Source organism: Ictalurus furcatus, chromosome 26, assembly GCF_023375685.1.
Source record: "Ictalurus furcatus strain D&B chromosome 26, Billie_1.0, whole genome shotgun sequence".
Classification (NCBI taxonomy): domain Eukaryota; kingdom Metazoa; phylum Chordata; class Actinopteri; order Siluriformes; family Ictaluridae; genus Ictalurus; species Ictalurus furcatus.
In genome coordinates this window covers 5,491,415-5,613,310 of record NC_071280.1, presented here as the reverse complement: position 1 = coordinate 5,613,310, position 121,896 = coordinate 5,491,415, and the positions used below count along the sequence as shown (strand labels likewise).

The following is a 121,896-nucleotide window of genomic DNA, read 5'->3' as shown; positions in this document are numbered from 1 at the left end:
ATTAACATAAATAATGGGGTTGGGTTTTCTGTGTTCTTGCTAAATTAATTCACTGTGGCAAGCTGTTTTTGTGTGTTTATATGCATGTACATGCTGACCTAGTTTGCTTAGCTGGAAAGAGTAAATCCATTTAGCTTTATTTTCAGAGAAATTAATTTATTTTAGTGAAATGAATAGAGTACATCTTTTAAACAAATGTATTTAGTTATTTTGTTACAATGGTGTAAATCACAACCTAGTATTATGAAAGTTATTATATGGTCTGCACTTATATAGCGCTTTTATCCATGGCGCTTTACACTGTGTCTCATTCACCCATTCACACACACACTCGCACACCAATGGTAGCAGAGCTGCCATGCAAGGCGCTAACTTGCCATCGGGAGCAATTTGGGGTTCAGTGTCTTGCCCAAGGACACTTCGGCATGTGCAGTCATGCGGGCCGGGAATCGAACCACCAACCCTACGATTAGTGGACAACCCGCGCTACCACCTGATCCACAGCTTGCCATTAAATATTAAATTTATTATTGAGCATTTTTTGTTATTAGTTTACTAATGACTGTATACTAATATATATAATATAATGTAATAACTGTATTCGGATATAGGGGTTTAATACAATATGTGTATAGTACCGGTTTGAGTGATAGAATTGAAATATATCAAAGAACAGATTTGTGTTATAATGCGTCAGTCTGGATACAGAGGGTCTGGAGGAGCTGAACACGCAGTGCCAGCTGACACCTGGATCTGGGCCCTGATGGATCTAAACGGGGCGTAAACGAGTATATTTTAAGGGATTAAGAGAAAGTAGTGGAATACGATGCATTAAACTGAACAGTAGGTGGCGGTATGTGCTCATGACACCAGCCCGCCATTAAAATAAAAGAAGAAGAAGAAGAAAAGAAACAGAAGAAGAAGAAGAAGTAAAGAAACGGGAGAAGAAGAAGAAGCAGCAGAAGAAGAAGGAGGAGGAGGAGGAGGAGGAGAAGAAGAAGAAGCAAAAGAGGAAGAAGCAGCAGCAGAAGAAGAAGAAGAAGGAGGAGAAGAAGAAGAAGCAGCAGCAAAAGAGGAAGAAGCAGCAGCAGAAGAAGAAGAAGCAAAAGAGGAAAAAGCAGAAGAAGAAGAAGAAGGAGGAGAAGGAGGAGGAGAAGAAGGAGGAGGAGGAGAAGAAGAAGAAGCAAAAGAGGAAGAAGAAGAAGAAGAAGAAGAAGCAAAAGAGGAAGAAGAAGAAGAAGCAAAAGAGGAAGAAGCAGAAGAAGAAGAAGAAGAAGAAGGAGGAGGAGGAGGAGGAGAAGAAGAAGAAGAAGCAAAAGAGGAAGAAGAAGTGGCAAAAGAGGAAGAAGCAGCAGAAGAAGAAGGAGGAGGAGAAGAAGAAGAAGAAGGAGGAGGAGGAGAAGAAGAAGCAAAAGAGGAAGAAGCAGCAGCAGGAGAAGAAGAAGAAGCAGCAGAAGAAGAAGGAGGTGGAGAAGAAGAAGTAAAAGAAGAAGCAGAAGAAGAAGGAGGAGGAGAAGAAGAAGAAGCAAAAGAGGAAGAAGCAGCAGCAGAAGAAGAAGCAGAAGAAGAAGAAGAAGCAAAAGAGGAAGAAGAAGAAGGAGAGGAGAAGAAGAAGAAGAGAAGAAGAAGAAGAAGCAAAAGAGGAAGAAGCAGAAGAAGCTGAAGAAGAAGAAGCTGAAGAAGAAGAAGCCAAAGAAGAAGGAGGAGGAGGAGGAGAAGAAGAAGAAGAAGAAGAAGCAGCAGCAGAAGAAGAAGACTTTTTTGCGCAGGCATTCCCAGGATCAGTGATGTAAGATGTAAGACAAAACAATCATTTTGGTAACTATTTTTTGTTGTTTTTTTTTTAAATACTAAATTAACTAGTTCTTCAAACTGTCAGCTTTGCTCTTTCTGTGTAAATAAAGTTAAGAATGAAAACATGGATAGTTATGAGTTTGTTTTTTTTATAATGGGGCAACAGCAGAGCAGATGATACTGAGTATAAAACGTCTTGCATGATAAGACATATATAATAGAATTGATGTAAAGTCAGTAAGACTTTGAGCTTATTTAAGTGAAACAAGCATTTCATGACAATATTATTTTTCAAACATGAAATTGATCACATACAGGTATCTGAAGTTATAGCTGAATGAATGTAACACCCCTGTGATCATGTACAGGTATCTGAAGTTATAGCTGAATGAATGTAAAACCCCTATGATCATGTACAGGTATCTGAAGTTATAGCTGAAGGAATGTAAAACCCCTGTGATCATGTACAGGTATCTGAAGTTATAGCTGAAGGAATGTAAAACCCCTGTGATCATGTACAGGTATCTGAAGTTATAGCTGAATGAATGTAAAACCCCTGTGATCATGTACAGGTATCTGAAGTTATAGCTGAATGAATGTAAAACCCCTGTGATCATGTACAGGTATCTGAAGTTATAGCTGAAGGAATGTAAAACCCCTGTGATCATGTACAGGTATCTGAAGTTATAGCTGAAGGAATGTAAAACCCCTGTGATCATGTACAGGTATCTGAAGTTATAGCTGAATGAATGTAAAACCACTGTGATCATGGACAGATCTACAGCAATGGCTTTTATTCCCATGATCGGTGACCTATGCAGATTCTCCAAATAGGCCATGCCCACCTGATGATGCAATATCTGTTCCGCTGTCCTGAAATCCCTGGAAAACAGTGCTGAATGAGAGAGAGCTGAGAGAGAGCTGAATGATGGCACTTCCGGTCAATGATGTCACATATGGGTAGAGTCTGAATTATTATGGGTCGAGAATGATCGGCGTGATGGGGTTGAGTTCAGACTGAGGGACATAACTTTATAGCCTGGTTTTTATAAAATATCTTGCATTAAAAAATTCACAAGAAAGGAACACCAATCAATACTTTGCCTACATTACTGCCAAAATTATAGACACTGTGCACATTTTATTAATTAATTTCTAAGTACAAATTCAGTAAAGTGCCTCAGGGACATAATAAATTTCTTGATGTAAAATAGAAACAAGACATTATTTTATGATAAAGATGATTTGAATGCAGTAATTATTTGTATTCAATATAATGGACATACAGGTATTGTAAAAAGCTTTTAAACATTTCATTTTAGTGAACCACCACTTTAAAAAGTCTGTGGGACATTATATATATATATTGTGTATCTATCTATCTATCTATCTATCTATCTATCTATCTATCTATCTAAATAAATAAATAAATAAATAAATAAACTTGAGCAAGGCCCTTAACCCTCTCTGCTCCAGGGGTGCTGTATTATGGCTGACCCTGCGATCTGACCCCTACCTCCTGACATGCTGGGGTATGCGAAGAAAAGCGTTTCACTGTGCTGTAATGTATACGGGGCGCACGGTGGCTTAGTGGTTAGCACGTTCGCCTCGCACCTCCAGGTTCGATTCCCACCGTGGCCCTGTGTGTGTGGAATTTGCATGTTCTCCCCGTGTTGCGGGGGTTTCCTCCGGGTACTCCGGTTTCCTCCCCCAGTCCAAAGACATGCATGGTAGGCTGATTGGCGTGTCCAAAGTGTCCGTAGTGTATGAATGGGTGTGTGAATGTGTATGCGATTGTGCCCTGTGATGGATTGGCACCCTGTCCAGCGTGTACCCCACCTCGTGCCCGATGCTCCCTGGGATAGGCTCCAGGTTCCCCCATGACCCTGAAAAGGATAAAGCGGTATAGAAGATGGATGGATGGATGCATGTTATGTATACGTGACCAATAAAGGCTCATGTGCGTATATGTATATATATATATATATATATATATATATATATATATATATATATATTTTTCATTCACATTTGAACTATTCATTACATGTTTGTTAATAATATTTTATTGTGTATTTATTATTATTGTCAGATGCAGTGCTAGAAACGTATGGTTATAAATAATAATAATAATAATAATAATCATCATCATCATCATCATCATTATTATTATTAGCATTATTTTTATTGTTGTTGTTTAAAAAAAAAAAATTCTATAACCAGAGGGGCACATTTACATTTTGAGACCAAAATGCCAGGGTCTTGAGCCAATAACAAACTTATAATTGCTTTTCACATGAACTGTCGTCATTTCCGCTTTCGGAAACGATTTAATTCGGCGCCATAAAACGCCCTGCCGCGCTCCGTTGTGCCTGACTGCACGAGGGACCTGTAAAAGCCTCCCAATAATGAAACAGCGCTCGGACCGCTGTGTTGTGGCCGCGGAGGGCTCTGTCCGGACCGCCGCTTCACCAACACACTGGACGGCTTGAAGCATTATTTGAGCATTATTTGACCTCAACACGTCTCCAGCGCGTGCAAAACTCGACCATTATTGTTTACATCCGCCATGCAGGAGTCGGATAAACGAAAAGGGGCGGCGACGGCGGACGTTCAGGTCGACGAACAACCCAACGCGCTTATCGCGTGCAAAGTCCCCGAGCAGGTCTTCAATGACACCCACGTCAAGGTAGGCTACAACTCACCAGATACCTCGCGCTAAAGCTTCACCTTTAACACGCAGGAGCCGACTCGCTTTCCCGATCCGTTTACTCGACACATCATTACGATTGTGGCGTTGACATGCAGGTGAGGCGTGCGATGAATCATTACGAGTCAGTAGACAATGACGATGCAATGGATTATTATACATCAAAGGCTTAAGGAAAAAAACAAAAAGCTTGGTTGTCTAATATTCTGTGCCACAAATATCTCCAAAAAATATAGTGTGCTTATATATCCACTAATCTGTACAAATAAATCCGACCTCAGTCACCAAAATACTGTGTTCATACTATCTTTCATTATGGACACATAGATCACTATATAAACTGACCTGACTAATAACATTCTGCATTACTGAGACAATAATATTCACAGTTCAGTAGCTGTGTTTTCCCCACCAATGTGGAAGAAAAGTACAAAGGAATATTCAAGAAAAACAACAACAACAGTGTTGCAATAAAACAGTGTGTTGACTTGGTCAAGCCAACATCATAACAATTTAATGCAAGAAAAAAATTCTTTACATTTTATGTAAATACAGTGTACTGTTCATAAGTAGCAACTGCGACATAGTTACATGTATCTTTTCATACCGTATGAATATTACAGGCAGATAATGGCTTACTGTACTTACAACCTAAAGCTGTGTTCACCAACCCTTAAAAGATCATACTCGCTGCAGACATGATCCACCACTTCTTTGTGCAAACCGATGCTTTCCTGTCCATATCCTGTAATTTGGGACAGCTAACTAGGTAATCCGGGACGCTTGCGTAACTGCAAACAGAGTATTGTATGAATTTGATTTTTAAGCGTTGAATCACAGTGTTTTAAGTCGTGTCTATGCATTGTCTTGTTTAAAGTGGCTAATTTGTTACTTATTAACATCTGAGGTGTTGGTTTATTATTCCAGCAAGGGTTAGAATGGTTTCATATTTCCAGATAAATAGACTACGGTTCACAAATACAGTGTCGTCCACTACTATTGGCACCCTTGGTAAATATGAGCAAAGAAAGCTGTGAAATATTCTTTTGTTAAAAAAAAAAAAAATTCACAAAAATACTCTGCTCTCACATATCAAACAATTGCTAACACAGCATAGGTTTATTAAAAAATATCTTTGTTAAAAATAGGTGTGCAACAATTATCACCCTTTTAGTCAATACTTTGTGCGACCTCACTTTGCCAAGATAACAGCTCTGAGTCTTCTCCTATAATGCCTGATGAGGTTGGAGAATACATGGTGAGGGATCTGAGACTATTCCCCCCATACAGAATCTCTCTAGATCCTTCACGTTTCGAGGTCCACATTGGTGGACTCTCCTCTTCAGTTCACCCCACAGGTTTTCTATGGGTTTCATGTCAGAGGACTGGGATGGCCATGGCAGGAGCTTGGTTTTGTGGTCAGTAAACCATTTTTGTGTTGATTTTGATGTATGTTTTGGATCATTGTCCTGATGGAATATCCAACCACGGCCCATTTGAAGCTTTCAGTCAGAGGCAGTCAGGTTTTCATTTAATATCTGTTGATATTTGATAGAGTCCATGATGCCATGTATCCTAACAAAATGTCCAGGTCCTCAGGTAGAAAAACAGCCCCAAAACATTAAAGAGCCATCACCATATTTAACTGTGGTCATGAGGTACTTTTCCATACGGCTACCTCTCTGTGTGCACCAAAACCACCTCTGGTGTTTATTGCAAAAAAGCTCTCTTTTGGTTTCATTTGACCATAGAACCCGATCCCATTTGAAGTTCCAGTAGTGTCTGACACACTGAAGACAGTCGAGTTTGTTTTTATGATGAGAGTAGAGGCTTTTTTCTTGAAACCCTTCCAAACAACTTGTGGTGATGTAGGTGACTTCAGATTGTATTTTGGAGACTTTCTGACCCCAAGCCACAACTAACTTCTGCAATTCTCCAGCTGTGATCCTTGGAGATTTATTGGCTACTCGAACCGTCCTCTTCACAGTGCGTTGAGACGATACAGACACGCGTCCAATTCCAGGTCGATTCATAACATTTCCAGTTGACTGGAACTTCTTATTTATTGCCCTGATGGTGGAAATGGGCATTTTAAATGCTTGTGCTATTTTCTTATAGACACTTCCCACTTTGTGAAGCTCAACAACCTTTTGCTGCACATCACAGCTATATTCCTTGGTCTAACCCATTGTTATGAATGACTAAGGTGTTTTGGACTATGTGTTACCTCATATTTATACCCCTGTGAAACAGGAAGTCAAATTCCTGTTCCTAGACACCCAGATGGGAATATACTTCAAATATATTTTTCTCATATGAATTTATAAGGGTGCCAATAATTGTTGCACACCTATATTTAACAAAGTTTTTTTTTTTTTTTTTTTTTTTTTTTTGATAAACCTGTGTTGTGTTTGCAATTGTTTGATATCCATGAGTGCAGAGTATGTTTGTAAAAAAGATAAAGTTAAACAATAGTTTTCACAGCCTTCTTTGCTCATATTTACCAAGTGTGCCAATATTAGTGGAGGACACTGTGGATGTAAATACCAGGAAACAAAAGTTGAAATCTTAAACTCTCGTCTCTCATCCATCTTTTGATCTCAAACCCAAATGTTTTTGAAGTATAGCTCAAAGAAATGAATAAGCCTTGCCATTCCAGTAGTTTCAGAGGGAACTGTAAATTCTGTGGCTATGTATGATGTTGGTATAAAGAAATTGGAACTAGAACATCATTATAAATAATTGCAATCCCTCCTCCTGATTTTAGGCAGATCCAAGGTGGATCTTTGGTGTCTTTAGTTGAAAGAAAAAATGACAGACAAACAAAAAAAAACCCCCAAAAGCCTTGGCAACTTCGCCTTCAGTCTGTGCAGCATGGCTCCTCACTGCTGGTGGGCTGTGGTGCAGATGGCTGGTGTTGCCCTCAGCCTTGCTTGCTGCCAGCATCGCTTGGCGAAGAATAAACAGTTGTGCCACTTGACGGCAGTGAGCTCTGTCAGCCAACTGGGGGCACCAGCCTGGCAGTCTCACTCTCAGCTGAGCTGGGCTGGGCATTTGTTGTCTGATTGTTTTTCCCGCCAGTCTGGCAGCCTCCTCCTGCCTGCTGAATAGCGCCCCTCAAAGGCAGTAAGCAGCCAATGGGGGTGCTAAATTGGGCTCTGTTGCTTGGTGGAGAATAAACTGTTGTTGTCTATTTATCTGGAAGAGGGCAAGGTTTCCAAAGCTCTCCTCAAAGGTGATGAGCTAGGTCTAGTTGCCTCGCTCTCCCGCCTGATTACGATTAAATTACTATTATGCATTGCTTCTCACAGCAGCTGTCAGCTGGATGAGTGGCACTCACCACTTTGCAGAGAATAAACAGTTGTTGTCAATTCATCTGCAAGAGAGCAGAGTTTCCAAAACACTCTGTGAACACTCTGTCACCCAGCTGGTGGTTTGGCATCACCCTTGTCTATTCTTTTGGAAGAGGGGCAGAGTTTGTAGAGCTCTGCTCGATGGCAGTGAGCTCTATCAGCCTGGCAGACTCACTCTCAGCCTCCTGAGCTGGTTGGAACCATTTAAAGTGTTAGTGGCCATTAAGTAGTAATGATAACTTTTGGTTCGATTCCCGGTCAGGGAACAACCCCAGCCACTGGAGAGATGCACGAGCTAGTGCACTCTCGGTTTCCGGTCCCAAGCCCAGAAAATGGGGAGGGCTGTGTCAGGAAGGGCATCCATCATAAAACTTGTGCCAGAATCAAATATATGGACAGGAGATCATCTGTGGTGACCCCGAAAGGGAGCAACTGAAAGAGGGATAGGGATGGGGGTGGGGGGTTACTTTTAACTGTAGCGGTTCTACAAAGTGCTTTAGACTGTTTCTCATTCACACACACACTCACACATGCAAGGCTCTAGCCTGCCATTGGGAGCAACTTGGGGTTAAGTATCTTGCCCAAGGACACTTCGGCATGTGGAGTTATTTGGGCCAGGAATCGAACCGCCAACCCTGCGATTAGTGGACAACCTGCTCTACCACCTGAGTCACAGCTGCCCCAATTAATGATCATTTTTAGATGATGTATTTTGAACTCTCTTGCATAAAGTAGAGCAGTAACAGAGGATCAAACGTGGATTTACTGTGACTTAGGGACGTGACTGTGGTGAAATTTTCCCACCGGCTAATCGACGTGTGACAACACTGCTAATACCGGTATCACCTGGGGGGGGTATCCCTCGCTTTTAAATCGCTTATGAATGCCCGTGCGGCGGTGCGCATTTTACTTTCGGTTTCGAATTTGTGGCAGTACGGGCGTGGCAGTTGGTTGAATATTGGGTTCATTATTATTCTTCATGAAAAACACAACAACAACAAAACAGTACGATGACAAACTCGCCTATGTTAAACACAGAACTTTTGAATCCAAATCTTCTGCCCTCGTCTTGTCAGTCAGCTCGCCTCAATCTCGTTACGTGATGAATGAAATCTGATCTGTGCTGCGACTCTGACTCGTTCGGCTCATGCTGAATTGAGCAGACACGTTCAGTTTTTAATTGTAGTGGCCGAACACGGTGTAACACCGGGAATACCGACTATCGCAGCAAGCCTACTGCTACTTAAATATATTTATGATTTTAATGAGAATAATCCTTGGTGCCATGTAAACAATACTAAAACTTTGTGTAGAAATTGTTACCATGCTTTTCTTAAGTAAATCTCACACCAATATTTATTTCAGTGTGTGCTTGTTGAACATCCATACCGAAACCATGTCCATGAATATGGCAATCTATGTAAAGTAGTGCCCTTCTTTTGTGGTGATGAACATTCAAGGTCACAAACACTGTTGAATGAAATGAAATCATTTATTTGCATTGAAAGTGACTTTTGCAAGTTGGTGTGTGCCATTTTTTTTTTTTCTTCAGCATTACACTGTTTGTTTAGCACAAATTCAAAAGCGTGTTTTGAACCTGCTTCTGAACATATCTGAATGTCTGATTGGCTGGGAGAAGGATTCTGGGCATTGTATTATTTATAATGGCACCGTTAGAAGCTGACATTAAAAAACGAAGCATCCATGATTATCACTTTTAAAGTGTCTTGTTTTGCACCATTGAGTTAAGCTTGATACAAATGTGATGAAAACTGCTAAAGAGTAAAGATTAATACGCAGTTAAAATGTTGACTTCAATTAAAAATGAGGTCAAATATTTATTACATATCACTTATATCAGCCATTCAAATATCAGTTATAGTGGATATGTGAGTGTGGATCAATTATTTTGGTACAGAATAATTTATCCACACACAGTGCGGTGGACTGAAAGGTTAATACATAGACAGAGCATTGATATTCATCGTATAGACATGCTCCAAGCATCAATACGCACATAGTAAGTCACCTGCAGAATTGTGTAGATTTAAACGTCTGAAACGGGAGGTTTTGATGATGTATACCATCCTAAAAAAAAAAAACAACAAAAAACTGGCAAACTACATCTGGTCTAGTCATACACTGCATGGTAGCAGATTAGGTCTCTGAAGGTATAGTCATTCAGAATGTTTTGTAAAGTTGGTGTAGCTTTCTTGATGTGCCATTGATAATGTACTTGCTATTACGGAGGGGGAGAAAAACGAGACCTAAAATTAAGTAGAAAAACACTAAAAATATCCCTGACCTCTGTTGCTTTAGTGGAAAAAAATACCTTTATACACAGTTTCCAGTGACATATAGGTCAGTGGCCTATTTGTAAGCAAGCTCATAATTGCACAGACACATGACACGCAGTGTGTATCTTTTTATGCCATTTAATAGAAACTTCAGGTAAATATATACTGTGCTGTAATGTGTGTGTGTGTGTGTGTGGAACTAATTTATTACGCATCCCATCTCAAGCCTCCGTTGCTAATTCATTTTAGAGCTAGTAACGGAGGCTTGAGCCATGAAAATAGAATGAATAAATAAATAAATATCGATTAAGCGTACTTGTTCACAAGGTTTTTCGTTTTCTATTACTGCAGAAAATACAACAAATAAATAGATAAATATTGATACTTTGTTACTGGCTTATCACACGTGCTTTTTTGCTCGCTCTCTCTCTCTCTCTCTCTCTCTCTCTCTCTCTCTCTCTCTCTCTCTCTCTGATAACTGCATATCAATGACTCAAGCCTCTGCTTCGCCTCGTGGCCGCATTACCACCTTGGATGCGCATCATTTTGCTAATAATTCAACGGCCTGTCGTCAGTTATTCCTTATATGTTTCTGGAAACTCATTTTTACTGTGTGCTGGGGTGGACAGTAGCCTAACCTTTCCGTTATTTCGGTTAACTTGGCAAAGTGATGTGGAACTGTAATGCGGTCAAGACCTGACTGGAACTACTTTTGCTGTGCATTTACTTAAAAATAATTGCACACCTCAGAACGTCTGTCAGCCAATCAGAATCGAGAATTCAACAGCGCTGCGGTATAAGCTATGTTTATTACAAAATGTGATATCAGTGTTTTTGTGCTGAAAAACTTAACCAGATAACCAGATACTGTTCCTTGAAGCTGTGCTGTGCATTTACATTTGTTCATTCACGTTTATACTAGATCTGAGGGAGGATACAATCCATGCAGTTGAGGTTTAAGGACGTTGCTGAACGGTCTACCAGTCGCACTCTGACAGCCTTCTAATTAAGGCCAGTTCACGCTGGAAACGTCATGTGTAGCATCATGTCATAGATCAGATTTTTGGTGAAACCTGTCAATCATATCACCGCGTAAACAGTTTCACATGTTTTTCTTTATTTATTTTTTACATTTAGCTGCTAAATTGTATGCTGGATGACCGTATGTTGACTGTCTATTACAGGGTTACTCTGAAAATTCACTAAATAGTTAAGCCTAGAATAAGAAACAGGTGAATCTGATTGTTTGAGGTACACGGACAATGCTGTGAAAAAGTATTTGCCTGATCCTGATTTCTTCTCTTTTTTTTGTGTACATCTCATACTCAATAGTTTCAGATCTTTTAAATGGAATAAAACAAAGGTAACCTAATCACAACTTTTTATTTATTTTAATTTTTTTCTTGAAGCGAAAAATGTTATCCAACACCTATCCCCCATGTGATCATTGTCTTGCTGCATAGTCCAGTTGTACTTGAGTTTCAACTTACAGATTGAAGACCAGACATTCTCCTTTAGGATAGTCTTTCTGATAGTGGAGTCATGAACAGTGATCTTTATTGATGCGAGAGATGCCTGTAGGTCCTCTCATGTTGTCCTTGGCTCTTTTGTGACTTCCTGGATGAGTCGTTGCTGTGCTCTTGGAGGGATTTTGGAAGGTCGGCCACTTCTGGGAAGGTTTTCCATTTGGAGATGATCGCTCTCGCTGTGGTCCTCTGGAGTCTCTGAGCCTTTGAAATAGCTTTGTAACCCTTCCCAGACTGATGTATTTCAATCACGACCTTCCTCATCATTTCTGGAATTTCTTTCTTACCCCTGAAGGTGGTCAGAAGGTGCATTATTTTCATATAACGGCACAGGTAGTTCCGGCTGTAACATGATCATTTAATAATTAATGTGCTCGTTCTAATGTTATTGTTTCTATGGTAGCAGCTCATACACAGGGACTTGTACAGTGGATGATCTAATAAGACCGATAATAAATACATTTAAAAATGGGTTGTTTAACAAAGTATTCTTATCATCATTAATGTGATGAAGTTTTTCGGAAGAAATTTCAGCCTCAGCACTCTGTACGTCTTTCCGTTTCCTCCATTTTCTCAGTAAAATGACAGGCTTGTGGGTGGGTGTGAGTGAGTGAGTAAATGAATGTTTACCCCAGCTATAAAGTAGGAACAGGCACGCAACTTGTCTCTGAGATGTTCCATAACATTAAACCTAACAATAAACTGTAAAATGTGCAGTATGTCGTTCATTAATAAATAAAACATTTTAACTGCTGGTAAATCGCTGTGGTCTAAGCAGAATAACACACTCCAGACCATGCTGTTATACAAAAGTAATGAACCCACCCTACCCTCCGTGCATGCATTAGTTTTGTATAACACCACAGTCTGTTGTGTGTTATTCCTTACTTAGTTTCTGTCTGGTGACTCTGCCACTCTGCATTTTTTCCATCTCCTTACCTTGGTTTCATATTTCCATTGTTCCCATTTCCTCAGACTTGAGGAGTTTTAATGTTTTCTGACATGCTTTCTGGCTGACACGCATTTCTTATCAGGTCTCATCCTTCTGAACTACGTATAGTCAATAACATACAAAATTGAGCTTTTTCACTGTTGTCAGGTTGCACTCACAATATTGAAGCATGAGTGGGATGAATTCCTGTAAATGTGTTTATTTTTGGAGGAGAATGAAAACGAATGTGTTTTCATTTTTAATTCTTTTATAAAGCTTATGTTTATTGTATTGCGAGTCGGTGGTGCTATGACAATGTGCTAGCATGTGTATTACTACACTGCATTATGGAACACGAGAAACTTTTGAGCTACATCCTGGAATGGATATGAGAAATATACATCACAACATCTCCTGTTTGGACTGCATCATTGGTCATTTGCTCACTTGCCATTGCAACACTGTTCAGCTATTTATTTATTTATTTATTTATTTATTTATTTATTTATTTATTTATTTGCAATTTAACACCTTGAATGTGTTGACATCAAGCCGACCAAATGTGATGTGAATCTGATCTATGAGGAGCGTTGAATAGATTGGTCTGTAAACCCCACTTCCTGTTTCCAATTGGTGGCACTATGAAAATGAATCACTGTTGGCATATACATGTGATTTATGGGTCATCATTGGGAATTTTGGACCACATCTCATAATGTATAGGGCAGTTATGTCTCAGTTCCTGTTTGCCTGGCATGACCTGATTGATTGCAGTGCCATAACAACACCATTTGAGAGAAAATAAAATAAAAATAAAAAAAATTCTTCACAATTTAATATCATGGATATCCTTATATCATCCTGACCAAATTTGGTCCAATAAATTGGTTGAACCTTCTAGGAGGAGTATTTAAAATTTTGGTAGCTGTCAAAATGTACTAAATCCAAAATGGCTGATTTTCAGTTTGGGTGGATGCAGTTATGAAATTTGTGTCTTAACAAAGACAAGAAAAATGTCACTGGGGTCTCGATAGAGTCCCTGGCCCACACCTAGGCCCAACCTTTAGCCAGAACATGATGGCATACACTTCTGACCTTGTACCAAGTTTTGTGCATTTTTGAGCATGCTAAGTACCTCAAAAATGGCAAACATTTTTTGAAAATAAATAAATAGCAGTCCTGCCAAAAACAATAGGGTCCGTCACACCCTTGATGCTTATTGTGACAATCTTAAACGATGGGCAAGGAGAAGGCGGGAACTCGCTGAACATAAAGTTTAATAATAAACAAAACTCAAAACATAACAGAAAAAACACAGTCGAAACACAAATCGCATGTGCCTCTCTCTTTCCCCCTCCCTCCAGTGCTTCCAGCCACTCCTTTGTCGCTCTCTCACTGATTAGACAACTCAGAGAGACAGAGAGAGACAGGGACTCCAGTCCCCAGACATGCTGTCATCTTCCCAGCTGGGAAGCGATCCCCCACGACGGCAGACAGTGGCACTGGACTTTGTGGCGGTTGGCTATGGCTCCTCCCCTTTTCAGGCAGACGCCAGCCACACCAGCGGGTCCTCCATCCTCCCCTGGTTTATCCTAAAAAGAAAGGACTGGCTGTGAAAGAATTTTATAATAGAAATGGAATTCACAGACAAGTACTGGAAATAATACTTTGGACTTTCTTAGCAGTAGTATAATAAAACGGTTTGTATTGTTGTTACATTCCCCTTTTATGCACCTAAAGACAACTAAGTACAGTCCTTTCTGTCTTGGTGGCTACACTTGTGGACCGTGATGAGTTCAGCCACGCAGCAGTTCAGGTAAGGCTGTTTAGCAGTGAAAGTTACCATGTTATTTTGCAAGCAGCAGAGTAGACAGTATGATGATACTTCCTGAAAATCGGGGGAGGTGGTCTACAGGAAGACTTTAGTCTTCACCAAGTTACAGGACCTTCTTTGTTGTCATTACCTATTTTTTTTTTTTTTTTTGTCATCTTCAGGACCAGTTTGAAACACTGTTTCACCAGTTCGATGTAGGAGTATATTTCCAGTTCTTCAAAAGCTTTCGCCGTGTACGCATTAACTTCACCAACGCAGTGGCTGCTGTTCAGGCGAGAGTGAAACTTCACAAGAGTGATTTCAATGGCAAAGAGATGCGCCTCTATTTTGCTCAGGTACCAATAACCAGTAACCCACAATCAGGAATATCATTGTCTATATAGATCATCATTACTTAATGCACATGTGTTACATAAAGTTGAGTCAGTTTAAGAACTGGACTGTAGCAAACTGGAATATATGCATATAAAAAAATGTGTTTTGAATTTAATTTAGACCATATGTTTCCTATCTATCGTTCTTTGCTCTCCAATCTCCCCTTGCCCTATTCTTTCTTCAGTCTGTGCAAATCGGCAGTCCTCGACTAGAGCCCCCAAAGCCAGAAAAGCAGTTCCTCATTTCTCCTCCAGCCTCTCCTCCAGTGGGTTGGGAGCAGGCTCAAGATGCTATGCCTACCGTTAACTATGACCTACTATGTGCTGTCTCCAAACTTGGTCCAGGTAAAAAAATCATTACAGCAGCATCAGTAGTGAATCCAACATTTGATGCAAAATTAGATCTTGCACATCAGTGGTAATATTTCTTAGCCTTACTGTGGGCTATTCTAGTTATTCACCTTGGCTAAATTGGTGTTAGTCTAAAAACATGAAAAGAAACAGGTTAGACAATTAACCAATTTGCTTACTTTTTTTTATTTTTTTAATATACAGTACATTAACATGATACAGTATACATACCCCTGTTATAATGGCAGGTTTTTGTCATGTAAAAAATGATGCCAAGAAAAGTCATGTCAGAACTTGTTCCACCTTTGATGTCATCATGATGTGAAAAAGTAAGTGCACCCCATGGAAATTGTTGGCTTTTGTGACCTATTTGGACAAGCAAACGTTTGATCATCTTTGAAACAGTGCCTGTTAATAAAGTTGATGTACTTGACCAAAACTACAAGGAAAATTAGCTTTTCGAATCATTTATTCGAGAGAAATCTCAATAGATGTGTGATTCTTCAATGGAAAAAGTAAGTACACCCTTGGCCTCAGAAGATAGTATTGCCCCTTTTAGCAGAAATAACTTCTTGTAGGCGTTCTGCATAATTGTCCACCAGTCCCTGACATCAGCTTGCTGGAATTTTTGACCACTCTTTCATACAATATCCTTTCAGTTGCAAGATGTTTGAGGGTTTTCTTGCATGTACGGCCCATTTCAAATCCCCCCACAACATTTTAATGGGATTCAAATTCGGGCTTTACACAGTGTTTCACAGTTGGTATGAGGTGCTTCTCCTGAAAAGCTGTCTTTGGTCAACGCCAAACATGTCTGCTGTTACTGTGAGCAAACAACTCTCTTCGATTCCTCTGAAGAGGCCACAGCACATTATTCCAAAAAGGCCTGGTCTTTGCCTATATGCTCAATGGCAAACTGTAGTCTTGCAAAGGCTTTTTACTGGCACGTCTCCCGTGCAGGTCAAATTTGTGGATGATTTTCCTTACAGTGGAATGATGTATTTCAGATAATTTGGAGATCTTTTTAAATCCATTGCCTAACTCGTAGGCATCTGCAACCATTTATTCTGAAGGCCTTATAGAGCTCTTTAGATCTTGACATGATGACACTCAATAGCAAAGGGAACACCAGACATTAGATATGAGCGGGGAATGAGTTAGACAGGTTCTGCTCACTGGCACCCAATCTTGAACACCTGATTCTAATTTTATGGATTTGAATGTGTAATAAATGTAGGGATGTACGTACTTTTTCCATGTGACTTACCAGTTTTTTTGTTCATTTACATTGTGAAGATTACTACAAAATGTCAGCTTTGCGTGTCACTTGATTGTGTATCAGCTTTATTAATAGGCACAGTTTCAAAAGAGGCCATGGTCTGCAAAGAGCTTGCAAAGCATGTAGTTGATCTCACTGTCAAAAAGTATCGATCAGGATAGAGGGGTACAAAAGAATTTCCAAAATATTAGATGTTTCATGGAACACTGTGAAGGCCATCATCACCAAGTAGATAGATTTGTGACCAGAGTGACATTACTAATAACAGAATGTCCCTCCAAAATTGACGAAAGGACAAGACAGTCTCTTGTATACTTCATATGTCTGGGGTAGGGTGGCCCTTTCCCATGGAAATAAAATATCAAGCCTGTCAAAATTTTGCCAAACAATGTAGCAAAATTTGTTCTGGTATGATGAGACCAAGGTAGAACTTTCTGGGTGAAATTCTAAAAGATATGACGACTTATCACGTGAAGAACACCATTCCCACTGTGAAGCATGCGGTCGCAGCATCATGCTATTGGGCTGCCATCTATTTTGGCACAAAACCTGCTGACCTCTGTATGAAGAGAAATTTCACCTTTCAGCACCTTTTTCTGAATTTCATCAAAAACATGTAGAATGATTTGGAGAGGACTGTACAGTAGATCCCCTTATTATTTGATAGTCCTGGAGCATCTTTGCAAGAAAGAATGGAATAAAATTGCCAAATCAAGGCATGTTAAGTTGGTAGAATCTTACCTAAAAAGGCTGAGTGCTGTATTACAAGCAAAAAGTGTTTAACAAAGTATTAGTTAAGGGATGTGCATACTTATGCAAACAGGTTATTCTAAGTTTTTTGGGGTTTTTTCCCATTTTCTTTTTTCTTTTCCCCTTAAAATTTTTCAATTTGTTTTTCACTGGAATTTTGTTGGTTGCTAGATCACATCAGCGGTAGAACAAGATCCGCCATGATTTATCTTGCTTTCAAACCCGCAGTTTTAAAATGCACCTATTATGGTTTTTCAAATATTACCTTTCATGTGGTGTGTTATAGAGCTGTTTGTGAATGTAGAAAGTCTGCAAAGTTTCAAAAATCAAAGCGCAGGACAAACGGAGCCATTGACTCCCAAACGAAGGAACCATTTCTGACCAGCTGAAAGAGTCGTTAGTAATTCCAGACTTACTTCCTGAACTAACCTACGTAATTCCAGACTTACTTCCTGAACTAACCTACATAATTCCGGACTTACTTCCTGAACTAACCTACGTAGGTTTGTAATAAAACGCTCCGCCTCTGGTCTTCATCGGCTGCTTGCTGACAGACGGAGCTGAAACTCGTTACGGTAGTGGCCCTTTCCTTTTTGAAACACACTGACAGCGGTAGACCAATCGCAGCAGACTGAGACATCTGACCAATCAGAGCAGGGTATGCTCTGTGAAAGGAGGAGTTTAGAATGAATCCTTTAGAACAGATCATTTAACGAGTCGTTTGTGACACTGGGGGGAAAAAGGTAATGCTGTAGTTTAAATGATGAGCATGGTAGTGTTTTTTGACCTCGGATGCATGAATCTATTGTATGAGACTTTTAAAACAAAATTAGGCACGTTTCAAACCCATAATAGGTGCTCTTTAACATTGATGTGTAGACATTTTACATGCACTGTACATACTGTTTTTATTATTAATTATACCTGTTATACAATGTTTTAGGTAGTCTAACATTTCTTGAAGCCTAGATATTGTCATTCACGTAATGTGTTTTGTATATACCACCCTGTACAATTGTGGTGAACAGAAAAGCATCTCAGAATGCACAACACATTGAACCTTAAGGTGGATGGGCTACAGCAGCAGAAGACCACGTTGGGTTCCACTTCCGTCAGCCAAGAACAGAAAGCTGAGGCTGCAGTGGGCACAAACTCGCCAAAACTGGACAGTTGAAGACTGGAAAAAAACAGCCTGGTCTGATGAATCTTGATTTCCTTTTCTTAATCTTATAATTTTCTGCTTTAGGTGAGCAGTACGAGTTGCACACTGGAACCACCACCACTCCCAGTGTGATAGTGCATGTGTGTGAAGACGACAGCTCGGGTGACGAAGAAGAAACGGAGGGAGGAACCCGGGCTCGCCCCAAAATCATTCAGACTCGGCGGCCAGATTACGCTCACTCTGTCAACAAGTGAATTTACTTGACCATGCTGGCAAACTAGTAATTGAACTGATAATCCAGTTTCACCCTCCACATCACCATGGAGGCAGCAAAAATAAGCACCTTTTTCTTATATGTGGAATATTCCATCTTTACCATCACACATGCTTCTAAATTAAATCTGGTTAATTACAGTAGAACAAGACCTTTAGAAGTGAATTTAATTTAACAAAAGATGCTTCTGCTTGGCATTACATTCATATACTGAAAAAGTGGCATTTGGAGGGTGCTAGCCTGTTTTGTTTCTTTCTTGATTTTTAATTTTTTTTTTTTTTAAATTCATTTTATCGTCATGTGTGAAAATGATCTCTACATTGTTAAGGGCCACTAATGTAGACCAACTCATTGTCAATATGTTGTAGCTTGTTGTGTCTGTCTATGTTGGTTCTAGTATTGTGCAAAAATGTAATTAGCGTTACTGCAGTTTTCAAACGTTTTTCTGATTTATTATGCACTTGGGACCGTATTCAGAGTTGAGTTAAGCATGTGGTGAGGGGTTAATACTATAACTGCACCGATTTGTTATTTAGACCTCAGAGACAACTACAGCGGACAAATTTATTTACGGGGTGGGAAAAAATCAGGCGATCGCCATAAAAACTTCTTTTTTTTTTTTTTTTGGTCTTCTTTTTATTTATTGTAAACTGTATTTTATTGTCACTTGCTTTTAGGGTATTTTTATTGCAAAAAAAATTTAAAAATGTAGTTTTCTTTGTCCCTCAACACTTTCTAGCCCTTTTTTTAAAAAAAAAAATTTTCTGGCTTAAAGATAAGCGCTAATCTTTAAATGTGCGCTTCTCTTTAAATCTATCCAGACAGACCTGCAAAACTCCTTTCACAAGAGCTCTACACAAATTCAAATCGGACTGATTTCTTTTTTGTTTAGGAAAGAAAGGCAACTTCTCAGGCATGAACTACATGTGGGTAATTTTAATACGTGAACAGAAGTTCAAGAGAACGTTCTCTTCATGGATAGTGATGTAATTGAACACAAGTCTGAATACGGCCCTTGAAGAATAACGCCTTATTATGTGGTACACGTTTGACATGACTTGAGTGTCGCTTCAGATCTGTTGCATAAAATGATCTAATGTGATCTGTTGTACTCTGTTGTCTGTGGAGATTAGTCAAAGCCACTGTCCGAGGGTAAAGAAGTAGAATTTTAAAATGCATCCTGTGATTTGTAGTAATTTTACCATCATCTTTACTAAGTATTTGGTGTATTTGAATGTAGCCCCTATCCATTAAATAAGCTTCAGGATTATATCTTGGATGAACTGATCTCATTCTTAGACAGCAGGAAAATACTTTGGGGGGGGGAATTCAGCAATCCAGTAAATACAGTTGGGTCCATAAGTATTTGGACAGTCGCCGCTTTCGTCATTTTGCCTGAAGTGTAGACGTTCAGCTTCAAAGGACTTAACAAAAGTATCGCATTAACCATTTAAGAATTACAGCCTTTTTTAAATTTTTTTTTTTACGAGTCCCTCCATTTTCACAGGATCAAAAGTAATTGGACAAACTAACACACACAAATATTAAGATTATTTTTAATACTTGGATGCAAATCAATAACCAAAGCCAAAACTTTGTGTTACACAATTAGACATAGCTTATTTTATGAGTGGAATTGGTAAATATATTAAATTAATTCAAAGTATAAAGTTATGTTTGATTATTTGCATTCATTTTTGTTAATGTATAGGTCTAGATTTAGCCATAACATTAAAACCACCAACCTAATATTGTGTAGTTCCCCCTGGTGCCACCAAAACAGCTCTGACTCGTTGAGGCGTGGACTCCACAAAACCTCTGAAGGTGTGCTGTGGTATTTGGCACCAAGACCTTAGCAGGAGATACTTTTAGTCCTGTAAGTTACGAGGTGGGACCTCCTTGGATCTGACTTTTTTCCAGCACATCTCACAGATGCCCGATCGGATTGAGATCTGGGGAATTTGGAGACCAAGTCAACACCCTGAACTCGGTCATGTTCCTGAAACCATTCCTGAACAATTTTCACAGTGTGGCAGGGAGCATTGTCTTGCTGAAAGAGGCCACTGCCATCAGGGAATACTGTTGCCATGAAGGGGTGTACTTGGTGTACAATAATGTTTAGGTAGGTGGTATGTGTCAAAGTAACATCCACATGAATGCCAGGACCCAAGGTTTCCCCAGCAGCGCATCACAGAGCAGAGCATCACACTGCATCTGCCAGCTTGCCTTCTTTACAGTGTATCCTGGTACATCAGGTAAGCCGTGCAAATGCAACTACTGTCCACATGATGTAAAAGAATACATGATTCATCAGACCATTACTCCATGGTCCAGTTCTTTTCCTCAGGTGCCCATTTTAGGTGCTTTTGGCGGTGGACAGGGGTCGGCATGGGCACTCTAAATGGTCTGCAGCTATGCAGCCCCATACGCCCCATACCCATATGCACTATGTGTCCTGACTCCTTTCTGTTGTAGCCAGCATTATTTATTTATTTATTTATAGCAATTTATGGTACAGTACCCTAACCCTCAGCTATCCCACTTCTGTGGCATCGGGCCAGACGAGCTAGCGTTCACTCCCCACACACACGCACACCAATGATCCTTGGGTGCCCGTGACCCTGTCGCTGGTTCACTGGTTGTCCTTCCTTGGACCACTTTTGGTACTAACCACTGCATTCCAGGTCATCTAGCCATCGCAAATTGGCCCTTGCCAAAGTCGCCCAGATACTTTATGCTTGCACTTTTTTCCTGCTTCTAACAACAACTTCGAGAACCGGCTGTTCAATTTAAACTTATTCATAGTAGCTTGCATTTTTGGTACATGACTTTTTTTTTTTTTTTTTTAAATGAGCTCGGTGGAAGAAACTGATAAATATGACCTTGAATTTGTAATTCACTTGGACAACCCGATAAGTCGGGATAACACAACAGAATCATGCTCATGAGGCCAACACTGGAGTGTAGTGTAAAGTGTCCCCATACTTTGGAGGACAAATGTTTTCTGTTTATAATGAATACATCTATGAAACATTAACTACACACAAGTATCTACTAAATTTTATCTGGAAAATTTGCAGTACTATAGTTATCTGTTGCAAAAAGTCTTAATTCTAACGTATACCATGTTATAATTCTGACATGTGTAGGGACGTACTGAACCTCCAGATTTTAAAACAAGTGCAGGTGTTCATTAGTATTGATCGTACTATATTTCAAATATATTTTCCATATCTGGTCCCATGTTATACACCACAGTGCTGGGCTACGATATCGTGTAGCAGCTCGGTGGAAGAAACTGACGGCCTCTCTTAATGATGCCACTCTGTAAAAATACTAAAACACTGTATAAACTGGAAGTGGCAGCCTCGCTCAAGGCAGAAAAGAAGCTCTACAACAGACTCAACTTGTGTCAGAGGTCCAGAATTTAATTTGTGCATCAATTGGGGTCAAAATGCAGGCCAAACACAGGACACATCTATCTGTATCTAGAAGTTGCTATCCCCAACAGAAGTTATAAGTACATGAGCGATCCCTCATGTTGGTAAAACTCCAGAGTCTGTTATAAAATAAAAAATAAACAATAATTTTATGGCTATTGCCCTTATGATGAACATTTTAGATGAGTCTATTGTATGTGATGAAACCTTTAGAAGAAAGGTCCCATTACTATATAAATGCATAAATTCTAATACAGTACATTTCAGATAATGACAAAGTATGTAAATGGAAAAACTAATATTTACATGTATAAAAATAATTTTCCCCCTCAAAATGCTGGAAACCATTACTATTCATTTATATATATTAAACATCTAACACTGGTCTGCATTTCAGACTTTTTAAGCGGTATACTGATATAAACAAAGAATGTAAACTGGTCCAAAGATATCCACTTATTTTATTGGATTTTATTACTTATATACAGGCTTCACAGAGTAATAAATAAGAGTGTAGTATAAAAAGATAGCAAGCAACGTGGATTGGCTCCAGGTTAACAAATGAAACAGCTCCACCTGCGGCCTGATCAGTAGATTTGTCAATGGCACCATGATTTCTGTGTGAGGGTGTGGCCGTACATCTCTGGGGAAATAAAGGAAAGTCATACTGAAATACATTGGTAAGTACTAGAAAAAAAAAAACACTAACAGGAAGCTGCATGGACTAGGAACATACTTCCATATTTCTGCCCACATAAAGTTCATATGGCTATGATAAAAATGTAATAAACTTTCAAGTATTCCTTTATTTGACATGGCTTGCATTAGTCATTTATTTCTTTTTGGTGTTTAGACCACATCAAAATATCTAAGTGCCAGTAAGTGTAGACAGTCTTTTTTAATGTAATGGTATTTACAGCCAAACTGGGTATACGTGTACAAACAATGTGTAGGAATTACAAGACTTTCTATATGTGGCCCCCCTCACCTAAAGGACCACTTTAGTTAAGGGCTTTCTCCAGAATTCACAGGTGTTTCATGCTTAGTGGATCTCCACTAGTAATGTTCAGGAGGGAAAAAAAAAAATCTGTTTCTCCCAACAGGCTTTCAGCTGCTTCAGTTTCGGTGCCTTTTCATCCTCTGAATGTTTTTTTCAATTGCCCATGATTTGTTTCATAAGGTCTCATAATATGAAATTTCTTACTTAAGTTTTCTTGTTTCCAGCTCTTTTGAAATTGCGCTTTTTGTCTGTAGCCATGACTGAACATCTTTTATACGCAATATCATTCAATAAATTCATTTGCACGTGTAGTCAAAGAAAAAAACAGCTCTGGCAATTTAGCTAGTTAAGTTCATTAACACAGTCTGCTGCAACTGTCAGGTGAAAGGAAAAATTGGTGTTGGCTGGTGGACCACCTATCTTATATTCTAAGAGAGAATCCGATTAACATCTGTCCATAGGCCGCATTTGGCCCTGGGACTGAACTTTGGACACCCCTGGATTAGAGGAATTGGCAATGAGCATGGGCCAATTGTAAAAGATGTTAGTGGCAATGCAACAACACAGTGAAGGTGTGGGGCTTGGAGAAGCTCAGTACAGCCACCTCACAGTGAGACAGCCAGTGTACTTTCAGTGGCTGCCCACATCTGGATACAAACAGATTTATTCATAAATCTTTTGGATAAGCATTTACACAAGAAATTTGGTATTCATTAAAATGAATGGCCTTAATTATAGCAAATTTTTTTGTCCTTTTCATGGGGTTGTTACGCTGTTAAATATGATATTTTTATCGCCATAGACACAAGTCAAAATAATTTCTATTTCTACCTCTGAGAAAGTCTTTTTTGCCATTTACTCGTCATTTTAGTGTTGAGCTTGTATCTCACAAAAGTGAGCACACCCCTCACATTTCTGTAAATATTTGATTATATCTTTTCATGTGACAACACTGAAGAAATGACACTTTGCTACAATGTAAAGTAGTGAGTGTACAGCTTGTATAACAGTGTAAATTTGCTGTCCGCTCAAAATAACTCAACACACAGCTATTAATGTCTAAACTGCTGGCAACAAAAGTGAGTACACCCCTAAGTGAAAATGTCCAAATTTACACTGTTACACAAGCTGTACACTCACTACTTTACATTGTAGCAAAGTGTCATTTCTTCAGTGTTGTCACATGAAAAGATATAATCAAATATTTACAGAAATGTGAGGGGTGTGCTCACTTTTGTGAGATACTGTATTTTGGGGTTTTGTGGGCGTTACCCAATGCAAATCAGCTGCGCACTGAGAAAGGCAATATATCATTTAAATACATCATGTCATGCATCTTGTTGGTTGGTTGGAGCATAAGAAATCATAACTTGATTGCTAATCTCACCCTTTTTTCAATGGATAATCTCACCTAAATACTGTAGACTCCAAGAAAGTCTGCTTTAATTATAAAAAAAGACCACGATGCTCATGGGTTGAAAACGTGCACACAAAATGTGTGTCCGTAGCTCTTAAAAGTGACACAGAAACATGGCTTACTTTGTTTATCCTGCTTTCTCTAGCACACCAAGATGTTCAGTCATCCTTCTTGTTGTCGAGACGTTCCTGTGTTTCCTGTGCAAGTTTTCTCTCCGCCTCAACCTTCTGTTTCAGCTCTGCTTGTACCTTCTTCTGCTGATACAGTTTGGCTCCAGCAAAGGCAAGACACAAGAGAAGAGTCTTGGCCGCCAGAATGTAGAGCAGTAGGGGAACGTTGTCCAAAACCTAAAAAAAAAAAAAAAAAAAAAAAAAAGCAATAATGATGAGGAAGATGGACTGGCACCCTGTCCAGGGTGTACCCCACCTTGTGCCCGATGCACCCTGGGATAGGCTCCAGGTTCCCCGTGACCCTGAAAAGGAGTAAGTGGTTGAAGATGGATGGATGGATAACGATGAGGAATAATAAACATGACCGGGTATGGTACTTAACAGATTCAATGAACACAATCTTGTGAATTCGTTCATTAATTGAGTGTCAGTGGTAACTGAAACTGTATAATAAATGAACAAACACTCTCGTACATTCATGGACTGTCTGTGGTAATTGAAATCGTATAACAAATCTGAATTCTATACTACGAAAGCCAATTCGTCATAAAACCAAAGAAACCTTCTGGAACCTTCTGGAAAGGTCTAAAGCAGCTGAGGGCTTTCTGGAAGGGGGAAGGGGGACTAAAGATGGCAGAGCAGCTGCTTTACTACTTCTACTACTACTACTACTACTAATACTACTTTTTACACATTTACTTACTAATATCTGAATAAATCCTAAATAATTAAATTAAAAACAGTTTATGCAGGTTTGGTAATATTACAGGACCTCAACCCCCTGTCACTGTTTATGAGCAATACAAGATATTCAGACCATTGTTTAAAATAAGGTATTGTTTTATATATAGACCTCATTTTTGGCTCGAGTATATGAAGAGTTATATGAACAGTTGTCAGGATTTAACAAAGATAAGGTCTGAACTCTACACTTTGTCTAACACAACACAGGGTATAGACGTGTTAGTCTTCCAGGAGTAAGGAAATATAAACTAGTGCTCGACATGTTTAACATAACTCATTGTTAAAGCCTCTCACACTGAATGGGGGGAAATGCTCCTTACCCGCCAGTTTATCATCTTCGTTCTTTGCTTTTAGAATCTTCAGAAAACTTCTAACAAGTCCAGCTGGGTGAGTTTTAGCTCGTTTTTAGCTAACTCAATACGGTTCTCACTCCTGTTTACCTCCATTGGTTGTTACCACATATAAATCAGTCCCCGCCCCCTCAGATTCAGATCCAATGGGAGTCTGTCCTAGCCCTACAGCGTGTGCTCCAATCAGGGCTGTGTCCTAAATGGTGCCCTACTCCCTTATTCGTCTCACTAGCCATAATACGAACATCGTGGAATAATTCATGTAGTCTACTCAAATAACCAGCCCAAAGTCTTTCTAGGAAGATTTCTCCACTCGGCGGCCATTTTGGCAAGCCTCCGGGGTGTAACGAAAACTGACTCCGTGAAAAGGCGACGCGTTGCGTTTGCGCATGCGCTGTATCGCGTAAACATGAAGTACTCGTTATGTAATTTGAGGAGCGACACGTGCTCAGTTTCTTTAATTCGGCTGGTGGAGATGCAATGAGCCAATGATAGATGAACCTGAAAGTAGGATCACACGTCTAATTTATATATATATATATATTATATTACACACACACACACACAGAGTTTATAAATGCATACATACATGCAGTCTTTTACTTTCTAGCTGGCAATCACAGGGAGTTTAAATATTAAAAATATTCTATAGTTCTTGAGTCATGATAAATACGTCCTGCCACCATGTCGTTTCTTGGGAGCACAAACTTGGGACATTGACTGGGAGATAGTTCAAACCCCAAACAGCATATAGAAAACCCATCAGCTTCTCCAAGAAAAAAATACTGATGGACAAGCATGCTCTCTGACATTAACGCTTTCTCCTCATGCTCTTTCTGTGCCCAGGCCAAGGTTCCCAGAATGCTTCTAGCATGTAAACTGGTACCCCTTCTCACACCTCAGAGACCATGGTTTTTACCAAGGGCAGGGTATGGGCAGAATGGTGGGAGAGCACTGAATGGTGGGTCAGTCCATCTCAAGTGGTTCAATAATTGTAAAGTTGGTTGCTTGACCGTTTTTAATTTTTACATTTTTTTGAGTGATTACCTCTATGTACTCGCATTGCAAAACCACCATTTTCATTTTTATTTTATTTTACTTGGTTTAACCATGACAGGCCGTCTTTGTTCCATGGCACACAACAAATTTTGGTTCTACAGCTGTTTACTGAAACCTCAAAATCTCGGCTCAGGATGGCACTAGATCTTTACAATATCCCAGTGCACACTGCAAGGTACATCTGTGTACCTTATATATACACATGTACATATATAAACATTTTGCACATTCTTGATCCTTAGACTTAGAACTTAAGTCCAAATGTAATACTCAGGATTGCTCACAGTTCCACATTTAGGGTCAATTTATAATGGGAAGGGTTTGAGTCTCAGTCTTAATTTTTTAGGGGGTACCTAGGTAACTATAGTGTGCATGAAGAACATTTCAGCTTTGAGACTTCTCTCTGTTTTTTTTTTTATTTTTTTTTTATGGGGGTGAGAAAGTGCAATTTTTATTAACATCCCCCTCACTTTTGGGTTGAATATCTCTGGTGGGGGACCACATATGAACCTGAAATTTACATAGTTTGAGTTTAAGATTCCACTGGTTGCAGAGATAGGGCTTGTAGAAATCTGGGGAAAAGCCTACTTTATTCATGCCTTTTGAGAAATGAACAGATGTAATATAAGCATTACAAATGAACAGTACTTTACAGTAATTATGTTTATGATTGACAAACAAGAGCTTATCCTGGTTGGTGAGGTCTAAAATGTTGCTACATTTCATATTGGCATCAGTGAAGCATAATCTAAAACAAGAGTTTTGCTCCAATCTCCAAACATACCTGCCAATCATTTTCTAGTAATTATGAAGACATTGGTTAGCTTGTTCAGGTGTGTTTGATTAGGATGGAGCTAAACTCTGCAGAACCGTGGACCCTGATGGCCAAATTTGATCTATCATGTTGGACCCTGGTTTCATAATGTCTGAGACATTTCTGGGCTTTTCAGAAAGAGGAGGCATGATATGTCTCCCAAGTCAGGTATGTTTAGGGTGTACCCTGCTGTTCAGACATCCAGGTCAGCCAGGTTCTCTGTGCAGCAGATTTAGGATAACAGCCAAGTCACGTGGGTGATAGGGATTAGACATTCACCATAATCCTGTGTAGATAAAGGGTGGGGATAAAGCAAGGAGACACATCAAGCCATGTTACATCTGTGTAGAGTGGAAAGGCAATCACAATAGCTCTGAAGTGGCATTTATAAACAGGAGTTAATATCCTCTTATTTTTTGTCAAACCTTTTTCTTTGTATTATACCTCAGGGCAAAACTGGCATGGAGCTTTCCTCTGAGATTTCTAATGTCACAGTGATCCACACTGACTTGGACCATCTGGAGACTGGGGAAGAAGATGGGGAAGAGATTGAACTAGCAGATGGAGTGGATGAGGACATTGGAATGGGAGGTGAGGATAGAACAACAGGAAAGCAGACATCTGGCAACCAAATTTCTGCACCTGATTTACAAAAGAAAGCAGAACTGGCCCCAGTCATAGTGCATGTAAAACCAGGAGAATGGGGCACAAAGATTGTGGATAATGCCAGTGATGCAGAACATAAAGAAATGGAAGCTCCAAACAAAGATCTTGATAAAGAGGTAGAAAAGGAGTTGGAGCAAGTGGAGCTCAGAGTGTCTGAATTAGAAGCTGAGGTTGCGCCCCCTGTGCTACCTGAACACCAATCTCACACTGCACTACGAACTCAAAACAGACCACAAAGCAATGCTGAATTTTTTTCAGTAACTAGCAGAGAACATGAGGGGAAATCAGAAATTCTGTGTAAAGACAAAAAAACAAGATTTTCATTAAAGATGGAGGATAAGCCAAAGGAGGGACAGTGTGCAGAGAAAATAGCTGAGCAGGAAGTGGTGGCATCCTCTAAGGTAAGAATAATAGACAGGCCGTGTTAAGAGAAAAGGAAAACATCAAGCTCTGTGTTCAATAATGTTACAGTAAAGTAGAGGGATCTGGATCTGGAGACACAGAGAAGCAACACAGTTTTCCTGCAAATGATAAGCTTGAGGAAGTTAAAAAAATTGATAGTGGAAGAACAACAAGGTGTTTCTAACTTTTATAGTGAAAAAGGAGTTAAAGAGTTAAACTTGTCCTTATTTCATTGAACATGGAGAAGGAAACAAAAGAGCCAGTGGAGCCTGTTGTCTTTGACCAACATTTGAAATAAGTTTTGTGACTTTAGTTACATCAGAGGTTACCGAAGTCTGCCAGGTAACCCAGAAATCAATTCAAAAGTTCTTTCAGGACAGTTCAATAGTTCGTTCTTCCCAGACATGAAACTAAAAACCCACTGCAAGCAAAGCTGGTGAAATAGCAGAAAAAGGAGGAGATTGGTCAGGAAGCAAAAGCTGACACTACAGTTGGGCAGTCAGATAGTCTGTATTTGTTTGATGCAATGGAGACTACAGGAAACTACCACAACAGGTGGCTGAAGAAATGCATGGTGTTACAGGTTTGGAGTTAACTGAAGAATATAAGGAACTGGAAAAGGTACAATCCATTAGGGATAAACTGAAAGACAAAGAAAAACAGCTAGATGGGTCTCAAGCAGTGAAAGAAGAAGAGAAAAATATGATAATGATGGAAATAATGATGTAGGTAATGAACAAACAAACAGGACTAATGAAAAAAGGAGGAACTGAGAATGTAGACATAGTAAAGAAGTTCAGTATGGAGAAGCCAAAACCTGCAGAGGAAATAGTGTGTAAAGCACAGTGTGTAAGTTTGGCTTTTGCAGGAAGAGGAAATGAAGCCTCCAAAGAGATGTCCAGTCGAGCAGATTGAGACGAAGGTTTACAGTCCTGACCCTACAGACTGGAAGATCTCTCTCTATATAAAGGTACCCAAACATATCACAAGCAAATACTAAAAATCACCAGGGTTCAATTTAATTGAAAATTAACTGTGAAATAAAAAGTACAGTAAAGTTATAATAAAAAGTATTGGTAGAGTAATTTACCACTTTGTTGCATGAAATGACATTTTTACCTTCTGACCAATCAGATTTCAGAATTTCTTTACCTGCGGCACCTGTTACATGTATATACTATTGAGTCTACTGTACCATTAAAGGCTTCCACTGTGGCTACTCTTAATCTTTCAAGAAAACTAAAAGCTAGCATTTAGCATGTTATACCATTTTTGACCACAAGGACAGGACCCTGGCTGTGTCCAAATATTCCTAGTACCCGACATACACATTAGGTGCAAATCAGTATGCCAATGGAGTAATATGTCCGAGTTCTCAGTATTCATAAAACGGTAGGCGATAAATACCTGGATGACCTACTGCTTCCGCCTGCCGAGTTTCTGCAATATGGAACCACTGGACACTGTGCATGCTGCACTAGCCCATAAGGCAACGGTACTGGCATGGAAGAACTGTCAGAATCCACGCCGTGTAGTAGGTCCGGATTGTATTCATGCTTACCACTTATGCTGATCAGTACATACTGTATCAACAGCCGAGTAGTAGGTATTTGAATGCAGTAGGTAGTGTCACAGTATGCGATTACATTACCCTGTCTACACTGGAACTGTGGTAGCACAGGCCCCCACTGAATTTTGGTTGGGCATCACGAGTGTCCCACGACTGAAGCCAGTAGGTTGTCAAATTGTCAGTCAAAAATGACCCTACAAATACTTTTTCATTGCACTGTAAATAAAGCTGCAATAGAGAGGTTCACCTTCATCACCAAGGACTCACCTGATCAGAGCACACCAGAGTTGTTCATGAATGTCTTTTCAAACACAGTCTCCTTAAAGCCGGGTTCACATTGTATGATTTTGGCCATGATTTGGTCGTCTGAGACAAATTTTGAGAATCCTAAAAGATTCCTATAATCCCAGGCCGACATCTGTAATCTTTGATGACTAGTTTGACACGTTCACCGATTAATTGCCATTGTGATAAAATTTTGTTCCTCTGATTAAATGATGTCAGTGTCAGAAGATTTGATGCACTGTCCTGTAGTGTAGCTTCTCCTGTTCTTGTGTGCGTCTGTTTTTCGCACCTTGATTGTCGTACAGTCTGACATTAATGACAACTGAGATCCTACAGTGTGACATGGCTTACAGTGGGGATCATGTTCATACAGTCTGACAAGCAACAGTCGCAAAGGACTATTAATAATCACACAGTGAGGTTCCTTTCTGAGACCCAAAGTCCTCAGTTCATTCTACACCTGAACTGTTGATAGCATCGTATCCCTAAACATGACCTGCTGGTTGTGGAACTGCGCCGCTCTTGACCGCAAAACTCTGCGGCATGTAGTACGACCTGCCCAGTGTATCACAGGAGGGTGAGCTTCTCTCCTTTAGGATATTTATTCCATTGTGGACCATAAAAGTCCCCAGACACCCAAACCACAACCTGCTCATGCTGCTCCCTTCTGGCAGACGATACGACTGCATTATTACATGCCCAAACAGACTCAGTTTTTTCCCACAAGGCAGAAAGAAATAGACACATTCTGTAGAAAAGCCTGAAGGCATTATTGAAAAAACATGGGCTGAAAGTGGGTTTGTACATCCTGATATTTGTTATGAAATTAGTCTACAGATAATAATATCCGTAATAAGAATTTTACGAAAATATTTTTACAGCAGCGGATACACCCTTTTGTTTAGAGAGTTTGGATTGGTTCTTCACAATTATACTCTATTCCAGTGGTTTTCAAAGTGGGGGCCACCAGGGGGCGCCTGGGGGGCCTCAACAATTTGGTGTGCCCATCCCTCCCACTAGTATGTTTTCTCTTTCTCACTCTCAGACAACCACACACACACACACACACACACACACACACACACACACGCACACAATCAATTCCTAATGTAATGTAATGTAAAGATGTAAGATGTAATTATTAATAATAATAAAAAAAGGGGGATATATTCAGAAGTGTGTATTTTTTAATGTGTTTTAAAGACATCTTGCAAAAGGGGGGCCTCGGTCAAATGTTAATGCCATTTGGGGGGCCTTGCCCTGGAAAAGTTTGGGAACCTCTGCTCTATTCTACTCTATATTATGTTAGAAAACTTTTCTTTTAACACCTTATGCAGTTTTTAAGCTGTAAACTTGTTTACCATGCACACATGGCAGATTTATGAAACCTAACAGAGTTCTGCACAAGAAAGAAAAAAAATGTCTATTTTAAAAGTATTCATGCATTAATAGCTTCATGCGTTATTTCTACAGACATCTGTGTTACCGTAGCTAACTGCTGCTGTGTGTGTAGTTTCAAATGCTTCCATTTGAAACTACACACACAGCAGCAGTTAGCTACGGTAACACAGATGTCTGTATTGTACGTAAGAAGAAAAAACACAATCACTTATGACACAGTACCCAATGTCTGTTAGATGTACACTCACAATATAACTCCCCCAGAATACCTCAGTGTTCGTATTACTGCAAAAATACTTTGCGAGGTTCTAAATTTACAGGGTTTTAAAGTGGATTTGATAGTAGTATTATAGTAGCGTTATTGTACAACAAAGTGTTTTACGGCATCATCAGAAGAAGAAAAAAAAATCTGCACATAGTACACGCTTAAATATTACCTAAATCATTTGTTTACATATGCCCCTTTTGGAATGAGCCTGAATTGTTTCTCCAGATACAGCAGATGTCGTTTCATGTCCCTTTCATCAAAAAATACGAAAATACATGTTTGAAAGTTGTTGACACTTGGATTTTGCGCGCCTGTCCATTTCAGAACAAAGAGCTACACAACGCAACTGGAAAGAATTCATAAGACTGGCTCACATAAACAGACCATTTATTGATGCTGTGTTCTGCAACAAAGAACGAGTGTTTTTATCAAGACTTCTAGTGGTCTCATACTGGCATATCTTAGTCCACCCTGGGTTCTTTTAGAACATTAGCATTTCAGGACAGGCAATCATTTCAATACATTTCTAAATAATAATAATGTATATTTTGGGATTAAGGTTTTACCCGCAAAAAAATCAGATCCTGCATCTGTAATGTAAAGGTCAGAAGCGAGAAAGGAGCTGCTTTACACTGCTACTTTTCCAAACCTTTTTGTGACTATCTAGAATGGCTTGGTTTGATATAGCCGTTAAAAACTTTGGATTCCCCAGTATTGAGCTGTTTGTGAAGGTAAGAAATACTTAAAACCAATTTTCATGTAGTTCATAATAAATAGATGAATACAATAGATTTTAATTAACTTTACTTATGATGGATACGATCTATACAAAGTTGAATACATTTTTTACTGGATGTCTCGCACTACAATTAGACACACTTTGATATTGATTAAGCTGTTTGCTCATATTATTATTTTTAAAGAGAGAGCGAGAGAGAGAGCGAGAGAGAGAGAGAGGCTACTGAAAATACACAATCTACACTATATGGCCAAAGGTTTGTGGGCACCTGACCATCAGGTGTGGCTTTCAAACCAACCATATGTGGTTTTCGCCAAACTGTTGCCACAAAGTTGGAAGAACATAAATGTCTTTGAATACTGTAACTTTACAATTTCCCTTCACTGGAACTAAAAGAACCAAACCTGTTCCAGTATGTCAATGCCCCTGTGCACAAAGCGAGGTCCATGAAGACATGGTTTGCCAAAGTTGGTGTGGAACTCGAGTGTCCAGTACAGACCCCTGACCTGAACCCCACTGAACACCTTTGGGATGAACTGGAACACCGACTGCATACAAGGCCTCCTCACCCAAAAACAGTGCCTGACCTCACTAATGATCTTGTGGCTGAATGAACACAAATCTCCACAACCACACTCCAAAATCTAGTGGAAAGCCTTTCCAGAAGAGTGGAGGTTATTATAACAGTAAAAGGGAGCCAAGATCTAGAATGGGATGTTCAGAAAGCACATGGTGATGTGATGGTCAGGTGTCCACATACTTTTGGCTGTATAGAGTCCCCGCCAAACTACTGGAACGGCAAGGCCAATTCATTTGTTTTTACTGTAGACTAAAGACATTTGGGTTTGAGATCAAAAGATGAATATGAGAAGAGAGTTTCAGCTTTTATTTCCTGGTATTTATATGTAGATGTGTTAAACAACATAAAACATAGGACATTTTGTATCAGACCACCCAATTTGTAGACAAGCAAAAGTATTGGAACATGTGACTGACAGGTGCTTCTTGGTGTGTTCTGTTAGATTGATTGTTTAAACAATAAATAGCTCTGAACATCTGCTCTTGGTTTTAGCCTTCAGTTTCACCTGTGAAGACTGCATTTGTTATTAAAAAAGTTAAGCTGACATGAAGATTAGAGAGCTGTCTATGGGAGAAAAGCAAGCCATTGTGAAGCTGAGAAAAGAGGGGAAATAAATCAGAAGCATTGCATAGCATAGCGAATACAAAAATTTGGAATGTTCTGAAAAAGAAAGAAACCACTGGTGTACTGAGCAACAGACACCGAATGAGTTGACCAAGGAAAACAACAACCGATGACAGAAATATTGTGAAAGCTGTGAAGAAAAACCCAGAAACAACAGGCAGTGGCATTCCCAACAACCTCCACAGGGCAGGGGTGAAGGTAGCACAATACACCGTTTGAAGAGCGCTTCAAGAGCAGAAATGTAGAGACCATACCACTAGATGCAAACCACTCTTCAGCAGTAAGAATCAGAAGGACAAATTGGAATTCACAGAGTGATCCACAAAAGTTCTGGTACCATCTACCAAAGTGATGGAAAGGCCAAAGTGTGGAGAAAAAAAGTATCTACGGAAAAAAAAAAAAACTGAAAAAGACTGTGGTAAAAGCCTAGAAATGCATCACAAAAGAAGAAACCAACAGTTTGGTGATGTCAGTGGCTTGATGAAGTTTAGATGCAGTTATTGCAAGCAAGGAATATGCAATCAAATACTAAGTGTTATTTACTTCAAGACTTATCTGTTCCTATACTTTTTCTCACCTAAAAGTGGGGTGGTCTGATACAAAAGGTTCTATGTTTTATGTTGTCTAACACATCTAGATGTAAATACCAGGAAACAAAAACTGAAATCCTAAACTCTTGTCTCATAACAATCTTTTGATCTCAAACTCAAATGACTTTGGTGTACAGCACAAACAACTGAATTGACCTTCCCACTCCAATAGTTTCAAGGGGGACTGTAGTGTATGTGTACATCTTGAAATCTCATTAACCTAAGTCTCAGAATTACTCAGGTATCATTATCACAGAGGAGTGCTTTCATTCTTTCCTTTTTCTTTCTTTCTTTCTTTCGTTCTTTCTTTGCAGTGAGTATGACATGTACTGGATTGTTTTGCAGGCAGGAATTGATGGGGAAAGCATTGGCAACTGTCCATTCTCCCAGAGACTCTTCATGATCCTTTGGCTAAAGGGGGTCATCTTTAATGTCACAACTGTGGACCTCAAGAAGTAGAAACTTATTTTACATCATTTCTATACGGTTACATGGAACATTGTGTTTTAAGAATACAAGAAGATTTCATGTTGGGCGATGAGCTGTATCATGCTCTTGTTATTCTTATTGGCATTTGATTTGTATCTTATAGGAAACCAGCTGATTTGCAAAACCTTGCACCAGGAACCAACCCACCTTTTATGACCTTTAATGGTGAAGTGTTGGTGGATGTTAACAAGATTGAGGAATTTCTTGAGGAAAGGCTTACACCACCAAGGTACAGGACCCAATAGTTTTTCATCTGTTTGACCAGAATTGTTTAGAGTGCAATTTGTGCTAGAATTGGTGTTCTTTTTTACTGTTTGTCATTCACCACATATCAATGCTTCTAAAGGTATCCCAAGTTGGCTGTTAAACACCCAGAGTCAAACATCGCAGGAATAGATGTATTTGCAAAGTTTTCTGCCTATATCAAGAACTCTCGCAAATATGCAAACGATGGTGAATAATTCTTTTTTTTTTTTTTAATTGGTTTTAGTGGACTTTATTATTATTATTATTATTATTATTATTATTATTATTATTATTATTATGTGCATTCTTTAGGATTGGAGAAAGCTCTGTTGAAGTCCCTGAAGAAATTGGATGACTACTTGCTGTCTCCATTGCCAGAGGAGATTGATGCCAACAACCCTGATGACACAGGACCATCTACACGCAATTTCCTGGATGGACCAGACCTAACTCTTGCTGACTGCAACCTGCTTCCCAAACTACACATCATCAGGGTATTGTGTCTTATTTGCTGTGACTACAATATGTATGCAAACATGTCAATCAATTTAGATGAGAGCCTGAATCAACCTTTAACATTTAGGTAATTCATTTGATCCCTATCTGTTAACTAGCTGATGAGTCATTTAAGATGTTTTAATGAACTTATGATGCCACACAGTGATTGCATTATTATATTTTGGCTCAGATTGTTGCAAAGAAGTATAGAAGTTTTGAGATTCCAGCTGACATGAAAGGGATTTGGCGATACCTGAACTCTGCCTACCAGAAAGAAGAGTTTACCAGCACCTGTCCTGCAGAACGAGAGATTGAGTTTGCCTATTTGGATGTTGTCAGAAAGTTAATATAAGTTTGGTGCTTGATGAAAATATACAGAGATGTGTGGGGGTGTATTTAGACTACAGAGAGAGAGAGAGAGAGAGACAGTGAGAGAGAGAGACAGTGAGAGATTGTGTGAGGGAGTGAGAGAAATTGTGTAAGGGAGTGAGAGAGGAGAGAGGGAGTGTGTGTGTGAGTGAGTGAAACGGAGTGAGAGAGATTGAGAGAGGAGAAGGAGTGTGTGAGAGAGAAAGATAGAGAGAGAGAGAGAGAGATTGTGTGAGGGCATGAGAGAGATTGAGAGAGGAGAGAGGGAGTGTGTGGGAATGGGAGAAAAAGTAAGAGATTGAAAGAGTGTGTGAGAGAGTGAGTGTGTGTGTGTAAGAGAGAGTGAGAGAATGTTTGTGTTTGTTTGTGTGTGTGTGAGAGAGAGAGAGAGAGCGTGTGAGAAAGTGAGCGGGAGTGTGTATGTGAGGGAGACAGAGAGTGAGAGTGTGTGTGTGTGTGAGAGAGAGAGAGAGTAAAAAAGTGTGTGTGTGAGAGAGAGAGAGTAAAAAAGTGTGTGTGTGAGAGAGAGAGAGAGAGAGAGAGAGTAAGAAAGAGTGTGAGTGTGAGAGAGAGAGATTGTGTGTGTGAAAGGGAGAGAGAGAGAAACAGAGAGAGGGAGTGTGTGTGTGTGTGTGTGTGTGAGAGAGAGAGAGAGAGTAAAAAAGTGTGTGTGTGAGAGAGAGAGAGTAAAAAAGTGTGTGTGTGTGTGAGAGAGAGAGAGAGTAAGAAAGAGTGTGAGTGTGAGAGAGAGATTGTGTGTGTGAAAGGGAGAGAGAGAGAAACAGAGAGAGGGAGTGTGTGTGTGTGTGTGTGTGTGTGTGTGAGAGAGAGAGAGAGTAAAAAAGTGTGTGTGTGAGAGAGAGAGAGTAAAAAAGTGTGTGTGTGTGTGAGAGAGAGAGAGAGTAAGAAAGAGTGTGAGTGTGAGAGAGAGAGATTGTGTGTGTGAAAGGGAGAGAGAGAGAAACAGAGAGAGGGAGTGTGTGTGTGTGTGTGTGTGTGTGTGAGAGAGAGAGAGAGAGAGAGAGAGAGAGAGAGAGAGAGAGAGAACACTTCTTTTCATATCCTGAATAGTTAAGCTTTATCTATAATCATATTATACATTTTATATCTTTTAAATGATGATGTCATGGGCTTGATATGTGTATAAGGTTATTTTTTTTTTAGTTTATCCTTTGTATATTTGCCTTGTAATTTGTTATATCCATTAGTTTTCTGCTGAGTTTCCCCCCCAGAAACTAGAACTAATAATTTTATGTGATTCCTAAAGTCTGAGACATTTTACCATATATATATATATATATATATATATATATATATATATATATATATATATATATATATATATATATGTATAACAATGAGTTTTAATTAATATAAAGATTTATTATAACATAAAAAGAAGTAATGCTGTATTAATGTATATTAATTTATTGTTCTATATTATGTTTATTTAATCGGTGAGGAAAAAGGTGCCTTCTTTTTTCCTCCTCCTTCTTTATTATTCCTTATTGTTATTTATTTCTTCTTCTTCAAGTTCTTCTTATTCATTTTGTTTGTTAGTTTGTTTGTTTTTTATTTTATTTATTTATTTTAAATGTGCACTATACTGTATATCACTAACATGTATTGAAGTAATTCTGTTTGAGTAATCCCAGAGAACATGTCATGGTGCTTTAAAACGGAAACTTCGTTTAAAAGAACTAAAGACAGTTTTGTAATGTTTTTTGTTACTTCGACACGTTCCTAACGCAAGAGTACTAGCTTAGCTTGTGATTTATTTCTAGTCACAGTCTCTCATCTCTCTTCCACTTGTAGTCCACTGACTTGGACAGACTTGTTAACCGGTTGTCGTGGTTACACTGCTAGCAGCCCTCAGAACAATCAAATAACTTTTAAAGCAATAATATCAACAGCTTGTGTTTATTGGTTACTAAATATACTTTGTCACCGGAGAGACCCTCACCTAGAGAATTTTGGCTGGAGCTTGAGCAAACATTCAGATAATGTGAAAGGGCTGATGGGGAAGAAAAGCAGTTCCACTGAAGAGCACATTACATTTGTACCTGAGCTCGTTGAACTTTTGTCTTTCCAAATTCATTATTCCATGTCTTTTCAAATTACAATATTTCACAATGATCACCAAGAACGGGAGGTACAAAAATAAAGTTCTGTTTATTATTAGGACCTTTTTTCTTTTTTTTTTTTTTGCATGCTTGTAAAATTTTCCTACTTGTAGAAGGGGGGTTAACAGGATTTCGTGCAATGAGGCTACACACGTCATAAGAGGTCACTGAGGTCATGTTAATGTTAAGTCATGTTAAGTATGGTGTTGACGCATCAATTAGACACGACTGTAGATTTGCTTGCTGATGAGCATGGGGTCATGTTAGAACGTGATATTGAAGTGTGAGATATGCTTAATTCTGAGAGCAGTATTTCCAGAAGCAAACTGTAAAAAAAAAAAAAAAAAAACAGACAACAAAAGCAGCAGTTAATAAATGTTAGCTTTTTTTTATATATATACATTTCTATAATGTATTCTTGCTTTAACAACAAATTAGTTATATATCTGAGATACTTTTAAATTGGTTTTACTGTTTCATTTCATCTCACCTCTCTTGTTAGTTTTCTTGGGAGTTGATGGCAAAGACTTTTTGAATGCCTTTCCATTCAGGAGTTTGGGATCCACTTGGTCAGTGCTAGCCCTTGGTGAAGCACCTTTGCTGACCACAGATGACACTGTTGTTGATTTCACGTTACCTTCTGTGAGCTACAACCACGGCAAAAATATGCCAGAATGACTGATTAGCAACAGTGGAAAAATTTCAATATGGAACTGTTTATTAGATTATTATTATTATTATTAACATTATTATTATTACAATGAATGCACCTGTTTACTTGTATAGTAAGCAGTTATAAACCTACCATTTTATTCTTTTTTCCTGAATTGCGACTGTTGCTATTACCTTAAAACAGATCAAAACACAGAAACATACTGTTTTATACATTGCCAGTACCAGGGAGTCCAGTTAACCATTTAAACTCCTGCTTTACTCTTCAGTTACTCATTTTGTTCAGTGGAAATACAGTGAAACCGATAGGAAAGACATGTACAGTACTTATTAGAGTGAGGAATATAAATCGACTGCACTGTAAGAAATCAAGAATACTATTCTGTACCTTTCCATGTCGTTTGGGTGGTACCCTCAAGTGTATGTCTTTTATACTGTTCGTATCTCCAGAAAATGTGAATACTTCCAAAAAAATAAAATAAAATAAAAGATTTAATCAATTATCTTTAATTAGCTTTTAGAGTACGGCTTTAAGGTAGACTGCACGTGCCTTCCTAGATAAAAGATACACAATAAAGTTACAAAATATGTACACTTGTGGGTATTGCGCCAGAGATAAGGAAAAGTACAGTTTAGTACTTTTTTTTTTTTTTAAGGGGATATTTTACTGGAAACAATCATATAATACAATTTTAATGTTAATTTATTATGACAATATTGTTCTCAGTACTATAATGTTTATCTCAGCATGAGTAAATATCATTCACAACAATAATAGTTTGCAGCAAGAAATGAGCAACTATGGTAAAAGCTTCTCCCTTCTCTTACCTCTTTTTATGATGGTGAGACGGCTGTTCAGTGTATTGTTCAGTGACCTATGAAGCTCCTCAAGAGCACTCAGCATATGTAGAATCGTCTCTCGTTGGTCTGGTGTACTGCTGGCTGAATTTATCTTTGCACTTTTGGTCTCTAACAAAGTCTTGCTTTGTTTATTTGAATTAACAGTCAGTGGTATTAGCTTCAGGGGTTTGTGAACACTGCCCTCTTCCATTGGCGCATGCTCCTCTATTTCAGGGTCATCCATTACAGAGCCTAGGTTAAGCTGACTATCCAGCGTGTTGGTTGCTGCTACTATGTTTTCTAGTCCAACAGAATCAACCGGAACTGGAGCAATCTTCAGTGTTTTGCCTTGACTGTTAGTTGCTGCCAATATTTTGTCCAGATAATGTGGACTGCTTGTGGCTTTGTCTAAGCTACCTGAAGGTCTTACAGGCACTGTCATTTCCTGTCTGTCAAAATACGTAGTCATATCGTGGATCTCTGGGCCACTCGTCCAAGGTTTCTTGTCACCTTTGGATTACAAATAGGATATTAAACATGAGTACTAGCGATCTCAGTGGCTATATACTACTATGCATCTTTATATTCACTGTATTCTGCTCCAACATGTACTCCTTTTTATATTTCTATGTAAAAAAATAACTCTAGTATCAGGCACCCATAAGTGGGAAACTGAAGCATGCAAAAATGAACAGCTTCAACAGGAAATGTCTTTTCTCTTTCATACTAGGAGACAGAGTTAAATAACATGTCATAAAACACATCTACAAAGTTGTTAACAATGGTTTTGGGAATGTCCGGGAGTTGCTAGGGAATTGACTGTACAGAAATGATGTCACATGCAAGCTTGAGATCAAGACTGCGCAATATAGAGAGATCTGTTTTTACTGAAAATTATATTAGTAATAGTCCCTTAATTGGGAAGCGGTAATGAACAATGTTGTATATTGAGCAATATTAAAGCATGGAAATATTTTATTAATGAGAATAATGTTTTGTTCTACAATAAAGAATCACTTATTGTGTTCACGCAAATAATTTTCCATTCTTCCACGTTGTTTATTATTAATGTAGAGAGTTTTCACAAATCATTCACTACTGTCATTCACTCTATTATATAATACACCCCAATTATTAATCAAATTGTGCTAACAATCTACTTTCTGCACCTACAGTCACAGAAGTATTATCACAGAGAATGGGATCACCGGCTGATTAAAGCTAGTCAGCATGAGACATAAAGCCTGTTTGATTACATTCACAATATCAGTTGCTGAAATACTGCTTATAATTCCATTTCCTTATGCACAACAGAAAGGTTATTCCAAGAAGAAATGATTTGACTATAATCAGAGCCTTTACCTTTTAATGATGCCTGTTGAAGGTCTGGAACTTCGGAGGTTATTGGTGCAGCATCCAGAGCTGGAGTTAAAATCAACAGTGTTACTATTGACATTAATTTCAGCATGCGTCCTTTCTGCATCTTGGTTTTGTCTGGAAAGCGATACAATTGCAGATCTAGCTTTTCAGGCTTTTACAAGCAAAAATAACTGTTCAGTACAGAGTTGAATTGAGCCTTGTTTTTAATAGATGATGTATATCATCTCTCAGTGCTATTCACACACTTGTTACACTAATGCGCCCCTACAATGAGAAGGCTTGTCGAGTGTGTGATGTCTATTACGCGCTGTTGCTGCAACGTTGCGCTTCACTTTCTCTACCATCATGCAGGTGCTGTCATGCCTTTTAAACCAAGTAAGGTTTGGGTGTGGGGTAGAGACCTGCCTTGGCAATGGCCAATCTGGAAAAATCCTCCTCCTTATCATGGATTGGCGTCTTTGTGACATTTAGGACTGTGTTTGGTGTTGGGGCCTTCCATTGTAAAGAAGGCAGCGGGCAATGGGCCCTTCTGCGTCAGAGCCTCTTTCTCCTTTGGCCCCTGTGCAAACACATTAGGAAATGCCCTATCACTGCTTATACAGCAGGTCTCCTGGCCACTGTCCTCCTCCACATAGACAATGGGAAATGTCAAATTATTTGATTCATGCATCTATGCAAAAACATTTATAAATCCAGAATGCAACAGCACAGAGTAGCATAAAGTGCATGCTATAGCTTTGCATTCTGGATTTATAAATGTTTTTATAAATACATTTTGATGTATATCTATATATATATATATATATATATATATATATATATATATATATATATATATATGATAAGCTTGTGTATTTGGGTTTTGTGAGACAAATACGTTACTACAAGATATTTAAGGGACAGTGGGTTGATGTGATGACCAAACAGTGCAAATGTAATCAAAAAGATTGTTTTCATAATCTGAAATTGATAGATTTGGGTGAGAAGGCGATTGCAGGGTTTTTTGTTTTTTTTTCCATGTTGAGGTTAATGGTACCAGAAATTCCAGTCTCTATTTGTCTGGTTCTCTGATGTCAGGAGAGAGGGATGCGGAATCTGGGCTAAGCAGACGACAGTGGAGACAGAAGCACAGCACTGGATGAATGGAGGTTTAGAAAGCCAGTTGCTGGGAAGGCACCACTTAACCTGCAAGTATTTAGTAATTCATCACCCATGTATATTTGAATACTGACTCATTCTTTGACATGTGTGTATCTGTTTGCATGTTTTTGTGCCAGTACTTACATGGGTATTGTATAACTCATTCTTGTTCTTTATACAGTTCCTTGGTCCTATATTTAGATCAGTGGGAATATAAAATCCTGAAGCTTTGCCTGTGTGCTTGCTTTCCTCCTTTCTGCAAAAAGCTATTCTAGATGAGGAACACTCACTAAGTGAGGTACTGCTAAAGTTAAAAGGCCATTAATTTGCCATAAATTTACATCAAAATGCTTTTAAAATGTCTCTGTTAACTTGTGGTGACAGAAAGAGACAGACAAAAAGAAGAAGAAGAAGAAAAAAGGATGAACCATGCGGGTGAAGAAGGTGAGGTGATATTTGTTGATATGTAATTTTTTAACATTACTATTTTTACATTAACATGGAACAGCAAGGGAAAGCAATTATGTACATGTCTGGGTGCAGGACATTTATATTTTCTTAAGTCGTAATGGTTTGATGATGGGGAATTAAAAGGTTTTCTTTGCAAACCTCTATGTTTTCAGTGCAAAGTTTTTATTATTATTATTATTATTATTATTATTATTATTATTATTATTATTATTATTATTATTATATATTTTAACTTAATACTCATTTGGTGAAGAGGTAGATCTTCAGTTTTTGTTGGAAGACAGCCAGTGACTCAGCTGTTCTGACAGCCGGGGTAGTTCGTTCCACCACCTTGACAGAGAAATGCCTTGATGCATGTCTTCCTTGTGTCTTGCGGGATGGGGTCAAGTTGAGCCATTCTCAATCATTCAGTGAAACGTGCTGCAGATCAGGGTTCGACCATTTCTTTCAGCTAGGTGAGGGTCCATTTTTAGTTTTATAGGCAAGAATCTAGAGTAAGCCAGAGGTGATTGGAAACAAGTTGTGCAGCTGGATTCTGTATCAGACTCAGGGGTCATATGGCCAAAGGGAAACTCTAGACAACTCTAGAACAGCCGTCTCTAAGCAAAGATTTTGAAATGGTATTATTCAGCTGTTTATCTTAAAGCACATTCTTTAGAAACTACAGTTAAACTAATACTTAATATTTTCTGTTTAACCTCATCTTTTATGACATTCTTTTTAAATATGCTTTTAAAAAATGTCCTTAATGGCAGGTGTAATATTGGGTTTTACTTAATTAAACTTGCAGTAAATAAACCCGATGGTAGATGGCGCTATAATACTGTAGATTTAATCTGAAAAGCATGCTTTCTTTCCAGGGGAAACAGTTCTACAGGCGCTACACAGCCAACTAGAAGTGTTGTAGTGAGCACCTTATGTCCCTGCCAGAAAACCCACAAACAAGATTATGTGATCATGTGAGAACAGGAACTGCTGATATTGCTGCAAAGATGGATGTTAGAGAAACCTAGATGATATAATAAGTAATGTATTACATCTTGCACACAAGAGGAGCGGGTTTGAAACTGCCTGTATAGAGATTTCTGTTTTCATATTAAAATAAATAACCTTTCTGATGTGTTATTTTGTTACACAGTTAAGTCGATCAATACATTTAATGTGTGATTTACATTTTGGATGTAATTTCTGATTCTGTTTTGAATTTTTTATTTTTTTTTTTTTAATTGATCAATACAATTTCAAGAAGCTCATTTATGTTACATCATACCTCTGTCAAATTCAGGTTTGATGTTTGTCTGTTAACTGCCAGTGCGGGGCGAAACAAAAAATAAAGAAAAGATGGAAAAGTGATGGACAGAGCAGGGGAGGAGAAGGTCAGAGCCCAGAAAAGAGCGATTTGTTTTCAGTGAAACTGGAGAGCCCACCCCCACTTACCACCAGCACAACCTACAGCAGAATCAATTACCACTTGTGAGGATGAAACCAAAGCCATGCAACACAGTAAGGGCATGACCCAAGGAGTGTGTGATTGAGGGTGTGCATGTGTCTGTAGGTACGAGAGAGAGAGAGAGAGAGAGAGAGAGAGAGAGAGAGAGAGAGAGTAGAGTAGAGTGTATTATAAAAATATGTTCAGTTTACAAGTAATGAAAAATGAGTTTTGGTCACCTATATTCTATATATCTATTTCATTCAAATCCCTTTGCTCCTTGACTAGTTTAGCGTCTAGATTTGTGTGTGTGTGTGTGTGTGTGTGTGTGTGTGTGCTCTCTCCTCCACCACTGGGTGCTGAGGACAGCCTGTGTGTTGTCACTCTACACCTCGAGGACACTGTGGCTCACCAGAGGCCAGTGTGGTTCAGCATGGGTTTGGAAACGTCTGAAACCTCTAACCACAGGAGCACGCTGGCCACCCAAGCTGTCAGGGCATGGGCACTCACAAAACAAACGGCATAGCTCCCTTTTCAACTTCCAGAGCAAGATTACGAGACCCAATCAGGGCACACTTATCTGACAATGTTTAGTCAGTTTATAGTGTTTACAAGCCTGTGAGAAAACTGGGTTACTGTGAAAATGTCAGTTAGTTCATTACAAATCTAATAAAGCCTGAAGCGACTCCTTTAAATATGACTGAATATTATTATGAACATTACTGTGGCCCTGGATCATCCATTACAAAAGCAGTGTTAATAAACTCCCAATCAGAAATGACTGTTTTGCTCAATCTGGCAAATCTGCATATAGCTTGGTGGGTTATACAGGCATATTTCGTGCAGGGTGAAGAAGTCAGCGTGAGAGAACTCTTCACACAGAGATATTTATTGTGATTATTTTCTCTTTGGCGATATCTTTTTGTTTAAATTGTAGCAGTATACTATACTGAAACTTTACATAATCGCATATTGCCTGCACATTTGAGAAACAATTGAGGTAGCGTATCGATAGCCTCTGATTAAAGCACTGTTTTGTCAGACACTAATAAATGTAGTTGTTTTCATTCCACTATATGTCATGGTGTTCCACTATATGTACCTATTACACCCCGTCATAACAGTTTAATGACATGTTCAAGTGTACTATATAATACAGTAACACGTTCCATTTTAAAGCAATTTAATCTGAGCAACTATCAAATGACAGCACCATGACAGCCATTTGTCTTTCAGCTCTGATCAAAATATGGCAGATCAGCCAAGCAGCAACAGAGTCTGATGAGAAAGCCTCAAGGAGGAGTAGAAATAGAGGGATGAAAGGAGAGGAGAGAACAGAGCAGAGGGATAAAAGTGTGAATGGGTCCTGAAGGAAATCAAGGAGGACAGTACAAGTGATTGGTTACTATTAGCAGACTCTAATGGGTGTGACATCGATAAGGACTGTAACTTGATCTCATGTTTTTTAGTGCTAACTGCTGCACTCCCGTCGAGCCATCAATCATTATCGCACTCGGACTGGATTCCTTAGCTTGCTAAATATTTAATAAGCTTTTAAAAAGAAAACAGGCAGAAAAGGAGAGTTAGAGAAAAAAGAGAGTACCTCAGATTTTGTCCTCTCTTACTTTTGTGTTTCCTTCCAAAGGACCCGAAACGTTTGCGCTTTGACTTTTATTATTGTAATACTGGATGATTTTATTGAGAAATAAGAATGCATGCACCCAAATACCATTTTGTCCTTTCCCACGCATCTCTCTCTTTATTCTCTCCTAACTCTCAGACAGTCTCAATCAGAATGACTGACATTTTTTCATAGATGCATAAACACACCAAGCTGACAAAACCTTTTCATCACAGACTACTGACATGCTCCCAAAGTCACAGGACATCAGACTCTTCCCTAGTTCTACTGGATCCATAATTAAAGTATATATTACTGCACATGGCGTGGTGTCAGGTGACCAGAGGTGAGATCTGATGCCTGGAGCTCTGGTTCTATAACAGTGGGCCCATTAGCAGGTATGAATTATACATTCAATGCCAACATGTGCACAGAGATGAAGAGAGATAGTGAGAAAGTGAGGACCAGGCAGTGTGGACATTCAATCAAATTCTAAGTAGGTCACTGTAAAAGAGGAAAAAGAAAAAGACTCCACTGGGCTTTTACACTTGACCCATTAGATGGTGGGCTTCCTCTTCTCCTAACCACAACCTGTTATAAATCAGTTATTAACCACTTTCTTTCAATATGAAGCAAATTCTGCCTCAGGGCCTGCCCACTCATGACACCCATGTGTGTCTTTTCAATTTTTCTATTTGTTTGTTCTTAATTATTTTTGATAATATTTTTGTTGTCAATTAATTTTTAATCATTTCTAATTGGTTTCATTTATCAGTGCACTTTTCAGGTTATGATCCATTGTAAAATTATTATTATTATTATTATTATTATTATTATTATTATTATTGTGTACATAATATTGCACATTTGGCACAGAGAAATAAATAAAAATTAAAAGTAAAACAAGTAGCAGTGTCCAACTGGACTTTGTAAAATTATTTTATTAGTAAGTATATCTAAGAAACTTTTTTTTTGGGATGCAACAATATTCTGTTATTGTTTTATTTAGCTATTTCAATATCCAGCACCAACAATGATGTGTGATTTACTCAATTCTCCGATGAACTGGAGTCCCATCCGGGGTGTGTTCCTGCCTTGTGCTCAGTGTTCACAGGATAGGCTCCGGATGCTCAGGGACACCAGGTGTCCGGTTTTGGAATGGACATTTTAACTTTTAATGATTTGGAGACTGTGTTGTATGCTTTCATTTCACTGAGACTTGACTATTGCAATGCACTTTATATTGGAGTTACTCAATCTCACGCCTTCAGTTGGTTCGAAATGCTGCTGCTACTCTCTAAAAAAAATCTGGGTTATTTTTTCTACCCAAACGCTAGGTTGAGCCTTTTGGGTCATTTAATTGGGTTATTTTCTTGGGTAGTTTTTTGTAACCCAACCGCTGGGTTAGTGGCTGGGTCATTTTCACTGACAGTTGAATCAATGCACTCCTCCCCCACCCGACGCATCGGCCCAACCCAGCCCAGGCTGATTTACTCAACTAAGATTCTGATCAAAATCAAAGTGAATTGAATTGAATTTTTACCGTGGGAAGAAAGTCTGGACACGTAGCATGCATTTAATTCAGCTTACGCTTGTTGCCTATTCGTTTTTATTTTTTAAAAATTCTGATTTACTAATGACATATAAAAGTCTCAATAGTTTAGCTCTGCCATTTCTTGCTGATTTTTTGGAATGGTAAAATCCATCTTGAACACTTAATAAATGTCTTTTTCAAAATTGAGGACATAGGAACACAGGCTCTATTGTATTTAAAAATTGTATTTAAATGATCAAATTGTATTTAAAGTGATCGTGATAAATCTTCTGAGTTTTCAGTTAACACGTGTAGATGGTTTTACTAAGTGCGGATTGCTTTATTATGTTGTTATTTTTTTATTTGTTGAATTATGTTTAATTTATCATCATGTGATTCTTGTGTTTTGTTATATTTTTAACAGTTAAACTTTACTCTTTTACTTTTTTATGTATTCTATCCTTATGTATATGTATGGGGTTAATTCAATATATAAATTTCTATTCTTCTTCATGTTAATGGTAAATGGTCTGCACTTATATAGCACTTTTTTAACCTTAGTGGCATTTGTTATATTATTAGTTTTCATTTCATTTCATTTCATTTCATTTCACTAGTTCTCATTCACCCATTCACACACCAATGGTTGCAGAGCTGCCATGCAAGGTGCTAACTTGCCATTGGGAGCAACGTTGTGTTCAGTGTGGAGTCATGTGGGCCGGGAATCAAACCTCCAACCCTATGATTAGTGGACAACCCACTCTACCACCTGAGACACAGCCGCCCCTTAAAGCTTTTTAAGCATTAGATAGAATTTTCTGCTTTAAGTTTCAAACATGTTAAAAACCATAACCACTGATATACTTCTTCTGTAATTATAGAACTTCTCTATCTCAGGGGATTACTGTAAAAATGTACACTAGTGCGCTGCTTAACAATAGTCAAATGTAGGAGAAAGACGATTCAGAATGGAATCAATTTACATTTTTTCTTGTTTCTCATCCGCGGATCCTACTATTACCCGTATGTGTCTCTGTTTGTTATCTCAGTTGTCAAAGCTACGTGGAAGTCTAGTACAGCTATGATAGATGGGGTAGGTGGAACACTAATGCCACCAATTACACAATATTTTGATTGATGTGTCTTTCTGGTGCAGGAATATATGTAATGGGGACACAGGCTGAAGTGCAAAGGCATTAAAGCACTTGAAGGTCTTTTTAACACAGTGACAACATTATCCTAATGATGAAGTGGTCCAAACTCAGTAAAAATAGAGTGGGTAGAATAAGATCAACAAAAGTAATTTAGCTCCTCAATGATCTTTTAGCAATTGCAATCGGATCCATTAACCTCAAAGCTACAATTAGTCACAATCCTACATAATCCAAAACATCCTGTGATGAATCCAGTGAAATCATTTTAATAAGTTCTGGTATTGTTTAAAATTATACAATTGTGGGGAAAGAAACTCTGCAACATTTTACAAGCTTTAGGTCCTCCATAGATTTTAATGATAAGTAAATTATAAGAATTGATTTTGGTTTAATATAGTCTACTGCATTTCTTTCACTTGAGGTAATATGCAGGTCTGTTGGAGCACTGCTGTATTAGTGCCCTGAGAACTCATGTACCTCTCTCCTATCTACAGAGGAGACAAAGACCTCACCTCAACATTAATATCGCGCAGATTATCCAACTCCAGTTACCTCCCCTTCTTGTTTCATATGCTCTCACAATGTTGCACCCTCAGGATCTTCTTATTAAAGTTGTTAAATACCCCCAAAATGAATTTAGGCTAGAGTTTCAAATAACCTAAATACACTGCTCCAAAGCTGTACTTCATTTCATAGAGGAAACCTTCACATTCCAAGGCTTCATTTAACATTTGTTATAATCTCAGTCTTGGCCAGACAATTATATTGTCTGTCTTGCTTTCATTTCTCTTAATGAATAAACTCGGGGATCTATTTAGATGACAGTCCTCACAGTGATTTATAGTAGACATTTAAAGAAAAGTGTGTTCTCCTTCAGTGACCTTACAATCACAGAGTACCGTTAAACCTATTTTCAGAAACAAATGGGTAAACAAAATGGAAACACCAGGCATAAAGAAATAAAAAAGAAAAATTTTGCTTCAGAAAATAAAACTGGTAGTGATTAGACTGAAGGGTAGAGTATCTGCAGTGTGTGTAAATATGAAGCACAGAAATTACAGATATTTTTCAAATGAAACTTTGGAGCAAACTTGACTCTACCAGTCTAAATGATTCGTTTGTCCAGCTGTGCAAATGTGTGCATTGATTCTCCTGCCTGTCAAAGACTTGTTCGAAAAGATTCAGTCAAAAACATTCCCTTGCTGCTAGCAGCACAACTTCAGTCCTTTCTACACAGACCCATAAACCTGAATTAACCCTATACTAAAAATAGAAACTACAATATAACAAAAATTAAATAGTACATAATTGATCTGCAAGACAGAAAAGATAAACACATTCCTAATTTAGGGCATTTAGTCAATGTCATTGAAGCACCCAACAGTGGTGAAGAGAGAGAGGTTATGTAGTGGCATGCGACTATAAATTAGGCAAGATATGATCTATATAAAACACTACAATGGCTCACTGGTGTTAGAAGAACATTTCCTATCTCTTGCCTCACTTTGAACTTCTTATACAGACCCTCTGTTTTGACATATAAAAGTGGCAATACTGGCTATATTTACATTTCAATTCCTTAGGCACCAGATCAGCACCAGCAACCAACATCGACCTTGCTTTTCCACACTGTGCATATAAAGAAGTACAGCTCAAAAAGAGTATAAAATGTATATTCATTGTGGAGACTGTGCACACCTTCTGTCTTAAAGCATAAACTAGCCTCTAGGTTATGTGTCCACTTGCACCTTTGCCATGCTGCATGCTGTTCATTTAAATTGAGAGCTCTGCCAAATTCACATAATACATATTGGTTGCATTTTGTCGAAACCTGGCTTGCCGCATATCGAAAGATCTAAATGCGGCCACCAACTCAGTATGTAAGACCTAATGTGGCACCTGAGCCATCATCAATGATTTTACAGGATAACAATTTACAGGCAAATTAATTATATGTCAGAGCTAAAAAAAAAAAAATGTAAACATGAGTTCTAAAATCCCCTGAATCAAAATGTTAGGTCTCTCACTGAAAAAAAAAATGGAATATGTGGTCAGTTTGATTTAAGAAAAAATATTATGTATGGTTTATATAAAAATATTATGTTTTTCATCAAAACATGATTTCATTGCTTATGCTAAACTTAATTCAAACAAGTTTCACATAGTATTAGCATGTTTGCCTGGCACCTCCAGGGTTGGGGGTTCGATTCCTGCCTTCACCCTGTGTATGCGGAGTTTGCATGTTCTCCCCGTACTTCGTGGGTTTCATCCAGGTACTCCGGCTTCCTCCCCAGTCCAAAGACATGCGTTGTAGGCTGATTGGCAGCTCTAAATTGTCCGTAGTGTGTGAAAGGGTGTGTGAGTGTGTGCGTGATTGTGCCTTGCGATGGGTTGGCGCTCCATCAAGGGTGTCCCACACCTTGTACCCCGAGTCCCCTGGGATAGGCTCCAGGCTCCCCACGACCCTGTAGGATAAGTGGTACAGAAAATGGATGGATGGATGGATGATTAAAATGTGTGGTAGAATAGCGCAGAGGTAATGTTGCAGTTGCAGAATACTGGCAACCTTGGTCTGATGCTCAAGTCAGAGTACGGAGTTTGATTTTATTCAGGCTATTCAGAACACTTGATCAAATCATGTTGGATGTATGAAAACAAATTATGTTAATGTAACTCAATTCAACCACATGGAACCGATGTACGCATTTGAATTAAGCAAATTCAACAAGCTTGTTTTTTCAGTGCACCAGCAATGCAAGGCCACAATAATCATCAATATAGTCTTCTCATTTGATCCTGTTACTTTCTTTTATTCAAACAAAATCTTTCTTTTGTTTTGCACTCCTCAGTACTGTAAGATTTAGATTCAACAGCCTTCTCTGCCAGTGCATAAGACATCTAAGATAAATTGGTTTCTCTCCTACTCCATCAAATTAGTGCCTCCCTTTACAACAGCTAAAAGAACAGCAATGTAAAAATATTTGTGCATTGTGGACAAATAAATGGTAAGCTAAAAAAAAAAAAAAACAAACAACATAGAGACTATTAAGTGCTAGAGATGGTCTCGAACCGAAGTGAAATACGAAGTGAAATACGAAGAAGTTTCCCTGTACAGAGTCCAGACAATCACAGAGACTTTTTTTCTGTGAGGTATTTTAGTGATAACTATCAGAATGTAAATACTGTCAAAGTGTACTTAATATTAACTAAAATTAACAACTTATAATACAGCTATAGTATTTTTATGAGGTTTCTTTATCTATTTTAAAGAAACAACAATTTTAGACGAAAATCAGGCATAGGCATAAGAATAATCTTATAAAACATTGTCATTTGAAACAAAATTTTAGAAGCAAGATCCCATTGATCAGACTCATCAGACTGCTTTTTATATATACATGTTCTATTTATTATTCTTTGGAGAAACAAGTTCTTGCAGTCTACTTACTGTAATATAGAAAGAAATATGTTTATTTCGTTCCAATCCACAGCATTCTTGGCATACAACACAATTTGGCCAGCTAATTGAAAGCCCCCTGAGATTCATGCTGGTATTACAAGCAGGCAGCCTGAGACTGTTATCACGGGAATGATGCATAAGGCAAGAACAGTTGGTCTCAAGGGAGTGATGATGAAGAACGGAGGCAGGCAGGCCATGACAGGTAAACAAAACACTCACCCCATAGTCTCTCCAGACTTAGACTGACCCTGTCCACAAGCCAGTGGTGTGAGACTAAATGCAAGCATGATAGGGAAGCAGTAGGTGCAGCATGGAGAGTAAAAAGATAAAAAAAAAAGGTTTCATAATCATTTACGGGCCAGTAAATAGCAAGAGTAAGCAAGAGCAAGAGGGGATCTTATTGTGCTTTCATTACATTATGACCACTTTCTTGTTTTGTGTAGTTAAGACTATGGAGAAACATTTTTACATTAGCTACAAGATTTACGTTAAACATTTACAAAAATCTCTATATATTCATTTACAAATGTATAATACTAAAACAATGTCACAACATATTTAAATCAAAGCTAAAGCAGAAACAGTGTTATGGCATTCATATATTACTGGTTGCTTACTTCTTATTAGCACGATTTAAAAACATATTGATAAACATTCAAGAAAACTTATTTCAGCTGTTTCCTTAGTGCTTGTTGTTGCTTCCTCGTCAGGTGCATTGCATGTAGTTCATACTTGTCATTAATTACTGATCCTTTACCCCCAGTAACACAGATATCCTGTCAAATTTTGTTTTATAACAGGATGAATCCTTGTTACTGACAGCAGTAGGTCAGATATTCTCTAGAATTTTGTAGTTTCATTTGACGTTCCATCTTGTAAGGAATAAATAAAAAAGGAAAATGTTAAAATTGAAAGCAATGAAAAACAACAATTTGATCATCCTTAATGAATTAATTTTATATTTAAAAATGTGCTTTTGTCATCATGTGCACTAACAAACTCAGATACATTTTATTTACATGAATCTTGGCAAAATATACTATATGCTAGTCAGCGTATACATCTGACCATAACGTCTATTAGTCCCTTGTTGAGCATTCTTTGCTGTTTAACAAACCAGGTCTAAACTATCGAAGGAATATGTCTGCCACATTTACCACATGATTGTTTGACCTTAGCTTGTTGTTTTGCCCCATCCCCTTCTGTTTCTGTGTTGAAGAAAGGAAACTTAAATCAGCAATTTCCATGAATAATTAACAGCTCACTGGGATTAATTATTAATGTGTTGCACGAGTAATTGCTCCCATTTAAAAGAGAGAGTGTGACTTTGTGGAACATACGAGAGCGTGAACAGTACACCTCAGAAATAGTCGCTATCTATCTATCTATCTATCTATCTATCTATCTGTCTGTCTGTCTACCTCTCTATCTATCTATCTATCTATCTATCTATCTGTCTGTCTGTCTGTCTGTCTGTCTGTCTATCCTTGGTTATTTTATTAGTTGCCAGCAAAAATTTCTGCTTTACATATTATCATACACAACTCTATGAAGATGCACATTGCATTATTTTTTCTTTGACTTCTCCCCTATCTGTACATTCACTATGCCATCCTCTCACTTGATTACCTTTTGGCTTCCTCACTCTACCTTCCTCATCATTTCTGACACTTTTGCTCTAATTAATTTTTCTCTGTATCCTCACAGAGTGTGTATCATGTTTCACAGACCCAGCTTGTTAACTGCTTGCTAATTACAGTCATTATCTCGAGCTGTTAAATTCCCAGGAATACTACAAACCTTGAGGCTGTCTGCTTGGGGTGCTGACTCTATTGGATTTGGCTCATGTGCCATGTTGTGTGTGATCCGATTATGCCATGTTGCAGTGTTGTCTGTAGTTTTGTAGGTCTAATTTGTCTCACCTTGTCAAATTGTACATTAATGACTCAAATGTATAGTCTCTTTAAAGCAAAAGTACTTTTACAAGTTCACACTTTCCCCTTAAGTGAACACTGTCAGTTATATTGGATTAATCAGAGTTAACATCTATGTAGTATGTCTGAAAACAGTGTAACCCCATCATTTGCCTAACCTCTAGATGTTAAACTAGTGATGTTGCTGTGTGCAGTTAGTAGCCACTATTGATAAAGTCTAGTTATAGTGGCAGTTTTTTTTTCAGTGCATTTAGAAACTTCCAATCTCAGTTTGTGATTCTTACCTTACAATGTCTGAAAGCCAGTGATTCCTCTTGTTCTTTCTCTTTGCTCTTCTTCACCCAAATGGACAAAAACCTGATCTGTCTCAACCTGTTCTATAACTATTCTCATTCAACCTCTGGACTGAGGTACTCTGAACACCAGTTATCTTTATGACAGCTAATACAGTCTACGAACACTACCAATAGGGCAAGATCATGTTAGCTATTAACATCATTACCTATCTTTTTGCACCTCTTTAATTATAGCAAAACTGTTCCGTGAATTGTGCTGTGTTTCCTAGTAGTATATTGCACAAGTTTTCACCCTGAAAGCTTGTCAGACCTCTGGACAGTTTCTCAATCAACTTGTAAATGACAACCTTTGAGCAAGGCACCAAGTGCACATTTATGACGTTTCCCAATCATCTATTTAAAAAGGCCACCCTGTTTGCACTCAGTAGGCTGTAAAATGGTATAAGCACTATCACTTTCATACATTTAGAGCACGAAGCCCAGTCTTTGCTTCTTTTCTTACTTCTCAAAAAGTTTCTTAGTATATATCTACCAACCTTCTAATACAGAGCACACTACAGTGTTCTCTGCCACACAGTTCTCTGGCAATCTGAGTATCTTATCACACTTTTGCAACACACTGCCATAACTCAGCTTGCGGTAAACAACTTTCATCTTGCTTGTGATTGCAGTTGTTATCCAGACTTTTTCCCTGCAATTGCTTTGTGAGATAATAAGCTATCTGTAGTGTAGACTATTGTAGAACAAACAGTCGCCCTATGAATCTTGAACAATGCCCTCATTTGACAATGTGACGTTATATTGGCTTTTGCAATGACACAACATTGTACTCCAATCTGAAATTCCAAGAGTGGTCCAAGAGTGCTTTGAGAAATGAAAGGAATACACATTATATTCTTTTAAAATTCATTAACTACATAGAGTTAAATCATCTAATGATGTACAACCATCTATATCTTAGTATATGTTTGGACCATTATTGCACAGCAGCATTATTTTATTCTCTTCAACAAGCGTTGGGAATTTAAGTTGCATATTGTTCAGTTACTCAGCACCAGCACTAGCAGGCTGATAAGCTCTGTCCTGTCCAGGACTCTTGGCTGCCATAATAAAGCAATTAGAGAGAGCTGGCAGGCAAACACCACCCACTGTTCTGGGGTTTCCAAGACAGGCCCTGCCAATGCCAATCCCTAATAGGATCCCAAGCACAGTCCAGCAGAGATTCAATTGGATTCGAAGCCAATCAATCATCCTAGCTATTGACCTCTGATTGGATTTGGAAGGCATGTCAGGGACGCTTTGATTTTAGCTCTGGCCCAATGAAGCTGGATGTGAAGGTTTATTGTTTCAGACGGGTGGAGGGCCTTGTTCTGGGTTTGACACACTGCCAGGAAAGATGGATGTGTACAGTGACTGCTGTATCCATCCATCAGCATTAGAGTCAGTCATACCATACCATCAAAAGTGACCAGGATTACTTATAACGTCATCCCCCACTGGTCCAAAACTGGTCATGCATAACTGCAGAGGAATTCTTCTTTGAACATTTCAAAAAACTTTTGAAATGTATTGCTATACCAAACAAGTTTGCACATCCCAAATAAGAAAATAGTCAGAGTAGAATACGTCTACAAGATACATACAGCATATATGGACTCTATTTCTATGTGGTAGATGGAGACAGGGATAAGAATAAGAATTTGTGGAAATACACCAAGACCTTAAGCTTCTGTCAACTTATTTTAAATGACAGGAGATTAATTATCCATTTACAATCCACTGAAAAATAACCATGTTTCCACAAACATTCCAGAGATAATTGATGAATACCAAGGCCAGTGCAGAAATAATGACATGAATTACTTCAGTTTTTCTTCATAGTGCTGCAATAATCTCAAAGTAGCCATTACACATAACGACTGATCAATGTGCCCTCTAAAGGATCTTGAGAGCAATGTAGATGCAGAGGTAAACAAAGATAAAAAGGTGAAACAGGGAAGAGTTTACTAAATAAGGTCAACTTGAATTAAGTACTAGTGAACATGTTCTTCCTGACCATTAAAAAGACACTTGAAATTTCTTAATCGGGCATGAGGAGGGTGTTTGGGTATTTACTTTGATAGCTTGATAGGTGACGTCAGTAACATTATGCTGACCAGTGGTTAATGAAGAAATGACGCATTAGGCTGACTGAATGAATGAGACAAACAGGAAATTTAATGCGCTCTCTCTCTCTCTCTCTCTCTTTGTGTTCCACTTCTTCTATTTTCAGTGTTTTCGCATACATTATCTTTTTCATGATATCCTTTTTCCCTTTAATTCCTATACCCACCCCACACTTACCTGGTGTATTGCTTTAGAGCATGCAATTCAATTGCAGCCTCCCATGTGTCTCAGACCCTTCGAGCTTGTAGTTGTGCATTATCCCATTACATCCAAACAGTTTTGACACCCACTGACTAACCGATGCCATAGATAATACCATAAAGACAATGCTCAATACAAATCAGGTCAGGATAACTCATTTAACCCTGCCATACATATTTCTTATGTGTAACTCGAAACGCTGGAAAAATGAAATCAATAGAAATGTTTCTTGTTAATGAAGATGTACCGGGCTGCCATTCTTGTGGCCTGTGTGGCTTTCAGAGCTCACAGCTTGGTCTTAATAAATCACCCAGTGCGGTCAGCTGGGTGGTCAACATGGTAGAAAGGCCAGACAAACCTGTCTCAGCCCCTTGTACCTCTCTGAATGCAATGTGAATCATTATGTGTGTACAGTGTTTGCTTGTTTATGCCATGTGCTGTAATGAAAAGTGTTAGTTTTATGCACAACTAAAAAAAAAAGATGAACTAAATTTCACAGAGATTTCACTATGATAACATTCTGACTAACAAAATTTTATCAGGAGAATAAAATATATTTACTAAAACTCTATATTAGGAATATAACTGTTATTTACAGTATATAACTGTATCCCCGTATCCCTCCTGAAGCAATTACATCCATAACCGGCAGTGTTTGCTGCTACAATTAGCAATGCTACTAGTTTAACTACATTTTTAGTAACATGGCAGTAGCTGAGCAATTTTCAAATTTATATAGTCTTTTCAGTAACAAGCTATTTTTTTCACCATGTAGTGGGATAGCACAACAAAATCCATTGCCTTTTTTGATGGAGCATGATTGCTGACAGGAATGGTTTAGCCAAAAATCTAGCATCAGTTTATATGAAATTACCGAACACATCATTATTGATAATGCAACAAACACCCAAACATAACTATTTTATCTGTGTTATGTGGATTACCATATGCCCATTAATGTTAGCTTGCTAGATAGCTATTTCCCTTAATTACCTGAACTAAACAAAGGGTAGGTGTGTGAGTTGTTTTATCTTTAAGTAATGTCAACTGCTTCTTAATTAGAGTGAAAATATAGAAAAGCAACTGTTATCCTTTTGTTAAGACATACCCTATATAAAGTATGTACTTTTTATTATTTATTTAGCAATACATTACCTGCCCAATGAAATTAAAATATTACAGTTGATTTTCCTCAGTTTGTCAAAGTAGTACTTTTTCTTAGTAGCTTGGAGTGTAGCTAGCTACTTTAGCAAAAGTGTAGTTTGGCTGCAATTTAGATATTTTAAATCATGAGTAGCTTGTAGTTGGACAAGTTGCAAAGTAGCTTTACTTTATATTTACATTGATGAACAGAAGAAAATGAAATGCTCTTAAAACATACCTATGCAACTGTCTACTATTTTTAAGGCAAATAAACAATGACCGGTTTGTGGTCCGTTTCTCCAAAAGGACTGTGCAGATTCACTATTTAATGAATCATAAATCTAATAAAACCACAGAATAGAAACAAGAATTAACTTAAGCAAGGGTCTACATAAGATTATATATGACCTTCTTAGTCATTTGAACATCTTAGTTCACACTCATACAAGAAAATATCTACAGATAAGGCATATGGGACATTACGAGCAAAAGAGATTCCTGCAGAATGTGAAACATACACACATAGAGACAGACAGACAGACTGGCACACACACACACACACACACACACACAATACACATACAGAGTAGTGATAAAGTGAGAGTGGTCACCCCCTCTGTCCTCTACTCTGACATATATCACAGCCTGCAGTTTGCGTGGCGGTGCACATTGATCGGCCATCACACTGATCACATTACAAGCCAACCAGATTAGATTTGCATTTTTAATTTATTTCCCTTATGAAAAATTGCATTGACCAGTTAAAAGATGACATATATATATATATATATATATATATATATATATATATATATATATATATATATATATATATATATATATATGTATAAGACTCTAGTCTTATTCTGTGGTTTTTGAGTTGTAGTTATTGTAGTTATGGTGGGAATTTGTGAACTTCAGTGAGCTGTTCTAAAGCTCCACCTTAAAGTAGAAACTTTGCACAACATTTTTTTTTTTAAGATCAGTTGTTTCTGAAATATTCAAATCAGCCCACTTTGCTTATTGAAATTCATGCAGATACAGTCAAATATCAGACTAAGGACAGGTTCATTGAAACTGGACAGTTGAAGATTGAATAAACACCAGGTGATGTTTTTCCAAACTTTAACTGTAATGTTGTGGTGGACCTGTGCCCAGTACATATATATATATATATATATATATATATATATATATATATATATATATATATATATATATATAGTTCTCTCCAGAAGAATTGGAACAGCAAGGTCAATTCTGTTGTTTTCGCTATATATTGAAGACATTCAGGTTTGAGATTAAAAGATGATTATGAAACATTAGATCAGAATTTCAGCTTTCATTTCCTGATTTTTACATCTAGACATGTTAAACAACATGGTGGCAGACCACCCAATGTTTTGGTGAGCAAAAGGTTAGGAACAGATAGCCTTAAAATAAATTAAAGTAAATAACAGTTCATATTTGGTTGCATATCCCTTACTTGTGATAACTGCATCAAGCCCATGACTCACTGACATCACCAAACTTTTGCATTTTTCTTTTGTGATGCTCATCAGCTTATTTTATTTAATTAATTATTTTTTTCTGGGGGGGGGCGTTCTCCCTTCATTCTCCTCTTCAGAAATTGAAATGCTGCTCAATTGGGTTAAGGTCTGGTGATTGACTTGGCCAGTATAAAACCTTCCACTTTTCCCCCTGCTGAACTCCTTTGTTGTGTTGGCAGTGCTTTTTGGGTCATTGTCTTGCTGCATGATGAAGTTCCTCCCAATTAGATTTGATGCATTTCTCTGTAAATCGGAAGACAGATCGTTCCTGTTTTCTGAATTCATTCTGTGGCTTCCGTCATGAGTTACTTCATCAATAAAGATTAGTGAGCCAGTTCCAGAAACAGCCATGCAAGCCCAAGTCATGACACTACCTCCACCATGCTTGAATGATGAGCTTCTATGTTTTGGATCATGAACAGATCCATTCTTTCTCTAAACTTTGGTCTTTCCATCACTTTGGTAAACGTTAATCTTGGTTCCAGAACTTTTGTGGCTAATCTCTGTATTTCTTTGTGAATTGCAATCTGGCCTTCTGATTCTTACTGCTGATGGGTGGTTTGCATCTTGTGTTATGGCCTCTATATTAAAGTTTTTAACAACAAATACAGCCTTCACAGGCAAAACCTAGGGTTCAAACCAAGATGAGATATTTAGAGCTGTTAATTCTATTCATTTAACCAGGCACACCTGGGCAGCAAGAAACACCATGCACATGTTCCAATATTTTTGATCACTTGGGTGGGTTCAAACAAAATGTGCCATGTTCTATGTTGCTGAACACATCTAGATGTAAATATGAAGAAATGAAAGCTGAAATTCTGATCTATTTCCTCATATTCATCTTTTGATCTCAAAACCAAATGTCTTCAATGTAGTGAACACACACAGCAATTATTTTGTTGTAAATATCTTCAAAAAGACACATACTGTACATTAATACATTTGACACTATAAATAGTATGTACATAAATTGTTTATAACCTGCCCCTAAAACACCACAGACTCAAGAAGCATGAAGACAACACATACCTTTACCTGGATCTGGACCCATGGACTTACTTGATAAGAACTTATTATACTCCATTAGCTGCAATAAAATTTTATCATAGGAACATCTCTGAAAGAGAAGATAGGTTGGTTTTATAATGTATGTTGCCATAAGATGGTAAACCAGTAAAGCCTTTCTAATGCAGCATTCTGGGACCTTATTGACCTTGAAATGTCCATTCTGTTCAGTGCGTGATGGCGCAATTAAATGCTTCCATGAAAAAGAGGTAGGGAATGAATTCTAAGCCACATTCGCCATAACTTAATTACACCGAGTACAAGTTAAATGCAGCAGTTGGGTGATACAGAGCCTTTTGCTGTAACACTGACTGATTTTGGAGCACTCTTCCTGAAGAGCTCAAAAATAGTTCATATAGCCACTTCAGTTTTAAGAAACTTCTTAAAACCCAGCTTTTAAGAAATGCTTTTAAAACCAGTTGTGAGAGTAAACTCTGGATGCTGTTAGAACCATCATGTGTCATCTTATGCACTATTGTTTAGAAATGTTGTCTGTTAGGTGTTATTATTACATACTCTAATAGGAATTGCTTTTTAGATATGCCCTGATTCCCTTTCAAAAATAAGTTATAATAAGTTAATAAGATTTTTTTTTTTTTGATTTTCTGGTTGTGAAGCACTTTGGTCAACTCTTTTGTTTTTAAATGTGCTATATAAGTAAATTGAGTTGAGTTGAGTTGAGAATTTAATTTCCAATTCAGGACACTTGTATGTATGCTGCTGAAATTTGCTACCAATCCAATAAGTCGCAATGTGTCATTCCGAAATATCAGAATTCTTTTTACGTCTGTCCAACTCAACATTTCTGATAATTTCACACAGTTGGGAATTCATCTAGGTAGAATATTATTCTTGATTGTTAAAATCTTGTGAGGTTTCTGTACATCACTGAATTACCATAAAAACCATCTCCATCTCCTCATTCTGACTGCCTTTACATGTAAACCTTTCACACAAGTAGCTGAAATTTGTGTTAAAACATCAGTTACCTGAAGCAGTTAAACATTAATCAAACTTAAGTAAGTTATTATGTTAGTTACTAAGAACATTAGTAAGTAAGTAAGTAAGTAAGTAAGTAAGTAAGTAAGTAAGTAAGTAACTAAACAAACAAACAAATAAATAAATAAATAAATACATTTCCAATTTATACCCAATCATGTTACTGACCTGTTGCCAATTAACCTCCAGCTGTTTCTTTTTAGTAACACTTACTTTTCCAGTCCCCGGAAAAGTTGCCCCCGTCCCAACTTTTTTGAGACGTGTTGAGGCCATGAAATTCAAAATTGCCTTATTTTTCCTTAAAATGGTACATTTTCTCCTTTGATTCCTCAAATTCCAACATTTGATATGTTTTCTATGTTCTATTTTGAATAACATATGGGTTTATGAGATTTGTAAATCATTGCATTCTGTTTTTATTTACATTTTACACAGCGTCCCAACTTTTTTGGAATTGGGGTTGTACTACTACTACTTCTACTATTACTGTACTACTACTACTACTACTACTCCTAATAATAATAATAATAATAATAATAATAATAATAATAATAATAATAATAATTAAAGCTGTTCAGGAGCCAAGCACCAAGACTCGGTGAGCTGCACATTCCACAAACACGCTACAATCGTTGCCTAAGCAATCACTAGAAAGCAAAGCCATAACTTTAGGCAAAGGAATTCAAGAGTGATTTATGGTTTCACTCATGATGTGTATGTTTTGACCACAGACAGTGATGGAATTATCTGATTGTAGGAGGAAATGGGTAGCACGGTGGCATTGCTGCTGCAGCTGCCACTACTGCTGTGATCTGTGGTGATGTCTGTTGCTACTTTGACCTGGTTGTGATTGCTACTGCTCTGACCTGAAAAAAGGTTTTCTTCTTACAATCTAAACACACCTAAGGTATTTATGGTTTTTTCTCATCAGTCTGGGCCTTTTTCCTCCCCACTTTGTGCAAGTATCTGCAACAAAATTATATCTGTCTTATATTGTGTTTTTTTTTTTTTTTTAAATATATAAACAATAAAAATGATATTTTAAACACTGTCAACATGTGTTGTCTGTATGACAGCACATTGAATGGATAGAATGGCAGAAGACAGTTGTTTACAAAGGTGTATTATGTGAGCCAAATTTGGTGTTGATTGGATATAATTTGCAGGAGGAGTAGCGAAAAAACAGTTTTTGGCCAAATTTAAGATGGTTGATACAAAGAACACTTGAATTTTAGATGTTGGTGTGTGTTCACTTCAGCATAGTCCAGGGAATTATAGGACAAAAGAAGTGTGAATTTAGCACAAATACTTCAAATGATATAAGGAAAAAAATTTAGTTGTTACAGTTCTTGACCTCAAGGTGGTGAAGTCATGAAACTTCTTGCATACATTCAGGACGTGGTCCTGAAGATTCCTTTCAAGTTTCATAATGATATGTAGATGCATTGCTGAGATACACCCTGACATCCTGTTTGTTTGCATTTGCCAGCACATTACAGGAGAACGGTTTTGAATATTCCTTTAATATATTTTTTTTTCAGAGAGGTCTCAAGATGAGTTGAACCAAATTTGGTGAAGATTAAACATAATTTGGAGGAGGAATGGCAAAAATGGCAGTTGTATGTAAGCATTTTTAGCATGTTTTTGTAACTTTTGACCAGTAAGTGGTGCTGTCACAAAATTTGTTGCACAGCCTCAGGTCATGGTCCTGAACTGGCCTACCGAGTTTTGTGTCAGTGCGCAATGTTGTTGTGTCAGAGCGCCAAGCCACACTTAGTTTGTCAGATTAGTTGGCCCAATATGGGTAAACCATTTGTATTCAAAGTATTCAAAATTCTTTTGGTAACTTTTGTGAGGCTTACTCTGAAGATGATGTGTGCCAAATTTGATGATGATTAGACAAAATTTGTAGGAGGAGTAGCAAAAAACTGTTTTTGATTTTTTTTTTTTTTTTTTAATTTTAAACAATTAAATTAAATAAAATAAAATTAGCTTTTAAATTTTGGACACAGGGTTCAAAAGTTATGACCATAAATGTAATGTCAGGAAACCACTTGTCTTAACATGTAGAATAATCTGAATGAAAAATTGATAGTTAAAGTGAAATTAAGCGAAAACATCATAAGTTTGTTTATTCATTTTTATAAAATTTGTTAATGTGTTGAACAGCTATATCTAAAGTGAAGGAAAATACTATTTCATGAGAACTTTGAAGGGCCACAAAGCTGATTGTACCCTGTTGTATGCCTTTCAATTAGAGATGCATCGATACTCAATTTCTCAGCGGATACCGATAAGCGATTATATATCGCTTGATATCGGCCAATATTGATAGTTTGGTGGTTCTGCCTTTTATACCTTCTTTTAAATGAATAATAATTAATTCCACAATTCTGAAAAAACTGCAAATAAAATCTTTATTCTCTCCATTTCAACAAGTTGTTTCACAGTAACTGGTCTCATAAACAGAAAACACATTACTCTAATTAACATTAACACATGAATTCAATTCTGAAGATTAAAGTAAGATTATTAACTTATTGAAGGTTATTAATTTATATTAACATTGACTGAATTCTAAAAACCTCCTGTTAGGCTTCGCATTCACTCATCACAAACACAAGCATTTCTACTCCATCATTGAACATCAAACTGGTAATATATAATATCAACTTTTTTTTTGATGATATTAACTCATATTAACATTAACTGGTTATGAAATATACTACTCTACAAATTTATTTTTTCTGTGCAATATATACTTTTTTGTCAACTCATTTTAATTTAAATCTTTCAACAGTGTACTGGCGCTTTAATTCAGCGCGAGCAGCTCGAGCAGCACGGCAAAAAAAAAAATTTAGACTCGACGTCAAAACTCCCGCTTCACTGCTGCAGCGTCTGGTGTAAAATTTTAGCAGTATAGACTGCAGTTTTACAAACTTGTCATCATTGTCACCCAATTCAAAGTAATTCCACACAAGAGACATCTTCTTTACACACAGCACGAATTCGGTGTGTTTTCCCGCACTCTTTAGATTGACAGGTTATAATCGGCCCTGATCATCGGATGGTTTTAAATGTGAAAAATTACCTTTATCGGCCGATACCGATTATTGGCCAATACATCGGTGCATCTCTACTTTCAATTCAATAACAAATGTATCTGAATAGTGCTTTTAATAACATTGTCATAAAATATCTTTACAGAAAAACAGATCAATATAAATCATTACAGTACAATGTTATATAGAGATGGAAAACTGTACTAAATGTTTTAGAAATGTAGTCCTGGTATACGCATAGGACAGTTTTTATAATTGGTTCTTACAACATGCAAGTATTTTCCATATCCGGGTAAGTTTATTAGAAGTGTGAATCTTCATCTGCCTCACGACTCGATTCGATTACGATTCAGAGGGTAACGATTCGATTATAAACCAATTCTCAAATGCATCACAACGCATCTTGTCCTCCTCATTTTTTTTTTTTTTAATAATACACACAGTTGAAACTCTTCCTCTTTCAGCTTTTTTTTTAAATTAACCAGCTGTTTTCAAACAACAACAAAAAAAAACCCTGTCAAACCTGTCAATTTTTCAAGTCACTTAGCAACACAGGATGTGTAAAAACAAGACACTTTTTGTAGTGTACCGTATAATCAACAACAATAAGATTTTGACATAAAATAAACATAAAATTCTCTAGCAGCTTTATTACAGAAAATCTGTCTTATATGTAAAAATATAACTTGAAAGGCTGCCTTTTATGCCAATATATAATTAAATTAAAAGATAAAATAATCCATACCACAAGGTAGTATAACATATTGTACTGTTTATGTGGAAAAACTAAATTCTACAATAAATAAAACCTTTAGTAGGATGTATCAAATAGCAGTGCTCAGAACTGGAATTTCTATGTTCTTAATCAAAAACACAAGGTGATCCACATGTTCAGGTTTCAGACTGCTTCTTTTTGCTCTAACTACATCCCCTGCTGTAAAGAAAACTCTCTCTGCAGAGATGCTGGTTCCTGGGATACTCAAATGTTTCCATGCTAGCTTGGATAGGAGAAGGGAAGGGATTCTGTATCTTGGATACAGGGTATGGAGCAGGAAGCGGAAGCCGGAGTTTTCCACAACCAAGTAAGTGTGGAGATCCTTTGCAATAAATGTGGTAATGGACTGTGTTATCTTCTTTGCCCTTTCAGAGGTCTGAGATAAAGTTGACAGCATGGATTGTTATATTGTAGGCTGATTAGCTGTGTTCTGTGGGGTTGCTGCTAACTTTACCTCTGGGTGAAAACGGGACATGTGATTCCTCACAATTAAGTATTTAATCTTGGCTCAACATGTCTTGCACACTGCATAATTTTGATCAAGCTCATTATTCTTATCTTCGTAAAAGCCAAAATGTGCCCAAATATCTGCTTTCTAGGTGCATTTTTAAGCACCAGCTCCTGCTCTCTCTCCGCCATGTCTCCTATCTACGATACATCAGACGGACGCACGTATGTGACTTACAAAGTACATAGGCAACTTTATTCATATTTATTTAATAAGAGTACTTTATTTACAATAAAAACAGTACTGTGTACATGAATTTTTTTTTTAATAATTAATTTTTGTTTTTTAAATCGATTCTTTTTTATGCATCGATGCAGAATCGTTCATGTCAGTATTGCGATCATTGTAAAAACGATTTTATTCTACAGCTCTGAAGTTTATCCACCTCAGCAGTATGGTGAGTCATAGGGACAGCAATTGTTGGAAAATGCAAGTCCCTGCAGTATCCAGGTGATAGTGTCTACAGCAGTAAGTAGGCTGATCATCAGTGCACTGAGATAAAGAAGCAGGAACAACAGTCAAGGAAGCGCAGCAATCAGAACAAAGCAATAGTCATCATAGATTTATCAAGTAGCATAATGTTAGCCAACGCTGATATGACAGACACCTCAATCTAGCGTAGTCACATCATGATAACCCCAAATGCAAATTTAATCACATAACTAATCTTACATGACCTAGCAAATATTAAAAAAACAAGCCAAACAGTATTAAACAGCAAACAGTGTACCAATATTGTCACAAAAAATCTTCATGGGTGTGCTGAGTTCAATTCACCCCATAGGGGACAATCTGGAGAGTTCCCCCAAGCCAGAGGGCGGCACCATAGACATGTTAATCTTATCTGAAAGTATATCTTATATCTTGGCAACCATGCTCACGAGCCTGGCAGCTGCAAATTTATTATCTGTAAAATTAGCTGATCTAGAGCTAAGCATGAATGAGTATGTGAATGAGTTACAAGCCAGGTCCATTAAATGCTTTGCATCTAAAAATAGTGTTTGAGCAGTAAGTCAGAATCAAGCACTTAGATTTGCTGTGAAAACCCAACTTAACACCACTGTTGCCTTTATCATTATACATCTGCATACAATATTAAAAATAAAAGTAAAAACAGCAAAATATAAACATTTATAAGTCATTGGGAAATGTGAGTGGCCGATGAAAAGATTATGGAAACACTTACTGAACCATTTTAATCTGGCAAACAGTAAGATGTACTCACTTTTGCCAAGGGCAGGAGGCAAGTAAGTGATCAGATGCGGTATAGACAGAGCACCTCTCTGACTTGTCAGAGGTGCTGGGGTCTGGCAATGCAGAGTCATCTGCACTCAGCATGAAGGGTATCAACAGAAAGTGACATTTTCATCTATTGGTAAAATGTGGGGGATTTCTGTGTCCATGTGGATTTCCTTCAGGTTCTCAGGTTTCATCCCACTTCCTAAAAACATGTCAGTTGGAGGATTGGCTACTCTCAATTGCCCCTTGGTGTGTATGTATTGGTGATGGATTAGTATCCCATGCAAGATGTATTCTTGTTTCACATCCAGTGTTCCCAAGCTCCACTGATCAAGATTAAGTGGTTAGTGAAATGTTAACCTTGCATAGTATAGTGAACAATAGACCATCAAGTGGTGATAAATGAGGAGCACTATCAATACCTACTGTGACTGACTACCTACATGTGTTTTTCCTAACGAGAGAGAGCTGTGTATGTCCAGCTCTGCTTCTTTGCAAAATCTTCTAGACAAACAATCTAGACAAACATGGATGACAACTGAAGGGGAAAAACATCATTAGTTTAATCGCTGTTGTTTCACTACAAAATAATTAGTAAGTCTCTCATTGTATCTTTGTATCTTTGACTAAATTGTTTGTATCTATTATTTTGAAAGGCATTCTCATTATGTACTAAATACATTGCACACACTATCTTCCATATGATGCAATCCTACACAACTTCCAGAAGCAAATGCAGAGTCAAGATTTGCACTAAAAATAGCACTCATTCAGAGATTTGTCTCTTTCCTTGTTTATTTTCCTTATGTAAGTTATTGATTGAACCAGAAAGCTCAGTTGTACAAATGATTTTACTGTAGATATTTTTTATCCCATATTTTTCTCTCATCTGGCTCCAAAAGTTCTTCTATATTGTAGATGTTAGACCAATTTATAATTGTGACAGCGGGCCTCCAGTCTGCACGCACCAAGCACTGCGCGCTCCTCGCATGACTGCTGATGGGGTACTGAACAGACAGCTCCATAGAGCGGAGGAATAGAGCGTGGCTAGTGGCTGATGATGACTGTGGCGGCTCCTCACCTTCACAAAGGAGACAAGAGAGTATAAAAGGGTACTGCAGCTGGAGTGGGGTGAGCAGATTCTGCTTTCAAACTGACACTGATTGATTTCTGTTTTGTTTTTGCAGAGACCAATGACAGCAACGACGGAAATGCTCACCTCCAGTGCCTCGCTGAGAGCTCTCACACCCGGCACCCACAGAAAAGCCCCAGAACTCTCTCCGCCACCACCCTACTGTCCACTCCATTACACCTGGCCCATGGAGCCCTCTGAGGCGCACCTCCGCAGTGCCCCAACACAGCTCACGACTCTCAAATCCAGCACTGCTCACACTCCCTAATAGTGTAGGGACAGTGAATTTATTTTCTTAGGGTGAAGGAGAAGTGGCAGGGTGAACTATCACCCTGCCACTTCTCCTTCACCCTAAGAAAATAAATTCACTGTCTTTGCACCAGTCCTGTCCAGTCCTGTTGGAGAATGCAGACATGAACACAGACCCAACCCCCACCCACACCATGAACCCAATTCTTAAGCATCTTCTGGAGACCAACCTCCAGCAGCAGGGGATCACTCAAGAGCTGGCACTAGGGCTCTACACCACTACTAAGGAACTGCCAGCCCTCTGTAAGCTGAACATGGCCACCGCCATTCCTCTAGGTGACCCCTGCCGAGACACCCAGCCCCACGGCTCTGAGTAGCTACAATGGCAGATGTCACCACTGAGGCCTTGCACACCTGAGGGGGACAGGGCCCAGATCATTGTCCCCTTCCTCACAGGGAAGGCCAAGGTAGCTTACTAAAACCCCCCACTGGGGGAAGCAGGCAACTATGACATGCTCAAGTAGGCGGTCTTGGCATGCTGTTGACTCTCCCCCAGTAGTGTTGTGGCCCACTTGAGTTCCACAAGTGGGTCTACAGGAACTGGACCACCCCCAGGAGTCAAAATGACATTCTGTTTCTGTTGCACTCAACCAAGAGGTGGCTACAACCAGAAAGGCAGCCCACAATTGAAGTCACAGAGTGGGTCAACATGGACAAATTCTTGAGGGCTTTGCCACCAGAAGAGTACATAGTGGTCAACATGCAGTCCCCCGGCACCCCCAAAGCGATGGTTGAGGCACTGGAGTGTGCCCTGACCACACTTGCGATCAGCGAGCAGCAGGAGTGAAGACAGTTCTTCCCCAGTCCCCACTGGGATAACCCAATCTGGTATCTGAGCTGCCTATGCCTCTACTTTTAGGGAGAGACTGGACAAGGTTACACTCATATCCATCCACACCCATGTAGGCCCAGGACCAGGAGACAGCAAAGTTGTCCAAGGCAGAACCCACCTGCTAACTAAACTAAAATTGAACTAAAACACTGTTGGGGCAGGAGCTGCAAGTAAAAGGGAAAATCAGCAGGCCGCCCAGGTGCTGCCCATCTCATATTTCATTATAAGAGGAGGGCTCCTCTACTACCACACCAAGTGGTGGGGCCAAGCCTGCAACCTCCTGGTGGTCCCCCATTCTAAGATCAGCCTGGTTATGCACCTGGCCCATTCACACCCACTAGGCAGCCATCTGGGGGCCCACAACACCCTGGAAAATCTGAAGAACTGCTTCCAGGCATGGAAGCGGAATACCTGCTGGTCATTGTGAACTATGCCACCCAATAACATGGGATGATCCCACTCCGAAAAGCCACCTCCCGGACATCGCCAGAGAACTTGTCCTCCTCTTCAGCTGTGTGGGGATCCCTAAAGACCTCTTGACTAAACAAGAGGTCCTTTGTGTCAAAACTAATGTCTGACCTCTGCCAGCTATTGCAGGCCAAGCACATCAGAATGGAATTCTACCATTCACAAACAGATGGCCTGGTAAAGCAATTCAACCAAATGCTGAAGAGCGTGCTGTGATGAGTAATAAAAGTGGAGGGGGGGAACTGAGACCTCCTCTCAACCAGGTTTCAGAGTTCAACAGCTACTCCCTGCCCCAAGTCTATGACCTGGTGGAGCACCTGGGAGAGCCCGCTGCATTTCCACACTGGACCTGAAGAAAGTATACTGGCAGGTTGCCCAAGCCCCAGACACAAACCCAAGACCACATTCAGCACCTCTGACTGCCACTGGCAACACCATGTTCTCCCCTTCAGGCTCCACAGAGTGCCCATGGGCTCATGGATGTCATCCTATGCCCACACTGACAGGTTTGCTACAGCCTATTTGGACAATGTCATGATGGTACTGCAATATCAGGCCTCCAGTTTGTGTGCAAGCACAGCAAGTTCCTCGCATTACCGACAGTGGGGTTCTGAATGGGTGGTGTGGAGGAATAGAGCACGGCTAGCAGCTGATGATGACTGTTCTGGCTCCTTATACTCACAGAGGAGATGAGAGATTATAAAAGGGCATGTATCTGCACCGGGGTGAGCAGATTCTGCCTCCAAACTGACACTGATTGCTTTCTGTCTTGTCCTTGCAGACACTGGCAACAGCAGAAATGGAAATTCTCACCTCCTGTGCCGCTTCGAGATCTCTCGCCCCTGGCACCCATGGGAAAGCCCCAGACCTCTCGCCACTGCCACCTGCAACAGCGAGTCACTGCAATAATAAAAAGCCTAAGTAAAGTTACACACTTTCGGTGTTTCTGTAAACTGCTTTGTTGCAGGATACTTCTCTGTATGACCTGGCAAACATAAAAATATAGCTAAGTAAATCTTTAAAATAAAGTTTAATGCATAATTTTTAAAATACTGCATTTGGAGCCAAATAAGTCAGATCCAAGAACCTCACCACTGACTTTGGGTCAGATACCTGGACTGAACATAGTGTGGTACTAAGGCAGCCAGGTCTTGCATACCAGAAGTGCAGGCATAGTTTGCGATGCAATCGATGAGGGGATGAAAGAGGATCCGCCTCCCCTCTCCTGATGACAAGATGGCCTGCAGCTGCCTGGCAAGGCCAGATAAAGAATCGATAGAACCCTGTGCAGGACATCAAGCTTCGCAGGACCTCTTCTTACAGACATGGTCATCAAGAGGGGAAGAAACCTGTTATCGGTTTTTATGATTTTTATATTGTGTTGAGTGAAGAAGATACTACTACTGGTGTTGTAATTACAAAAAGAAATGCAGAAGTTTATTTAGTTGTATTTTGTTTTGAATGGATTTGTCTCAATCATAAATATTAAAGTATGTATGAACCAAGTACCCCAAACTATGGTGGCTATAAAACAGCACAAGAGTACATCCCTGCTTTTACTTCATCATTTGATGAGCTTGCACTTTGCAAACTTATCTACACACTTTCCCTATAACATCCCAAACAGGAGAAAGAATGAAAGAGGGAAGTGAAGACAGAGAGAAGACAGAACCCCCTCCACCACTTCTCCTCTTCCTCATTTCCCAATCTGTTATGTCTTGACATCCCCATTAACTCATAAATCCAATACAGTGGAGCTCAACAGTATTTGTACACTGAGAGACAGCAAGCAAGGGGGAGGTGGATGTGGAGAGAGGCTGAGTGAGGAGGGAGGAGAACAGAGAGTAGGAGAGTGGAAGGGAAATGACGGGAAGATCAATCGGTCCCTGGACTGTCACTCCGCTCACTCGTTTTCACATCCATCTATCTCCACTGCCTTCCATCCGCCTGAGCCTGATGCCCCTCTCGCCTTTCCTCCGGCAGGCCTCAGAGATTCTGCAGGCATTGCCGTTTGGGGCCCACAATAATCTAATTGAGTGAGGGATCAATGGCAGGCTGCGGTCAGTGATCCGTAGTTGCTCCCCAAACCACTGACTGCCTGACCAGCATGCCTTGACCGCTAATATGGTCCACTGAATCAGCTTCTTCAATGGAGATGGGTAAGTAAAAGTGTTCAGATATGATTTTAAATGCCAAATATAGCAGACAGACACATGGTCAAGTTCACATTGTCATGAAGTGTTTATGCTTTCATTGTTTTACTATAAATTCTCTGATTTTCATAAAGCCTCTCTCACTCAGAGCATTTGAGGGAAATTTAAGCAATCAATATGCTACCATCACCTCACTATAGCACTCTCTTTTACATCAGGGGTGTTGGTAAGCCATCCCCTCTGCTTGATTGTGTTTGTGTGTTTCTTGTGTGGTTGCGGTGTTCTCGGGTTTCCTTAATGGTTCCCAGGATGCATTGTGGCTGTGGAAGGGGTCAATGAGACACATGAGACGAAACCCAGTGCGGGATATTCTGTGGACACAATTTTTTTTTTTATATTGCACCCCCACTATGTATATATACTGTATGTATTTAAACATCCAGCAGCACATTAAACACTGATTGTGTTGAGAACTAAAAGAGCATAAGACCGGAGACAGAATGATTCATTTCATTTTAATTTCCTTGCACTTACCTATCTTTTTTCCCTTCTACATTAGAGCATGTTTCTAAGATGCATTGCAACAGCCAATTTACAGCCTTGTAATGTAGGTAGAAAATTTTCCCATCCAGTATACAAAATTATGATAATCATACGGAATCAACATTATTCTGATAAGTACCTGAAAGTTTGCTCAATATCGTTGTGGAAACTAATTAAACAAAGTCGGGGCATCTGACAGGAATAGATGCTTTTTTAATCATGTCAGCTGAAGTGAATATGCAAGCATTCTTGCACCTCTCAGCTCCAGTGGCAGATTGCTAATTGATTTTCTTATATTAATAATATCTCATGCAAAAGCCAAAAATGCTTTATGCAGGTTTGAGGGAAGAATTTGGTGGCATGTATTGGACAGTGACATCAGTGGACCATGCAAATAAACAGACAGAGAGACAGACATTTTTGTCACATGTACAAGTACAGTATGGTGAAATTCTTTTCTTCACATATCCTATCTTTTTAAGAAGCTGTGGTCAGTGCACAGGGTCACATGGACGTATGGTCCTCCTGGAGCAGAGAGGATTAAAGCTCAGAGGCATTGGTGGTTGGGGCTTAAACTCTCTACCTTCCAATCAGGAGCCCACAGCATTAAGCATTGAGCCACCACTGCCCAACAAGCTGCCTTTAGTGAATTGAGCAAGCTGCCTGAAAGTACATGTTTTGCAAAGATATTGGTCAGTGGTTAAAGCCCCAGTCTTCCCAAGCTGCCACGGTTGGGCCATTGAGCAAGGCCTTTAACCCATCTGCTCTAGGGGCACTGCACCATGTCTGACCCTGCACTCTGACCCTCTGTACACTCTGAACTTCTTAACCAGCTGGGACATGCACAGAAGGAATTTCTTTGTATTGGAATTTATATGTGAAAAACAAAGGCTTCTTCTAAAGGTATCTTCTTCTAAATGTAACTATGGTTTTCATTAGAGGCATCGATATCCTATTTCTAAAATAGGGAGAAAGATGAATTTTTGTTAGACATTTTTTTTTTCAGACAAAATCAGTAGTAATTTACAACCCCAATTCTGAAAAACAGTATGGAAAATGCAAAAAAAAACTAACAAAAAATGTGAAAATTCAATTCAATCCGTACTACATTGAAAACACAATATTAACACATTATTTGAAGTTTTACTTTGTGAATTTAATTTCTTTTTGAAAATATACACACATTTCAAATCTGATGACTGCAACACACTCCGCAAAAGTTGGGACAGTTGACTATTTACCACTGTGTAACATCATCTTTTCTTTTAATAACACTTATTAAGCGTTTGGGTGCTGAAGACACCAGTTGGTTAAGTTTAGAAAGCGGAATTCATCCGCTATGTATTTCTTCAGATGCGCAACTATACAGGGCCTTTGTTGCCTTATTTTGGCTTCATGACTGCAGGCAGGCCATGCTAGCACCCACTCTATGCTTACTCAACCATGCACTTGTAATCCAGACAGAATGTGGTTTGGCGGTGTCCTGCTGGAAAATGCAGGGACGTCCATGGAAAAGATGGCGTCTGGATGGCAGCATATGTTGGTCCAAAATGTGTACATATCTTTCTGCACCAATGCTGCCCTCACAGATGTGCAAGTTACCCATACCGTGGGCACTGACACACCCCCATACCATGACAGACGCTGGCTTTTGGACCTGACGCTGATAATAGCTTGGATGGTCCTTTTCCTCTTTGGCCAGGAGAACACGATGGCTGTTTTGTCCAAAAACATGTTGTTTCAACATCTGAAATGTTGACTCGTCGGACCAAAGCCTTAACTTGCATCTGTGGATGCAGAGGCGAATGGTGTTGACTGACAAAGGTTTACCAAAGTATTCCCGAGCCCATGTCAGGATTTCCATTATGAACTCATGATGGTTTTTTTTTAAGACAGTGATGTCTGAGGGATCGGAGATCACGCGCATTCAGAAGTGGCTTTGAATCATTTAAGATAATGTGCAATGTAGAAGGTGCCCAAAATCCTACCGATTTGTCTTTGGGGAATGTTGTTCTCAAAGTGTTGGATTATTCGCTGATGCATCTGTTGGCAGATTGGACCAGGCCTTTTTTTTGGAGGCTCCTTATATACTATGATTAGATGATTGCCTCGCCTATTTCACATCACCTTATTTCAACTTGTCACATCTCTTTTAGTCCTAAATCGCCCCTGTCCCAACTTTTTTGGAAGGTGTTGCATGCATCAATTTCAAAGTAAATGTTTGACTTCAAAAAACTATCCAGTTAATTAGGGAAAACATCAAATACCTTGTCTTTACACATTTTTTTGTTTAAATACAAGTCAAAGTACATTTACAAATCACTCTGTTTTTATTAGCATTTTCCTTACTGTCCCAACTTTTTCAGATTTGGGATTGTATATAAAAATTGGAACAGCATATATGCATATATGTGAATTTCAGTATAGATTATTCATTAGTTCTCATTATAGAAGAAGGATTCACATTCCAAAGAAGCAAGACGTTTATTCACTCTGTCATTTCATTTCAACCATTAAATACCATCTAAATAAATGTAAACAGTGAAATAAACTGAGGCCCTCTGTCTTGTTTGAGTATATTTCTGGAGTCCCTGGGTACTGTACAATGCTATCCTATTCCTGGATGTGCTCAGTGTCGATCTAGTCCTGACTCCATTGATACCATTGATTTCCCAGCAGCGGTGCCACACAAGTGAATGGTCTGTCCCAGATAAGAACATCGACGATGGAATTCAGCAGCTCCTCAGCCTTTGGTCAGTAGCAGTCTGACATCTTACTGCGTCTTTCTGTCTGGGAGGAAAAAAATATAATTGCTAAAATGAATCTATCTATTAATTAAATCTGTTTTAAACATGCAACATGTAATTATTAAACTATTAGGTTTTACTATTGTGTAATTATGTCTTTATAAAGGTAAACACTGTGTGTAAAGTCTCAGTGTGGTGTATATTCATAGTTGCAGATGTTTGCTATCAGATTCTATCAAACTGTATGATGTTACCCTCAGTAACCTGTAGATGGTGTAGCAGTGTTACATGAGATGTCATGCTGTTAAAAAAAATCATTAAGTTTGTGTAAAGATTTTTTCCCCCCCTTTTTTTTCTTTATATTAATCCTGATCCAGTACATCAAGTGTGACCCCCAAATGAGATGTATGTTGTCTAAAAGCATTGCCATTTTTTCTTGATACATTATGACCTTTGTTCGGGCACACATTTTTAAAATGCACAGTTTAAAGGTCCCCAAATGTCAAAAGATTCCTATTAAAGAATTCAGAAGGTCAGGACATAAGATCTTGAAAAGGTAAAAAAAAACATTTGTACACTCTTCTGCTAACTCTAAAACACAATAATATGGAATATTTTTATTTTTAAAAGCACAGTTCGGCTGTCACTCATTAAGATATTTCATTAAATCAGAAATAACACTATCATTGTGAGATATTTATCCTCACTTTTTATTTCAATTGTCAATCGAGAGTCATGGATGCAGAAAAAAACAGCACTTTGAGAGAAAGCATGGAATAAAAAGATTAGTTTATCTTCCCCAGAGAGAAGTGAGACCCTTTTAAGTGCTGTCTCTCCCTCCTCTCATCCTTCCAGCCCTTCATGCTTTTCACTGCAACTCTGACATCCTATCAGGCTCAACGGACCTGCAGTCGATATGCCATTAGTAAATAAGGGATGCATAATTTATTAAATATGCTTCAGATACATATTTCAGCTTTAGGTTTCCACCCATACCTCTTGTGACGTTTGCCTTTAATTATGTTCTCTCCAGCAGGGGCACCTCATTCAAGTGCCTGTCAGTAAGATGATTATTTCATTATTTATTTATTTATTTATTTATTTATTCATTTATTTATAGGGGCATGAGTTCAAATTCTTTTTTGAGTGTGAAATTTCACATCCTTGGTATTCACATAATGTAAATTCCTTTGGTTCTGGTTTCCTATCATTTTCTCTCATCACAGTTTTCCACATTTTCTTGGCATACTCAATTTCTAATTGAATTGAAATGCTCATGTGCTTTTAAGCAATTCTGGAATGCACACAGTTTATGCTCCAAGCTGGTCTTCATTCTTTTTCTCTACCCTTCATAAGTAATAATTATAATACAGACAATTAATTACCAATCAGTAAAAAATTTTGTATGACACGACTGGATACTGTGGTTTCCACTCACTGTCGAAATACATATAGGTAGGCAGATTGACTATGATAGGCTACAGATCCACCGTGGCCCTGACCAGGTTAAAGCATTTACTAAAGATGAATTAATTAATGAATAATAGAGGATTTATATCCAGTACAATTATAAGTTTATAAGTTTATCAGTTTATAAGTGTAGATATTTTGTGCAGAGGACATTAAAAGAATTTTCCTGTTTTCTTATTTGAAGGTTAACCAATGAAACTATTCATTTGTTTGTTTGTTTGTTTAACATTTTTAAATAAAAAATCATATTGCATACAATTCTAGCATGACATTTTAATATATTATTCCACATAGAATAATTTATCACGTGGGACATTTTTTATGAACCTTTAGGCGAAGACAATTATTTACATGAAGATTGACTAATTCAACTGTGAACCATTTAATTGCACTCCCATTAGTATTTTTTTTTGTCACATTTGTATTTAAAACTATAAATAGACTTTATATTTGTGTTTTCAGATAAAGTAGTGCCCAGAAGCTGAAATGACAATTCATGCTAGATATTCACAAGCAAAGCATTAAAAAATTGCACTAAATTGGCTACAAATTGCTTTGAAAATAAAATATAACAAAAGAGGATAAATATTTTTATTTATGTGTGTAAAATGTAATAAAACTGAATGTCATAAATGTAGATTGTCTATCTTTACCAACAATATGAATACAGATGTTTATATGCCATTGGCGATATAGAGTAAAACAGTGCAGCTGTCCAGGAAACTGTCTTGTGTAAGGCTGCACAACAGACATGTGATTCATTCTGTATTTCATGCGAATGTATCATGAATTTCTATTTAATAGAAATTAACATTTCATGAGAAAATCAGTGTTTACCTGCTATTCTTCCACATGAATATATGCTGACCCTGCGTATATGACTTGTTTACCCCAACAGTTTTTTCCTCACTTGCTGACTAAATCTTTACACAGTATTAATCTATAGGTGAGAAATCTATATGCTCATTAACAGTGAATTAGGAGTGTTGCATGGCATGGTCCTGCTATATTCACTGCTGGGTATATACAATGAGGTCTAAAAGTCTGAGACCAACATGTCCGAGACCAGATTTAATTTTTTAAATTTTTTTCATTTAAAATTGAATTAAATAGAAGGTTTTAAAATCTTTAAATATTTAAAACAAAGAAAGTAAATGTTCGATATCTTGAATATTTTATATTCAAGATTCGGCACTTTTTCTAGGCCCCTATTTAAATGTAAGCAAGTGTGTGATATTGACCATGTTAACTGCTTTGTACAAAAGGTCAGATTTTCCATGTGAGCTCGAGTGGACACTGCCATTAAAGCAAAAGGGTGACACTCTACATACTAAGAAACTCTGATATTCATAGAAATATTTAAATGATTCTACTTTTCACTCAAATTGTTGTCAATAATATCATTTGTAATGAAAAATGTTGTATTAAATTAGAAAAGAATGGAAAATAGAGGCATTTTCTCTGGTGTTCTCAGACTTTTGGACCCCACTGTATGTATATAATATGAATTATTAAGTTCTCCAGATAGGGAAAATTACTTTCACACCTTAAAATCTTACTTTTGATGATTCATTTTTCTGATCTGGGATTAAATGTCACCACTGTAGTTTGTCGCTGATTGGCGCAGTCGATAGTGTTACAACTGATCCCGCTCTTACTTATTATTGCAAAAAAAATTGAAAGAATGGTTTCTTATGTGTCTATAAAGCGGGTGCGATATTAATCTGTTTGGATATTTGGAGGATTATGTTGTGCAGCTTTACCGTGCCAAAAACTTACAGGAAGACTTTAGAACTGAACATGAAAAGCAATTTAACATGGTACAGATCCAACCAGCATTAACAGTACCTGTCACACACAAAATGACACTTGGAAAGCTGGTAATGGAAAGCTAATGGAAAATAAGGTGATGTTTTAAAGAAAACGTGTAATATAATTGTCACTGAAATCTTCAACAACATAACGACTTACAGTCACAATTTGTTGAACTAGGTAAAGTTTTAACCTAATGAAAGTGCTTTATTATGTCCAAATATGTTGAAATGGATTAACATATTAATGGAAAAACTAAATAAAATGTCTTCAATGTACATTGGCAAAATATCTAAAAGTATCTGGAGGAATTAAATAATGGTGATGGAGAGTGTTGTCTAACACATTGGTTTAAAATCTCCCATAGGTCTTTAATTGGGTTGAGATTTGGTGACCGCAAGGGCCATAGCATAAAATTTACATCATTTTCATCCTCATCAGACCATCCAGTGAGAGAGGCATTTTTATCAGCCATCAGTCAGAATAACCCATCCCTGTAAGGAGACAAGTGGACATTTGTTATATGTCTGTATGTTCCATACTGAAAATATGTTTCACTGATATGATGTTATCTCCAGTTGATCCTCTCCAGTTGAACAATCTGCAGTTGATATTCATCTCACTGGTGTCAGGAAACATAACATATGTGAGATGAGATGGCTTTACACCTTGTGTTTGAATAATGCTACTAAAGCAGAATGGGGTCTCTGATAAGAAAACAAAAGGTAGTTCTGCTCTTACAAAGAATGCCTCTGGTTTGGAAAGGTCTACTCTATCTTTGCTGGCCACAGCAGTCAGCATATCCTGTTTGCACAATGTCTTTGGTGTCTGACATCATGACACCTCTGTAGTTATTACCCCAACTTAAGGCACATAGCACCAAGACGGATGGTGCAATAAAGGGCTCAACAGAATCTCCCTTCCATGGGAGTCTGTGGTTTGTGGTGCATGTGGTGTGTTTGTGTTTTGGGGAAGTAAGTGTGTGTGTGTGTGTGTGTGTGTGTGTGTGTGTGTGTGTGTGTGTGTGTCTGTGTGTGTGTGTGTGTGTGTGTGTGTATGTGTCGGTTTGTGTGGTCAGTTAAAAAAAAAAAACACTGCCTCAAAATGTAGAAGTGAATTGAGAAGTGAGCAGCAGTTTGAGGTTTTACCAGCTGAGTAGTGATGCATGTATTTCTGGAGGATCATGTGAAAATCTAATATAGTGGTTTGCTGCTGGTATGATAGGATACTTTCTAGACAAAATATTGACGTAAAAGTGCGAAGAGAAAAGGTAACCTTCATGAAACGTCTATTATACGTGTTACTGGTTCATAGAAATATATCAAAACGGTAGTATGTTAAAAGATTATAAGAACTACCTCATTTCCATTTCAAGCCTGTGGGTTAAATCTGTAAAGTTCTAATCATTCATTCAGCCTGTCAGTTGAACCAGGGTTAATAGAAATAAAATATTTTTTATACATATTTTATACATTATTCCTAAACAGGAATTTTCCTAAAATTCCTTGATGCACCGGCTTTTTGCTTATTAATTCATGTTTTATTTTTATTTCATGGCCATAACGTAATATAATTTTTGCCTTACACCAAATTGTTTTCATGTGAACACTTCTTCCATTCTTAGTTCCTCTAGCTCATTACATACATTTCCTATTGTGCAATTGTTGAGCATTAAACATTTCCCCCTAGTACTTGAATTAATGTATCACATTGCACTACTTCACATTTGCCACTTGTTACTTCTCTAGCTCTTATCGACTCTTAAACACAACCCTTAAGTGATTTTGTGAACATCAATAGATGAAAAGCCATTTCATAACTTCTTGCTCTTTCACACATGCACACTCACAAATGACCGATGATGGGGCTGTATACCTTCTGATCTCTCTGACAGAGCAGAGCTAATTGCTTGTTGCTGCTCCAACAGCACCCAGCACAATTAACGGAAGTGTTTAAAAAAAAAAAAAAAAAAAAGATCAGAATTTAATTTAAATGCAAAATGCAGCAGATTTCTAGCATTTATTTAAATATTCATGACATCAATAAAGGTGGACAAACTTTATTCATTCTGGGCTTGGAACGTAATTCAACTTTTTATTAAATAAAGAAAAAAAAATAGAATGCTTTGAGTCTGGATATTCCTATTAAGACCAAGAAAGATTTTAAAGAAGATCTCTACTTATCTGCTTTTAATATCAGCATATTCTTTTACCCAAATGTAAGGATGGCTCCAGACTTCACTGTATCAAGATTATATATGTTCTTCTTTGTCTAAGGAAGCTGAACAAGGAAAATGTGCACTTCCAAGTGTTATCCACAGGTGGCAGTCTACACTCAGGGCTCAGTGGGATACTTCGCCTCTGGACTCTGTCAGTGTAAAAGAAGCAAATCAAACATGTCGTTCTAAAGCTCAAATTCTGACAAATAGTAGCTAGACAGTACAGTTTTGTTTTAGTGACACTATGTTCCCAAATAAATTCCTAATTCTTCCCAGATGAACAAAAGTAGGGGATCACTACAGTACAGTGAGCAAGCCACTGAGTCACTGTTCATGTGCTATGACTTCCAGAACCAGTGGAAGTGAAGGTACTTTTGTATGGAGGAGCAATAGTTTCCTCATGCATACAGTATACATTATGGTGGAAGTATACATTATGTATATTCAACACACAGGTCCTAATTTACGCTTGTGACACAGATGAGAAAACCCACACAGCTGGTTGTGACCCACTGAGGCAGTAATCAGCTATCCAGGCTATAACATCATAAGTGAAACAACACCAGTTTATACAATGACTTTATGGTATTTTGTGCCTTTTTTTTATTATTGTGTTCCATAGGTTTTAAATTCATTTACATCAGTAAAACATGATCTCTAGTGGAAATCTTCGGGAAAATGTATCTACTTACCATACAGTGTTTGCTAACTGCCGATACACCCAAAACAGTTTAGGTTTAGTTGTGTATGTACTCATATCAACCACTATGGCTTTACTACAGGGCTTCGGTTGTGCTACATACCATACTATGTTTGACTCAACCACAGGGCAAGTGATATGACCACAAACTCAGCCACAGGATTTGGGAGTTTGCTGCAGTAACTTTTTGCTCTATGGATCATCATCGTCATGCAAGAAAACTGGCATCACTTTATCTGTGAATTATACTTAGCTCATTTTAGTTGTTTGTAAATGTAAACTGGTCTCTTGAGGGTTATACTAATATCCAGTGATGGGTGGTTCTGATATTAGAGCCTAATAGACAATGAAACTAATAGGGTTGCCCAATGCATTATATCACAGGGTCTCACTGATGCCATAACACACACACACAGACACATACACACACACACACACACACACACACACACACTTAAAGGCATATAGGCAACTGCAATTGTGGTTTCTAATTTTTCAAGTGTTTCAAGTCCATAATGCTGTTGGTTAATGCTGTTTCTCTGAATACCAAATATGCTAAGCAGAACATTTTAAACCAAAAACAATAAACTTCATCTGTCCTTTAGTGTCATTTTTATTTGACAATGTGTGCTACTTTTGCCTCCACCGAAGGCACTTTGGGAAAACAAATGATGTTTAAATAACTCAGCTCATTGCACCAGTTTGACATGTGCATTTACAATCACTGCTGATGATGCATTATGGATGTGTCAGTGACAGAGGCTGAAAAAATATCAAACCAAATGGAGATCAAATCTAAGGGGTGCTTCAGGGGTGTATGAATCTACACCCTGGGCTATAAATGAAATCAGCCACAGCATTGCTTTTTCATACCAGTCTGTGCATTTTTCTTACAACCATTGCTGTTGTGCTTGACTCAACAAAGGTTCCGAATAAGTGGCCTTAAGATATTTGAATATTTGTAAGACAAATAATCTGAAATAGATTCCAAAAATTGCAAAAAATATATTTATTACTGTACAGCAGTACACTTATAGGAGCTAGAACTGCAGGTGATACACCTACATATTTGCATGACTAATAATTAGGGGTCCAAGCATGGAACCCTGGAGGCTATAAGTTTTTCTTTTTCTTATTTTTCTTCCTTAAAACGAATCATGCAGAACAAAGCACAAGTTGTAGAGATGTGAAATTCGGTCAATAGATAGTACTCCTTCTTGCTACTTAGGCAATCGAGATGGACCCATTCAGCCTAATGGCAGCACTATAGAGCAACTATAGAGAAGGCCATATCTCGAGAACCCTGAAGCCTAAAGACAATTTTGTATGATTCCATGGCTAATTCCAAATTAATTTGCAATTTGGACCATCAAACTCCACTGACTTTGTGCTAACTTTCACAAAATGTTAAACCTATTTTTGTGAACTAGTCCTAGGATTTTTGCTAAATCTTCAGAAATAGAGAGTGTCACTCTCAATTTGTAAACAATATGAGCCCCACATCTCAACCATCACAGAGCCTATTTTACTCAAACATCTTTAACTCATGATTAGTTGCATGGATTCACACAAAACTTGAAAAACATCTACAGGAGGATGTGTGCAAAATTTTGGGCATAGTCATATAACCTATACTCAAATTGGCCACTGGAGGAGGCTGTTCATGTTTGTGCACAAATAAACAAGCATATATTTTGTAAAATAAGGTGTAAATTGAAACACCTATGGGTAAAACCTATGCTAACTAGTGATAATAAATAACCAAATAGAGCATTTGGGATGTGGGATGTGCTGGGTAAACAAGCCTGATCCATGGAGGTCCCACCTTGCAACTTACAGGACTTAAAGGATCTCTCTCTCTCTCTCTCTCTCTCTCTCTCTCTCTATATATATATATATATATATAGAGAGAGAGAGAGAGAGAGAGAGAGAGAGAGAGAGAGAGAGTTATTATAATTGAATATGTATACAGTGCCATGAAAAAGTATTTGATTTCTTCTGTTTTCTCTCATACTAAATAGTTTTAGATCTTCAAATAAAATACAACATAAAATAAAGGCAACCTGAGTAAACACACAATAATGGTTTATATATATATATATATATATATTGAACCAAAAAAAGTTATACAACACCTATCGCCCATGTGAAAAACTAAGTGCCCCCTTAAACCCAAAATCTACTCATGTCACCTTTAACAGCAATAACTTCAATTAAACACTTCCGATAGTTGGAGATCAGTCCTTCACAGCACTGTGGTGGAATTTTAGCCCACTCTTTTGATCAGCCACACTGGATTTCAATCATTAACTGCCCGTTTAAGGTCCTGCCACAGTATTTCAATTAGTTCAAGTCAAGACTTTGACTAGGCCACTCCTAAACTTAAATTTAGCTTTTTATTGAGTCATTCAGAGGTGGATTTACTCCTGTGCTTTGGATCATTGTCTTGCTGCATAATCTAGTTTACCTAGTTTTCATGTTTACCTCACTTATTGCAAGTTGCCCAGGCCCTGAAGCAGCAAAGCATCCCCACACCATCACACCTCCACCACCATGCTTGACCATAGGTATGATGTTCTTTTTGTGGAATTCAATGTTTGGTTTAAGCCAGATTTAACAGTTCCACTTTCCACTTATCAATCCATAGAACATTCTCCAAAAAGGTTTGAGGATCATTAAGGTGTGTTTTGGCAAAATTCAGATGCGCCTTAATGTTCTTCTGAGTTAGCAGTGGTTTTCACCTCGCCACGATTCCGTGGATGCCATGCCAGAGTCTTTCTGATAGTGGAGTCATGAACAGTGACTTTTATAGATGCAGGAGAGGCCTGTAGGTCCTTTGATGTTGTCCTTGGCTCTTTTGTGATTTGATGGATGAGTAGTTGCTGTGCACTTGGAGGAATTTTGGAAGGTCAGCCACTTCTGGAAAGGTTCAGTACTGTGCCAAGTTTTTCCATTTGGAGATAATGGCTCTCACTGTGGTCCTTTGGAGTCCCAGAGCCTTTGTAATAGCTTTGTAACCCTTCCCAGACTGATGTATTTCAATCACCTTCTTCATCATCATTTCTGGAATTTCTTTCAACTTTGGCATAGTGTGTTACTGGGTAAGACCTTTTAACCAACTTCATGCTGTTGAAAAAGTTCTATTTAAGTGTAGATTTTGATTGAACAGGGTTTTCAGTAATCAGGCCTAGCATGGGGAATTAGTAACTACAAGGGAAAATACATTTTCCCACAGGCCCAGTTGGTATTGGATAATTTTTTTCCTCAATAAATAACATTATCATTTAAAAACTGTATTTTCTGTTTAGTCAGGTTGCCTTTGTTTTTATCATAGATTTAATTTTATTTTCTGAAACAATTTAGTGTGTGATATACACAAAAACAGAAGAAATCAAATACTTCTTCACAGCACAGTATATACCATCATTCATGTTTTACAGCACACAGTATTTTTGCATGCTAAAACATAATCTAGAATGGTCCAGAATATGCAATATCTAGAATTTGCAATTTGACACACAGCTATGGTCTAGCTATCACAGGCTTTCATGGAGATTTCATGTGAATCCTTTGATTTTGATGTTTAATTAAATTCTTTGTTAAACTGTCAGAAGTTGTGACAATAACAGAATTTTTTTGTATCACTTTGGAGCAATATATGTGATGTGTTTAGAATGTGTTAGCAGTTATCTTCGTTTTCATTTCACACATATTTTATGTAAAGAAAGTTACATAATGCACAATTCATCAGAGATGTATTGCATATGTAATTTGTTATTAGTTATTATTATGACAGATTTAATATATTATATATTTTTGTTCTTTTAAATTAATTTAACTGCAGAGTAAAGGTGTTTGAGTGTATTCTTTTACAGAATACTTCCATGCAACACCTTAGGGCATGTCACATTGAGTCAGGACAGACTTATGCTCACAGACATCACCTCATGCTTGTGTCTGGACATGTGTCTAAAAGATTGCAGACATGGATTTTCTGGTTTATCAGGACCATGTTGGTGTAAAATCAGCTGTGCTGTTGTCTGCACACTTTTAGAGGGTTCTACCTAGTCTTACCTTGTGTGCATATGAATTAGAGAGGTGTATAAGTCATTTGCTTATAACAACTTTTTATATTGGCCTGCTGTCTCTAATAATTTGTGGATAATGCAACACATTTCCCCAGCTATCTTAACAACATTCTAACTCAATATGCTCTCATTTTTAGAGTTTAGATGTTCTGGAACAGCTCCAGCTGGGTGAGAAGGTACTTTGCATGAAAGTGGCTGTTGTATTCGAAGCTGCTGGAAAGAGGAAGTAAGCTGTTTCATAGTAACTGAAAAGAGAAACAGAACAAGAGAGAAAAAGAGACCAGGTTTAAGCAAGGGTTAACCTTGCAACATGGTTCTTTTAATGTCTTTCTATAGCTCTAGTTATTAGTTGTACAAAACTTGTTTTACAGTTGCAATCAAAATGATTCGACCCCCATTGCAAATCAGGTTTATTGTCAAAATTTACAGACTTTCAGCTGTTTGCAACGAACAAATCAAACAAAAGCAATTGAAATAGTTCAACACAACGAATGCTTCAAGTGGTTTCCCCAAATTCAACTGAAAATGCAACTTATAATGGTTCCTCCAGTCTCAAAATTATTCAACCCCTTCATGGCGAGCGTCTTTAGTACTTAGTAGAGCACACTTTTGCTGTTATGACCTGCTGCAAATGAGATGCAGCGTTCGGCATCCGGCAGCGTTCCTGAGGAATCTTATCCCATTCCTCATGAGCAATAGCCTCCAGTTCAGTAATATTCTTGGGTTTGCGTGCTGCAACCGCTTTCTTCAAATCCCACCAGAGATTTTCTATGGGGTTCAAGTCAGGTGACTGTGATGGACCTGTAGAATCTTCCAGGACTTCTTCTGCAACCAAACCTTGGTGGAATTTGAGGAATGCTTGGGATCATTGTCCTGTTGGAAGGTCCGATGACGTCCAAGCTTCAGCTTCCTCACAGACGGCATGACGTTTTCTCCGTTTTTTCCTGATACTTCAATGAATCCAGCTTGCCTTCGACACGCTGCAGGTTTCCAGTGCCAGAGGACGCAAAGCAGTGTATTGCATTTGTACCTTCATATACTGATACATTTTAAAGATAAAAACATTACAGCAGAAAGTAAGAAGGTTTTGATCAATTTTCTATAACATCATAGCTGCAACATCAGTGTTGGCTGCAAGGCAAAACACACTTTTTTTTTTTTATTAATCATTGTATGCTCTTGCATAAAAGTTTATAGCAGTGTTGAAGCTACGGGGAGGCCTGGGTGGCCAGGCCCACCCAAAAAAGTGCTCTTGTATCTAGGGGTTACACCACAGTATTTATAACAGTACCACTATTCACGGGGAAAAAAAAAAAACAGTTCTCCTTTGCTAAAACCGCCACTTTAAGAAGCTGCATTGAATAATGTTTAAAACAACTGCTGTAAATGTTTCTATGCAACGTGGAGAAACAACTGGCATTTACAACCACCATTTGTGATGACTTACTATGTGTTGTAAACTGAAGTGAATTAGGCCACAAGTAGGCTTATTGACTGTAATAGACATAATGGTAAATGGCATAGCACCTTTTAACCTTAGTGGTTCTACGAAGTGCTATACACTATTTCCTCATTCACCCATTCATACACACACACACACTCATACACTCATACACACTCATGCAAGGTGCCATGTAAGGTGCTAGCCTGCCAAGGACACTTCGGCATATGGAGGGACCAGAGATCGAATCACCAACCCTGCAAGTAGTGGACAACCCGCTCTACCACCTGAGCCACAGCCCACCCAAGCACCATAATCCAAGCCGACCAAATTATACGTCCACACACTGAAACAACTCACAAACGTCAAGCAAATTCATGGATAGTTTATCATCCCAACAGCAGGAGATGCAGATGCACTCATTGAACCCTCTATAGAAAAGAATTCCTGATGGTTATGTCCCCAGATACATTAATCTTTCTGTAAACATTGCCCTTTTTTTCAAAGCTGCTATGTAATCATCATCATCATCATCAGCTGTCTCGTTTTTGCACTTGATGTTGCACACATTAAAATTAAAGTTATCATATCATATTAAATTTGGCCCAGTTAGTTGGGACAAATTTGCATGTTAACTTTTGATTTGGGAATTTAGTTTTGCACTGTTAAAATAAATAACTCATCAATTCATTCTAAACGCTTTGGCTCAAGTTTAGAGAGGCTGGAATTCAAATTGTCTGGTGACCTGCACAAAGCTGCCTTTCTTTTCTACTTACATATTCAAATCAGATGCCCAAAACAGCCTTTTTTTTTTTTTTTTTTTTTTTTTTGCAAAAACGTTCCCCTATATTTCCAGCTATATCATTAAAAAAAAAATTCAGTGAATTTTGCATTTTTCAATCTAAATAAAATAAATAATTTACTGTATATTTTAGATTTCCTATTCTAGCAACCCAAACATTGGCTATTTAGTCAACCACAAGTTCCACCAGAAATCAATATAAATATAGATATTAAACTATATATAAATATTGGAGTAAAATAGAGGTGGTTCTAGACTAACTGTGCTAACTGTGAGATTCCTTATACAGATGGGACTAGCACTTCTTTCTTCTCCCTTGTGTATGTAGTCATTTCTTCTTTACTTTCTCTAGCTGCAGGTGCTGTGTTTCCCTATCCCTCTAATACATGCTCTTCTCTGATCTCCATTGAAGAGAATGCAGGTGAGCTTCACTCACCTAAAACATGATACTTCACACCTGCTAGCTGGCTGATTAGCTCTCGTTTTGGCAGGCTTGGAGGCAAGGCTGTCTGTAATTACACTATAGGCAGATTATCTGTGTGTGTGTGTGTGTGTGTGTGTGTGTGTGTGTGTGTGTGTGTGAGGAATAATTACGGAGACTGTGTGTGTGTGTGTGTGTGTGTGTGCGCGCGCATGTGCCTTGAAGCGCTGGTGTGTGTGCATGTGTGTTAGCTGTAATTACAGTACTTTATGGCTGCATGGTGATCATGTGTCAAAAGGGCGAGGCATGGAGTAATTACTGTGTGGGCAACCCGTACACTGATACAACCCGTCCGCTTGCACTGTGTCAGTGTTAGAGAAGCATTTGGTATTTAACATCTTTTGTCTGCTTAAGAGTGAATGAGAGAGAGAGAAAAAAAAGGCAGGTGGGCAGAGAATGCGTTTGACGTCCCCTGTATACATATTATGACATTATGAGCAATTAATAGTTCAGACAAAACATACTCACACATACACAAATACAAAGAAATGATTTCGTCATAATACATTTACATTTACATTTACATTTATACATTTAGCAGACGCTTTTATCCAAAGCGACTTACAAATGAGAAAATACAAGCAAAGCGATATATCAAGCGGAGAACAATACAAGTAATGCTACCATACAAGATCTGTTAATTGAGTTCAAGAAGAAGCAAAGTGCGCAGAGTAGAGGTGTAAGTGCCAGAGTAATTATTATTATTATTATTATTATTATTATTTTTTTTTTTTTTTAAAAAGTATGGGTTGGTTAGTTGTTCACAGAAGAGGTGGGTCTTTAGCTGTTTTTTGAAGATAGTGACAGATTCTGCAGTCCGGATTGAGTTTGGAAGTTCATTCCACCACTGAGGAACAGTTAGTTTGAATGTTCTTGAAAGGGATCTTGAGCCACGCTGAGTAGGTACTACTAAGCGTCGGTCGTTGATTGATCGCAGATTGTGTGAGGGAATGTAAGCCTTCAGGAGAGAGTTGAGGTATGAGGGTGCTGTTCCAGACAAGGTCTTGTACGTGAGCATCAAGGCCTTGAATTTGATGCGGGCGGCTACAGGAAACCAGTGGAGGGAGATGAAGAGGGGTGTGACATGGGTTCTCTTTTGCTGGTTGAAGACGAGGCCTGCTGCAGCATTCTGAATCATCTGAAGGGGTTTGATGGAGCTGCTGGGAGGCCCGAGAGTAGTGAGTTGCAGTTGTCCACTTTTGATATGACAAGAGCCTGGACTAGTATCTGTGTAGCCTGTTCGGTGAGATAGGGTCTGATTTTCTTGATGTTGTACAGGATGAACCTACAGGACCGTGCCGTTGTTGAAATGTGGTCTGTAAAGGTCAAGCTGTCATAGAGAATCACCCCAAGGGTCCTGGCTGTCCTGGTTGGCTTGAGTGTGGTTGAGCCGAGCTGTACAGTGAGGTTGTGCTTGATTGAGGGACAGACTGGGATGACAAGAAGCTCAAATTTTGCCAGGTTGAGCTTAAGGTTCCCTCATCCAGACCAAGATGTCCAACAGGCAAGCGGAGATACGTGCATAATAAGCGTGTTATACCATAGTTGATGAAAAGTAATAACAAAGATATCAATTATTTTCTTTCCTCATTCCCATATAGGTCCTTAAAGGAATTCTCAACAATCAGCACATTTGTTATAATGTGTTACAATTAGGTTAGCAGTCATAGCTTATCTCAACATTTCATTCATTCATTCATCCTCAATAAGCACTTTTATCCAGGTCAGGGTCACTTTGGAACTGTGGTGAGGTGGGAATAAACCCTGGATGGGAAGCTAGTCTATCACAGGGCTTCACAAACACACACATTCACACCTAGGACAAATTAAGAAAGCCAATTCGCCTATTGAGAACATGTGAAACTCCACACAGGCCGTAACCTGAGCTAGAACCAGGAATGCTGATGAGGCAACAACGCTACCTGCTGTACCACCATACCACCCTCTCACCATTTCATTTGTAAATCTAGCACAATGTGTCTTCCTCCTAATTCATATACATATCAGAGCTTGGTAAAACTTCATTCTCTTTTTGCGCTCCCTGGGCATGGAATGAGTTGCAAAATACCATTGCCCCTGAAACACTTCATACTCTGAATACTGTTAAAGGTCTTTTACAAACTGCCCTAAAGGACACATGTTGTGGTTTTACAGAATTCTTGACTTGAGGTGAAATGTGTTATGGATATCGCTGGTAAAGCTTCTATGTCTTTTCTTTTTTACTATGTCTCCTGTGTTACTTTTTTGTACTGTTTCTGTTTCACTGTGTGAAATTGTTTCTTTTCTGCCATGTTGACCAGGACTCCCTGGAAGAAGAGATCTTGTATCTCAACAGGAATTTCCTAGTTAAATCAAGGATAAATAAAGAATATCTTTTTAACTGTTCCACTTAATATATAATTAAGAATTAACATTCTTTTTGGCATTTTACATGATGAAACCCAGAGTTGAATTTTTGCAAGATGAGCACCACGCTGACCCTAAATGTAAGACTTGTTTTCATTGTTACCATTCGTTGGTCATCGTGGAACTTTGAGTTGTTGCTATTGTTTGTACCATTAGTGTTAGTGCAATGGATGAGCTCATCTTTTAATGAGCCACCAATCCCAAAACTCTCAGCACTCTGCTACACCCTGTTAAGATGATGATGATGTTAATGATGATAGGCAATGATGGATTTATTACCAGGCAGATTGGTCCCTCTGGGGCCTTCAGGAAGTAGTAGTCTATTCATGAAGCATCACACAACCGTTTGTTTCCTGTTAGGAGGACGCGTTAGTGTTTGTGGCTCCTTAGAGGATGACACTTAGGAAAGTGACAATATTCATAGCTCCCTAAAGTGATGTTATAAACTAACTCATTGATTTAAATGTTGAATTAAGAGCCACGGTTTATTTTCTGCTCCAGTCTTAGTATTGATAGATGATGAAAAGAAAACATAACAAGACGGATATTCATACCACTGATGTATGTTTAGTAATGCTTTTGATTTGTATTTTAACATATTTAAAGCACTTATATTCTGTCCAGTTTATTTGTATAGCTGTTTTAGCTGTGTATATTTTGCTCCCTGATCTGCAAGCCAGAGATGACAGTGACAAACAAAACTCAGTGAGACGACATGAGGAAGAAACCTTGAGAGGAGCCAGACTCTAAAGGGAACCCATCCTCTTCTGGATAACACCAGAAATTGTTACTCTTCTACAATTGTATACTATAAGGTTAAACAGTACAGTTGAAAGGCTGTTCATTTGTTTTGGGGAAGGGCAATCTTTAGGGTAGGACCATCCAATTCAATTCAAAAATGTATTGAATTTATAATATTACAGTATCTGCTATAATTTAGATAGTTTAATATCCGAAGTTAGTAAACCTTTGCTGAATAAAACACTTAGATAGATATGTGCAGTGTGTGTTTTGATAGTTTGAACCAACATTTGCTGTGTATGCATTTCATGCCTTAATTCAGGCACATGTTACATTCCTCTCTTTCTCATTCTTCCTTGCACACCCTCCTTAACTGGTCCACTGGGGGCCAATTATCTCATTTAGCATGCCCAGTCGAACTCCTGATCCTCTCTTTTTGTGGTGTTAACAAGAGAGAGAGAGGAAGAAAAGGAAGGAGAGAACGTGGAAGCAAAATCTTATCACAGTCTTCACAACCATCATCTCATCACAGTCATTTAAGTCTCATTCCATACTTATTTGCTTATAGGCTTTAAAAATAATAGAAAAGAGATAAATGTATTCATAGGGTCCCAGAGATCAAACATGCTCGATTATGCAGCATTTGTTATTCATATGAACATTTAGTATACATGTTTTACATGTTGAGAAGTTAGGAATATATTTAAATAATTTGCCTTAAACTATTATATCCATACTTAAGTTGTTAAGACATTAGCAATATTTTTAATTAATGTTTATTTTAAGGTTAATTTTAGAGTTATGTTGATGGCCAAAATTAGGATTTGAGTTAGTATTATGAAAAAATGAAGGTGATGGTTAATAATCATTAAGTCGAACAGTATGTAAATATTTAATATCCATGTACTGCACTGATAATAGATAAGGAGAAAAGAGAAGAAAACAGTCACAGAGGATATGTAGTGCTGAATGTGTCATTTACATTACAAAGTATTTACATTTAGGGGTTAATTATGACTGCAGGAAAGCAGAATTCACTAGAGAAGCGGCAAGAGAGGGAGTGAGCATATTAGATAAAGCAAACTGTAGAAGGTTATGCATGCTTGTCTGCCTGCTTGTTTGAATAAAACTTTTAAATACCTCTGTGATCGCTCTTGGGTCAGTGTATATGCAGATATTGTGACCTGCTGTTTTAAAGGTAGCTTCTGTAAACCTGACTAATTAGCAAAGTAAACACACACTCTATTAATTAATGGAGCTGGTTTGAGGTCACACTCAAACTCCATAAGAAACGAGTCTTGAATGTGCACGTCTGTGTTTTATTTTGTTTATTTAAATGAATTTGTAATTTTTTTTTTTCTGTTAGGGAGAGAGAAAACACAATGTCTTGTCTGAGTCACATAACCGTTCCCATTCAGCTCATCTACTCATTCATTAACACATTCAATACAGCGCAGTAACTTCTGGTAAATTGCACTGCCCCATTTTTCAGAAAAATTGTGAAACATATGGCACAAACTATTTGCATATACTGGTGTGGCATGCATGTTCTTGGTAATTGTGATCTCTAGCACAGGCAATAATTTGCCAAAGAGCCATGTAATTGTAAAAAAAAAAAAAAAAAAAAAAAAGGAGAGTTGTGGTTAGTTGTGCTGCTTATTAATATTTTTTTCTTTTAATATGTGTTTATTTAATTTCTTATTTTTAAATATGAACTGCTGCCTAAAATAGTAGAATATTTTAAGTGCTCTATTATTAGACTTCACATCTATAGCTAAGTGATAGTAATATTTGGACGGCTGAATGTATCTTTTTTTGCATTTTTTTGTGGGTGTGCACAAAAAAAGTGCTTATAGTATATTAGCTATATTGGCCATGACCCTGCTTAGGATAAAGATGTTACTGAAAATGAATGACCAGCGTTTTTAAACCTTTTGAAATATACCAAGAGGGGCTCTCGGCAGACGGCAAGGCAAATTTTAAAGCAGCTACACGCGCAGATTTTGTTTGTCTCACCTCCTGTTCCACCGCTCAGACACATTCATTTCTAACTAACACTGCGACAGCAGCTTAGTGAGCACAGTGGAAAAACATGCATATACCCAAACAAGTTAACATTATAACATTAGCATTATAACATATAATATTATACCAGTATTATAACACTAAGATATACCTGTGCACAATGCATCGAAAAATACCTTCATATTGGTTAATGGCAGAAGCTACTGTGTCAAACAGTACCAACATATCAATTCATTGGCTGGATAATGACAGTTGGCAGTTTGTACAATTCTTAAAGTAGATTATCGAAGTAAAGCATTATCCAAACTATTACTCAAAAAGCATCACAGGGTACATAGAGAAAATACTATACTATACATATTTGCATACTTAACAACGCAATTGCCCTAGCATAGCTCTAATCATTTCTGGAGACAGAAATCCTATTATTCCAAAAGAGAAAGCAGGGTCAATTACACAAGACTATAGATGGTTGCACCATCATTGTGAATCAAACTGATATGCTGTGTCACTTTGGAGCCAGTACAGGAAATTATACAGGTATGTCTCCTGTGATAAAGGCAGCAATTGACTACAGCTCAAAAGTCACTTGCTGCTTTTATCACAGGAGAAACAACACAATAGCTCTATTCATGACACTGTTCATTTGTAAAACACCCAACTGAACACTGTACTTATATATTTGGATCAAATCTATTCACACATACCGACTGTATATCTGTACCGACATGATAAATCAGGAGGGCTCTTCAAATCTGGCCGTCAAGGTCCACTGTCCTGCAGAGGTTACCTCAAAGCTCAAATTTTTACAGCAGAATACTACTATAGAGGACTTATTTCTGTGACAATTTCAGGTTTGTATCTGGTCCCCACCAGAGATATTCAACCAGAAAGTGAAGGACATTTTAAAAATTGCACTTTCTCACCCGCATAAGAAAACTGAAATGTTCTGCATGCACACTATAATTACCTAGGCACCCTAAAAAAAAATTAAGACTGAGACTCAAACCCTTCCCATTATGAATTGACCCTAAAAGTGGAGCTGTGAGCAATCCTGAGCATTACATTTGGAATTAAGTTCTAAGTCTAAGGAACAAGAATGTGCAAAATGTTTATATATTTGGTTAAACAGCTGTATAACCAAAATTTGTTGTGTGCCATGACACAAAGATGGTCATCATAGTTATACAAATAATGTATTTATTTATTTTAAACTGGTGATTTTGCTCTTAGATGAGACCAAGACCATATTTAGTGAAAATAGTTCCCAAGACTGAGGCCAAGAACATCTTGAGACCAGACTCTCAATATGTTTTCTCACTACAGCTCTAGTGTAATAACCACAGCTGGGAGACATGGAAGAAGACAATGACAAAAAACATCATTAATTCATACCAAGGGCACGCAATTCAAAATTGCAGTTAATAGGCCACATATTAATGAACTTATATAATCTGTGCAAACAGGCTAATTGTAGAGAAATTATAAACCATTCCTTTATTAATTCTAAAAAAGAAAATCAAATCTGTGTTTAAACATCTAAAATTCTATATGAATATTTCTAGAACACCCCTCTTTCACAGATAAGGAAGATTAGGAAAATGTTGTTCATACATGATGTAGAGAAGTCACCTCATGCATTTATATCCTCTAAATTAGATTACAGTAATGCACTTCTAGCTGGCATCCCCAACAAATCCATCAAGAAGCACCAATTAGTACAAAATGCTGCAGCCAAGCTTCTAACATGAACTAGGTTGCATATTGTGTTAGAAAGTTGCTGGTGTCTCAGGAACCCCCATGACTGTGCCCATTGGCTCTCTTTTTTTTATTTTATGCTGCACTAATTAGGCCTGTCTGAGCACTTGGCAATATTCTTGCATTCAGATAATCTGTTTATGCACATATCACTCCACTATAGTATACAGTTTTGCTGCACATTTTCTTACATCTCATAGCACTCCACTCATTGGTTAATTGTCCTGAAGCCCACAGGTTCTTGATCTGATCCACATCTTCCATCTTCAGTAAGTGACTACTGTCTGTAATCATCATCTCCTTCACCTAGGTAAACCTACAGTTACAGTTCTAATGATTCCAGTTATTAGCCTTATGGATATCCATATCCATAACTAAAAAAAAAAAAAACTAGACTCACAAAAATAATAATAAAATAACTCAGTATTGTTTCTTCCCAAGATTTCATATTCCTTAGTTTTATCATAGGATGTTTTTTTCTTTGCCAGGCAAACAGTACAAATAGGGCAAGGCAAAGAGATGAAGTCGTAAACGTAAGCAAAGTCAAAACTCCAGAATAAACAGACACAAAATCAAGACTTGGTAAACAACAGAGACAAATGGCAACTAAGTGTTTACTTCGCAAAGAGTGAATGCATTGAAAGTCCTTTCAAACTGTGGTTGTGATTGTGCTGTGAATTGGATGCAGGTGTGCGTGATTGGACTGAAGGTGTGTTCTGGGAATTGCGGTCCATGGCGGCCATGTTTGTAGAATGGGAATTGTAGTCACTGGTTTGATGTAATATGACAATGTCAAACAATTGCAAACAAAATACAGGTTTATCAAAAAAAAAAAAAAAAATCTGTGTATGCCAATACCACATATTACGGGGTGTTTATTGCCAAAAAGAACCTGATCCCATTTGAAGTTCCAGTAGTGTCTGGTAAACTGAAGACACTCGAGTTTGTTTTTGGATGAGAGTAGAAGCTTTTTTCTTGAAACCCTTCCAAACAACTTGTGGTGATGTAGGTGACTTCAGATTGTAGTTTTGGAGACTTTCTGACCCCAAGATGCAACTAACTTCTGCAGTTCTCCAGCTGTGATCCTTGGAGATTTATTGGCTACTCGAACCGTCCTCTTCACAGTGCGTTGAGACGATACAGACACACGTCCAATTCCAGGTTGATTCATAACATTTCCAGTTGACTGGAAAATTCTTAATTATTGCCCTGATGGTGGAAATGGGCATTTTCAATGCTTGTGCTATTTTCTTATAGCCACGCCCCATTTTGTGAAGCTCAGCAACCTTTTGCTGCACATCACAGCTATATTCATTGGTCTTACCCATTGTTGTGAATGACTAAGGGAATTTGGCCTGCGTGTTACCTCATATTTATACCCCTGTGAAACAGGAAGTCATGGTTGAACAATTTCCTGTTCCTAGTCACCCTGGTGTGCTAAAACAAACGTAAAATATCAAAGGGAATATACGTCAAATATATTTTCTCATATGAATTCATAAGGGTGCCAATAATTGTTGCACACCTATATTTAACAAAGATATTTTCTTGGATAAATCTATGTTGTGTTTGCAATTGTTTGATATCTATGAGAGCAGAGTGTTTTTCTGATTTTTTTTTTTTTAAACAAAAGCTCAAAAGTTTTAACAATAAAGGCGTTTTTTTTTTTTTTTTTTTTTTTTACATTTTCACAGCCTTCTTTGCTCATATTTAAAAAGGGTGCCAATATTAGTGAAGGCCACTGTAGACATGCTCATTTACACATACTCAGATACCTACATACCTAATACTCAGATACCAGGTGATCATTTGTAGCCTAAGTCTAGTGTATACTATTATGGTAATGTTAGCATGATGTGTGACAGCCATATGGATGCATTTCACAGCTACTGATGGCAATCAAAGTAAAGCAGACTCGCTTTTTTAAAAAACACTATATGGCAAAAATGTTTGTGGACATCAAAACATCACACCTATATCTGCTTTTTGAACATCCAATTCTAGATTTAGTGCCCACTTTGTTGTTATAAAAACTTCCACTCTTCTAGGAAGGCTTTCCACCAGATTTGGAGTGTGACTGTGTGTATTTGCTCAATCAGCCACAAGAGCATTACTGAGGTCGGGCACTGATGTGCAGACAGCATTCAAATTCGTCCCAAAGGTGTTCAGTGGGGTTGAAGTCAGGGCTCTGTGCAGGCCACTCAAGTTCTCCCACACTAACCTTGGCAAACCATGTCTTCATCGAGCTTGTTTGTGCACAGGGGTAATATGTTTGGGACCCTAAGCTCCAGTGAATGGAAATTGTAATGATACAGCATACGAAGACATCCTATTCAGTTGTGTGCTTCCAAATTTGTGGCAACAATTTTGGAAAGAACAACATATGGGTGTGATGGTCAAGTGTCCACAAACCTTGGCCATATTGTATATCAAAAGGAGCTACTAAAGCATCTTCCCACAATACGAGTAACCTGACAAAACATCTTAAACATAGAACTCAGCACGAGGAGTTCATTATTAGCAGTACAAGCAGGAAACACTAGATATGTGAGAAAAAAAAATATGTGTACACTATGATAGTGTTGTGTGATATGATATGATACCACATAAACTCACAATTATTAATTGCATGAATGAGTAGATGTACAGGTATTCCTAATAAAGTGGTCCGTGAGTGTATATGGAATATATGATACAAACTAATTAAGAGGAAATGCACTGTTAACAAACAAATGTCAGTGATACGTCATACTTCTGACAGTAAACTTACACAAGTTGAAAAAGGAGAAGGAAGAAAAAATGGCTTAGTCACTTGAAGAAGAGAAATACATGAAATTCAGAATAATAAGAAGTCAATTAAATGCTTTGCAGCATGTCTTTTCTTGTTTGATCTAAATAATAACTCACTATATACTGCAGATGAAGACATTTTTTCTATGACCGTAGTACCTGAAAGAAACCCATTCTCCTTTTATCCTAAAAAATATAAAGTTGTCAGTCAACACACCGCAATTGTGATCTCTCTCTCTCTGATTTAAGCCGAGGAATTCAAACCAGGTATCACATTTCAATTGCATCTAGAATTTTATTAGGGGTGATCCCCTTCATTGTTGTTATACAATATGTGACAGAATAAACAGTTTGGCTGTAGAAGAAGAAAAAAGGCCAGGTGTGCTACATTCATTCATTCATTCTTTATTTCTTTCTTTCTTTCTTTCTTTCTTACTTGCATGTGTTTCTACTGGTGGGTTGAGGAGGGTCATTATATACATTTACTGGAATGGTGATGAGAAGTGTGTAAGAATATTCACATCTGTTCTTCATGGGTGACCCATGCCATGACGGCTTACACACACACACACACACACACACACACACACACATGGTGAGAGAGCGAGAGAGAGAGAGAGAGAGAGAGAGAGAGAGAGAGAGAGAGAGAGAGAGAGAGAGAGAGATGCAGAGTAATACACATCCCTCTGAATATCCTTGTTGGCAGACACATTTTACATGCTGGAATAGACAAAGGCTGTCTCACTCTTCCCTGAATTCTAGGCCGTTAACTGCTGTCTCATCACCAATTTCTGTTTGCTGAAGCAACAGAGTGGCTGGACAATTATTCATCACTGACATCATCAGTGTTAGTTACAGACTATACAAAAAATGTACTTAGGGCGGCTCTGCATATTTGTTAAGATTTGTTAAGTGTGGATAATTAAAAGCTACTTCTGACAGTGTAAATTTCTCTGCTCAAATAAAAATGTGAAATCAGAGTGACTTTTTGTGACTTTCTGTTTTATTCTTCTCTGGGGATCAAATATTCTCTCGGTGACAGGAAAAAAAGACATTTCTGAACTGTTGGGTACATTTTCCACAGTTCATGGGTCTCTTATAGAGAAACCGAGAAAGCCAAACCTTTCCTTACTTACTGCAGTGTATGATCCAGGATATCAGTTTTTATCTAGGATTAAGACACACTTCTTGTAATTTATATGATCATATCCAGACCTCCTGAGGTCACGTCTGGATGCTACATCTCCCATTCTGTTAAGAGCCTTGCACTGTTGTCTTCACACGATCTCCCTTGCTTTATATCAAAACAGAGTGTATTCAGTCCTTGCATAAGAGTAGAATTACTGTTCAACAACCTCTGAACATTCACAAAGGGAAGTTTTACTGCCAGATTGATTAGAAGGCACTGGAGCTGAGCAGTAAGCAATATCTAACTCTGTTGTATTCTTTTTAAAATCAAAATGACGGATATACATGCAGGAAGTGTGGTTTACTCCCTGGAGTACGATGCTTTGGTGGAATAAAACGTGCATCTGTTTTCTAACTACCACTTGGTAAAAAGACCCCTATCTAAATAATATCAGTGTGTGGGTGACGGAGGATTTCAGACTCTGTGTGTAATAACTGTGGGTCACTCATATGCTGTTCTCCCGTGGGGCTCTCGGTGACTCAGGCGTTTTGGCTTCTTTGCGTTAATGGTGGACGTTTGAGAATCAAAGCAAGCCAGTTGCCTTTGTTGAGAGCACAAGGGAGAAGCGTTCTCTTATTTCTCCTCCTGTTGCTTCACCTGGTCTCACATTTCACTGTGTGGCAAGCTAGAGGCAGAGCAACTGACAGTTATTAATGTTACTGTCAGTGCTTCACACTTTGATTAGGCCAGCACATAATGGTAAAATATTAACACAGACCTCAAGCTTTCCATTTTTTTCCAACAATTTTCCATTTCTCGAACTCTTACTGGTTTATTTACAGATACACATAGACATGACTATTGTATTACTCTAGCTAAATAGTTCCATGACCACACTGAACCCTAATCCTAACCATAGCCACAGTAGACAAATGTGTACTTTTACCCATCTGGTTCTTAGAAAGAGAATAATTTTGACATAGAGATAATACACATAATGACTATTGTTCTAAATAGAAACAAGGGCAGTGATTTCACTTTGTTGATTGTGTATCCAGATTATAAAATAATCTGAAATCCCAGACTATGTTTTAAATACTTCAGGCATCAACGCTGTTTGAAGTCAAATACGGCCTGCCAGTAAGTCGATTAACTCCCTGCAGAGACACAGACTGGGCAGTTTTACAATTCTGACTACTCATGTCTCATTTTTTCCTTCACTCCAATCACTCTCTCTCTCTCTCTCTCTCTCTCTCTAACTCAAATTTTTATTTACTTCAATTTAATTCGAGGATATTTTGAGAATAACTTACTTGTTCCTCCTGATTAAAGTCATCAAGTGAAACTAGTGCTAAGTTATAGCTTTGAACTTACTATTTGAACTTATAACAATTAATAGTAGCAACTGTAATGACCAACCATAATGATTATCATTCCCCATCATCAAATATATCATACATAAACAGAGTAACATGTTTACTATGTTTAAGTATGATATGTTTGATGATGCCAATTAGGCAAGATCCGTACTGTCCGATTTTACTGTTCAGGAACAGACTTTTGTTTTGCTAGATCATGTAAGACAGATTGTCCGTATCAGTGCATGTCTACACATAACCCCCCAAGGACAAAACATAAATACCAATGACAAAACATAACTATTTTTAGTGATTATATAGGAAGTAGAAAGTAAGTCAAAAAACAAACAAGTTTCAGTTATCCTGTCTAGAAGCTTGGGGAAAATTCCATCTTTATTACTGTTGCCCTAAAGATGTATACTGAAAAGATTCAAGCAACAGATATGTTTTACCCGGTTATTCACTGGATATGCAATCCTTCCTGCCATTTGTTTAGCATTAGAAGAGTTACATTTTCAAATAATCTTAATAATATATGTACGTTGGTGTCTAATTACGCTAACATGTGTAATTTTATTATTATTTACCCACAATGCTGCTCTTTTCATGGTGTGGCTTAATGGTGTGAACTCTGGATTGTGGATTGACAGGAACAGAGTCCAGAAGGGGAATTCTCACAGTTTGCTGTTCTGTCTGTTTCAAGATGTACACACGCTGCCAATGTCCTGACTCATCCTCCCACACAGATGAGAATCTCAGCAGGTGCTCTCTGGCTCACTCTCACTCCCTCGCTCATAAAGTCTTCTCGTTGCTCCCCACCCCTACTCCCATTCCTATTTTCGCCATGCCTTACTCCTTTTTTCCTCCATTCTTAACTGCCGCCTTTTCTCCATTTGTTCAGATTCCTCCTCACTTATTTTTCACCATATTTTTAAATGCTGAGTGTAAGTTTGAGAAAGTTCTGATCCTGGCTTTGCTCTGATCCAAGGTGAAAATAATGCCCTAGGGCACCATGGTGGCACAGTGGTTAGCGTTGCTGCTTTACAGCTCCAGGGTCCTTGGCTCAATCCTGAGCCTGAGTCACTGTCTGTGTGGAGTTTTGCACGTCCTCCTCATGTTCGCATAGGCTTCCTCCAGGTTCTCTGGTTTTCTCCCACTCTCCAAAAACATGCCAATAGGTGGATTTACTACACTAAATTGCTCCTAGGTGTGAATGTGCACTTGTGCTGAAGAGGAAAGACAGAGGAATATTTGGCCTAATAAGAATTCTGTAACACCTCTTTAAATTAGTATGAAGCTTTAAACTTGGCTGGATAGTTTACACTGCATGTGTTTAGAAGTTGCAGATATGGTTCATTTAGCAGTTCAAAAAGATGTTAAACACGTCTCTAAGAAACAAAAACTGAGTAAATTGTTATTTTGTCATGGATCGAAAAAGAGCTGATAGTACATAGTACAATTAGTTAGTTTCTAATATGCAATTCATTAGAAACTATGTGAATCATTCTCCATTAGCTCCCTACTAAGATCCCTACTGTTTTAGAGAACGGGAAAGACAACTCCAGAAACACAGCAAGTTGTTGTGGGAACGCAGCAGGAAGCACGAACTTATACAGCTGTGCATCCTAGAGATCAAACAAGACCCTTCTAGACAGTCATGTTCTGTTCTTTCCCTCTTTGATTTCTTGTTTTTGAACATGTAGGCCCAGGTAAGCTATTTTGCTAATGTCCACCAAACAACACAAAGGCTTTTAGAAAACAGATAAAATCGTAAAAAAAAAAATAATGTGAACAAAAAATTATTACAATTGGGTGTTTTGTTTAACAATATTTCTTCTGACTGACCCTTCCCCTGTATGACTTTAGACCAAGAATCTCCCAGGCAGCTGCAGATGCACAGCATCAGTCTTGTGTCTGTAGAGGTTGAAAGTTCACAGTGCTCTCAAAGTAGTCCCATATTCATACTCACACTCATATATATATATATATATATATATATATATATATATATATATATATATATATATATATATATATATGTGTGTGTGTGTGTGTGTGTGTGTGTGTGTGCGTGTGTGTATATATACCATTATATTAACATATTTTGTTTTGTTACTTGTGATAATAAAAGAAAACATATTTCAACCCTAATGTACTCTATGAAATGATATTTCTTCTTTTGTTTTTTGTTCTATGAGTATGAAAGTCTTCGCTTCCAGATATATTTGTTCTTTATATTTATTTTATACCTTTTACTCTTTACTTTATCCCACATTTGCATTGTAACTCCTATTCATCATGCATATATTTTTGCCATAGATACAATATTGTTCCTAAATATATTCTGGGGGGTTTTTTCCTTTCCTTTTTAAATTACTATTATTATATGTAGTTTATTACCGCTCTTGTTTGGTTGTATCTGTGTTTGCTGCTTGTTTACTGCCTGCCTGTATGTCACATGTGCACTCGGCAAGACAAAAATGTCTAACATACCTGCTACAATAAAAGTGATGCTGATCCTGAGTCTTCTTTGTTCGTAAGATATTATAACACAGCCAGATCAAGTAAACACAATTGTTGGAAATAAGAGATATAAGCAGTAGTGTTTTGTCTTTAAAAGAAATGTACATCATGAATATCTGATATTTCCCCCTAGTTCACATCTTTGCTTTTTTTCCAGACCCAGGACTGGGAAACACCAGTTATTTGGTTCAAAGGAACCATTGTTTAGTTCTACATTGCCATTAGACATTGGCAGATACTGTTTTTATGGTTAAACAATAATTCGCCAGCCGAAGAAATCAATATACTCAATGCCAGTTACTGGAGTCACCAGGACAGGACGATCTGATCCTGTGCCATCCACTTAAACTTAAATATGGCTTAAAAATTATCTGTTGAGTTGTTGCAAGTGTCTGTTCATTTGATAACCCAGACTGATCTTTTCATCAGCAAAATGCTGAAAATCTGGTGAATCACTAAAAGTCTCATCTTCTTGTATTTAATATACACTAATCAGTCCATCCAGGATTTTGCGATTTTGTGATCGCAGAAATTAACGCAGAATCAAGCAAACTCCACAATATTCGGATGACCTTGCAATTTTTCAAAATTACGCAGATTTTCCACAGATTTGGGCCAAGATGCGTCACGTGATGTCATCACAATGCACATTCAGTACAAGTCCTCTTCAATCCATCTGCGTTGAACATGAGTACAGCTAAAAGGTCTCATTTACCCACAAACATCACTGCGAAAGACCAATTCAAGTAGTTTTCTGCCAAAAAAAAAAGCACAAAAAACTCCACAAGTTGCAAAATCGAGCATTTTTGGCCGCAAAAAAAACACAATCACGAAATCCTGTTACAGACTGATTACTGATTACTGATTACTGATACGAACATGCTATATAACTGATTAGCTGCACAAGAACAATTCCAATTTACTCCATGCATGTGATGAAAGTTTTAGTCATTAAACTAAACAGGGGCTTAGCACCCCCCAAAATATGACTCAGCTGGCCACTGAGAGCCTCCCTGTCCCAAAGTGTATCCGAGTCCAAGTTGGAAACCTGAGAGGGAGGAGCAGCAGCTGGCCGCACACGCTATTGCGAACTGCCACACTCCGCCCCACCATACTTGACCCCAATGCCTAAATTGTTGTTTGGAAAAGTGAGCACAGGTGTGGGTGTGTTTGGCATGTGCTGGGGGCGTGGTGGAGGTGGAGGTGTGCGAGGGTACGTTACAAGTGGGGGCGTAGAGACTGGGAGTGGACGCAGGTGTCTGAGTGTGATATAATAGGGGTTGAGGGTTTGCCAGAGGCCTTGCTGAATATGGTGTTCTTTGAACAAAATTAGACGTTCGTAATGACTTCATCTGCCCTTTGATAGACAGTGCTCCTGTGCAAGCTTACTCAGACACATTTTAGTTGCCTGTGAGATATAATAAACACCCTTGCATTTCAGTGTAGATTGTGGAATAAGCATATCATCAGCAACAGGTATAAAATTTTGCACAAACAATCATGTGAACATATTTCGAGTGTGTAAATAAGTAAACACACACACTTTGCTTGCAAAATAAGTTGATATGAAAGCGATATGGAAAAATGACATGTAAATTCGGACAAGCTGAAGCTGTCAAACGATGGTACAGACAGAGAACTAATTGTGTGCTCTCCTGGCGAGGGATTTGCATGGGTAGACTGGTTGTACAGCGACTTGCCGCTCCAATACTGTCTCATTCGCATACATACACATTCTCTGGAACTTTGATACACTGTCATTGTTTTTATACTTGTGCTAGCTTTTTTTGCGTTGTTACATATTGCACAAAAATACATCCGTTTTCACTTGTCAGGTAAAGGTGCACAGTATGAGGGCTAACAGACTATGCCACAACACCTGATTATACAAAAGGGGAAAAAAGGCAGAATGAAATTGCCTCCACTGTAGAACATGTGACCATAGTGGTCCAATGGGACTTAAGCAGAAAGGGTTAGGGTTTTTTTTATAGAAAGGAAGAGTTAAACTTGTTGCCTGGGTTGGGTAAAGCTTTCTGTGGGCCACTAAAACCACAAACCAAAACTGTGACCAGTCACGGTACTCTGAGCCACAGAGAACATTGAGATAAAGATAGAGAGAGGGAAGCAGAAGAAAGTGAGGCAAGTAGGTTGCTGAGTGTACGTGTTGAAGTCAGTGTGAATCACCCGGATTACTGCAAGAAAAAAAAAGAAACCACAGCGACACATTTCTGCTCCTTCTGTTTTGCACAAGGGTAAGCATCAGTCGACCGCAGTCTGACCGCCGATCACTATCTGCACTGTCTCTCAACCATGCACAACACCCAAGGACACAACTGCCCTGACACCACAACTGGAAAAGCATTGGATAATCATGTTGCTGAGGGTGTGGGTGTGTATGCTGGGGATTTTGTTCAGATTTGGGGCAGTGTGTAGAATGGAGAATGTCGAATTTAGACCTTTTCTGCTTTCAGCATGCATATGATTCAAAACATCACCATGGCTATATTATTGATCTTTGCAGGGCAAAGATCAGAGCCGGTCAAACTCAAGAACCAGATCAAGTTAGAAGTACTGGATGGTGTTTTCCAGAAGCAGCCCCTCACCATGGCTTCAAACAGCATCTTTGAGACCTTTCCAGCCTACCAGTCTTGCTTTACCAGGGGTGAGTCGATTCCTTTACTTTTATGTCAATAGCTTTTAGAGTACATCAGCGGTTTTTGGAATTTTTGTTTTGTTTTGTGGTAAAGTGTTGAGGAACTCAAGTTGAAATTAGAAGTCGATCATTTTGCCTGGGCTTTCTCGAGTGCACACTATGCAAAGTAATATGCACGCAAGATGGAGAAGCATACGTAAAGCGACATTTCACGATTGATGATTTGCTGTGTCAGTAGAGTACTAAAATATCTTGGCTGGATCTGAAAACCACAGGGCTGTGGGTTAGTGAGTGCTTCACTGGTTAACCTCACTACACCATCAACAACACAGCGGTCTGTAAATGCATGCTTTTGGACTCTAAAGTGCTTTCTAGGGTAAATGTCATTTGCAAAACCAAAACAATTTTATGTGAAATTTTATTGTGTACTTAGACATTGCGGCTCAGCTGAACTGGTTATGATTGAAGTTAATTAATCTTTCATTTAGATTTGGATTGCACTGTGTCCATTAACAAGTTAGCAGATTTTATGTCAATATTTTCATATAATAACAATTGGTCGACATGATTTATTTATTTATTTAGTTAGTTATTTATTTATCTGATGTAGTTAGCTGGTGGATATCAGAGGAGGGTTAAGGGTCAGAGTCGGTGTGATAAAGGACTGGAACTGCAGACTCAATAGCTGTCCACTCCCATTACAGACTTGTTTAGAGCTGTCATCTATAATATATATCTATAATATCTATCTATCTATCTATCTATCTATCTATATATATATATATATATATATATATATATATATATATATATAAATATATATATATATATATATATATATATATATATATATATATATATATATATATATATATATGCATGAAATTCATGAACTAGGCAGAGCTCTATGCAGCATACAGTAGACAGCATCTCAATTTGTGCTGCAGTAACACAAGTCAGACTTGTGTTACATATCACTCATGCCTACTGCTACAGAGATGAAGAGAAATGGAGTAGAAGTTTTAATCACTAATGAAAAGTCCTTAAATCTCTAGCTGTACATTTGTCAAAATGTTCTGTTTAACCATCTAAATGACAAAGCTAGTAATTGATTTGATTAAAGATTGAACTTTGATGTTGTGTGTGTGTGTGTGTGTGCGTGTGTGAATGTATTTTGATCAATGTTGGTGATATTCTGATGCAGCTTCACATTCTGGATGACAAATAGCCCAGTATGTCAAGTTTTAAGATGACAACTTGTCTGTGTGCTGTTCATGAAAAGATCTACTGTGTTGTTTTTGTTTCCTGACTCTTTGGTGCATGCACATTCGTGTGTCTTGCAAGCGCTGTCAGTTAACACAGGAAGTTTATCAGTCGCACCCGACTCTCGCTCAAGAACTAACAGCCGTAGAGGAACTTTTCTGTTTCTCACATACCCTCTCCACAGTTTCTTTATGAGAAGACCTCTGATATTTACTACTATTAGGTGGAATCGTATCACAATGTGATCACTTGAGAACTCTATAGCCCAGTTTTTGCTATATCGATGTTTAGGATCTTCATGTTTTCAAAAATAACACTGAGGAGTTTTATATTTTGGCCTAACCTTGACATATAAACTGCATTACATGAGCAAAGTGTGCATGAGCATGCATGTGCTTGTTATTTATATCTTCTCATAACAGAGATGCTTGAACAATCATGATCTCAGACTGCTACCTCTTCATGGTGCATTTGTGCACGCATCACTTGTCATTATTTTCCGGTTATACTGTACATGTTGGTGTACAAAGTACATGCACACAGTACGTGACTGCGTTTACTCTGGAAATGTATAAGAACATGATTGGTGGATCTCAATCTTTGTGGTTTCTCTGCTCTCCCTATTATACTTCTTTCATGCCCTATTCATCTCACATGCAAGCCTATACACACATTTGAGGATTCTCTCTGTATCATTCTGCAGCTTTGATTCATCCCTTCATTCTTGTTCTGAAATATATCATATAAACACACACACACATGCATCATATCTATACATGTAGTACACATGCACCTGAAACTGTTGCACCATGATATGAATCACACTTATGTCACAAACATTAAAAAGGTAAGCTGGTTCTCTACATAGACCCACATAAGGTAATGATCTTTGAAAAAAAAATACACACACAAATCTACAAGCAATATTTCAGGATAGTACCACTTTAATGGCACATTCATCAACTTCATATCTTAATTATAATAATCTAGTATCACTGGAATCATTACATGAAATTATACAGTAATAAACTACATCAGTGCAATAGTTACAGTTCCATCCTGGAAGCATTTCGGAGAGCTTTTGTGCACCACGGCACAGTTGAAAAACTTGAAGCACGAGAGATTATGTGGAGGCTATATTCGCCCACCTTTTGTTCCCTTATTGGTAGTTTTTGTCCACAATACTTACAAAAAAGTCCCAGTGAACCCGTTTTCTTTTATTCTGTCACTCATCATCACCCGCTTCCTTCTCCCAAACTCTCAACATCCGTTCTGGCACCTCCAGCCGTGGTGACTGGCCCATATATCTACAGGTGTCTAACTAAAGGTGATGGCTATATAAGGTGGCTTTTGTACTCCTTTGGACCACTGCCTCCTCTATGAGGGATTTATGGCCATCTCCACACTTCATGTCCGAGGCTTGAGGATGGAGCCAAAGGGTCTACATTCTAGTAGCCGAATGCCTGCCCGTTGCTGATTCTGTTTATCAGCATCCACAGGCGGTTAAGAAGGAAACTGGCCACCCTGCCAGATCCCCACAAATTCAAAAAGTGACCCAACAAGCCTATAATTCTTCCATTTGACCTTGATCAATTGGATAGCTAATGTAAATTATGCACTATGTGCATGAATGATGGTCAGAGTCATGCTACTTTTTACTACCAGAGTGGGGTCTGAATGGTGTGAGCAGTAATTTATTTAACACCTTACTTTCCAACATTGCATTAAGCATATTTATATATAACGTATGACATTATTTGTATTATGCAGTGATGCATATACTGTAAATGTTAGCCATCCCCCTATAATTCTGATGCACAATACATGCTCAGCTCCAAGCACTACTTCTTGAGCAGAGGCATTTCTGGGACATCTGAATCTTTAATATTTCATTCACTTCAAAGGAATTTTTCAATAAATGCTGATGTCATCATAACAGACTCCAGTGACAGTAGGAGCCATGGAGCTGGTCAGTGGCTGGGGATCTATTGGGTTTCTTTTCCTGACTGCACCCACTGTATCACTGTGACTGGATGGATTTTCGACTCTGCTGGCCTACTTCCTTTACAGAGACTCTGTGACTGCAGAACCAAGGAACTGCTGAAATTGAGTCTGTTGTCCAGCAGACAGGCCGCTATCGAGTCCCAGTGTCGGACAGCATCAGAACAGGGAGGTAGTGTGCGGCGCCACTGCTGGGCACAAGTCTCGGAGAGCTGCGATAAAGCTGCCGGGAAATTGGTCTTAGAAACTGAACAGGGGTATGAGTTAAGGTGGTCAAGAAAAGATGTGTCACCTACTGGACTTGTTTATATTAAAGTTCACAGCATCCTCTTGCAAGGATGAATTTTTAATTGGTGCCTGTGAAATAGAAATATCACTCCTATCAAGTTATACTATGGTTTACATCTGTATAAAGCATTCTGCCTCATTTACTACAGCAGATTATTGTATGAACTAATTACCAAAGCCTTCATAAGGTGAATTTGGTGCCAGTAAAAGGAAAGCATGCATCTCGGTAGCATTGTGGCTCTTGGTTGACACCACTGTTATGAAGGAGTACTGTAGTGTAACATTCGACCCGAAATAAATTATCTTATACTCAAAAGACGTGCACTTAGAAAATGAAAATTAAAAATCAACTGACTCACCATCTCATATCACTTAAGCTATTTAGTTATTTGGCCACAAGTTTTGACTCATCATTGGCCTGCGTGCTATAAGTAAAGAATAAAAAACAATGGGGCTTGGAACTGTAGATGCTGTTAGATGAAAATTATTGACAGCACTAAGATGTGATGCCACCCCGAAGTTGATTATTTTCCAATAACATCATGTCCTGAAGTGTTTTATTTGTCTTACACCACAGCAATTTGCCAACTAAAGCTATTTTAATTTATTTAAAGATGATGTCAGCCTTTTATTTATTTATAGTTACTGTGGGGGGGGGGGGGGGCACAGTGGCTTAGTAGTTAGCACGTTTGCCTCGCACCTCACAGGTTGGGGGTTCAATTCCTGCCTCTGTCCTATGTGCATGAAGTTTGCATGTTCTCTCCGTGCTTCAGGTACTCCGGTTTCCTCCCCCAGTCCAAAGACATGTGTTGTAGGCTGATTGGCAACTCTAAATTGTCCGTAGTGTGTGGATGTGTGTCTGCAGTTGTGCCCTGCGATGAGTTGGCACCCCGTCCAGGGTGTCCCCCACCTTGTGCCCAGAGTCCCCTGGGATAGACTCCAGGCTCTCTGTGACCGTGTGTAGGATAAGTGGTACAAAAAATGGATGAATGGATAGTTATTGTATATTTAACGTTGTGGAACAGTTCCAGGAAATATTGTAATAGCTATAACTGATTGTTCCATGGTTAGCCTCTCTTTTTCTCTGTGTTAATAGGACAACAACATGTCATTTGTCATGTTTCTGTGAAACTGCTGAAGATGTGTCAGAAAACCTAAAGTTTATAGCTTAAACCTAAAGTGCTGATTCTGGAGACTCCTTCGCAAAATGCTACATAAACATCTCCTCACAGAAAACATCACCTATCTATAACTATGAGCCTTTTGTAATCTGTTTACATAGCGCATCCGCTCTACAAATCCCTGTGAATTAGCTGTTACTGTACAATTATTAACATACATTTTTAGAACAAGCGCATTCATATAAAACTGTCCGAATCGTGCTGTAGATAGAAAAATAAATGAACAACTCTTGCAAGAAATTCAATGGAGGATTTTAACAGTGCTGTGGTATAAAAGGAAATATGCTGGTGCCCTTAGAAAAGCTAGCTTGATCTGGTAGCTTCTTCCATCAGAACGTTATGGAGAGCCTGATGTGACATCATTTTACAACAGCGTTCTCTACGTACTCCAGACTCTGAGAAATTTACTGAAGCAGCCAGCATATAACTAGTGTAGTAATGTCTGATGTTTACGGGGTTTTAAAAAAAAAAAAACTAAAAAAAAAAACTAAAAAAAAAACAATTTTAATCTCAGATCAAGAATCAAATACAGGGTACACACATTAAAAAGTCTGCAAAGTGTTCTTCATGAAATCCACAAAAGAAGTTTATATCCTATAACTATTCAGGAATGTGAATTTCACCTATCGTCAGTTGATAGTATAGCTGGCACACACTTTCTTTGGTGTTATAAAAGTGCAGGGGTTGGGCTCCTCATTGCAAACTCAAATGCGCAAAACCACAGAGAAGCTTTTGCTGGGGCAGATAAGGGTTTGTGAACTTGGACTGCATTTCACCCACCCCGTCCCCCTTCCTGTCAGCCAGCAAGTACGGGTTACATGGAAGATGTTGTTTTCTTGAAAATAACCGTATTTCTGTCAGTCAAGATTTTTGAGTTTGTGCTTTAACACAATTTAAGTCCCGATAATTAAAAAGGGGTCTAGGACTCTATTTATTACCTTCACAGGAAAAAAGGTTTTAAGGTACAGGCATGTTACACAGGATCATTGCTTCTTTTTGAACAGAAGTGTGATATATGGAAGTGACACATGCATGCTGATTCATATATTTTTGTAAATATTGAATATGATGCCAACAAATTGTTGCGCTTTAGTGGCCTATTTGATGTATTTCTTTAGCTGAATGAATTGTTTGCTCTGAAGCTGTTGTCTGCAGTTCTTTACTGTATCACGCTCTGTGGCTAGCCTGTGGTAAAATAGCAATGACTGCGGCTACGTGACTAGCCTCAGTGCCTAACCAATATGCAAAGTAACCTTACCATAGGCTTATTCATCCACAAGCTGCTAAAAACAGAGAAACATGCAGGCCAGGATCTAAACACAACTCATACAGACAGATAAAGAGTCATACTCACGTCATGTGCACACAGATACTATTCACAACTAACATCTCTAAACAATACATTTAGTTGGATTTAGGCTCAGGCTTAGCTTAATTACTAATACTAATAACATAGTTCAAAGGTCAGACCTCTTTACATACTGTATAAGTGATGATTAATTTGAACATCATCATCAGTAAGTGCTTTATCCTGTCAGGGTTAAGGTGGATCTGGAGCCTATCCCAGTCTCTGGGTCACACACTGACACACGCAAGGTGTAGGTTTGAGTATATTAGTCCTAATATAAACTAACATGACTAAAATGTATTGTTCTATGCGTGTATATCATTATAAGTATAGCCCAGTGGGGTTAGAGTGCTATGATCTGGCTAGCTGCATGTGTTCCATCTTAAAAAAATTAAAAGAAAATAAAAACATAGTGTTCACACCACTGCTGTTAAATCCTTGTATTGTAAAATAACTTGCAGGTTTGTTTAAATTCAAGGGTGTTTCCTTGTGACATGTCAAATAGGGGTGTGTGTGTGTGTGTGTGTGTGTGTGTGTGTGTGTGTGTGTGTGTGTGTGTGTACACGTGCGTGTGTGTGAGAGAGAGATGTCACAAGGAACCTGTCAGTTAAGCATAGGCAGAGTTCCTAACGGTATCCTTACATCTGTGGCTTCCTTCCTCCTCAGTATCGAGTGACAAAGAGAAAGACAAAACGCTGTATATTTTAAATGTTGATATTACAGAGCTTCTGTGGACATGAAGCTGTAATATAGTAATCTCCAAAACTTATATATTTTATATATAAAGTATATTTTATATTTATTCCATATATTATTTCATTATCATTCCCTTTCTCATATACTGCCTGTCATTTGATCTACAGTTAGATTTGTTAGTAGACCACTCTCTCACGCTCACCCTGCCATGAGGCATTTCTGAATCTCTCCCTCCTTAACACTGACTGTCTTCCACGTGCATACCCTTTCTGTAACTCATGCTTCCTCTGTTACAAGAGCAGTGGATAGCCTGTGTGTGGTGTTGTGTAAATGCTCCACTGGCCGCACTGAAGCCCTGTGTCTGCTGGAGCAATTATGTCGCTATGATTCAGCTTCTCTTGGCCCATTTCCTAGATGCAGTTAGCACCACCTGTTTCCAGCACAGTCACCTGGGCGCCTGACGTTGCTGTTCATGGGCGTAGTATTAGGTATGAGATCAGGGGGATGGAGAAAGAAGTGTAAGCTATGCTTAATCAGCAATACAGTCAGCTATGTTTAGTTACAGAGAGTGTCCAGATTGATTTCCACTTCTGTACAGTCAGAACTCTTGAGTTCAGCCTTAAGAACTAGAATGGGGTTGTCAACTGGTAGATCACAGTCTGGATGTGGCGCCAACTACACCAAGTAATTGGAAAAATAAATAAATAAATCAAATAAAATACTGTAGCAGAGCTGATAAATGTATATAAAAAGTTCAGAGACTCTAAACTGTCTAAATATTAACCTTCTGTTGCAGGTGCTCTGTTGTGTCTTATCCAATCACCTGCATTTATGTACACACAGACAAACACACAGACATTATCATTAGCTGTGTCATTGTCTAACATTTGCATATCTGCTGAACAAAACAGTCATTGTTGTTAGACAGTATTCGCAGCAGAGGGAATTTTCACACCCTGAGACTGATTCCACCATAACCATGAAAACACACCACAGGCATGAAAACACACCATGCTGTCTGGTCTCGAGAGTAACACTGATTTCCTCTTCATTCTTTTACAACTGATATCTCTCTTTACATGTTATTATAAGCAAGTCTGTTCCAGAGTAATTGCACCTCAATAAGTATAATCAAAAGGTCAGTGGAAAGGTACTGGAGTGAAAAATTCCTTCAAGGGACCCCTGTAACAACATTTGTTACTTAAAAAAAGTAAAGCAAAGTGAAAGTACTACAAAACTTAACAGTTGACTTTTACAGGTCTACAAGTAATTAGACATTATATTATGTGTTTCCCTCTATGCTTGGTATTAGTTTATGGCCAGGAATCTGTTTTTCTTCCTAGCAGATTTTCATGTGGAAATCTAGATTTCATCATATCATCAAAAAGACCACAATGTAGACATTTTTTTTATCATTCTGAAAAAGACTGAATTTAAAAAAAAATAATAAAATAACAAAAAACATATTCAAGTATTCTCTATGCCAAAAAGTTCGTCACTTTTCCACTTCACCCTCTCGTAGCCTTCTTATATATATATATATGTATATATATATATATATATATATATATATATATATATATATATATATATATATATATATATATATATATTTGCCTTGCTTTAAAAAATCTGAGATAATTTTTTTTTTACAAAGTGTTGAGACACTCAGCCTTGCATTGCTTCTCCTCTGTCTTGTGCTCCTTTACTGTCTCTGCCTCCACCCCCAGGCAAGCTTGAGCCATGTGGAGGTCTGGCCAGTGATCAGAGGGGCAGCTGCTATGTTTGATGTGAATGCTCACTGCTCCACACGACATTCATGGTGCAGAGAGAGGATGCCTATTAAAGCTCTTTCATTTCCTTTTATTTTCTTCTCTTCTTCATGATCTCTTTCTTTGGTCTATTTACTTGCTCTTGTATTTATTCTAGTTTGCTTTTTCTCAGGACTGCATTTTCACCCCACATTTCCGTTATAGCTTAGGTGTGAGGCCTAAGCTTGATTAGGTCAATAAGATACTTAATTGAGTGTAAATGTTGTACTTGTTGTGGCTAATTTGATATTCTGTAGTCTACAACACTTGGCCTCAGTTGCCTGGGAAAGATATGGTATTGGGAGCATAAGCATGGACCAGCCCGTGGCAGACTGGAGATATTGATTTGTGTTTCATACAGCTTGAATAGACTTGGTTAGACAGAGAACAGGACAGGGAAGGTAGGTGTTACCATTGATTGCACAGTGTCTCTAGATCGGAGTCTCTTTGTTCCTCTCTCACTGTAACCAAATGCGCTAATCGCTTCACATCCAAAGGTTTGTCTGCTGTTTTATAGACCCAAATGATTGTTGAATGACTGGTGCTGCTGTGGTTGCAAGTTACATCTAATCACCTTAGGAGTGACTGTTCGTAGTAAGTATTCTTATTCTTACTAAAGACTTTCAACGGAGCCAGAAATTTCCCCAACTACAGCAAGGGAACTAGCACTAACATTTAAAAATATGCACAGATACAACATGAAAAAGAATCCTGAGAACAACTGCAAAGTACTTTAATCATAAGGTAGAAATGGTAAGCTTTCAGCATGGTACACAAATGATCTTCATCAACTGTGCAAGCAAGTTGCCATTGAAGGTGTAGCAGGTGAAACCAGTTAGATGAAAAGGGATGCTAACGGTTCTTGTTTGTGTCAAGGCGAATGCAAAAAAAGGAAAATCATCTTTAAAATAATATTGGCTTGTTGGTTGCTTCACACATCTTGGAGGACCTTACCACAGTTCTTAATTTGTATCTGTACCATTTAATTTTTGGGGAAAATTAATGTTTGGAAATGGAAAGTTGCTCTTAGTGAGCCAGCAATGTAGTTTGCTACAGTCTTTCTCAGTGCATCTATGTCCCTTACTGGCCTGTTACATGGTGTAGTTTTGTCTTCTCACATCATCAGGGTCCTGAGTCCAAGCCTGAGCTCAGATTACTGTCTATGTGGAATTTTGCATGTTCTTCTTGTGTCCATGTGGTTGTCTTCCGGTACTCCAGTTTCCAGGATGGATTGGCTACTGTAAATTACTCCTAGGTATTATTAATGGACTACACTTCCATCCAGTATGTTTTGTATTCAGTTTTTCCAACACAAGCTCTAGATACATGAAAATCTTCACCAGGATAAAGTGGTTACTGAATATGAATGTCCTAGGGTCTATTGCTGCTGGGATGTGTTACAGACAACAGCAGTAGACCCCAGAACTTCAATCAGTCTGTAAAGCCATTCTTTGAAATATGAACTACCCACAATTTTTTATAGGAGCTTGTGTCCTGGGAATCTGATAAGTGGAATGCCTACTATAAATTGGTGGCCTTTATTCTGTCTCAGGGCCACTCTTCATGAGACCCACCAGTCTTTTCTAGGCTTCTGCTTTTTCTCTGTTGTGAAAAACCTGAAAGCAAATGGTTGGTCCTATCTTTATGATTTATGAGAAATAACATTTACATTAGTTTAATATTAGCCTGTGAAAGTATTTAAATAATTTCCAAGCATGCCAGGGAAACATAAGCTGTTAGTAATTTTTGCAATACAGCAACCCAATGATGGGTTCCACCAAATCCACACAGTGCAGCTTAACTGAACTGGTTTTAAGATTTAAGATGCCCATCCTCCATGCTCATCCTGATTTGTAAATATGCAATATATTGTGGATATGCACATGAGAACACCTGAACTCTGTATATTGGTCACTTTATATTCAGTGACCAGTAAATAATAAGAAAAAGAAAACTTCAGTGCAAACCCATGTTGTAAGTTTTATTCTATTACTTTCGGTAGAGGGATGTGCTGATGGTGATGGTTGGGGACATCCCAGAACTCTGCAGTGTTGCAGTTCCCATCATGCTTTTCTCCGTTGCCATTACTGCCCCTCTTCTGTGAAACCGCAACAGGAAACGGCAATATAATGGTCAATACTGTGAAGGTGCAGGGCTGAGTATGGGTAGGGCTTTTTGTGACCACAGAAACTCTTCCAGACCTTAGTAATGAACAAATTGAGGCTGCAGTAAACCTAAAGGGAACTGTCCCCAAGTGGAACTCCACATAACTTCGTCAGTGTGGTTAATGAGGTTGAGATATAAATGGTGTCTGAGATGCATTTTGCCTCTTCCAGCAGGCCTACTTTGTGAGCGTTACGTTCAATGGCTGCTAATTTATTTATCTAATGACACATTTCTGCATGTGGCCTTGTGGATGAACATACCTATTTTCTAGAATGTTTTTTTTTGTGGGGTTCTTTTACAGAGGCCTCAATTGGATGATAGTCTGAGAATACGGTAGGTGAGTATGACAAAATAAACATGCAAATGGATGAACCTACATACAAGTTCTAAACATACAAGTTCTAAAAGTAGATAAAGAGAACCCAATTAAACAAATGAGACACAAATATTATACTTGGTCATTTATTTATTGAGGAAAATGATCCAGTATTTCATATCTGTGAGTGGCAAAAGTATGTGAACCTTTGCTTTCAGTATCTGGTGTGAAACCCTTGTGTAGCAATAACTGCAACCAAACATTTCCTGTAACTGTTGATTAGTCCTGCACATCGGCTTTGAGGAATTTTAGCCCGTTCCTCAGTACAGAACAGCTTCAACTCTGGGATGTTGGTGGGTTTCCTGACATGAACTGCTTGCTTCAGGTCCTTCCACAACATTTCTATTGGATTAAGGTCAGGACTTTGACTTGGCCATTCCAAAACATTAGCTTTATTATTCTTTAACCGTTCTTTGGTAGAACAACTTGTGTGTTTAGAATCGTTGTCTTGCTGCATGTCCCACTTTCTCTTGAGATTCAGTTTATGGACAGATGTCCTGACATTTTCCTTTAGAATTTGCTGGTATAATTCAGAATTTATTGTTCCATCAATGATGGCAAGTCATCCTGGTGTAAATGCAGCAAAACAGTCACAAACAATGATACTACCACCAGCATATTTCACAGATGGGATAAGGTTCTTATGCTGGAATGCAGTGTTTTCTTTTCTCCAAACAAAACGCTTCTCATTCATACCAAAAAATTCTATTTTGGTCTCATCCATCCACAAAACATTTTTCCAATAGCCGTCTGACTTGTCCAAATGATCTTTAGCAAACTGCAGATGGGCAGCAATATTCATTTTAGAGAGCAGTGGTTTTCTTCTTGCAACCTTGCAATTGTTGTTCAGTGTTCTCCTGATGGTGGGCTCATGAACATTAACATTAGCCAATGTGATGAGGCCTTTAGTTGCTTAGAAGTTATCCTGGGTTCCTTTCTGACCTCATGGACTACTACAGGTCTTGCTCTTGGAGTGATCTTTGTTAGTTGACCACACCTGGAGAGGGTAACGATGGTCTTGAATTTCCTCCATTTGTACACATTCTGTCTGACTGTGGATTGGTTCTAGCCCGATGAGCATCGACAACTCTTTTTCTGAGGTCCTCAGAAATCTCCTTTGTTCATGCCATGATACACTTCCACAAACATGTGTTGTGAAGATCAGACTTTAATAGATCCCTGTTCTTTAAATAAAACAGGGCACTCACTCACACCTGGTTGTCATCCCATTGACTGAAAACAGCTGACTCTGATGTTGTCAGACTAAGACAAAGGGTGATCGAGCCTTTTCTGTGGTTGGTCCCAAACTTTGGAACAGTTTCCCTCTTCACATGTGGTCCTCTCCATCTTTAGCTATTTTTAAATCTTCTGTTAAAATGTATTTTTATTCTTTGCCTTATAATGTTATTTAATCTCATGAATTTTAATGTCTTGTACAGCACTTTGAGTCAAGTGCTGTTAGCTTTAAATGTGCTTTATAAATAAATTTGACTTGACTTCACTCTAATTTTACCTTCAAATTAACTGCTAATGCTAGAGGTTCACATACTTTTGCCACTCACAGATATGTAATATCGGATCATCTTGATCAATAAATAAATGACCAAGTATAATAATTTTGTCTCATTTGTTTAATTGGATTCTCTTTGTCTACTTTTACACTTCTGATGTTTTAGTTCATGTTCATATTTATGCAGATAAATAGAACATTCAAAAGGGTTCACAAACTTTCAAGCACCACTGTATGTGCTCAAGCCCAGGCCTTTCTTAGTCATTAATTGATTTTTTGCTGCATAGTTTTTGTTGAACATTTTCTTTTTGTTCCTGTAGGGGAAACAGCCAGTTGACTGTATCACATGTAGTGTCCTAGATTTCCAGCCTTCCTGAATAGCAGTAAACCTATTGCTTGCCACCAAATGTATAAGAAACATAGAGAATGAAGCATGTACAAGCAAGAAGGTTAGCATGATTCCTGTTTTGATTTTAATATTTAGGCCCATAACTCCTTGTAAATCCTTTGTTACCATACAGGAAAATGCATGTTTAGTTTACAGAGGACAATCACAGCAGAATCTAATGAGCCCCGCCTTTAATTAACTTTCTTTTCCCATGAAATCCTGGACTCCAGTCTTGATGCTCAGGATCTGACAGAAGCATCTGTGTTTTGTTGTATGTTAGAGGTCTGAGTTCTTTTTTTTGTTAGTAATTGTTTTAGCACCGAATAATTACCCCTTACCCCTCCAACCCCCTGGGCCCTTCCAGGGTGTGGTGGTACAAAAATCTATACATGCATACAAAAGTAAGAGCAACACAGGATGAATAGAGCAAAGGGGGAAAGGACAATCAATCAAACAATCAAACAATAGATAAATAAATAAATAAATAAATAAATAAATAAATAAGGTATCCATCAACAGGGATCTAAGTTCTGAGTTAGTGTATCAGAATTCATTTGCTCATATCTAACCACATCTGATCCATATTTAACCACCAGCACAGTAGAGCCAAGACTCCAAACAAAGCTACTCTTTTTGTTGCTACTGCAGGGTCCATAGTCACCTAGTAATGTTGTGTCAATGGCATGAGCGTGCATTTTATTTCCCACTTTCTCCAACTACTGAAATGTAGTAAATGTGTAGAAAATCTCTTTTCCAACAGACAAAACATTATTTCATATACGTCAATATTTGATTTATTGCCAGCATCACTGCTGTGTCCACACTGAACCATGTAAAGACTGTTTAACAGTGTACATGGGGTACTCCCAACCATTTTACTCAATCATGCCTTCTGTATTTTAGACATTTCCACAGTTTTTGCTAAAATCCATGATCACCCTGTCCACATCATCAGGACACATCACAAACTTTGAGAAAAATTTTTCTATGATATGAAAGCAATGACATTTCCTTACAAATATAGCATCCCACTCAGCTGGCCAGCCGACAATAGTTTTTTATATAATCACCAATTACACTCAAACAGTGAAATATCTTACTGTGAAAAACACACCTTTTGTTGTTTGGATGCCTCAGATATCTCTCTTATCCTCCCATTTCTGCTGCAGAGCAGCATCCTGTGAATGGCTTTGACTGCTACACTTTGTAAGTTCACATATTTTCCTCCTTTTCCTGTTTGTTGCATATTTTCACAGTATTTCAAATAAGCTAAATGTAACCACTAAAGTACTATTAAATAGAATACTAAAAACAGATATAGAATAACATAAAAAAGTAAAAGCACATCAATACCCCAAACTAAATGTATGCATATAATTGTTGCATAGATAAAATATGCTGCACTGGAAATAAATTCAGTCATATCAGATTGTAAAAAGGAACCTTGTTTCCATATGAGTAAAACATGCAAGTTTCCCAAAGTGTCTTTGATGTGAATGCATAAAAACAACATTCATATTTACAGAGGGTATTCAAGTAACCAAAGCGTATTACTTAAAAATATTTTTACGAGAAATCTTTGTATTCCAAAGAATTACTGGAAGCCCTTACTTATGGCAATTGTACCGAGGAAATGAAATTACTTGTGCTTTGTCTGTATTGCTTTATGATGCATAAAATTATTTATGACCCATCAAAGTCAGCCATTTAAGCCATGAAGAAACACAAAGTATCTTTAATTTATACATTTGAAGAGAGAATGTTTTGTATGCATCACTATGTACGCTTTCACCTATTACAAATATTTGTAACTGTGTGTGTGTGTGTGAGTGTGTGTGTGTGTGTGTGTGTGTGTGCACTTCTGCTTCACTGAGTCTGCTCATCTGTTCATCAATTCAACATTTCACTAAATGGTGCCTGAGGCACATCTCCAGTGGGTCTGTTACCTCCTACGCATGATGCTGGCTTAGAGCTCCACAACACCCCAGTCACCCCAGATTTCTCCACAATCTTGGATAGAGAGGGTTCTTCACTTCCTAAAGAGTTCTACTTGGCACTCTCTCAGTTAGGGAAACCCACTGTTGTAGGGTTGTAATTACATCAGGCAACTGTAAGAGTTTCCCAGAGGAACAAACCAAAGAACCCATTAGGGAGCTACATTTAATCTTTATATATATATATATATATATATATATATATATATATATATATATATATATATATATATATATATATAAGAGTGTAGTATACCAAAGTATTGACAGTCTAGAAAATACAGTATCTGTTCATTCCATGAAACTAACACAATGCACATTAATTTTTAATGGTCCATGCCACATCTTTTCTGAACCAGTATGAAAGACTTTCTGAGATCTAGCATTTACAGCGGTATAATTTAGTAACTGGTGCATCTTTATAGTTCAGTTGTCCTCTGCTCTCTGAATCTTATAGGAATATTATTAATGGTTAGGAAATGTTGTATTCCCTGCACTGCATGGAAGGATTACCATTATAGCATAATTGTGGAAAAACTCTTTTATACTGTAAATGACTATATATTTTATATATACAGTCTATACAGTGCCCTCCACTAATATTTTCACCCTTGGTAAATATGAGCAAAGAAGGCTGTGAAAAATTGTCTTTATTGTTTAACCTTTTGATCTTTTATTCAAAAAAATTCATAAAAATGCTCTGCTCACATGGATAGCAAACACAACACAGGTTTATAAAAAATTCTTAGTTAAAAATAGGTGTGCAACAATTATTGGCACCCTTTTAGTCAATACTTTGTGCTACCTCCCTTTACCAAGATACCAAGATCTTCTCCTTTAATGCCTGATGAGGTTGGAGAATACATGGCAAGGGATCTGAGACTATTCCTCCATACAGAATCTCTCCAGATCCTTCACATTTCCATGCTGGTGGACTCTCCTCTTCAGTTCACCCCACAGGTTTTCTATGGGGTTCATGTCAGAGGACTGGGATGGCCATGGCAGGAGCTTGATTTTGTGGTCAGTAAACCATTTTTGTGTTGATTTTGATGTATGTTTTGGATCATTGTCCTGCTGGAAGATCCAACCACGGCCCATTTTAAGCTTTCTGGCAGAGGCAGTCAGGTTTTCATTTAATATCTGTTGATATTTGATAGTCCATGATGCCATATAT

General features: G+C 38.2%; 4 protein-coding genes and 1 long non-coding RNA gene across 9 annotated transcripts in view; 3 read left to right on the top strand and 2 right to left on the bottom strand.

Moving 5' to 3' along the window:
- The first annotated feature begins 4,118 nt into the window (after positions 1–4,118).
- On the top strand, positions 4,119–19,905 carry rcan1b (regulator of calcineurin 1b). 3 transcript variants are annotated; one of them, XM_053616259.1, is made up of 4 exons: positions 4,119–4,483; positions 14,607–14,780; positions 15,005–15,164; positions 18,446–19,905. In XM_053616259.1, the coding sequence occupies exons 1-4, from the start codon at positions 4,364–4,366 to the stop codon at positions 18,613–18,615; spliced, it is 624 nt and encodes a 207-aa protein (XP_053472234.1). In that variant the 5' UTR covers positions 4,119–4,363; the 3' UTR covers positions 18,616–19,905. The 3 variants fall into 3 exon arrangements, with proteins under 3 accessions (XP_053472234.1, XP_053472235.1, XP_053472236.1); XM_053616260.1 differs by lacking the exon at positions 4,119–4,483 and adding an exon at positions 4,526–4,602; XM_053616261.1 differs by lacking the exon at positions 4,119–4,483 and adding an exon at positions 14,255–14,427.
- Positions 19,906–22,516: 2,611 nt separating this feature from the next.
- LOC128602451 (small integral membrane protein 11-like) lies at positions 22,517–26,072 on the bottom strand. The gene is made up of 3 exons (XM_053616262.1): positions 25,727–26,072; positions 24,615–24,839; positions 22,517–22,718 (listed from the first exon to the last, which is right to left on the bottom strand). The coding sequence occupies exons 1-2, from the start codon at positions 25,739–25,741 to the stop codon at positions 24,651–24,653; spliced, it is 204 nt and encodes a 67-aa protein (XP_053472237.1). The 5' UTR covers positions 25,742–26,072; the 3' UTR covers positions 22,517–22,718; positions 24,615–24,650.
- Positions 26,073–32,864: 6,792 nt separating this feature from the next.
- LOC128602448 (chloride intracellular channel protein 5) lies at positions 32,865–42,799 on the top strand. Its single transcript, XM_053616255.1, has 7 exons — positions 32,865–32,952; positions 35,100–35,209; positions 35,347–35,472; positions 35,590–35,696; positions 35,802–35,983; positions 36,178–36,329; positions 42,449–42,799. Exons 1-7 carry the CDS (start codon positions 32,890–32,892, stop codon positions 42,600–42,602), a joined length of 894 nt encoding a protein of 297 aa, XP_053472230.1. The 5' UTR covers positions 32,865–32,889; the 3' UTR covers positions 42,603–42,799.
- Positions 39,045–40,188, bottom strand: LOC128602453 (uncharacterized). The gene is made up of 3 exons (XR_008384843.1): positions 39,980–40,188; positions 39,285–39,325; positions 39,045–39,126 (listed from the first exon to the last, which is right to left on the bottom strand). It is a non-coding gene; the product is annotated as an uncharacterized LOC128602453 (long non-coding RNA).
- A 62,157-nt stretch (positions 42,800–104,956) lies between the features above and the next one.
- runx1 (RUNX family transcription factor 1) overlaps positions 104,957–121,896 on the top strand; it is a 40,876-nt gene continuing 23,936 nt past the window's right edge. For 2 of the 3 annotated variants that reach the window (XM_053616252.1, XM_053616250.1), the window contains exons 1-2: positions 105,306–105,436; positions 105,569–105,709. In XM_053616252.1, coding sequence (XP_053472227.1) covers positions 105,358–105,436; positions 105,569–105,709 — 220 coding nt within the window. In that variant the 5' untranslated portion in view covers positions 105,306–105,357. The other variant, XM_053616251.1, reaches the window with a different exon arrangement.

Excerpts from the sequence above, each read along its gene's own strand:
- LOC128602448 (XM_053616255.1), top strand. The coding sequence starts at position 32,890 with ATGGCTTGGTTTGATATAGCCGTTAAAAACTTTGGATTCCCCAGTATT. Across the intron at positions 35,697-35,801 it reads TCGCAAATATGCAAACGATG|GATTGGAGAAAGCTCTGTTG; the intron begins GTGAATAATTCT and ends TGCATTCTTTAG. Across the intron at positions 35,984-36,177 it reads CCAAACTACACATCATCAGG|ATTGTTGCAAAGAAGTATAG; the intron begins GTATTGTGTCTT and ends ATTTTGGCTCAG.
- rcan1b (XM_053616259.1), top strand. The coding sequence starts at position 4,364 with ATGCAGGAGTCGGATAAACGAAAAGGGGCGGCGACGGCGGACGTTCAG. Across the intron at positions 14,781-15,004 it reads TGCGCCTCTATTTTGCTCAG|TCTGTGCAAATCGGCAGTCC; the intron begins GTACCAATAACC and ends TTCTTTCTTCAG. Across the intron at positions 15,165-18,445 it reads TGTCTCCAAACTTGGTCCAG|GTGAGCAGTACGAGTTGCAC; the intron begins GTAAAAAAATCA and ends TTTCTGCTTTAG.